Genomic DNA, 115,799 nt, shown 5'->3' with positions numbered 1-115,799 from the left:
TTATATCGGGTTGCGTCATATCGGGGTAGAGGTGTAAATCCTTTATTGGTATCCAAAATAGTGAAGCTCCCTAATTGCATTGTGAGCTCCCTCCAAGGAACACCGCCCATAGCCAGAAATGATCATCTCCCATTGTTTAGACTGAGCAAAACAGCTTTGGTATACTCCCTTGAGCCATCAGTTTACATATAAACAAATCTAGTGTTCTCCCTTGAACCATTGTTGTTTCTCTACAAAAACCCCTACCCATGCTCAAGTAAGTGTTGTGATGCCTGGATCCAAAATCTGCATCAGTTCCATTGGGACTTCATCTTCTCCTGACTGATCATGCTGGGGGCTCTGCGTTCCAGCACTCTGGACCCTCAGTTACCACCACCACCTGGGATCCCCGGTCAATTCAAGCTTCATGGAGTGGTGAGAACCCAGCTCTCTCTCTCTCTCTCTCTCTCTCTCTCTCTAAGTATAGCCTTCTGACCTTGACTTGTGTGATCAGTTATAGTTTTCTAAACCTGACTTTTATAATCAAATTTAAGTTAGATTTAATATTATAACAGTTTTGTTTGTTTGGCTCCCCTATGGTTATTACCTGGCAATAAATAACTTTCAGGATTAAACTGGTTGCCTCTCTCTCTCTCTCTCTCTCTCTCTCCCCTGCTCGTGGGTGTTTTTTGGTTTCCTCATTCACTCTGCAGCAACGCTCCTCGTACCTAAGCTAAAAGATCCCTGCAGCACCCAAAAATCCTGTGGGGTTTGCTCATCAAGTGGGTTACTACCAGAACAATTGTAATGTGAAAGTGGGGCTAGGGACGTGCTGAACTTGGGACATATGAGGGTGGCAGCTTGGAAGTGCTGCTCGACGCAGTCTGCTGAGTCCAGGGGCATATGAGGGTGGCAGATTGAAAGTGCTACTCAACCCAGCCTACTGCATCCAGGGACATATAAGGGGTCAGCTTGGGAATGCTGATTAACCTGGTCCTCTCAGTTTCGCTCTGTTAATGTGTGTGTGTGTGTATGTGTTCGTCTGATTCTGGGGCTGGAAGAACCCAGCCTTGGGGAACCTAGGACCTGCAGGATAGCTCCATTGGGAGGGAACTTGCAGCAGGGAGAAGTCGAGCTCTGTATGAGAACATAAGTGACAAGCAGCACATTGATAGAAGTACAGAATCCCGCCCCCCCTTAAGAGTAACCCTAATAAGTGAGCATACCCCAAAGTAAAGGGCAAAGCTGGTAACACTGGCTACCCCAGGAGAATGAAGGAGAAAAGAAAGAGACACTTGAAAAGGAGAAACAGGACACTAGAAAACACTGGTCACAGCATAAAAGCAGTCATCAGGGACCAACTTTTCCTGACCAAGAATTAAACCCTGGCTGTGGTAGTGAGAGTGCCAAATCCTGACCACTAGGGAGAAGAGGGTAAAGGGCTCTTTGTGTCCAGGCTAGAGACCAGCTTGGGACATGTGTGAGATGGCCAGCAGGGTGAGGAGTGGCCAGAGGACAGGTCAAAGGCCCTTCCAGACCAGGCCCTGGAGAATGGAATTTGAAAGGAAGCATGGGGAAGGAGAACAAAGGAGAAAAGAAAGAGACACTTGAAAAGGAAAAAAAAAACACTAGCCACAGCCTGAAAGCAGTTGCTAGAGACCAGCCTTCCCTGACTGGGAATTGAACCCAGGCTGCAGCAGGGAAAACACTAAAGCCTGACCACTAGACCATCACGGAAAAGCCCACAACAAGACCTTGGACAGCTTCTGCTCACACATGTGGGCTCTGCTGCCACTCAAGCATTGGGAACCTCAGCAGAGGAAGTGCTGCACTCCAGCTAACTGCAGGGGATGGTCAGCCAGAATGGACCAGGGCCCCAACAGGCTTTCTCTGAGGATCAAACTCAGGATCTCCAAATTATGCGACTGACATGCTACCTACTGTGCTAAGAAGGCCCCTTACCAAAAATCTTGCCACTGCCAGCTGCATGGTCACAGCCACCTAGGGTGACCAGATAGCAAGTGTGAAAAATCAGGACAGGGGGGTAATAGGAGCCCATATTAAAAAAAGCCCCAAATACCGGGACCGTCCCTATAAAATCGGGACATCTGGTCACCCTACAGCCACCTGACAGCACACCAGTTCAGCTACAAGACAGCGTGTCACATCACCCACCTGAAGGCAGAATCAGCCCACCTGGCTACTTCGTGGCTGGGCCTTCAAGAGAATGGCCAAACTGGGTCAAAACAGTGGTCCATCTGCCGAAGGAGCCTCTCTTCTGACAGTGGCCCTTGCCAGAGGGCCCCCCCGGGAATGAAGCGGAGAGTGCAATTTTGCCTGAGCCGTCCCTCATCATAAACTCTTGCCATCTGGCAGCTGGAGGTTTTGGGACCCACAGAGCATGGCCTCACAGCCCTGACCGTCTTTGCTAACAGCCATTGATGGGACCGACCCTCCACAAACTTATCTCCTGCTGTTTGGAACCCACTTATGCTTTTGGCCTTCACTACACACAGCCCAGGTCAAGCAGTTCCACAGGTTGACTGTGCCTTGTGTGAAGAAGTATCTCCTTTGGTTTAAACCTGCTGCCCATTTATTTCATTTGGTGACCCCTACTTCTTGGTTTATGAGAAGGGGTGTCGAACACCTCCGTAGTCCCTTCCTCTACACCTTTCAGACCATCGCCCTCCATTGAATCTTCTGTCTCTATGCTGAGGATGTTGTGAAGGCCAAGACTATAACAGGGTTTTAAAAAGAACTAGATAAGTTCATGGAGGGCAGATTCATCAATGGAGATTATCTGCGATGGATAGGGTTGATGTCCCTAGCCTCTGTTTTCCAGAAAGTGGGAATGGGTTACGGGATGGATCACGTGATGATTACCTGTTCTGTTCATTCCCTCTAGGGCACCTGGCATTGGCCACTGTCGGAAGACAGGATACTGGGCTAGATGGACCTTTGGTCTGACCCAGCATGGCTGTTCTTATGTCTTGTGGGAGATGGGGCCCCCACAACTACATTCAAGCTTTGGGCATACCAGGGATGGATATAGTGGCATTATGATTGCTTCTCTTATTATCTATCTTTCTCCTAATGCTTCCTAATATTCTTTTAGCTGTTTCCACTGCCTCTTCCTATCGAGAGGATGTTTTCAGAGAGTTAGCTACCATGACTCCAAAATCTCTTTGAGTGGGAACAGCTAATTTAGACCCCATCCTTAACTGGGAGGTGCACCAGGCCTTGCACTTCAGCCCCATCTGAGGCATGCGGGGACTCAGGGCTTCAGCCCCACACAGGGGGAAGAGGGTTCAGTCCTAGCGCACCTCCCATGGGGCTGAACCCTGAGTCCCATTGGGGCTGAAGCCCCAAGTCCTGGCTTGCCCTGGGGTCCACTGAAAAGCCTCTGGTGGTCCGGATTTGGACCGTAGGCTACCTATTGACTATCCCTGATCTAGACCATACTGTCATAATTTACTCTGTTTGAATGTATGTGATTACTTTTTTAAACCTTCAGTGTAACTGCATTTCTTGTAATCATAAAACCTATTTTAAAATCAGTAATAATGTCCTTACCTAATCCTTTCTCTGTTCATTCACATAAAGGTAAGGAAGAATGACACATTGCTTACCTACTCTTTCAGTTAGTAAATACAAGTAAACCTCAAGTAAACTAGAAGTACTGGCATCTTTAAAAATGTATAGAATAACTTAAACCTCTTGCCTTTTACTACAACTTGTTCAGGAATTTGAGCATTTTTTGAGGCTGTTATTGATACACTTTGTCAAAAGGTAAGGAACAGTAGGAGACGATGCCGTTGTATGTATCTCTTTTTGGAGAAACAACTGAGATTGTGGGGAAGTGAAGAAAACAAACAAACAAACAAGGTTGGAGGAGTACAAGAAATGACTCAAATCAGTGATGGGAGGAACTATACAGAATGAGGGGGCTGATTTTTCCAGTTTAGGGCCAGATTCTGCAGTCTTTGCTCAGTAGAAGTATTTACTCACACAAGTTAGTCCTACTCAGCTCAGTGGGACTCTTCATATATGTAAGTACTACTCAGCATGAAGACGGGTTATAGAATTGGTCCCTTAATGTTCAAAGATTTTTTTTCCTCTCTTAAATTTCAAATTTGCATTTACAAAAAAAAAAAAAAAAAAGCTAACTTTAAAATTTTGTGGATACTTCTGAACAAAAGCATCTGGATTCCTTTATAGTATTAGTAAGACCCAGAAAACAAAAATCAATGCTCTGAGTACATCAATAATAATACATTTTAATAAAGCTTTGCACTTCTACACTACTAAAGCAATTTATATGGATTCATCCAAGCATTCAGGGATACAAAAGACGTTTACAAACATTATCTAATTAAGCACTACAATATCCTTGTGAAGTACATTAGATAAAGGAGCCAAAGCGATATTTTTATCCGCAATTGAGATGCATTCACCACTGGAACAAAGTATGTCAGCTGTTCAGTAATGCTAAATTACAACAATTTAGGACTGGAAATGAAGAAAAATATTTTCTCCCACTGAAAATGCAGAGAAAGTCCAGGTAGACAGAATAATTACCTGACTAAGCTTGTCCAGGTCACCGAGGTTAACACTGGCACTCATACAAACAAGAACACTGGGGGGGGGAAACAAAAGTACCAAAGAAAAGGCTAGTCTCACACTATTTATGTCCTGAAGGAAACCTAAAAATATTGTAAGTCTTGTGAGAAAGCATGATAGAGTGAGATTTTCCAGTCCAATTTCTAAGCCAATGAGCTTTTTTGGGTTAACCTTTAAGGTGTGCTTATCACTAATTTATTTATTTCATAGGAGCAAAGTCTGCACCTCTGCCTGTACAGTAAGTATATTTTTCCTCATTAAACTAGATACATTGATGCTAGTTTATGCACAGCACACAGGAAAAACATTTATCCGTCTTACATTTTTTAAATGATTGTTTTTATCTATTTTTCTCTGGTGCTTTTTCACTGCTTTCAAATTGAGAAGTCCTAAGAAAATTTGGAAATCCACTTGCTTAACTTTATTGTTTTTATCAGAACTGCCTACAGACAACAAATTGTGACTGGAGAGTGTTTTGCAAGTCTTACCAGAAGAAGCAAAAAACAAATAAATGAAGCTAAGGAAGCAGTCTGGGACTTTGTAAAGGAAAACCGAGCCAAATAAGAATGTCTTTACTTTTGACTTCAAAATATATTTTCAGTTATTTGGTTGCAAACAGCACTTGAAGAACCAACATCAGGCTATGAGAGAGACAGCAAAATGCCCCTCTGTATATGTATCTAGCATCTGATTCTAGAAAAGGGGTATTGTCCATCACACATTAGTCTAAGAGTCACTTAGGGTATGTCTACACTATGAAATTAGGTCGATTTTTAGAAATCGATTTTATACAGTCGATTGCGTATGTCCACACTAAGCTCATTAAGTCGGCGGAGTGTGTCCTCACTACCGTGGCTAGCATTGACTTACGGAGTGGTGCACTGTGGGTAGCTACCCCACAGTTCCTGCAGTCTCCGCCACCCATTGGAATTCTGGGTTAAGCTCCCAATGCCTGATGGGGCAAAAACATTGTCACTGGTGGTTTTGGGTACATATCGTCAGTCGCCCCTCCCTCTGTGAAAGCAATGGCAGACAATCATTTCGCGCCAGACACAAGGGCGATTAGAAGAGCACAGCAAGGCGTGCTGCACATCAGAGAGGCTTTGAAAACCAGTTGCATGACTGGCCAGGCTTTGGTGTGAGAGTTGTGTGTGTTTCTCCTTGATGCAAACCCGCCCCCTTTGTTGATTTTAATTCCCTGTAAGCCAACCACCCGCCCCGCTTCAAAATAAAGTAACTGTTGTTTTGAAACCATGCATTCTTTCTTTATTAATTAAAAAAAATGAGAACGGACAAGGTAGCCCGGGTGGGGTGGGGGAGGAGGGAAGGACAAGGCCACATTGCTTATTGTAGCTACACTAAAAATCAAACTGTTTGAATGACTGCCTTCTGTTGCTTAGGCCATCCTCTGCAGTGGAGTGGCTGGGTGCCCGGAGCCTCCCTCCACCCGCGTTCTTGGGTGTCTGGGTGAGGAGGCTATGGAACATGGGGAGGAGGGGAAGAGGTTATACAGTGGATGCAGCGGGGATCTGTGCTCTTGTTGGCTTTCCTGCAGCTCCAACAGACGCTTCATGTCCGTTTGCTCCCCCATTAGCCTCAGCATCACGTCCTGCCTCCGCTCTTCGCGCTCACTTAATTCTTTCCTGGCCTCTACCACTGAATGCCTCCATGCATTAAGCTGTGTCCTATCAGTGCAGGAGGACTGCATGAGCTCAGAAAACATGTCATCGTGAGTGGGTTTTTTTCGCCTTCTAATCTGCGATAACCTCAGGGACGGAGATGATAGGGGGAACGTAGAAACATTGTATGTTCTATGATTCTGGGGGGGACTGCCTGGTCACCTGTGCTGCTGAGTTCGCCATACTGACCAAACAGGAAATGAAATTCAAAAGTTCCCAGGGCTTTTCCTGTATACCTGGCTAGTGCATCGGAGTTCAAAGTGCTGTCCAGAGCGGTCACAATGGAGCACTCTGGGATAGCTCCCAGAGGCCAATACCGTCTATTTGCGTCCACACTAACCCAAATTCGACCCAGCAAAGTCGATTTTAGTGCTACTCCCCCGCCCCCCCGGGAGGAGTACAGAAGTCCATTTTAAGAGCCCTAGGTAGATGGAATGGGGTTGGTTGTGTGGATGCATTAATTTTTAAATCGAACTAAAGCAGCTAAATTCAACCTAACCCCGTAGTGTAGACCAGGCCTCAGAGAAACTTCTTCCAGAGATACTTCATTGTTGTAATAATCCAGTAGATATTTATTGACTTAAACTTTTTATATGATAGTTCCTCTTCTCTCTAAGATGTGCATTTTAATAGTTTCAGGCCAGATTCCATCACACTTACTTACATTTTGCCAGATCCTCAGCTGAAGCCAATAAAGTTATAAACTCCAGCTGAGGAAGTGCCCCACTGAGCCTAATCCAAAATCCATGGAAGTAAATAGCCCTATTGATTCAGCAGGCCTGGTTGTGGCACAATGTACTATTCAGTGTGAATAAGGGTGGCAGGATCTGACATTGAAAGACATATGACCAAACTTTGGTCCAGCCATACAAGTGTATAATGTGGAATAAGACTTCCACCTGGCAGAAGGGTTACACTGCAGTCCATAGTATATGTTTCTTCTTGATTTTTTTATCATGGTTCATTTGTATGCATACTACAGATCAGCAAGGCTCAAATTCTGACTGCCAAATTTACTAAATTGCTTATATCACCTTTTCTCTATGATCTCAGAAACTTCAGATTTCCATCATCAAATTCCAATCACTGCCATCTCAGATTCCTTTGCCCTGGTACTATTTTGATGGGTGCTTTAGAAATGCTTAGTGCAGGGGTCGGCAACCTTTGGCACGCGGCTCACCAGGGTAAGCACGGTTTGTTTACCTGCCGTGTCCTCAGGTTCAGCCAATCGCGGCTCCCACTGGCCATGCTTTGCTGCTCCAGGCCAATGGGGGCTGTGATAAGCCGCGGCCAGCACATCCCTCGGCCCGCGCCGCTTCCCACAGCCCCCATTGGCCTGGGACGGCGAACCGCGGCCAGTGGGAGCCGCGATCGGCCGAACCTGTGGACGCGGCAGATAAACAAACTTGCCCGGCCCGCCAGGGTGCTTGCCCGGCCCGCCAGGGTGCTTGCCCTGGCGAGCCGCGTGCCAAAGGTTGCCGACCACTGGCTTAGTGGCAGATAGCAATTCGCAGTGGCTTCACTCCCCACCATCAGGTGACTCTCAATTTCCTAAGTCTAGATTCCCCAGCACCTCCCAAATCCTCCTGACATCTAAGCTCTCCTTCTTTCCCATCAGAGCCCTCTTTGAACACAGTTCACACCTCCATCTTGGAATACTGTGTACTGTGAACGAGCCCCTGATGGTGTGGCTGATGTGGTTAGGTCCTATGATGGTGTCCTTTGAATAGATATGCAGACAGAATTGGCAACGGGGTTTGTTGCAGGGATTGGTTCCTTAGTTAGTGTTTCTGTTGTATTGTGTGTCCACTAACATTAACCCAGGAACCAATCCCTGCAACAAACCCCAGTCACACCATCACCTGCACATCTACCAATGTGATATATGCCATCATGTGCCAGCAATGCCTCTCTGCCATGTACATTGGCCAAACCAGACAGTCTCTATGCAAAAGAATAAATGGACACAAATCAGACATCAAGAATTGTAACATTCAAAAAACAGTAGGAGAGCACTTCAATCTCCCTGGACACTCAGTAACAGACTTAAAAGTGGCCATTCTTCAACAAAAAAAACTTCAAAACCAGACTTCAACGAGAAACTGCAGAGCTGGAACTAATTTGCAAACTTGACACCTTGACATCAAATTAGGCCTGAATAAAGACTGGGAGTGGCTGGGTCACAACGAAAAGTAATTTTCCCTCTGTAGATACTCACACCTTCTTGTGAATTCTTGGGAATGGGCCACATCCACCCTGACTGAATTGGCCTCGTTAGCACTGAGCCCCCACTTGGTAAGGCAACTCCCATCTTTTCATGTGCTGTATATTTATACCTGCCTACTGTATTTTTCACTCCATGCATCTGATGAAGTGGGTTATAGACCACAAAAGCTTATGCCCAAATAAATTTGTTAGTCTCTAAGTTGCCACAAGGACTCCTTGTTGTTTTAGCATATAACAGAATGCATGTACAATACAAACCTCCTCCAGCATCAGAAGGGCTTGAAAAAAGACATTCCAAGTCTAGAGAAAAACAAATTCAATGTGAAAATTTTGGTTTCAAAACACAAAGTTTCTTAGTAACAAAGATAAATAAAATTTCTATTCAAAGGTATTATTTTAATATTGACAGCCTCCTTAGGGCCTTTTTCTTTCTGACCACTGCTCCAAGAGTAGTGGTGGAATAAGTTTATTGCTCTTGAAAGCATTTTTACAGTTTGCCAATTACCTTTGCAACAGTCTTTCCCAGCAAATCTCTCTCAAGTGTTTTCTAATGGCATAAAACATTCATTTCCAGTACTAATGGTTCCCAAAACATCAGACCTTTAAAACAGGCCTGTTCTATTATATTATTAATTATTATTATTTATATAGCACTATGGGTACGTATGGCACTTTATAGACATAAGAATACATTGCTCCCTGAGTATAGCAATGCTTTTTCAGCACTAGTTCAGGACTGAATGTAGCAAGTCCTGAACATCAGAACAATGTAATTTTCAATCTCTGGCTCCTTTAACTGAAGTGTAACAGCTAAGCAGAGAAGACCATGCTGTAATATTGAGGAATATTGCAGAGAAAGTAGAGTTCAATTTCTTTCAAAGAGTGTAGGGTGATAATTTTTGACAGATACTGTCAGTTTCAGCTTTTGTAACAAAATGGAAAGTGTGTGTACCATTTCTCATCTCCTAAATAGATTACCCACCATAAACACACACACTTGTCAAAGCTAATTACATTCTTCCTGCTGAGTCTGAGAAATTCCTGTCCTGAATCCAAACAAGAATAAATCTTGGCCCAATGTAACATTTCACCCTTCTTCTAGGGCCAGTTCTCCAGGGAGCAGTGACATTTCTCTCCTTCGCATCACAAGCTCTTAAAATTAGTGCTATCAACCCTTCAGAACATTCTGGTCATTCATAATGGAACATTTTATGTGAACTGCACAAAGTTGACAACAAGAAGAACCAAACAAATATTGTAGCATTGAGTCACAATATGTCATGTGTTATTGGTCTATTAGATTTCTGTGAGCTTAAATGTTGCACTAGTCATAATGTATGCTTTGGATTAAGTATTTTAAAAACATGGCTAAATATTTCTGTGTTTTTTAATTTCAGGCTTTTATTTCTTGGTTAATTGTACATCTTTCCAACTGGATTACATAAGAATCTGATTTTTCATTTAAAACAAGTTTCTAGTCTTCATGGTTATGGAAAAAAAACTTGAAAAATGTAAACTTTAAAGGCTTAGAAACCAGATTTTAAAATTGTGTTTTTTTAAAAAAATGCATCATTTGCAAGCAACGTCATCATTTTTTGGAGGGTCTAATTCATGACTTTTGAACATGGGTGGTGCAATAGTCCTCTCTTCTCTGCCCTCCTCTGCTCGGATGTGGAAGCTTCTTTCCCCATGTGGTATCCCCAGAAGTGGGGAAAATATGGGATGCTGGGGGTATATTTTGGATCTGGATAGCTAGGGAGAAGGAAGCCCAGTCCAGCCTTGCCCAGCTTCCCTCCTCCCCACTGTAGCCCACTGCTTCAACTGCTCTGGCAGCTCCTGGGCATTCCACTATAGGGCATGCTGCTGCTGCTACTGCTTTGGTGGCGAGGGCCAGCCTTAGAATGTTCTTGTCAGTCACTATTTTGTCAGCCTGCCAGAATTTTCCCGAGGAACACAAGTAAGAAAGGAAAATGGTGATTTTTAATACTTTACAACTCAGCTAAATCTGGATGGAATTTCATGAGACTGAGGAAAGCCATCAGTGTTGAGAAGTGCCTTTCCTTTGTCTCATGATATTCATTAAAGGAAAGGCACTTCTCTACATTGATGGCTTTCCTCCAGCAAAATATCAAAGGCTTGCTGCCAGTAATGCAGGAGTTTGTGCTTTGCACAAAATAGCTCTCCACTCTTTCTTTGTATTTTTAGATAGAATATGGAATGAAGAAAAGAACCCAAAGCAGTGGAAGAGAAGCCTTATAGTAAAATTGTCAAAGAAGGGTGACCTTAGCAACTGCAATAACTGGAAAAGAATCACATTACTATCAGTGCATGGGAAAATCATATGCAACATTATTCTGGAACATATCAAGAAATAAATAGGCCTTAAACACAGAGAAGAATAAGCAGGATTTAAACTATTGAGATCATGGACAGACTATATTGTTGTTCTCAGACATTATAGAACGAAGTGCGGAGTGGCAAGTACCTCTTGTGATAAATTTTATAGATTTCCAGTAGGCTTTTGACAGCGTACACAGATACAGTCTTTGGAAAATTATGGCATATTATGGAATACCAGCAAAGTAATTAGATTAATCAAGGATCTATATGATAATACCAAATGTGCAGTCAGAGATGGTGACAACATCAGCCAATGGTTTGCACTGACAACTGGAGTAAGGCAAAGGTATATTATGTCCCAACTATTGTTTGCACTGGCCATGATCATGTCATGAGGATAGTAACCACAGAAGGCAATTGAGGAACTTTATAGAAGAATGATAAAGCACAAATGGATGACCTTGTTTTTGTTGATTGTCCTGCTTAGTTCAACACATTGTTTAATGGAAGAAAAGACATCACTTTTGGCAGATACAGTAAAACAAGTTGGTTTCTTCACCAACAAGAGGAAGACAAAATATATGGCTATCAATGTTCCCAAACTAACCATTTGATTGGACGAAGAAACACTAGAAGAAGTAAGCCATTTTACCTATCTAGGGTGTGAGATGTGCAGTGATGGTGACACCATGCTAGATGTCAAGCAACAAATATCAAAATCAGCAAACAACTTTCATAAACTTGAAAAGATTTGGACAATTAACAATAATTGGCACTGACACAAAGAAAACAAATATTTAACACCAGCATCATGTCTATCCTGCTTTATGGAGCAGAGTCATGGAAATCTTCAACAGAAATTGATAAGAAAATCAACTCATTCCAAAACAAATGCCTACAGAAGATCTTCAGAATCCATTGGAAGGAGTTTCTTGCAACATCAGAAATTCTAAGTAGAGCAAACCAATCTAGAGCATCAAATATGGTAAGAAGACAATGATGGATATATTTAGGACACACTTTAAGGATGCCACCAATGTGACTTCCATGGCAAGTGATAATAGGTACATAACCTGGAAAGAGAAAAAAGTGTGACCTATTGTGCAGAACAATAGAGAAAGAAGCCAAATGTATCAACACGACACTCAGAGGCCTGAACAGACCAGCACAAGACCAATATAGATTGCAGAAAACGGTGAATATCTTATGCACCTGAGGGTGTGGGATGACAAAGAAAGTAAGAAGAAGAATTTACTACCTGTGAGATGCCTGCCATCTTGGCCGACATGTTTGAGTTTGAAGCAGAGACCTTCAGAGTTAAAAGCATGAGCTGCGATAGCTTGAGCTTAAGAGCCAAGTTTCTGCACCCGGTGTCTGTAACAGCTCATATCCTCTGTGGATTAGCACAGAAAGAAACTTGTAAAACAAACTCACCGGCGAGTGTACACGCTATCTTAACCCAGTCCAAATTAAAGGGCCCAGAACAGACATCTCCATTAAATTAAATGTAATCAGACCTCATTTACTTGCCTCTGTAGCTAATCACATGCTCCATTGCTTCTGGTCCAGATGACTAAGGAAGGATATTTTCAAAATAAAAGCTAGATACATTGATTCTAGTATATTTATCCCTCCATGTCCCCATTTCTATTTTCTCTGTCTCTCAGTTCTACGTTAATTTTTAACCCCATTCGCTCAGAACTCACTTCTTTTTTGTTCTTCCTCTCTCCAACTCCATTTCAAGCTCTGCCTTATTTGTCACACCTCTCCTTTGTCTGTATAATCTGTCCTCCTTATCTTTGTTCATTTACTTCCTCCATTTCTCTGCTTCTGACTGGATAGTGGTTAGTTTTGCCAGTCGCAGAAAGCTTTTCTCTTCTGGTCCAAAAGGATATTTCCCTTGATATATTAGTGGAATGGAAAAGTGTTATCACTATCATGTAATCTCAATGTTGTTGTCATCAAACCAGTCCTGATGGCGGCGGGTAGCAAGGCCAATGAATTCCTTGCAAACCTCATGGATGGTCTGTTTTAGGACTTCCCAGTCTTTTTCGACACTTGTGTTGTCATTTCCAGATGTGCATATGGACAGTTTTTCACTGAGGAGTGTTTGGAAGTTCTCTTGGTGCACTAAGGTTTGAAGTCTTTGGAGGTTGTATTGCCATCTGTGTGATTTGGATTGCTTTCTATGTTTCGGTGCAATCCTGATGGACATGACTGACCTCACCAGGCAGTGGTCAGTCCAGAAATCATCGGCTTCTCTCATGACATGGGTGATTTGGACATCTCTTAGATCCTGTGTTCTTACAGTAACATAGTCTAGGAGGTGCCACTGTTTTGAGCGGGGGTGTTGCCAAGTTGTTTTGTACTTGTTGCTTTGTCTGAAGACTGTGTTTTTGATCACAAGGTCATGTTCTGTACATTTGCTGAGTAGAAGGATGCCATTGGAATTGGTCTTACCCATTCCTTCTTTCCCAATGGTGCTACTCCATACGTTAGAATCTCGGCCAACTCTTGCGTTAAAGTCCCCTAGGAGGATTATCTTATTTGTTTTTTATCAAGGTCAGTGTAGAAGGATTCTTTCTGTTCTTCTTCAGCATCAAGAGTTGGTGCATGTGCACTGATGATAGTGGCAAATGACTTATTGACCAATTGGATGCGGAGGGTCATAAGGCGCTCATTGATGCCAACGGGGAGCTCAGTCAGGCGGTTGACTAGGAGGTTTTTGATTGCAAAGCCAACACCATGTATTCGCCTGTTGCTTGCTGGTTTGCTTTCCAGAAGAAAGTGTAACCACCGCTCTCTTCCCTCAAGTGGCCTTCATCTGCATGTCTTGTTTCACTGAGAGCAGCAATGTCGATGTTGTACCTTGAGAGTTCTCAGGCAACAATTGCTGTTCTGTGTTTGGGTCTTTCACTATTTGATTCGTCTAGTAGGGTACAGACATTCCAAGTTGCAAGAAACATTTTTGTTTTTCGTCCGCATTGGGAGTGATCCCTCTGGACACGGTTATCCAGTCAGGTATGGTGGGATAGCCGATATGTTTGGGGCACCTTTTATAGCCTCTTTCCCATATGGGGTGAGCAGAAGGATTCCAAAAAAGGCCTGCTCAGTCATGACCGCTGCTGCCAAAAATGCCCCCTATCCCAGTCCAGGTGCACATGACGACCATCTTGCAATCATCGCTTGAGTGTGGGTCTGTGACTAGTGACTCCTGGTGATCACTTCACCTATCCCCGTAGTCACTCGCCCATTGCCACAGGACTTTTATGGGTAGCGATGGGGGGAAAGTTCTTCCTGTGAAAGAAGCCTGCATGTGAGTAGTTTAATATGGGGGAGCTGATGCACACCAGCAGCCACACAAATCTTGGTGGAAGAGGCAACTGTGTCTGGTGGCAAGGTCCAAGACGACTGGGGGTATCTCCTTCGTTGCAGCCTTCGTCCACTTCCGCAGCCGTTGAGAGGTGATCCTGCTTCATCTGCCTGTTCTGCCATTGAGGTCTTATACTGGGTTGTGCTGTGGTGGGCTGCACTTTGTGTGTTACCTTGCCTTCGACCTTACCTGGTAGGATCACCTGGTAGGGTGATCCTACCAGGAGTACAAGACTCCAGACAGCATTGCTCGTAGGGTCTTAAGTATACGTAAGCTTCTCCAACATGTCAAGGTGGCAGCCCAAGGAGAAGACTCTGTATCAGTGGTCTATCATCTTCATTATTGACCATTGCCCCGATTTTTGTGTCATCTGCATATCTTCTCAATGATGATTTTATGTTTTCTTCCAGGCCATTGATAAAATCTTAAATAAACGCCAGCCAAAAAACCAATCCCTGTGAGGCCCGCTTGATGATGATTCCCCATTTACAATTACATTTTGAGACCTATCAGTTAATTTATCTGTGTCCCGTGTTAATTTGATATCATTCTAGTTTTTTAATCAAAATGTCATGTGGTACTAATTAAAACGCCTTTTAGAAGTCTAAATATATGATATAAATACTATTACCTTTATCAACTAAACTTGTAATCCAGTTAGTTTGACAGGATCTATATTCCGTAAACCCATGTTGGCTGGCATTAATTATATTATCCTCCTTTAATTCTTTATTAATCGACTCCTGTATCAACTGCTCCCTGATCTTGCCCAGAATTGATGTCAGACTGACAGGCCTATAATTGCCTGAGTCATCCTGTTTACCCTTTTTAGGTACTGGCACAACATTAGCTTTCTTCTAGTCTTCTAGAACTTTTTCCAGTGTTCCAAGACTAATTGACAATCAACATTAATGGCCCAGGGAGCTCCTCAGTCAACTCTTTGAAAACACTTGGGTGCAAGTTATCTGTACATGCCGATTTTAAAACATCTGACTTTAGTAGCTGCTGTTTAACATTCCCTTGATATATTAGTGGAATGGAAAAAGTGTTATCACCATCATATGATATGATTACATCATACGTTTTTTCCCCAAATACAGAACAGAAATATTTATTGAAAACTTCTGCCTTTTCTGCATTATTATTGATAATTCTACCATTTCCATCTAGTAATGGACCAATAGCATTGTTAGGATTCTTTTTGTTCCTAATATACTTTAAAAAAACCTCCTTCTTATTCTCCTTAACACTGCTGGCCATAGATTTGCTTCCCTTATCAACTTTCTACAATTCCTAGCTTCTAATTTAAATTCACTACTATCAACATCCCTTTTCTTCTATCTATCTATCTATCTATCTATATCTGCCTTCACTTCCCCCTCTAAATCAGGCCACTCTTTAAACCAGTAGGCATGTAGGGGGTGTGGCCCTCCCTCACTGTCAATCTCTGAGGGAGGCAACACTTTTTTGTTGTCATACCTCTGGAATAGCAGTCTAACAAAGGGGGGAAATTAATAGTCTTTAGGGCTCAAACCCTTAGGCAGGATAGAGCAGTGAATAGTCCAGAGGCTCAGGTTGGACAGGGCCCCAAGCAGTCTAGGGCTCCAACCTTCAGGCAGGGTCAAGCAGGGAAAAGTTCAGGGGTCCAGGCCCTTAGGCAGGGCGTGGCACCAAGCAGTCTAGAGCTCCAGCCCTCAAGCCAGGTAGAACAGGTAAGAGTCTAGGAGCCCAGCCTTTAGGCAGGGGTGAGCCCCAAACACAGTCTAGCATCCTAGCTCAGCAGACAGTAGATTATGACAGGCCTCCTGGACTAAGGAGAGGAGGCTGCCACCCCACAGGTTGGGTGACAGGGGGTTGGAGGACGCAGGCCCACCCAACTCCACCGCATCCCAGCCCAGGGCCCTAACAGTGGCAGAGTGATCTGCCACTGGGTTAGTGCAGATCCAACCACAACACACTGACTTGGGTTCAGCCAGCAACCCAGCCAGTAACCCAGCAAGTAACCCTGGGATACTTCCTCCCCTCCCCTCCCCTCAGGGTGTACTTGGATCCTGGGTTTGTCCTGCATCTTCCCAGGGTACACTGCCAGTGGCAATCCCAGCAGCTCCTCAGCATCAGGCGTGTCTGGCAGTTCTGGTAGCTCAGGGGCATTCTCGGGACAGCAGAAGTCTCCTGCAGGCTCTGGCTCCAGCAGCAGGCTGGATGCATCTTTCTTCTTCAGCATCTCCAGCCCAACTGAGTTGCAGGGCCTGCCTCTTATACTTCCGGTTCCTGTCGCGCCCCTCAGCTTCTGGCGTGGTGGGCTTGGACTTCCTGGTTCCGCCCACCAGGGGATGTCTGGCCCTCCCTCGCTGTCAATCTCTGAGGGAGGGCACACCTCTTTGCTACAGGGCATCTAATAAAATGTTCTTAAACAATTCATACATATCATTCATATTTTTCTGATTAAATTATTCTTCCCAGCTGATTTGGCTCATAATTGCTTTAAGCTTTGTGATATTATGATTGTAAAGCACCAAGTATAGATAAGCAAATATAGATAGATAGATCTAGATCTATACTATATCTGGATTTTATTCTGTTTTCACATAATAAATGGGATCAAGCAATGAACACTTTTACTTAATGACCCTTAATTTTTAGTTCTTTGATCAGTTCTTCTTTATCTGTCAAGATGAAGCCTAATATAGAATTCCCCCATGTTGGCTGCAACACTTTTTGGGTTAGGAAATTGGCATCTATCATACTTAGAAATTCCAAGGAAGTTTTAGTACTGACAGCATAAGACCCCCAGCATATGTCATTCAAACTGAAGTCCCCAGCGATTGCGCACATTTTTTTTCTATACATTATAGATAGGAGTGTAGTGAGCTGGTCATCCTGTTCCCTAGCGTGATTTGGTGATCTGTAGTAAACGCCAATTAATACCCCATCTTGTGCTTTATCTGTTAGAACATTGATGCATAAGCATTCAAGATTTTTTTTTCTGAGTTATCAGTGATTTGGTAACAGGTAATGCCATTTTTGACATAAATTGCCATTCTCCCTCCCCTTTTGCCATCTCCATTCTTCCTAAATAAGTTATAACCATTGGTTTTAATATTCAGATCATGTAATTAATCCCACCAGGTTTCAGTAATACCAACTAGATATGGGGTGGGCAAACTACGGCCCGCGGGCTGCATCCGGCCCGTTGGACCTTTTAATCCAGCCCTCGAGCTCCCACTGGGGAGCGGGGTTGGGAGCTTTCCCCGCTCCGGTGCTACAGCTGGGGAGCGGGGATTTCCCTTCCTCCACTCCATGCATGCAGCAGCTCCACATGGCTCCCGGAAGCAGGGGCAGCCAGGGGCTCCGGCTCCAAGCACAGTTCCCATTGGCCAGGAACCGCGGCCAATGGGAGCTGCGGGGGCAGTGCCTGCAGACGGGGAAGCGCACAGAGCGGCGTGGCCCCGCCTCCACATGGGAGCCAGAGGGGCGATGGGCCACTGTTTCCAGTAGCTGCTTCAGGTAAGCGCCGCCCAGATCCTACACCCCTGAGCTCCCCCCACGCCCCAACTCCCTTCCCCAGCCCCGATTGCCTTCCAAACCCTTTGATCCTAGCCCGGAGCACCCTCCTGCACCCCAAAACCCTCATCCCCAGCCCCACCCCAGAGTCTGCACCCCCAACCGGAGCCCTCATCCCCCCCGTGCGCCCCGATCCCCTGCCCCAGGTGGCCCACCATACAATTTCCATTCCGAGATGTGACCCTCCAGCCAAAAAGTTTGCCCATCCCTTAACTAGACCAAATTTCTGCTCATAAATGAGCAATTCCAGTTGATCTTCTTTGTTACCCAGGCTATTATCTGTGAGATATCCCATGATGCAGTGTCATTAGCGCTTACATGAACCATCACCATATGAACCATAGCGACACTAATATGGCAATCAGGGAGAAATGTCACAGGCCCCTGGGAAAGGAATCACCAGTTCTAGAAATATGTGGTAGTTGAAGGCAACTAGGAGCCATCAGACCAGAAGGAAGCTGTTGGCAGAAATTCAAATGACAATGTTGGGGTCCTCAGACTTACGACACAATTCGATCCTCAGAATTGCATTGTAAGTCAAAACGTTGTAAGTTGAAACCGCTTTTCCCATAGGAATCAATGATATAAAGGGGGATTGGTTCCTGAACCAAGGTTTGATACACTATTTTCACCACATTAACCCAGATTTTTGTACTAAATGAATTATAGATGACTAATGTAGCAACATCAATGTATTTATTTGGTAAACAGCATTCAAATAAACAAATAAAATCACATATGCTTTGACTTTCCAATTTCCAGAACTTTTTGAAGGGCTCTTGGCTGGAGGGTTCTCTGAAGGCTGGGTCCCTTGCAGTCACTTGTCTGATTGGCTTCCACGGCCAGGGTAGCTTGTTGCTGGGTAGCCTTGCTGCTTGTTTTTGATTGGCTCCCAGCCTGGGGCTCAGCCAATCAGAAAGCTTGACCAGTGAAATCAGTGATTGGCTGAGTCTCAGCATGTGATGTGTGCTGTTCTCCCTGCCAGCCTTCGTCTTATTCATAGATTCTAGGACTGGAAGGGACCTCGAGAGGTCATCGAGTCCAATCCCCTGCCCTCATGGCAGGACCAAATACTGTCTTAAGGGAAAACAAGCGTTGCAGGGGCGAAACGGGCAGTCAATTGAAAAGCATAGGAAGTCCGAGGACTCCCTGTAATTGCTTCCCTATAACTGGCTGTGGCTGCTGCTGCTCAGGAAGGATAAAAAGGGTCCTGATGCTGCAGCAGGCTGAAAGTGCCTTACTGCTGCTGGAATTCTGAAGGCCCAGTAACTTCCTGTGTTGTTTGTTTGTCCATAAGTGCCTACACTGCCACTGACTCCCGTTAGACAGGATGCATAGGGTGGTAGAAAGAAAGAATCAAGAAAGAATATTCCTTCCTTCCTGCTCTGTATTCCTTGTAGGATCCCTTTACACTGCAAAAACAAACAAACAAACCACCTCGCCCCCCAACATGTTATTACATGCCTGTGTGTCCCAGTTAGGGAGCTGGATTAGTCTGGTGCGCTAGGAGAAAGCTGAAAATGCATATAAGTGTAGATGGTAGAAATGATGGGCCTGCAGCAAAATAGTTGCTGGATCTATCAGAATAAAGGTCCCAAATTAGACTTGTGGCTGTTTTGTTTTGTTTTGTTTGTTTGTTTTTTGTACCAGATATGTTGGTGGTCAATTTTTATTTATTTTTTTTCCAGTATAGTAGAAGCAACACTGGCTATTTTTATTATACAATTTCTGTGTTTGTGGCCCAAAACTGGTAAGATCCAGCGGGATCCAGATGATGGATCTGAGTTTTCGTGGTTCTATTACACTGGGGTCTGGATTTTTTAGGTGTAGTAGCAGCTAAATGTGTTCTCTGTTTAGGCAATAAAATGTGGGCTCTTGGGACCAAAGCCTGGTGGAATAGAGAATCTACATGTTAGCACTGGATTTTTTTGATACTGTTTTATTTATGAATTAGCATCCAGATTTCTTTGGTGCAATCTGAGCAGCTATCTTGTTCTTTATTTAGCCAGTGGCATTTGGGAAACTGGTCCCAACTTGCAGGAATCTGGCAGGATTTGGGTGTTGGATCTAGGTTTCTCCAGCTCTGTTGCACTGGGATGTGTTGGAATCCAGATTTTTTTGTTAGAAATTAGAATAGGAGCAGCTAAACTTGTTCTCTATTTAAGCAGTGAAATTTGTGAAGCAGGTTCCCAAAATGTTCTGGATCCAGCAGATTTCTGATGCCAGACCTGAGTATTTGCAGTGCTGTTGTACTAGATGCATCAAGATCCAGAGTTTATTGGTTTTGTTTTCTTTTTTGTTAAGAAGAGTGTCTACATTTGTTCTCTCTTCAGGCAGTAATATTAGGAGGGTTGGAGCCAAACATCTGCTGGATCTATCAGGATCCAGGTATTGGATCTGGGGTACTGCAACACTGTTGGGCCAGGATTTGTCAGGGGCCAGGATTTTTTGATGCAGTAGGAAAAGTTAGGCTTGTTCTCCAGTTAGGTAGTGTAATTTGGGGCACTGGAGTCAACAATTGAAAGGGATCTAGCTTTTACCCAACCCCTACTTTAGATATTTCAGGTATGTTAATTCAAAGAGAGCTGAGGCTGCACAAACTATCACCCGTCTGGGCCATTAGAATGAAGAGCAGAAAAGCTTTCTATCTGTCCATGAACTCCAGTCCCGAGTAACCATTTGTGCCCTTGTTAGTCAAGTGATCAGTTTGAGCTGCAGGTGGAGTAGAGGTGATTGAGTGAATGAGGAAGGCAAAGTGCTCCTGCATGTGTCAGAGCAGGGAGGAGCTGGTTTGGGGCGGTCTTATAAGAAATTGAAACCAACTGACTGTAACTCAGCAGTTTTTTCTTTCTTTTCCTGGCTCCTTGTTTTGTTGTCAAAAGTCCCTGGCTGGGCTGGATTTACAGCCTTCTTTGACAAGACAGGCCACACTTCGAGACTATGTACGGGGCAACAGGATGGGAAAAAGACAGCAGGCGCAGGGTGGCTGCTGCCTCCACCACCTCCTATCCTAGGGGTTACCAGGAGCGGGAGAACTCTGGGCTGACAGAGGGAGCTGGAAATCCCAGGGGGGACCTGACTTCTGCAGAAGAGTTGGGGAGCCAAAAACCAACCTGGCAGCAGCAGGAGCAGCAGTAAGTAGCAACCAGTTTAGCCAAGTTTGTATGTATTTACACAATAATATCGTGAGTATTAAGTGCCAGTTTTTCACCTGACTCTGTGTATGTATTTATATAAAGGATGTGGGTATAGAGGAAGATTTTTTGAAAGAGCTTAGGGTCAGACTTTCAAAATGCTCTGCCCTTAACTTTTCTGAGAATCTGACCACTTGTATTGGTGCCTAAATGAGAGCTGAGCTCTTATGAGGACTCTGGAGATATGGTTCAGAGATAATATTGCTGTGCGACCATGCACTTAATATGTTCATGTAAAAAACATAAGCATTGTGTGTGTACATTATGTGCAGTGGCCTTACAGAATTTGGTGTGTATCTCTATTGCTATCTGTTTCTAAGCAGATGGTATTACATACGTTGTCAATATATGTATGGACTCTTTAACTGGAGAAGGTCTTGAACTGGAATTCAAAGCCAATTCTGATAATCTTTTTCACCTAAATTTAATCACAGGAGATGGATACAAACTGCCAGTTCCAAAAAATCAACTTTGGTTCTGAGCTAGAACTGATTTCCTTATGCAGTTTGGATTCAACCCATGATGGCAGGAATTTAAGACCAATTTGTAAATGCTTAACCCTGACAAATGTAAAGCCAAAGCCTTAGCCCTGAGCTTGTAGTTTAAACCTACCTGGGTTCCAGCCATCTCTAATTTTAACTTCCAGTGATTGTAATTAGATATTCTGCAGGCTGTATGCTCTGTGTATGCATATGCACCTACTATATGTATGCTTAGCTGGGCAAAACTATTAATCACTTACATTTTTTTCACCCAAATTTAATTATTTTTTGTTTTCAAGTTATTTCTACACGTAACACTGTTAATAATAATGTTAACTATTCTGTTGATCTTGCTGTTTTTCATTTCTTTCAAAGTGTAGCTGATTTAAATTAGTACTGACCACTAGAAGCTGTTTCAGTTTCCTTTCTTTCTTTTACTGAAACTCAAGGGAAAAAAAGGGTGGAGCTAATATGTGACAACTGTGGGACAAAAGATCATAAACAGTTGGATGTTTCACCTTTTTATTTTAATTCTCTAATGTTGAATGCTTGAACATCTAACAAGTTGTAAAATGATCTACTTTTGGTATGTATGGGCTATTAAGTTATGTGAAGTTATCCAGATCTAATCTTTTGTTTGGGAAGATAATCATGCAGTCATGAATCTGATTAACTTCCTGCCTCTTCCAAAATTAGAAACAGGCAGAACAAAGACCATTTATGCCACTTTTTTTTTTTCTTGCTCTATTCTGGGGCCAGCCAGAGATCAATTCAGCCTCTAGCATAAATTAGAATAGCCCCAAGGCTGCTCTAATTAACACCCAGATAACTATGAGCTCAGGGTTTTTTTCTGGCAGCTGGGAATAGCTGGAATGCAGAGGCATTCTGGCCACCTCCTTTTCTTTGCATGCCAGTAACACTCCTTTATACCTGGAAGCTTGGGAAATCCTATGATTGTCTTTCCAGCTATGTGCTATTACGGAATTTGAAGAATAATCAGACCAAAGTAAAATCTCAAACTCTTTCAATCTGTTTCTATTCCATCAGGATGCCTGGCAATGGGAGGGAATCACCTGTCAGGAACTTAGCCAGCAATAATGTCTATTCAAATTCAATTTGGAAATGAAACTGAAATGCCTGGGCAAAACCCTATAGAATATCTTTGAAAGCCGAAATAGGGGCAACAATGAATCAACAGGGTGACAACAGCTTGAAAACACCTACTACTTGCTACAGTCAGTTTGTGCTTATCAGGTTGCTTGACTTCAAGTCTGTAACATGCTGTGAGATTACATTTACTTGTAAAAGTTGATTTCCAAATTGCATCTGTTCAGAACAAACCTGAAACAAAAGCTTATCCTGAAAAAATAAATCAGCAAAAGGTAGAAAATGAAAGGGCTGCAGTGTAGTCAAGTGACTAAGAAAGAAAAAGGTTGTGATGGCCCCTTTTGTTCAGCAGCCAGCCTTGACTCTCTTTAAAAACATAAATAAATAAATCTGACAATGTGTAAAATAGTTTCCAATAAAATCCACCTTCAAAAAACAAACCTGCTATCATAAAATCCAAGGATATGACATTGTACAAATGGGAACAAACCTCCCTTGCCATGTAGGATGAAAAGAGAAAGGAAACAGTGGAACACTTGTTTACAGAATTCTAGTACTTAGCATTTACAGTTTTAAAAAAAATCTAGTTTTTTTCCAATCTTTATGCTCAATAAAAAAACCCCATGCACTCTTCAATCTGTTACCAATAGAAAGCTACTTGCACAAAGACTGACAATTGAATGCTAAGTCCATCTGTGAGTATCCTTGAAGGTGATGATACAACTCTCCTTGAGCGTTTGCTCCTTTAAGTCAACTAGCCTTCGTTTTCCTTAATGCAGTATTTCATGTAAACTTTCTCTGCTTCTTTCCATTGACTAATGAGAATAAATGATTCTTGTCCTCTTTATAGCATTCCTTTCCCATAGCTGTTGGCAGTTATAATGTCTCCCCGAGCCTCTCTTTTGTCTAGACCAGGGGTCGGCAACCTCTGGCACGCAGCTCACCAGGTAAGCACCCTGGCGGGCTGGGCCAGTTTGTTTACCTGCTGTGTTGGCAGGTTCAGTCAATCGCGGCTCCCACTGGCTGCAGTTCGCCGTCCCAGGCCAATGGGGCTGCGGGAAGCGAGGGTGCTTGCCCTGGCGAGCCGTGTGCCAGAGGTTGCCGACCCCTGGTCTAGACTGAACTTGCCCACATCTTATTTTTTCAGGCCTTTCATCATTTGTGATGCTCTCCCTTGGACTCTCATGTTTCTATCTCTTACTGCAAACTGAACATCAGATGAGATCATCTACGGCCATGGAAAATGGAATAATTAGCTTGCAGCCATTTGTCTTGGTGCATATGCTATAGAACTGGAAATAACTAATAACATTTGCAAAAGTAACCGTTCCAATTTCATTAGCATGGCTCTGCAGGGATAGTGACAGGAGAGTGCTCATGCTGCTACTCGCATTGCCTCTTGCCAGGTAATGTGAGAATTTCCCAGCCAAACGGCAAAAATAATATGTGAAATTATCAATGGGTGTCATCTGGCAAAATAGGACATGTGCAACCAAAACAGTCTTATGTTGTATAATTAAGTAATCAAAAACTATGCACAAGGAAGCAGAGTTAAGGTTATGAAGGTCCAGGTCCTGCAAGCATTTTAAGTACAACTTCATCAGGACTGTTGCATGAGTAAGATGCATACATAAGAGTATGTACACTTCGTTGTTTATTTCTTCTTTACTTCATATCTTCTCTATTTGAAATAGTGTCCCTACTCCCACCCACACAGTCAAATACTCTTCCCCCCCCCCATAGAATATGTGAAATTTGTCTTCACAAACTCATAACAGTTTTCTTTTTAAAAAGAAAGTGCACTGCGGTGTCAGGCACCGTACTCAGGCCAATATCAAAGAAGTCAATGTTTGCTCAAAAGTGGTAGTCAGCCAAAATGTATTTTCTCTGTTTCTGTGAGGAAAATCTCAGAAAATCCATTAAGGATTTTCAGAGCTCATTAATTGGATCTCTATTGGGGGGGAGGTGGGGCAGAAATACATCCTCTATAACTCTAAAGAGACATTACAAGGAAAAGTTTTTTAAAAAAATAAAACAATAGATTTTTCATTAAGCACAAAATAAACTATTTTTTTAAAATCATTATTTTGGAGCCTGAGTAGTAGAAAACATTTTATTTCCTTTTTGTTTCATGCTATTTTTTTCATACTCTTTGTACTTCACATTGTGTGCACTATTGATAATTTGAAATAATCTTCAAAATTAGGACATTTCATTAATTTTCCAGCAAGGCAATTAGGATAACTCATTTCTAAATACAGTTACTGCAGTAGCTCAGATTCTGCTTAAACAGAAAACTGACTGGAATGTTAAATTGCCCACTTGTAACTAGGATCCTGTAGGCTTTGCAGTATCAGAGTGTCTGTAAGAGGATATGTCTGACATGTGGTATTGCAAACTGGCTAAAACACAGAGTGAAAGAATTCCTTTCATAAAGAGGAAAAAGCAACAGTTAATGCAAAGGTCTCAAGGAAAAGGGCAAAATAAATTAGAGTATGGATTTAAGCCCTGATCCTGCAATTGACAGTCTGTGTGTTGACTGCAGTGGCTGTACAGAACCCCATTAAAGTACACCCATGGCAACTGCAGGACTGGGGACTTAGACTTTGGTCCTGAGTTTCCACACGGACTGATTTCCAGTTAGCCTTGGGTGTCCAAAGCCACACTGTGACTGTTCAGCTGGGTCTTCTCTAATGTTACCAACTCATTTACCAACTCCCAATGGTGCACACCTGGAATCTCCTCATCAATGACTTCCCAACCCTACACTTCTAATGTAACCTACATACATGGGGTAGGTACATGCGTAGGGACTTTAGTAAAGGGAGATCAACAAGATGTTTACCTCCCCCTATTTTGAACTGATAGTTAAAATAACCAAAGCACTATATCAGGGATTGGAAGCCTGTGGTCCACGGCCCATCAGGGAAATCTGCTGGCGGGCCGGGGACGGTTTGTTTACCTGCAGCATCCAATGGGTCCTGCGGGAAGTGGCGGCCAGCACATCCCTTGGCCCGCGCCGCTTCCCGCAGCCCCCATTGGCCTGGAATAGTGAACCGCAGTCAGTGGGAGCTGCGATCGGCCGAACCTGCGGACGTTGCAGGTAAACAAACCGTCCTGGCCCACCAGCGGATTTCCCTGATGGGCCGCATGCCAAAGGTTGCTGATCCCTGCACTATATGATAGACTTGAAGGAAGCCAAAGCTGGTTTTGTCCCTTTCCTGCTCTGCATCTGCCTCTCTCCTACTTACTTTGAAGCTTTCATCTGGTTTCCAAATCAACTTCAATAATATGAAAACCCATTCAGCTTTTAACAGTCTCCTTTTAACTGCACAGGCTTTTATGGTGCTGTTTATATCTTGTACCTTGCACTGATGCATTTGTTGCTGATACATACATTTGAGCTAATAGGAATGTCAGACTAAGGAAATGATCATCTTTATGGAGATTATGTATATTTTGGATTTGATTACAGTTCTTTCCATAGATATTTTTTAATATAGTGTTGTGGTTTTTTTGTTTGGTTTGTTTGTTTGTTGTTTTTAAACAAAAACTGGGGATCTAAAGGAGAGGAACCATAATACTGTGAAATTTCAGAGCCTTACCATATGAGAGTAAATTTAAAGGCTAATTCCTATCTCTATCTGTATCCACAACCTTTTATAGGGCTTATCACCATAGTCCCTGAAGTCATTCTGAAAAAGGAAACTATACATAATTTTCTTTGACAAGTTTGGAGAGACAATACAGGAAACAAGAATAGGACTGAAGAAGTTGACAAACTCGTGTATAACATCTCAAGAGAAGATGTAGTCTGAGATCTGGCTAGTAAAATACCATTAAAAACAAACCTAACAAAACCTTCAAAGAGTAGAGTAGATGACATTCAAGCTTAGTTGCGAGGGAAAGTCTAAACATTTTAAAATACAGCCAAGTAAGGGAATGCTTGGAGAAGCATACAGTAATATGATCAAGAATAACAAGTTGTGTTAAATAAACAAGGATAAGCTTTGCTAACTTGCCTTAAATTGGTCATTAACTTATGTGCAATACTTGAACATAAGAACGGCCATACTGGGTCAGACCAAAGGTCCATCTAGCCCAGTATCCTGTCTTCTGAAAATGGCCAATGCCAGGTGCCCCAGAGGGAATGAACAGAACAGGAGACCATCAAATGATCCATTCCCTGTCGCCCATTCCCAGCTTCTGGCATACAGAGGCTAGGAACACTGTCCCTGCCCATCCTGGCTAATAGCTATTGATGGACCTATCCTCCATGAACTTATCTAGTTCTTTTTTTGAACCCTTGTGGTGTGAATTTTCATCTGCACAACCTCATAACACATCATGTTCACCAAATTTGTGATGGTGCAGTACATACTGCTTCCACTGAGTTTTGCAGCACTCCAGTTGTTAAGGATATTTGGCTGCATGGAAAATGTTCAGTGGCTATCACAATAATAAGATAAGAAAGGATTGTATTAGCTGGTTCCATTAATGCTAGCAGCTCCATCTTTACTAGTTTAATTTTTTAAATTAATCCACCTCCTAGAATAAGTCTTCAAAGAGAAATCAGTAATTAAACAGATATAAATACTTTCCTTCCCATCCCTGGATCCCATTGATATGGCGGCAGACTGCTTTTTGCAATTGGAGCTTTGTATGATTTATTTATTTTTTTCCTGTCCCCTTTTCAGTTGCTTTCCCTAAGCACCTCCTGCCTCTCTCCTTCGTAGTTCTCCCACTGCCAGCCTTGTTCTTCTTGCCCCATTCTTTTAATGTCTCTCTTTAATACCCTAGGACAACTGGGACCCATTCTGGATTGCAGGATGGGGGCACGGGGAGGAGGCTTTCAGGCACTACTGCAAAATAATAAATATGCCCAGAAAATTTAAAGTCCTTCATAAGCATTAATCTTCATGACACCACAGTGATGTACTATCCCCATTTTATAGATGAAGAAACTGAGGTACGGGCCAAAGATGGACATCAATAGGTGCTTGAGAGCACTAGGCACCTCGTAGGATGGAGCCTGGGAAGAGGAATAGAACCCAGAACTGCTAATTCCCATTGCCTTTGCTGTTAGACCACATTCATCTGATGTTCATGGACAGGATGTACTGTATAATGTTTTGTAGCAAATCTATGGAAATACAGTCTCCTATGTTTTGAAATGAAGGAGATATGATATTAGCAGTGAGGGTGGGACTTTCATAAACAGAGTTAAGCCAGTGCTGAATATTTCTGAAAATCTTATTCTTGACACATATGACATACACATACAGCATGGCTTGTGATTGAAAACATCCCTATGTATATACCTACTGCAGAAAACGTACATCCAGATTGTTCTAAACCTTGTAGCTATTCTTACAGAAATTCTAAAGGTCCATATTGAAATAGAGGATAATAATGAATCCATAGGCTCATGTGACAGTAATTAACAACTTTCTTTCCATTCCAGTACAGGCGCATATGTCTTGATACCTCCAAATGAAACCAGAAGGAACCAGATACAGAAAAGTAAGTGCATTATCTAACACACTCAATATGAATTTGTTTATTTTGTTTTTACAAATTGCAGCTTTTGTCTCTGTGCTTTATGACCCTTGCAGTTTTATCTCAGCCTTTACATTGGTTTTATGTGTGCAGCTGTGATAATATTAAAGCCACCACAACATAGAATCCACGGCCAGAAGGGATCATTGTGATCAGTGCTTAATTTGTAATGAAAGAGATGCTGGGACTCGAGCAGTTTTTTTTACTTTCATAACTGACACGGCAAGCCTAGAGGTGCCGGGACTCAGCCCTGGCAAGCCCCAGCACAAATTAAGCACTGATTGTGATCACCTAGTAAAGGCAAACTCCATCACCATGCAGACTTTTCTTGTATCAGTTCTAAAATATTTTTCATGGGTAGAAAAGCAAAATTAGGAAAAGAATAGTTCTCACATAGAAAGATGTGATATCTGTAAAACGTTCCCATTAGAAAGGTGGTGTCATAGCTGTTCAAATTAAGTTCTACAAGACACATTCAGAATTAACTTGATGCCCCTCCTAAAGTTCATAACCCTTCTCCTCTTTCTCCCCCCCACCCCCACCACCCAGGTGTCGAGTTTAGGTTTGAAGATCAAATTTTGAGTCTTGTTTAGCTATCCATGGTCAAGTAAATCTTTCTCTAATGCCAGTGTTGGCATAGTGTACCTATTGCATGTTTATATAGTTAAATTGTTCACATGTGTACTGTTTTCAGAGAGAAAATGTCTATTTATAGAATGTGCTTAACAAAATTCTCTAAGTACAACTGCACAACGTAAGGCACGTTACCGCCAATGATTTGATTTTTTTTTTTTTTTTTTTTGAGCAGCACTGAATATCTACATCTCCTATTGTTGCATGTCTGAGTTAAAGAGTTGAGATTGTCGAATAACCGGCTCAATTGGAATTATTTAATCAAAGATTATCAATCAGATTAGTACAGCATTATGCAGAAAGAAATAGATACATTACCACGCCTATGTTGTCAGACCAAGAAGTGGCTCTGTGTCTCTCCTTCACTGTATCTGGAGGGAGGTGCAGTTCTTATTCCCCAATTATGTTCCCTTACCAGTGTTGTCATATAGGGTTTTAGGCAAAGAAACCCTCTTTGCCAAAATAAACAGATGTTCTGATGTCATTTCTATGCGTTCTCAGTTTTCCTGACTTATGTGTGAAGGTGTGATTATTTACAGTTGAAAGAACCAACAATTCTTCAAGATAATGTCTTTCAGTGAGTCCTTCTGACCCCACAATCATTCTTCCTTGTTGATTCCCCAACAGAAAACATCTGTAGTAACAATCATCCCTCACTAGTTCCCAAGTTTATATGTGCATATGTATATAAATATGTGTATGTTAAGGAGGTGGTTTCCAAGAATATCTGGAGTTTTATAGACATGAAGGCACTACGAATTATTAAATACAGCCTAACTCACACAGTTCCTGAATAGGGTTCCTTATTGGTGAAGGACCAGTGTTCTGGGCCTTAGAATTCAGACATACTCTTTGTTGAATATAGAGTCTAAGGAATAGTTAATATATAAATGACTCAAATATACAGAAAGAAAGAACTAAAAGGTTTAATATTTACTAACAGATACTAAATCCATTAAGCTTCAGTGAGATCTTGTAGATATCTGTTGCCTCCCCAAACCAGGTCTAATATCTAAACTTTCCCTCCATGTTGAGGGACTCAGTGAAATGCACCAAGCCCTTAAGAATTGCAGTAGCCCATTTTACTGAAAATTTGGAGTATAAAATAAAATCATACATCATGTACATTAAAAAAGAGAACAGCACAAAATCCAGGAATCACAAGAACTGTGTACATAAATTCCTTGGTAACAAGCTCAGACACAGGTGACTTACATAAAATTTTATGAATGCTGACAGGATATACAGTTTGCATACAGTAAACATTATTTTAGATGGCAATCTAAAGTATTCTTTCATTGTAAAAGTTCTTATTGTTTGGCTTAACGATTTTTGTTTAGCCACTGCTAGTAAATAATGCATACGCATTCTGGACAGAAAAGATTAGGAGTAAATTAAGGAGTTTTATTTGGCAGGAACTGGAAGATTTTTCATAATTTTTATTCTTATATTTGGGAGTAACTCTGCTATGTAATTCTTCACCAATATCTTTCATAGTGTCAGAGAACTACCATGACTGGATAGGAGCAGTGGGTCAGCACTGTGTGGTTTGAAACACTTTGGAGAGTATGGTTAATTTAAATTTCTTAAGTTTAAGGCTCTTTAGTTGATCCAGAGTTCACTTCACCTCACTCCTGGAGTAAGTTGGCGTGGGGTTGTGGCATTCTCCTCTAGAAAGAATGTGAACCCTGGTATCTGTTCCATTGCACCAAACCACCACCATCAGCCCAGGAGGGAAACAATTCAGGCAGACAGTGCTGCTGTGATGTGGTAGTTGTGTTTGTATTGTGACAACAAAACGCTAGGGCCCTAGTCCATCAGAAAACTTAAGCATGTGCATGGTCCCATTGCACTCAAAAAGTTCTGAAAGCACCTTGCTGGATTGGGGCCAAGATGCTTTACAGACAAGTAAAATGACAGGTGGGGGAATTCTTCCCAGCACTCGTGCAGAGTGGCATGGTGACAGAGGCCTTGTTTTCACTAGGAAAGAAGGTATGTCTGAACATATGTTAACCAGAACACATTTTACCCTACTGTATAGGTGGTCTGAGAGGGGAGGTTTTATTTTCCCTTTACTAAGGCTGTCAAGGATCAGACTGGCTCCTGGAGCAGGTTAGAACAGCCCAAGTGCCACCCTAGATTGTGTCCCCTGTTGCCATAGTCCCCATGCCGAGGGGAATTACCAAGATGCAGAACTGCCACAATCCCCACCCCATCTTCTCCAGCCTGCTCCTGCCCTGCCCTGCCCTGCCGGGATGCCATAACTCTGCACCTCACAGGAAGGTCTGCTGGGCTGGGGAACTTATGGGAGGGCGGTGCAGCTAGTTTCCATGGACAAAAATGGCTGCAGCGAAGAGATGAACTTTCTTGATAGTCCCACAGCCTATACGTAGAGAACAGATGAATGCAGAGAAGGAAAACAACAAAAAGCAACAAGAGTGAGCAGTGACGGATGGCATGTGGCTTGGGAATTCTATGCATTTATTTAGATTATTTTAAATAGGTAACTTGCTGGTATTATCGGGGAGACCTACTAGCTGGGAACGACCATGACTATAGTCTATATATCTATAGTAGCCAGCCCTGTTTAAGACAAAAATAATAGGATTTGAACTCAAGGCTTTCAGGGATCAAAGCAGTCCCCTGGCTGGTAGCCGACACCATAGGCTCATTAATCTTTTATATGGACCAGCCATTAGTGTGGATTGAACTATGTTTGTGGAGAATAGAGTAGACCTGCCCATGAGTGGGCATAGTTTTTAATGTGATGTAATTTAACAATATTATAAGTTCCTTACAGTAGTGGCTCTTATTTCTGTATGCTGATTGTTTTCTTTTTGATTTAGTTGCCAACAAAGAACTGGAGAACTTGGAGAGGTGGAAGGAACAGCACCGGCCAGGACCAATTAACCTGAAACCACAGAAACTGGGTAAGGAAATAGAAGTGAGCTGACTTGGTGGATTAAATAAATGAAATAAATGAAAAATGTTGTGGTTTTATTTTATTTTTTGCTCTGGTTTTTAGAGATTTACTGTAGGTTAAAATGTTAGCAATAATAGCTACTTTTAGTGGGATTTTAATGAACTTGACTATGAAGAAGTTCCTAAAACATAAATACACAGCTTTCTCCTTCATGAAATTTCTTCTGACTGGTGCAGAAAACCCTGTAAAACATTATCACTTAGATATTTTGAATAGTTATTTAGGCAATGGAAGAACAACTTGAAGGAAGCACAGTGAGTGACTTGGCTGAGAGCACTGAAAACTGTAAAAATGAAAATTATAACCATAAAAATAGACACAAATATAAAAGTAAGTGCAGCATTAGGCTGGAATTTAAAAACGGACTTTTTTTTTTTTTTTTTTAAGGTGAACTCTAACAATAAGGGGGTGGGGGAAATGATTGACCAGCACGTCCGACCTGCTGTTTTTCTAAACTCTTCTGGCTCCACGCAGCTGGTTGAACCCCTGACTGGACTTTCAGAAGAGGGCATGAAACTACTTACATTTTCTTCCTGAAATACATTATGTGGTGCCCTAATCACTGGTGTTTACAATGAAACTGAAGGGGGAGATCACTTTTTCAAGTTTCCGGGTGGATGGTCAATGAATCAAACTGTGGGTGTGTGGGTTGTAATTTTTAAACTGCAGATCATATCATCTTGTGCTCGAGGAAGGAACGTAACAAAGCATTTTGTAAATGACTCATTTTGGCTACCAAAAATCATTCCGAGCAGCCACATTTTTGTGAAAGATGATCAAAAGGTTTAGGAAATGTAACCTATGAGGAAATGTTAAAGAAATTGGGTGTGTTTAGTCCTGAAGAGAAGACTGGGCAGCAGGGGACCTGATAAGTCTTCAGATATGTTAGAGATCTAAAAAGGATGATGATCAATTGTTCTTGTTGTTGTCCTCAGAAGGCAGGGCAAGAAGTAATGGGCTTAATCTGCAGCAAGGAAGGTTTAGGTTAGATATTAGGGGAAACATTCTAACAATAAGGGTAGCTAAGCTCTGGAATAGGCTTCCAAGGGAATCCCCATCCTTTGTAGTTTTTAAGAACTAGTTGGACAAAAACCTGTCGGAGATGGTGTGGGTTTACTTGGTCCTGCCTCAGCACAGCTGGCTGGACTTTATCATTTCTCGAGGTCCCTTCCAGTCCTACATTTCTATGAAATTTGGGATCCAGGTTGCTGCAATTTTGCTGTCTATGTATAAAGGTAGGCAGAAAAGTTAAGGTGACTTTTTGCCTACCCTCATGCACAGAGACTTGTATTGATGAAGTTGAAACCTCATTCACAAACCAACCTTTGTAGTTGTGTTTTTGTTTTAAATAAGAACAGTATAACTGAAAAACAGTATGTAAAACTGGAGTGAAATCTTTCTTTCAAGCAATCTTGAAAGGGTAGAATACAGGACTAAGGAGGTGTATGGAAGGGGAAAGTGAACTGCAGGGTTTGAAAAACTTACAAGATATTTAGGAACTGAAGGTCTAAACTTATTTAGCTCAAGACTGAATGAATGCTTTAGATGGAAGAGTGGTAGTTGAATGTTGCAGAAGGGAAAAGCCCACCCCTCACCCCATCTTCTGGGAAGGAAGGAAGGCACCCTCTTCCATATCAACCACTAGCTACTGGGTGTTTAACTTTGAAAGTGCATCTCCCAGCTGCTGGAAAGGAAAAGGAACTGTCACTCTCTTGTCCTGGCTCGGTGTGTGTTGTGGGGGAAGGGTTCACTGTCTGCATCCTAGTTGCTGAGCAGAGAGAGTTCTCCTCCACTCTGCCTCTCTCCCAACATCTGTGTTGGAGAGTCCTCCTCCCCTCTGGATATACAATCAGCAACAGGCTTTCATTATCCTATCTGAAATGATGCTGAATGTGGCTTGTCCTTGTTGATAATTCCTATCAAACCATGTTCAACACTGTTTCAGCAGCTCCCATTGCCAGTGGTGCAACTTCGGTAGCACAGACAAGGCTCGCAAGGTGTTGAAGAAGGTGGAGGCTTCCCCAGTCAGAATTATTATCCAAAAGGACATGGACTCAGGGGTCCTCTTAAACAAGGCATGTTGTAGTCAGGGCTATGCGCCTCCTTGTGCATGGAGATCCCTAATGACCATGGATAAGAACTTGGTTCAAAGGGTATATGGTGACAGTTCTACAGAAATAGATGACTTAATCCTCCTGAGATGCATATCTCTGCCATGGAAAGCTTCCCAGTGGTTAGTAGGCAAGTTATTTTTCAAGTTCTGGTGGACTTGGCATTCTGCCCCCTTATTAGCTCAAATGTGCTAATACTAATGCTGTCTTCATGTGCGTTTTCTTGAAATGGCTCAAGTTACACCCTTGGAAAAGAGAGAGAACTTCAGAGCTTATGGCAGTAGAAAGAGGAATCTGAAGGAAATTAAAGAGCTGTTGGTGGGTGTTCTCAGCTCCATAAAGTGAGTGGCATGACTAACAGGGAGCCTTGGAGCTTCCGTCAGAGGAATCAGAATTGTGGGAAATGCGCAATAATTAACGCAGATTCACTTCCTTGGTGACTTCATTGTAGATACAGATCAGATGTGGGAAGAAATAACAGGCTTCTGACATGTAGAAACTTCAGCATTTAAGGAGGCTATATCGACCCTTAGAGTGCTGGTACTTTCCAAATTGAAGCAAATACACATGGATGATTGGTGAAAAATGTCCACTATATTCAATATCTAGTGTTAAGAACTTTAGCTCTATACTTGTTCGTGTGCGTGTGGGCTTACGAGGGCCAGCAGAGGCTTGAAGAAAGGAGAGATTCACAATGGCATCTTTAATGGCACAATTGAAGGGGCTCATTAGATCACAAATTCTTTTAATACCTCTTCTCTGAGAGTGACTCTTTTTAGAGAGACTGCTGCATTTTTAGTGTCCAAATCATCAGATTTCCTCAAATTGAAGTTCTATAATTGCTTGGCTACCTTGATTAAATATTGTAAGAATTCCAAATCTGCACTATTACTGTGACTGGCAGACATCCAACGTTTCCGGGACTAGGTAATTTCAGGTACCATAGAGTAGAAACAAATAAATTTGAGTTCCATACTTTCCCTTAGATAATAGAACTCTAAGCAATAAATTAGTGTAAGTTTATAAAGAACAAATCATGCCTGACAACCTTCATTGTTGTTTTTTAAATATAAAGTGAATGCAGGAGTTATAACACATTTTGATTTGATTAAAACATTTGATATACTGCTTCACAAAATCTTATTTGAAAAATTAATTCAAGCTGTCTTGGATATGAGCTCTGTTGAATGGATTGAAAACTGGCTGGCAGGCTGCAAGCAAAGGGTAATGATGAACACCAATATATTGAATAGTGGCTGATTGATGATGCACATTGCTTTAATTAACATCAGGAGCTGGAGCTGATGTAGATGACACTAAAAGGCAAAGTGTTGGCAATACCAGGAAGGGGAGAAAAAATAATACACAGGGACCCAGAGAGGCTAGAAAAGGTTCAGGGAGTACAGGTCTGTCTCAGCTTACACGGGGGTTCCGTTCCGCGGTTAGCGCGTAAAGCGAAAACCACGTATAGTCAAAATTACATTGAGTTCAATGGCGGGCGGAATCGCCCGCACTACAGGTACAGTATTAAAATTATTTTTCTCTTTTTTTTTTTTTTTTCCCCCGACCGCGTAAAGCTGAAATCGCGCATGTTAAATGCGCGTAAGATGCGACAGACCTGTAACTAAAAAATGCTCAACCTGGAAAAATTATTTATAGTACCAACTGTGTGCTGATTATAGTGCCAACAGTAGGTATGTTGTCTTGCATACTACACAGTCCCATTGATTCCTAGGGGGACTACACAGGTGTATAAAGTTAAGCCTCAGGGTGTCTGCACAGACTAGGAAGGTAATAGTTCTCTATGTAGCACTAATGCAAGCAGCTTTTGTACTCTTGGGTACCTCTGTAATGACAAAGATGTTGACCAATAGGAAGGAGTTCAGGGAAGAAAAATAGAAATAATTATGGAGCTACAATTAAAGGAATTAGCTTGCCCAAACAACAAAGGGAGACCCGATTGCCTTCTATAAATGGAGGGAACATCATGGAAAAGAGGAATTGTTCAGAGTAGCCTAGCATAAGAACTGAGAATAATAAGATTTAAATCAATTCACTTCTTTCCCCATGCCCTGCCATGGGAGTGAAGATCTATTGGGTCCCTCTTGCTGTCTGTTCTAGAGTTTACAGTTTCATGGTTAGAGGCTGGGTATTTTCAATAGAGGACCCATGCCTCTGAAAACTATACCTCCTACTATTTGAGCCTTAGTTTGGTAAGGCTAAGATGCAGGTGAGGCTTGTGTTTTTAATCAGGTTTTTGAATGCTTTAAAAAAATGAGTGTTTTTTCCCCCTTGCTAACAAAGAGCAAATTCTGTGTTTTCGCTGATGTTAGCTGCTTTGGTGATGGTTAGGGGCCATCCAATTAGAAATCTCAATAAAAATTTCTATCAATTTTAAAGAAGTATTTTTGTGAAACAAATTCCATTTTATTTATTTTATTTGACCAAATCTAGCACCAACATACTGAGCAAAAGAAAATTTAGGATGACCATCAGGAAATTAATCTAGAAGGCAAGACACTGTTAAACTGTGAAATAGTCTCTCAAGTAAAATGATGAACCCTCATAACTTCAGTTATTTACCAGTAAAAAGGACAATACAGTGAAGAATATTCTGCAAATAACAATCCTGTGCTGGTGAAAGACTTGCATTAGAAAAAGAGATGAACAAAAAGATAAAATAGGTCTCTTCGATCTCTCATTTTTATCCGCATGATTATGAAAATATTCTCATGTATGCCTAATGTATTTATTATATTACAGTGTCTCTTGTTGCTGACACTTGGGCTTAAAATTTTCTAACATGCAGAATGCAATTTGTATTTTCTAGGCGGAACAGAATCCGAGGCTGAAGCTAGGCAAAAACAACACATCCGACTCCTGCAATCTAAATACCAGCAAAAGGTCAGGAGGAATACATGTAATTTTTAGTTTAATTTAGGAAATACTGTTATTGGGTTTTTTCCCCCTCTGAGGGCCGCTGTTCCATGTGTCTGTAAAATGAACTCCCTGTTTTTTGACAAAAGAAATAGAAGTCATGAGACTTCAAAAGAGAGACAAAGAAAAGGTGGACTTGAAAGACTTCACAGTAATGTAGAAAATGAGAAGACTGTTACATAAGTGTGTGTAAACAATGTTGCAGATCACTTCTAAAGTAATGAGGTTAATGATAATGCCACCAACGTTGCCCTTCATATTTTCAACATGCTACATAAACAGTAACCAGTCAATCAACACAGCAACCCACCTTTGAGGGCTGTAAGTATTATCCTCATTATAAAGGGCATACATGCTTGTAAAGGTCAGTCATAAGAACGGCCATATGGGGTCAGACCAAAGGTCCATCTAGCCCTGTATCCTGTCTTCCAACAGTGGACAATGCCAGGTGTCCCAGAGGGAATGAACACAACAGGCAATAATCAAGTGATCCATTACCCTGTGGCACATTCCTACCTCCTGGCAAACAGAGGCTAGGGACCCATCCCTACCCATCCTGGCTAATAGCCATTGATGGACCTATCCTCCAGGAATTTATCTAGTTCTTTTTTGAATCCTATTATAGTCTTGGCCCTCACAACATCCTCTGGCAAGAAGTTCCACAGACTGTGCATTGTGTGAAAAAATACTGCCTTTTGTTTGTTTTATACCTGCTGCCTATTCATTTCATTTGGTGGCCCCTAGTTCTTGTGTTATGAGAGAGTAAATAACGCTTCCTTATTTACTTTCTCCGCACCAGCCATGATATTATAGACCTCTATCTCCCCTTTAGTCGTCTCTTCTCCAAGCTGAAAAGCCCCAGTCTTATTAATCTCTCCTCATACAGAAGCCATTCCATACCCCTAATCATTTTTGCTGCCCTTTCCTGAACCTTTTCCAATTCCAATATATCTGTTTTGAGATGGGGTGACCACATCTGCACACAGTATTCAAGATGTGGGCGTACCATGGATTTATATAGAGGCAATATGATATTTTCTGTCTTCTTATCTATCCCTTTCTTAATGATTCCCAACATTCTGTTCGCTTTTTTGACTGCTGCTGCACATTGAGTGGATGTTTTTCAGAGAACTATCCACAATGACTCCAAGATCTTTCTTGAGTGGTCACAGGTAATTTAGACCCCATCATTTTATATGTATAGTTGGGATTATGTTTTGCATTTATCAACATTGAATTTCATCCGCCATTTTGTTTCCCAGTCACCCAGTTCTGAGAGATCCTTTTATAGTTCTACGCAGTCTGCCTGGGACTTAACTATCTTGAGTAGTTTTGTATCATCTGCAAATTTTGCCACCTCACCTTTTTCCTGATCGTTTATGTATATGTTGAATAGGACTGGGCCCAGTACAGACCCCTGGGACCCAGTGTGGATGCTTGCATAACCACCTCCTGATAACCGATTGTTCAAAACTAACATCATGGATGAGCTATTGTACAGTTCATGTCTTTGTTCTCTAATTACAGTGAGGGGGCACACATGCTTGATTTTTTTTTTTCTTTGTAACTTCATCAGAATCAAAATTTAGGGTTGGAAGAGGTACAATACAAAAGCCAAACTGCATTGTCTCTGTATGTGTTCTTCCCCCGATACCATATAGCTGAAGAGAGAAGAATATGCAAGAATCAAGAAGGAGACTGAAGAAGCTGCAATCCTGACAATGAAAATGATTCAAAGAGAAAAGGTAAGACTTGTTTGAGTCTTCAATAGTCAAAATATCTCACTGGAACAGTGCTTTACCTGGATGAACCCTATGGGATGGATCCTTGGCTCATGTAAATTGGCTATACTGATTTACACCAGCTGAGGATCTGGTCCTTCATCTGAAGTTTTGCATATCCCCTTAGATGAAATCTGGGCTAATGTTGTGCTGTGCTCACAAACTCATTTTGATTTCTGTGGCTCTAGTAGGGAAGCAGGTTGTTCTGGGTGCCATGCAAGCTGTTCGGTTACTTGAGTTGTATACGTAATGATTAGAAATAACTGTTCCCCCAAGAAGATGTGCAGAGCTGGAACCACTGTGGCTCCTAAGAGAGGAACCTGTTAAATTTCCAGAAGTACCTGTGACTTAGTCACCAGACCAGAATGCTGTGCCTATAGGACCATGGATCACCTACTGGCCTGGAAGTATACTCCATCATGCTAGCTTCAAAACAAGGTATATTGGAGGCCCAAATTGTAAACAAACCAGTTCTGGAGGTGGAGGGTGCACTGGAATATCCTTTTGTTTTGGCTGGTACATGTTGGTTTTTGTTTTGGTTGAGAACAGTAAGGATAACTCTGCTCTGATTCAGGAAATGTATCTATAGAGGTACACCATCTCTTCAAAAGTTTGGAAGGCTGAAGGACAGGTATTTTATATATTAAATAGAATGCTCACCATTGGCAGCTGTACAAAAATACCCTATTTTACCTGCCCTCTGGCTGTGTAGCGTGATGTGTTTGAATTTATGAAATGAAGATGGCTACCCTAGACCCTCCTCAACTGATGTTGAAAAGGGTTGTCCCATTGATGTAGATCAGTGGTTCCCAAACTGGGGTTCGTGAACCCCTGGTGGTTCACGAAATGTCACAGAGGGTTCTTGGGGGGAAAAAATTCCCTAATGGCGGAAAGAGCTGTTCCCAGGGACCCCGGACAGCACCGGGTCAGCAGCCTGGAGCCCCTGAACTTCCAAGAGCTAAGCAGATCAAAGCAAGCATATCTATCATACTGAGGAGATTTAAACTTCAAGACTCCTTATAAGAAATGGAAAGGGAGGTGGATTTTTTTTGCTGTTTTTAAAATTAAATAGGCAGGTAGTATTGTTTTTAAAATTATTATGAAGAACAAGTTTAAGCTTTGTTGTAACGTGCGTTGTTTGCCTGGACTACTCAAGACCTGAATGCTTATGTAGGAGGAACTCTTTGAGTTGGCTTCTTAAATACCTTCATGCTGTTTCAAATCTGATACTCCTTGATGAAACATAGGAGCCTTGTCTCATAACAGGCTTATTCAAATTGATACAAGCTACGGAAGTGAGATCTTGGAAGAGTGTTGCCGTTTTCATAATGTAATAAAAATAATGTAATTATAAATTTAATAATAAATAGTGTGTAATAAGCATGTCGTCATAAAAACAAATTTTATATTTCCAAGATCACTGCTTTTATAATTTATACTCAGGTAAAGGAGAAAATCCCTGGAAATATTCATTTTTAGGAGGGGGTTCACGAGACTTGACATTTTAGTGAAAGGGGTTCACAGGTTGTTAAAGTTTGGGAACCACTGATGTAGATGATGACATCATCTACAATGTCCACTGTAAGAGCAGAACTAAGGGTAAGAAGGCACAGAACAATGTTCTAATGCAGGGGTTCTCAAACTTTCTTGCACCACGACCCCCTTCTGACAACAAAAATTATTACATGACCCCAAGACAGGACCAAAGCCTGAGCCCACCTGAGCCCCTCCACCCTGTGCGGAAGGCCAAAGCCCAAGGGCTTCAGACCCAGGCAGGGGGCCTGTAACCTGAGCCCTGCCACCCAGTTATGAAGCCCTGGGGCAATGGGGCTTGGGCTTTGGCCCTGGGCCCCAGCAAGTCTAAGTCAGCCCTGGTGACCCCATTAAAATGGGGTTGTGACCCACTTTGGGGTCCCGACCCCCAGTTTGAGAACCGCTAATGCCTATGGCAAACTTCTGTAATGCTGCACTTTCAGATGTAAACCTGCAAATTCAGATGGAAATGCCTCCATATGCTGAGGTCATGGTGAAACCGTTTTTCCTTACAGTGGTGTTCACTTTTTCCACTGAAACTCCAGTGGCAAGTGGTATCCCTTCCTTCTTCCAAATTGCAAACTTTCAAACCTGTCCATTCTTCTGAAATGCAAAGTGGTAAGTGCAGACATGGTTTTGTTGGGAGGTATTTACTCCAATCTCGGGAGAACTTCAAAAGAAGTTGTGGAAGCTCAGGATGAAATCCAGGACCTATTGAAGCCTCAGAGTCCAGTTCTTAAATAACGCTATGTGGTCACATGTGGCCTCTAAGAGCCCATGTATTGTGGCACCCCATCTGCACATAAATGACCTATCAGCCACACTATCACTGATAATGTGCCTGGCAATGCTCACTGATATGCTATCGGCCTACCTTCTATTGCTCTCTTTCTATCTGCAGTCCTGCATCAGTTGTAATGCCAGCACTGCAGTATCAGAGTTCCTACTTGTCCATCATCTTACCGAGTTGTACTAGCTGACCAGCTTGAATGTCCCATCTGTATATGAGCCTTGGACCAAAATGTTTTATCAAGATGGTGTAAACACATGTAAAATGGCCCAAGATATAATTAGATTTTCCAACATGGCTGGATTAAACCATTGTTTGTCATAAAAAATTGGAAACGTTTTCTGGGAAAATATTCTCCGGGCCACCCTTTACCCCCACCCCAAATCCCCATTGTGTGGGGATGTAAAGGTTGTCTGTCTACTCAATGCCACCAGCCTCCATTCTTCTGGATACATTAGGGATTCAAAAGGCTGCCTGTGAGATTGCCTTGTGCCCATAATGATCCCTGTAGGTCCTTCTGTGGCTCTGCTCTGGAAGGCAGACTTCCACATTCCCTTTTCCAATATGCAGGCTTCAACCTTTGCCTCTCTCTGCCAGGGACATCATTAGCTATGGGGTAAAAGGGCCAATTGTCCTCCCCCGCCCCACCCTCCAAGATGTTAGACCCAATCTTTAAGAAAGCAGTACTTGCTTAAATTTTCTCCCCATTCCTGATGCTATTTGGGACAGAGAATGTTCTATATGCTGACACAACTTCACACCCCTGATCCTCGGTCTCTGCTTCCCTCCAGAGGACGGGGATACGGTGTTGTCATAACTATAAAGGGAAGGGTAACAGCTCTCCTGTGTACAGTACTATAAAATCTCTCCTGGCCAGAGACTCCAAAATCCTTTTACCTGTAAAGGGTTAAGAAGCTCGGGTAACCTGGCTGACACCTGACCCCAAGGACCAATAAGGGGACAAGATACTTTCAAATCTTGGGGGGGGGAAAGGCTTTGGTGTGCTCTTTGTTTAAGGTTGTTGTTCGCTCTTGGGACTGAGAGGGACCAGACATCAATCCAGGTTCTCCCCATCTTTCTAAACAAGTCTCTCATATTTCAAACTTGTAAGTAAAAAGCCAAGCAAGGCGTCTTAGTTTTACTTTGTTTTCTCAACTTGTAAATGTACCTTTTGCTAGAGTGTTTATCTTTGTTTGCTGTACTTTGAACCTAAGACAGAGGGGGGTCCTCTGAGCTCTTTAAGTTTGATTAACCTGTAAAGTTATTTTCCATACTGATTTTACAGAGATGATTTTTACCTTTTTCTTTAATTAAAAGCCTTCTTTTTAAGAACCTGATCAAATTCTCCTTGTTTTAAGATCCAAGGGGGTTTGGATCTGTATTCACCAGGAGTTGGTGAAAGGAAGGAGGGGGGAAGGGTCAATTTCTCCTTGTTTAAGATCCAAGGAGTTTGGATCTGTATTCACCAGGGAATTGGTGAGAAGTTTCTAAAAGCTTCCCAGGGAAGGGAATGGTGGCAGCGGACCAGAACTAAGCTGGTAGTTAAGCTTAGAAGTCCTCATGCAGGCCCCCACACTTGTACCCTAAAGTTCAAAGTGGGGATACAGCCTTGACATGGTGGCACAGCGGTGGAGATCGTTTTAAACCCAAAAGCCAGTAAGATTTTTTTTTCCTTCTAGCTGCTTGGAAAGCAGAGCTGAAGGTAGATGCATATCTTATCTCTCCTTCCCTGAAGGCAGAGGTGTTAAGTTTTTTTTTAACAAGAGCCTTTGTTAAGAGAAGGGTTCAAAGGAGCAAACTTTGACTGGTAAAGGCAATTTACAAGCTGAATTGTGTTTTTGTTTGTTTGTTTGTTTGGTTTTTTTTTTTTTTTTTTTTTTTTTTTTTTTTTTTTACATCCTCGTGAGTAGCTAGTTAGAAAGTCTCTGTTAACTCAGCAGCAGCCAGAGCTGAGTACATCCCAGTTTCAGTCAACTGCAGAGGGGTGTGGCCCAGCACAGGAAAGCAGGAAAATGACTACCAGTGAAGCAGCTAACAAACTAGAACTGGCCAGACTAGAAGCAGAAGAAAATGAAAGAAAACATCAGAGACTGCTTCAAATTAAAAAACTCGAGAAAGAAGCCAAAGAGGAGGCCCATGAAAGAGAAGAAAAAGCCAAAGAGGAGGCGAGAGAAAAAGAAAGGAAGCATGAACTGGAAGTAGCAAGGGCTAAGCAGAATGCATCAGACCATCCTAGCAACTTCTCTCCAGGTACCACTTCCCATCCCAGGAAATTCCCCACCTACAAGGCAGGCGATGATACTGAGGCCTTCTTAGAAAATTTTGAAAGGGCCTGCCTTGGATACAGCATCACTCCAACCCAGTACATGGTAGAGCTGAGGCCGCAGCTCAGTGGACCCTTAGCAGAGGTGGCGGCTGAAATGTCTAAGGAACACATGAACAGTTATGAACTTTTTAAAAACAAGGCCAGACTCAGAATGGGGCTAACACCCGAGCATGCCCGTCGGCGGTTCAGAGCCCTAAGGTGGAAACCAGATGTGTCATTTACCCGGCATGCCTACCACATTGACAAAAATTGTGATGCCTGGATATCAGGAGCAAATGTTAAATCTCTGGAAGATCTGCTTTCCCTAGTAAAAATGGAGCAGTTTTTAGAGGGTGTTCCTGAGGAAATAGAAAGGTACATCCTAGATAGGAAGCCCAAAACTGTAACCGAGGCGGGGGAGATGGCAGGAAAAAAAAAAAACAGTAGCAGTTGGAGCGAATACCAGAAGGGGCAAGCCGAAACAAAACCTTATCACCGGGGCCAACCCAAGGCCCCACCCACATCCCAAGGGAAACCCCAGACGCCTTCTTACCCTGCCCCACCAGTCTCCACCAACCAACATCGCCCCGGTGATACCTTAGCAGGGCGATGTTTTAAATGTAATGAACTGGGACATATAAAGGCTCACTGCCTCAAGAACCCCAACCGATTACAGTTCATTACACCACAATCACACCAAAGATCCCCAGACCCAGATGCCTCTCTCATACCTTCGGAGCGAAGGGAAACCTTGAGAGTGGGCAGAAAGAAGGTTATCGCTTGGAGGGACACTGGGGCACAAGTGTCAACTATCCACCAATCCCTAGTGGACCCCAAACTCATCAACCCAGAGGCTCCAGTGACAATTCAACCCTTCGTGTCACAGTCTGTAACCTTGCCTACAGCCAAGTTGCATGTCCAGTACAAGGGCTGGTCAGGAATGTGGACTTTTGCAGTCTATGACAATTATCCCATCCCCATGCTGCTGGGGGAAGACTTGGCCAACCGTGTGAAGCTAGCCAAGAGGGTGGGAATAGTCACCCGCAGCCAGGCTAAGCAAGCTTTCACCCCCATCCCTGTTCCTGAGCCGTCCACCAGGGCCCCGTCTGTGTTACCGGAGACCCAAACACAGGTGGTGGAACCGGATCCTCTGCCAACGACTGCAACAGCCGTAGTGGATCCAATCCCAGAGACCCAGCCAAAGCCAGTCCCAGAACCGGAACTGGCAACGCAACCAGCACCAGAACCATTGCCAGCACGGAGTCCAGCGCTTGCAAACCCTTCTACAACTCCAATGCCAGAGGGCACCAGCGAGCCTGAACTGGTGGAAGCAGCAGATAACCCTACCCAAGAGGCTCAGCCAGAGCCTGAAATACCACATAGTGCACCAGCGGACAGCGGTTCACAGTCAATGGAAACAGCCCCAGCACCTGCATCGCTTCCAGAGGGACCAAGCCCCAGTCCACAGTCCAAGGAGAAACTGATGTCTCCAGCATCAAGGGAACAGTTCCAGGCCGAGCAGGAAGCAGATGACAGCCTTCAGAAAGCTTGGGCGGCGGCACGGAGCACCCCACCGCCTCTCAGCTCTTCTAACCGATCCCGGTTTGTTGTAGAACAAGGACTTTTATACAAGGAGACTCTTTCTGGTGGGCACCAGGAAGACTGGCATCCTCAAAGACAGTTGGTAGTTCCCACTAAGTATCGGGTAAAGCTCTTGAGCTTAGCCCATGATCATCCTAGTGGCCATTCTGGGGTGAACAGAACCAAAGACCGGTTGGGGAAGTCCTTCCACTGGGAGGGAATGGGCAAGGACGTTGCTAATTATGTCCGGTCTTGTGAGGTGTGCCAACGAGTGGGAAAGCCCCAAGACCAGGTTAAAGCCCCTCTCCAGCCACTACCCATAATTGAGGTCCCATTTCAGCGAGTAGCTGTGGATATTCTGGGTCCTTTCCCAAAGAAGACACCCAGAGGAAAGCAGTACGTACTGACTTTCATGGATTTTGCTACCCGATGGCCGGAAGCTGTACCCTTAAGCAACACCAGGGCTAAAAGTGTGTGCCAGGCATTAGCAGACATTTTTGCCAGGGTAGGGTGGCCCTCCGACATCCTTACAGATTCGGGAACTAATTTCCTGGCAGGGACCATGAAAAACCTGTGGGAAGCTCATGGGGTGAATCACTTGGTTGCCACCCCTCATCACCATCAAACCAATGGTCTGGTGGAGAGGTTTAATGGAACTTTGGGGGCCATGATACGTAAATTCGTAAATGAACACTCCAATGATTGGGACCTAGTGTTGCAGCAGTTGCTTTTTGCCTATAGGGCTGTACCACATCCCAGTTTAGGGTTTTCACCATTTGAACTTGTGTATGGCCGTGAGGTTAAGGGGCCATTACAGTTGGTGAAGCAGCAATGAGAGGGGTTTACGCCTTCTCCAGGAACTAACATTCTAGACTTTGTAAGCAACCTACAAAGCACCCTCCGACACTCTTTAGCCCTTGCTAAAGAAGACCTAAAGGATGCTCAGGAAGAGCAAAAGGCCTGGTATGATAAACATTCCAGAGAACGGTCCTTCAAAGTAGGAGACCAAGTCATGGTCTTAAAGGCGCTCCAGGCCCATAAAATGGAAGCGTCGTGGGAAGGACCATTCACTGTCCAGGAGCGCCTAGGAGCTGTTAACTATCTCATAGCCTCCCCCACCTCCCACATAAAGCCTAAGGTATACCATGTTAATTCTTTTAAGCCCTTTTATTCCAGAGAATTAAACATTTGCCAGTTTACACCCCAGGAAACAGATGACACGGAGTGGCCTGAAGGTGTCTACTATGAAGGAAAAAGGAATGGGGGCGTGGAAGAGGTGAACCTCTCCACGACGCTTGGACGTCTGCAGCGACAGCAGATCAAGGAACTGTGCACAAGCTTTGCACCGATTTTCTCAGCCACTCCAGGACGGACCGAACGGGCATACCACTCCATTGACACAGGTAATGCTCACCCAATTAGAACCCCACCCTACCGGGAGTCACCTCATGCCCAAACTGCTATACAAAGGGAGATCCAGGACATGCTACAGATGGGTATAATCCGCCCCTCTAACAGTGCATGGGCATCTCCAGTGGTTCTAGTTCCCAAACCAGATGGGGAAATACGCTTTTGTTTGGACTACCGTAAGCTAAATGCTGTAACTCGTCCTGACAACTATCCAATGCCATGCACCGATGAGCTATTGGAGAAATTGGGACATGCCCAATTCATCTCTACTTTAGACTTAACCAAGGGGTACTGGCAAGTACCACTAAATGAACCCGCTAAGGAAAGGTCAGCCTTCGTCACCCAGGCAGGGGTGTATGAATTCAATGTACTCCCTTTCGGGTTGCGAAATGCACCCGCCACCTTCCAAAGACTTGTAGATGGTCTCCTAGCGGGATTGGGAGAATCTGCAGTTGCCTACCTCGATGATGTGGCCATTTTTTCTGATTCATGGACAGAACACCTGGAGCACCTGGAAAAAGTCTTCGAGCGCGTCCGACAGGCAGAACTAACTGTTAAGGCTAAAAAGTGTCAAATAGGCCAAAACAGAGTGATGTACCTGGGGCACCAGGTGGGTCAAGGAACTATAAATCCCCTACAGGCCAAAGTGGATGCTATCCAAAAGTGGCCGGTTCCAAAGTCAAAGAAACAGGTCCAATCCTTCTTAGGCTTGGCCGGATATTATAGGCGATTTGTACCACACTACAGCCAAATCGCCGCCCCGCTGACAGACCTAACCAGAAAGAAACAGCCAAATGCAGTTCAGTGGACTGATAAGTGTCAAAAGGCCTTTAACCAGCTTAAGGCAACACTCATGTCTGACCCTGTGCTAAGGGCCCCAGACTTTGACAAACCGTTCCTAGTAACCACAGATGCGTCCGAGCGAGGCGTGGGAGCAGTTTTAATGCAGGAAGGACCGGATCAAGAATTCTATCCTGTCGTGTTTCTCAGCAAGAAACTGTCTGAGAGGGAAAGCCACTGGTCAATCAGCGAAAAGGAATGCTACGCCATTGTGTACGCGCTGGAAAAGCTACGCCCATATGTTTGGGGACGGCGTTTCCAACTACAAACAGACCATGCTGCGCTACAGTGGCTTCATACCGCCAAGGGAAATAACAAAAAACTTCTTCGGTGGAGTTTAGCTCTCCAAGATTTTGATTTTGAAATACAACACATTTCGGGAGCTTCTAACAAAGTGGCTGATGCACTCTCCCGGGAAAGTTTCCCAAAGTTAACTGGTTAACAATTGTTCTTGGAATAAAACATATTGTTAGTTTTTATATAATCAGTAGTATGTCTAAAGGTACATGTGTCTTATTAACTCTGTTTTCTCCTAGAGCTCCATGAAAAAATCACAGCCAGTGTGGAACCAGACGTCCAACACTATCTGTGATTTGGGGGGCGTGTCAGAACTATAAAGGGAAGGGTAACGGCTCTCCTGTGTACAGTACTATAAAATCCCTCCTGGCCAGAGACTCCAAAATCCTTTTACCTGTAAAGGGTTAAGAAGCTCGGGTAACCTGGCTGACACCTGACCCCAAGGACCAATAAGGGGACAAGATACTTTCATATCTTGGGGGGGAGGGGGAAAGGCTTTGGTGTGCTCTTTGTTTAAGGTTGTTGTTCGCTCTTGGGACTGAGAGGGACCAGACATCAATCCAGGTTCTCCCCATCTTTCTAAACAAGTCTCTCATATTTCAAACTTGTAAGTAAAAAGCCAGGCAAGGCGTCTTAGTTTTACTTTGTTTTCTCAACTTGTAAATGTACCTTTTGCTAGAGTGTTTATCTTTGTTTGCTGTACTTTGAACCTAAGACAGAGGGGGGTCCTCTGAGCTCTTTAAGTTTGATTACCCTGTAAAGTTATTTTCCATACTGATTTTACAGAGATGATTTTTACCTTTTTCTTTAATTAAAAGCCTTCTTTTTAAGAACCTGATCAAATTCTCCTTGTTTTAAGATCCAAGGGGGTTTGGATCTGTATTCACCAGGGAATTGGTAAGAAGTTTCTAAAAGCTTCCCAGGGAAGGGAATGGTGGCAGCGGACCAGAACTAAGCTGGTAGTTAAGCTTAGAAGTCCTCATGCAGGCCCCCACACTTGTACCCTAAAGTTCAAAGTGGGGATACAGCCTTGACAGGTGTCTTTAAGAAACCCTCGGGAGACTAATTAGAACCACTTTTATGCAGATTACAGGAGACTTCAATTTAAAATACAAAATTAGTATGTGTCGACAGTTTACAGAAGCAAAAACAGACATAAAAATGTTCTAAAAAGATTAGAGACCTGTTTGGGAAACACAAAACCATCCCTTTCAAGCTATCCCCCCATCTTTCAGTCAAAAATAATTGCATGGCTAACTTTGTCACATAGTAGTGATCTCTTGGCTGTTGGACCTTCAAAGTCCTAAGGCAGATTCTATGCTGCACTTTCAAGAGTCTAGGTTCCTCTGGGGGCTAATATGGCCGTTAGCATAAGTTATAGCAGCCTCTCCCCCACAACCCTCCCAGCAGAGCCACAGGCCAAAATTTCCAGATTGCAAAGTGCTCTCACTCCTGTACTAGGGATTGTGATGGGGTCAGTTTAGGGTTTTGTACGCTGCCCCTGTGCAGGAAGAATGCCCCCTTAGTCTTCTGGAGCTATGTAAAGTGGTCAGAGGAGGAGCCAGAATTTGGGCCCATGATTCTAGACTATACTCAGCCTATCAGCTGAGAAAAGAATGTGAGGTCAGCCTAAAAGCATCTCAGTTGCAAGCCCCTTGCTTTTCAATAAGAGCATGTCACAGTTCCAGATATACATTAATATTTGATTTAAGATGGCCTCCTTTCTAAGGTCAGTCACTATACAAAAGGTAACTCCCTCCTTTCTAGTACTGCTCAGTGGTTTATTTCACAGATGTCGCTTATCTACAGACTCTTCTACAAAGAAGCTCTTAGTCTTCCTGGTGACATCCTACAGCTGAATAAACCTTCATAAATAACCTTTCAGGTTTTTGTTGTTGTTTGAGATACGGTAGCACTTCGTTCAGAAGATAACATAACAATAAAGAATCTTCTAATGATAGGCCACTGATTGTGTCATGGAGGCACAGTTTAGGTTTTAAGGTCAAGTGGTAAAGACAGCTTAAGAATAATCTTCAGTCTAGAGATCAAAACTACTAGACTCCCAGGGTTACTTCAGGAATTCTTGCGGTATTAAGTTGTCTATAATGGGGAATATAAAACTTGCAGTATTGGGGCCTTCAAGGGCTACTCCTGGAACCTTTGAAAACTGCCATGAATATTTACAAACCCATGCACAAAAATCCCCCTGCTCCAGGCTTTTCTGTGAGCATTTATGATGGGGGAGGGGGAAAGGGAAACAAACTTTATTCACTCATTAAATATATTGAATTATTGTCCATGACAACTGGACAAGTTTCAAGTCTGCTGTAACTACAGTTATACCCGGAAAAAGTATTGATGTAGCAGTTTTGTTTTCCTACTTTTACAGTTTCCTGGCATTCACATCCACAGAATGTAAAATGTTTATAGGCCTTGTAGGTAGTAAAATTCTAAATAGTGATTTCGTTTAAAAGTGCAATATCATAGCAAATACCTCTACCATACAAACTGTTTATTTCCTAGAATTAAATTCATATTTTTAAAGCAAGTTGGGGAATTTTGCAAACCAAATAAGTAAATAGGTATCAAAGGGAACTTTAAAAATAATCAACTAGTCTGTAGATGTTTTTTGTAGCAACCTGGGGACTGGTGGGGATTTTGACTGAAATATATTAACATGCTGAATAATCCACCCTGTTTCGTAGAAAAGATCTGCAGTGCACTACAAAGCCACAGCAGGGTGTTGATTTGGCTTTTGCCCCCAACAATCTCAGCTCAGTTGCAGACACATCACTTATGATCTGAAGAAGAAATGGGGAGGGAAGGCAAGAGAGTAAAAATAAAGGGAATAAGCTTCCCAATTCTGCAGAACTTTGGCCCTGCTGAGTCAGACAGTGGAACAGTGTGGTGTTTTGTTTTGTTTTGTTTTTTGCAAATGATCTCTAATCTAGCTGAAAACTAGAAGAATTGCCAGCTGCACCTGCAGAGCATCAACTAGGTGCATGTCTTTGATCAAAAGGAGGATTTCTATAAGATATGGGGCAGGGGGAGGGTTTCTGATTTTTTTTTCAGGCAAAGTCACTATTCATTTAATAAAAATAAATTGCATGACTGTTTGAAAGGAGATCCTGGCTAGCTAGCTGTGTCAGCAGGGGCATTTGGAACTTTCACAGCTGGAGAACTACTTTGCCATTCATGTGTGTTGGGAAAGAGCTACAAAATAATGTGTGATGGTTAGACATTGTGCTGAGATGCTCAAATAATAAAGAGGAGTTTGTGTAAGGATGATGCATCATAAATCAATGCTCCTATGTATAGACACAACCTCTGTATGTGATACTGCTCAATGTCATCTCCTACCTTCTCTTGCTGCAGAGAATAATTCTTGTTCTGGGGAGGGAAAATAGAATCGTACACTCTCTTCTTATCCTTGCTACTGGGAGGCACAATAGGGTGCATAGGAGAAAGATGGATCTCAGTGTTTTCTACAGAATTGATTTGTTTGCCTGGTGTTCTCCTTGTTGTCTTCTGTCTATCAGCCTAGGCTAGGAATGATCATCAATCTTGGTCGTTGTACCTGTAATCCAGGCTAATGTGAGGAGCACAGATCAGCTCTGCAGACTCCCTGAGATTCTATATGGAATCTTCAAGACTGCTAATCAAGTACCGCTGAGCTATGTAAATCCCGCAAGCCCTTCCTCATTTCCCCTCACCACCACCCCCCCCCCCCCCAATCAGCCTCCTCTTGTCTAGGTGATGATGCTGGAGCACTCGCTGAGAAACTTTAGCAGAGACCATCTGATATTAGTGAAGATGTCCATTTTCCATGTATATGGATGTACCTAATCTGTAGGAATGGAGGGAATAGATGACCAGAGGCAGCATTCCTGGTGCCTTTTAAGGAGACTCTTACAATTCCAGATAGTGCTGAGCTTTATAGACTTCAAGTCTCAAAAGCCCACACAGGGGTTAGTTCCAGAAGCCCTTCAGAATGAGAACTTCCTCCTGATAGAAACTTAAGTTAACTTGAACTTTATTGTAGAGTCTTCAGAATAAAAATCCTGCAAAAGCTTCTGGGGGTGGGGAGAGGTAGATAAAGCTGAACTCATGCCATCAGTATACATGGTACAGGTGTAAAACCCTAAACAAGACATTCCCACTCATAGCTCAAACACTTCTGAAAGCATCTGTTTCTGGAACAGCAAGGTTTCCTGAGATCAAACGCAGTATGATTGGGTCAGATCTGTTTTCTCTGTCTGGCATGTTCTGGTCTATAAGCTTGTTATTCCATTAGCATTTCCTGCACATATTCTAAAGTTACATAGTTAAATGTGTAAAGATTCAAATTAACTGAAGTGAGAATACTATTGCATGTAACTAACTTTTTGCTGTGGGTATCTCTCTAAATAAGGTTCTTCATAAATGGCAGTTCTCTCCATTTAAAATAAAGAAAACAATATGGAATTAAATCTTGTCTTATCAATGTGCTCTGTATTTTGGTAACAAGTAACTGTACTAGCAGGCTTTTTTCATTTTTAGTATTTGCTGAAGCCAGGAATTTTGCAGCCTTTCTACACACATCTCTCCCAACATGTTTATCTACAGTACCACAGCTGTTCTAGTCCTGGCCCTCTTTGAAGAGAGAGTGCCAGTTGTGAAGTGCTTTTATGATGTTTGAGATCACTCTTTCATTTATGACCTAAGCAAGGATTTCAAGCTAAACTGATAGAGGTGAAAGGCTAGTGCAGTAGCCAATGGCCAATTAGTTCAAGCCCTATTCTGCATGGTAGTTATTGGAGAATCGTTGCTGCCTTTATCCATTGTAGTCCAATATTTCCTGCAGTTTCTATTTCAAACACAAAATCACTCTGATGTGACAAATCCCTGCTTTTCTGTATGAACAAAAATATGTCTGGAGGAGACGAACGTGGCTGGTGTTTCAGCCAATAGTGCCCTCTTGAGTCCTGCAATGCTATGGAGTTTTCCATCATGCTGGGGAGCCTTCCAACACCGCCAGTAAGATGGATTCACGACCATCTGGTGGTTAAATTCTTGAGACAATGGATCTGTTGTTGAAGTGAACAGTCCGTGTCCCTTTGGGAGGTCAGGGTGCCAACTTCCCTTTAAGAAGCATTATGTCCTTATTCATGGAAGCCCGCATAGGGTGACCAGATGTCCCGATTTTATAGGGACAGTCCCGATATTTGGGGCTTTTTTTTTTTTTTAATATGGGCTTCTATTACCACCCCCCCCCCCCCCCCGCCTGTCCTGATTTTTCACACTTGCTATCTGGTCAACCTAAGCCTGCCTGTAATACCAATAATCTCTCTAATTGTCACTTTTGTGGTAGGTGGTGTTTGAAGCCACTCTGGCAATAGCTGGTGTGCTCCAATTTCCTCTGACACTGATCAGTCTTATTTTAGAGCCAGGTATGGCACGGATACTTCATCGATGAGGGATAAAAGTCATGTGTCCCTGTTGATTTTTCTGCATCCGTCAGCTACTCTTGATACATTTGACACTGAGACACAACTGTGGATTCCTGCAAGGATTAAAAAAAAAGTTCTAGGTTGCACAAAATGTATCTGCCCATGTGAGGGGCTCTGCTTACATGGAGCACATTACTTCTGTGCCAAGCAATTTGCACAGGCTTCCTTTAAATGCACCCAGAAATGAATGGGTATTGGTTTTAACCTACCATAGAAACCTTAAATAGGTTGAATCTTGGCTATTTCATAGACCACCTTCATCTCACTGTCATATTGCTGTTATTAACTGAGGCACCAGAGCTCAGTCTCTGGATTTTAATCATGAGGGTGCTGGAAACAAGATGTTTTTAGGGCATCTTCAACTGTGCATTTAACTTCCCCCTCAGTAGAATTCCTCAGAGCCCACGTTTGCTGACCTTCAGGTCTTGGAACAAGATTTGTCTGGTGTCCTGGCTTTTGTAGGGGGAGAGCTATCTAGCTGACTGAGGCCTGTGGAGGGAAGCTGTTTTGAGTTGCAGACGTGGATACAAGTTTTATAAACACATTTCACACACGTAACCTAAAGTTGTACATACCCCTTTCCCCATCAGAACATTGGGTGGGTGCATTTTTGTAAATGTCAAAGTAGACTCTGGCCCAGGGGTTGGCAACCTCTGGCACGCGGCTCGCCAGTGTAAGCACCCTGGCAGGCCGGGCCAGTTTGTTTACCTGCCGCGTCCGCAGGTTCGGCTGATTGCGGCTCCCACTGGCCGCAGTTCGCCGCTCCAGGCCAATGGGACCTGCAGGAAGCAGCGCGGGCCGAGGGATGTGCTGGCCACGGCTTCCCGCCGCTCCCATTGGCCTGGAGCAGTGAACCACGGTCAGTGGGAGCCGCGATCGGCCAAACCTGCGGACGCGGCAGGTAAACAAACTGGCCCAGCCCACCAGGGGGCTTACCTTGGCGAGCCGCGTGCCAGAGGTTGCCGACCCCTGCTCTGGCCTCTTGTCTGCTTTTGATACCTGTATCAAGATACTTATTTTAATTGCTTTGCATTCTTTAATTCTGTATGCACCAGTATTTTTGTTCATTTCAGTACTTCTGCTTAGTGTTTCATTCTGATACGCTTACATGAGCTAAGGGGGTAGCTTACTGAATGAGGATTTGATTTTTTTTTTCCCCTTCAAAATCTGTCCCTAAGTTATTCCTACATCACTGTTGCACTTGCTCATTTAGTTACTGAGCCACTTACAAAATATGGTGCAATCGGCAGACATTAGACAGATATGGCTTTACTCAGTGCAAGCTGAAGACTGATTTACCTACTGTAGTGATTTGTTTCACAAGCCTCCTCCAAACAGTCTTTCATTAGCCATATATATTAAAAGGGGGGAAAAAACCTGAATTCAGCTAAGGCAAAGTAACTGTCTGATCAGATCTCAGTACCTGTTTGTCCAATACTTTTCCATCATTTTGAAAATTAGGGATAGTTGTCTGGTATGCTGTAACAGTGCCTGTGGGGTGAAAACTTAATGTTTCACCAAACAGGCATCTGACAATTTAAAAATATAGCAGGATTGAAATGAAAATTTGGAACGCTTGATTTGTGCTTAAAATACAGTGAAGTGTCTTAACTAGTCATCCAGAGACCACATGTTGCACAAAACTTGGCTACTTACCTTTTTCACTGGAATTAATTTAGAACTCTATATTTCCTCTGTGCTGCTGCAAAGTTCTTTTTTTTTTTTTTTTTTTTTTTTTTTTTGTTACTTCAAAATTTTATACTGCTTACTTTTAAAGCCCTCCACAGACCAGCTTTATGCTACTGGTTTCTAAATGTTATATGTAGTTTTAGATTGGAGCTCCTATATTGTATTATTTGTGCTACTGAATGTACTATGGATTTTCTTGGTGCCAGAATTTCAGTTGACACTCTCAGTGGGTGTAGTATTTAAGGATTTGTCTACATGAGGAAATTGACTGGAGTAGCTATCACAGAATAAACTGTTGCAGAACCACTACCTATGGGGCTGCTGTATTCTGGAATAAGTTCTTTTATTCTGGAACAATTAATGCAATTCCAAAGCAGAGTAATTATTCTGGAATAAAATAAAGGTTTTTAATTCAAGAATGCTGCTAACATGGGGAGCTATTATGGAATAGCTTATTCAGCAGTAGCTATTCCAGTCAATTTCCCCATGCAGAGGAGTCCTGAGTACAGTAAGAGCACACATGAGGGGTGTGTGTGTGTGCGCGCGCGCATGCCTTCCCCTCCGCCCCATTATCTGCATAGGTTCAGCTTCAGCCAGAATTTGGCCTTAAGAAGCCAAAAATCTGATTTCCATATGTATGTGCATACATTTGCATTTCAGATCTCTTACGAACTCACTTTTGCAGTGATCTGCATGCACAAATTGGTTTTGTACCAGCAAATGGGCTAGATTCTATTCTGTTGACTTTGACTCATTTGCACTGCCAGAATCTAGGTGCAGCTGTCAGCTGAGAATTCCTCTGGTTGGCATGCATTGTCGGCTGCTATAAGCCAGCAGTGCTAGTTCCTAGAGAGGAAGGATAGTCCAGGGGTTAGGGAACTAGACTCAGAGGGCCTTGGTTCAATTCCCTGCCCTGCTACGTGCTTCCTCTGGGATCTTGTGCAAGACACTCAGTCTCTCTGTCTCTGTTCCCCATCTGTATAACAGGGATACTAGCACTTCCATACCTCACAGCGGTGTTGAGGATAAACAGTATGGAAACACCACCCCCACATCTCGAAGGATGGAACACATTCTCAAAGCAACCTCAAGGAAACATACACCAATTAATTTATTGTAGTGGTAACCTGATTTAGTGGCTGCAGAATTAGGAAGCGTAACTGGGTCCCTGATGGTGGCTTCACTCCCACACCAAGCAGATCTTTGCCAGGAGAAAATCTGACCTATTATACTGATTTTTTTTGTACTTGTTTAATTAGTCTGTTGACCCTGCTGCCAGGAGATATTTGACTATTGGTCTGTTTTTAAGAGTACAATCTAGGCTGAACCCTCTTTTTAAAATATTTTCCCTGTGATTTGGGCTGTTGTATGCTTGGGTTTGAAATCTAATGGATTATTAAAACAAAAATAAGTAGTGAAAACATTCATTTCTCACTTAATTCTTAATCTCTTCAATTTTGCAGGCTGATAAACTGGAAGAAAAAAGAAGGCAACAAGAAAAGCAAAGAAGAGAAATGTTTAATGAAGATCACTATTTGTAAGTAAAATTTTAAATCTGACTACCTAAGTCTGAAAGAGGTCATAGTCACTTTGTAGGCATAGGTGGTAACTACAGATTCCGGATGACAAGCAGATGAAGTAATTCTTCCAGCAATGGCATCTGGGCTCTTGGCTCCAGGCTGTTGTTCTGAAGCTGACCCTCTGCCTGTCACATGGTTAGGCTTCAGTGGCTAGGATATGTCCTTTTCTTCCTCAGATATGTTCCTCTGGTTTATCTACTTTCTCCAGAATTTCCAATGTTTGAATCGTTGGAGAATGGCTTTTGTATTGACTATTCCTAAGCTAAATGTTTGTTTTTCTTATATCATTGTCAGTACAGAATATTTATTTCTTAAAAATTCAAGAAAAAAGGCTGTTGGGTAATTTTATAAAAGAGAGGCTTTGTAACCTAATTGTTTCTGTGAATAAAATCTACTGAAAGACTACCAAGATACCATGGTGATGGGTGCTTTTACAAATGCATTGCTAAATGGAAAAATCTACTGGTATAGCAGTGCAGCAGTAAAAACATAGTTACAGGTTAAATCTTATTCTGAACCATAATTTTCACTTGCTTACAACTTTCTCAATGCCTCTTGTTGTCAGACATTTCTCAAGTTTGGTTGCAACCCGAAACTGCTTAGTGTGTTTCTGAAAGTTTGAACAAATTCCACTATTCTTTATTATGCAGAAATGGGAGAGAAGCTTTAAAAATGGCCCAGTATCACCTTTGTGGGCAGCTAATGGGTTTGTTTTAAGATTTCCTACTAGGTGCAAAGGTATTCCTAAATAGTAATTTGTCTTGTATGAATATATTTTGGTTTTCAGATACAGGGCCAGATATTGCCCTCCCATAGAAATAGCCTTGGGTTGGGTATAAGAAGTACAGCAAAGTTGGAGTTTCCTTCAAATACTTCTTTCTAAGGGAAGTGTGAAGGAGCCACTGAGGGAAGAGGAATATGGCCACCCAGTCCTGCAGATCCTGGAAACTTCTAGGGAAAGCGAATCTGTCATCCCATGGAGGTTTAGCACCCTTTTGCTAGAGATGAAGCAAAGACTTCTAGTAAGCATCGTTCTCTCCAGCACTCCTGGATGCAGTAGGTCTGCTCCGGTCTTATACAGGTATAACAGCTATTTGTCCCAACTCAGGCACAGCAACTCACTATGTACTGCAAGGGCCTTCATTGAGCCCTTGCTGTACACTGAAAAGTAGATTCAATATGTATGTTGGTCCCTCTGATTCAGACATACTTGAATGCTTTCAGCTGTCTCCTTAACAAACTGAACCGACTTGGATGTAACTGAAGTTAAAGACTAACTTTCAGACACTGTCAAGCTCTGTCTGAGCAGAGACTGCATTTAACTGTCAAAAGAATAAACTGGTGGAAGGTAGTTTATTCTCTTCACTAAGCATATACTGCGAAGCTCTAGTGAATGTCAAATCTGGGGAAAGTTGGACAGAAAATTAAATTTAATAGGATTCTACATATTTAAGCAAAATCTATTGCATAGTGTAAGATAATGGTATCTTCCCAAACACATACTTGTTAAAAGAATCTGCTACCATGCAGAATATAAGGAACCTGGGAAAATAATAAATTCATCATTGAATAATGTAGTGATAATACTTTCAGGATACTTTTTGTGCTGTACTGTGTTGCACATTAACTCCACTGAGTAATGTGAAGATTCGTGTGACATCTCATCTTATGACATTAACTCAGGTTACTGTATCACCTTTTCTAAACCCATTTGAGATAGGCTTGGAGGAAAAGTGCTATGTATAAAGCACAGAATATTATTACTCTTGGGCCTGATCCTGCCTATATTTTTGTACAAAATGGGAGTTCAGAATGTTAACACCTTATTTGCCGCTAACCATGAGGTTGCAATCTCTCTCTCAGTAAGTGTTCATTGGAATAGTTAATCGTCCATCACTATGTACTCATAGACTTTTTAAGGTCAGAAGGGACCATCGTAATCATCTAGTCTGACCTCCTGCACAGTAAAGGACACAGAACCTCAAGCACCCACTCCTGAAATAGATCTCTAACCTCTGGCTGACTTACTGAAGTCCTCAAATCATGGTTTAAAGACTTCAAGTTACCATTTACACTAGTTTAAACCTGCAAGTGACCCGCGCCCCATGCCATAGAAGAAAGCGTAAGTCCCCCATGGTCTCTGCCAATCTGACCAGGGGGGAAATTCCTTCCCTGCCCCAAATATGACGATCAGTTAGACCATGAGCATATGGGCAAGATCCACCAGGCAGATACCTGGGAAATAATTCTCTGTAGTAACTCAGAGCTCATCACATTTAGTGTCCCATCTCCAGCTGTTGGGGATTTTTGCTACTGGCACTTGCCATTGGGCCACCTGCCATTGTAGGCAATCTCATGATACCATCCCCTCCAGAAACTTATCAAGCTCAGTTTTGAAGCCAGTTAGTTTTTTTTTTTTTTTGCCCCTACTGCTTCCTTTGGAAGGCTGTTCCAGAACTTCACTCCTCTAATGGTTAGAAACCTTCACCTAATTTAAAGCCTAAACTTGTTGATGGCCAGTTTATATCCATTTGTTCTTGTGTCCACATTGGCACTTAACTCTTTTCTCTCCCTGGTATTTATTTAAATTATCCCTCTGATGTATTTATAGAGCGCAATCGTATCTCCCACCTCAGCCTTCTTCTGGTTAGGCTAAACAAGCCAAGCTCTCTGAGTCTCCTCTCATAATTTAGGTTTTCAATTCATCAGATTATTTTAGAACCCCTTCTCTGCACCTGTTCCAGTTTGAATTCCTCTTTCTTAAACATGGGACACCAGAATTGCACACATTATTCCAGATGAGGTCTCACCAGTGCCTTGTATAATGGTAGTAACACTTCCCTGTCTCTACTGGAAATACCTCGCCTTATGCATCCTAAGATTGCATTAGCCTTTTTCACAGCCACATCACATTGGCGGCTCATAGTCATCCTGTAATCCACCAGTACACCCAGGTCTTTCTCCTCCTCTGTCACTTCCAACTGATAAATCCCCAGCTTATAATAAAAATTCTTGTTGTTAGTCCCTAAATGCATGACTTTGCACTGTTACATTTCATCCCATTCTATTATTCCAGTTTACAAAGTCATCCAGATCTTTTTGTATGATATTCCGGTCCTCCTCGGTATTGGCAAAACCTCCCAACTTTGTGTCATCTGCAAATTTTACTAGCGCACACTCACTTTTTGTGCCAAAGTCAGTAATAAAAATGTTAAATAAGGTCGGCACACACAAAAATAAAAAACAAACACCAGAATACATCCCACCCCCAAACTCCCCTTACAAATTCCCACTCAATCTCCCCTGTTTACAGCTCTGTTTGCTTCACTTGTGCCATTGGCTGACTATTTGGCTGCCTTTCTAGGCCCCCTAATCAGGACTCTGCTTCTCTCACTGCACACTGCCCCCTACCAGCCCCTACAAACTGAAGGAAAAAAACCACACAACATCCACAAAAAACTCACTCCCTGTACCTAAGTGTACTGGTGGGAATAGTGAGCATGTTGCAGAATCTTGCATTGTGGATCTGTTCCAAACAGTAGGCGGGGTTAGACCAACAGTCTCTCCACTGACATTAGCATCTCCCACTGCAATGAAGTCTTTTTCTAGCTTGCTGAAAAGATCAAATTAGTGTGTGGTTTATTTTTATTTTTTCTCCCAGTGGCATTGCCAACTCCAGGAAGCCATGTTAGAGCAGAATGAGGTGGTCTCTTCACATTCTTTCGATGTTTTGTACAGATGGAGGCACTGCTTGCATCAAACTCTGTAAAGAAGTCCTAGCTTCTTATTTGGTCTAGAAAGGTGCATGTGGCTCTAGCCTGACTCACTGTATCTGTTGTGCAGTGCAGGGCATCTGGAGTACTGTGTCCAATTTTGGTCACTGCTGTATAGAAAAAATGTAGAGAAACTGGAAAGGATCCAGAGGCACATGACCAAGATGTTCAAAGAGATGGAATGCCAGCCATATCTGAAGGAACTTGGTATGTTTCGTTTAGAAAAGAGGTAATGGGGGGGGGGACACATGACAGCGGTCTTCAAATATTTGAAAGGCTGCCATAAAAAAGATGGAGAAAAATTGTTCTCTTTTGCCACAGTGTAGGACAAGGCACAATGAATTCAAACTATAGCATAGCAGATTTAATCTGAATATCAGGAAAAACGTCCTAACTGTAAGAACAGTAGGACAATGAAACAGACTATCTAGGGAAGTCATGGAATTGCCTTCACTGGAAGTTTTCAAAAAGAGGCTGGGTAGCCATCTGTCTTGGATGGTTTAGACACAACAAATATGGCATCATGGCAGGGGGTTAGATTAGACCCTTGCGGTCCCTTCTAACCCTATAATTCTAAGAAGCAGAGAGTAAGGTCCAGATCCTCAAGGGTATTTATGCTCCTAACTTCCATTCATTTCAATGGAAGTTAGGAACCTAAATATCTTAGGTCAAGATCCTCAAAGTGACTTGCCCAGGGTCACGCAAGGAGTTTATGGCAGAGCCAGGAATTAAAGCCCAGTTTCCTGAGTTTCAGGCCTGTGTCTAACTACAAGAATATCCTTCAATTCATAATGGGTGACCGTTAGTTTAGAGGCTGCCTCTCATGGTGACTGGCAATGCCAGCTGCATGAGCCTGAATAATATGGTACAATGTAATACCACCTTTTCACAAAATTAAGCCCAATGTGTTGTTTTCATTCACTCTTTTATATGGTTTCCTGATACCTCAGTGTTGCGTGCTTTGGAAAGTGGATGGATAGGCTGATCTGTTAGTATAAATAGGCAGAAATATAACACAGCCTGAAAGATAGCAGCTCTTTTACATAGCCAGGTACACATCCAATAACTACTCAATAATGCAGAGTTAGAAAAAACTGGTGGAGGAAATGTAGATGATTTTGAAGGCTTCATTCTTATTTATGGATGCCAGACAGTATAACTGTGGCATACATGTATGCTCAATATATTGTGTTAAGAATTTAGAGCTTCAAATGCAGCATTTGCCCGAATACCATAAGGTGAATATTCCAAATATAGTGCCTGAATTTCACCACCACAAGCTCTATTCACTAACCTGCCAAAGCAGTCTATTCAAAAGTCATAAAACAAAGAAAATAAAATATGAACCAAAATAGGATTTATTTATTTTATTGTACAAGACAACTCCTAATGTCCTTGCCAGTTCTCAGGGCTCTGTGATATGTGGTTCAAACAGCAGGCCAGTAACAAATTTTCCTCACAGAAGTGCAAACCCAGACCTGACCAGACTGTAAATAAAGGCTGCTAAAGAGATAGTCACAGACACTGCAAAAACTGCTTTCAGCCTTGAGAATCTTTTGTTTGCTCTCTTTCACCACAGTCTTCTTCACTTTGTTCATTTGCTCCTGATTATTTTAAGCATTGTCAATTATTTAGCTAACAGGCAGAAAACTAGGCTTTTATAGACATCCAAAGGGACTCTCCTGAGTGTAATAATGAAGGCAGTTTATTGAACGCCTGTGAGGTTGCTTTCTAATTGTACACATTAATCTGCCCGTGCAAGCTGGCTGAAAATATAGAAGCAGATTGCATGTGCAGATGGAACGCACACAATGGTTTGTACGGAAAGACCTCGGCAATAAAGTTTTTCAAAATTGTCCTTTCCTTGAAAACTGGATTTATGCTGACTATTACAAATAATAAATGAAATAACTTTTTTCCTATATTCGTTTTGCTGTCTCCTCCCCCCCCCCCCCTGCTATTTCAGATCACTGGGGGAAATGGACCCTAAACCATTAAATTAATACAAGGGTTGACTATTTAAAAAAAAAAAAAAAGTTGGTGGAAAAGAGAATTGGTGGGGGGATGCTATTTTATTATATTTATCTTTTTAATTCTATACTTTGCTAGCCTGACACTAAAAGTGAGAGAGTGCCACATTGTTGATAGAAGTAGTATTTAGAATTTAAACTGTCAATATACAATGGCTACATTTAGGAATATTATTCCATCTGAAGATACTGTAATCTGAACAGCAGAATAGAGGTAACAGGCCCTATTTTGCCTTTAGATGTCTATATGATTGCCAAAGAAGTCAATGGGAGCTTTGTGAATTTGGGGTCAGATTTTGGCATGCAGTTACTGAAAAAGGGCTTAGTGGTAAGATTCTTCAGTGGGGTGGTGAGCACCCTCTCCTTCCATTAAAGGGCACGGAGAATGCTTTCAGCACCTTGCAGGACTGAGTGGGTGTTTTGGTCATGTCCACTTCACCTAATAGCTTTCCAACAAAAGATGATTGCAGGCACATGCATCTGGTCATAACAGCATGCTTGCAGGGTTTCCAATTTTTTGTTAAACCCAGCACAAAGCCTATGGGATAAATTCACTTCTGTAGCAGGAGTAGAGTGTAGGGGAGACAACTGCATGTTCTGAACCTATGGGAGCAGCTACACCTGAGGGCAGATCCACTGCCACGGAAGGCAGTGATGGCAGTCTCCTGCCTCCCGTGGTGGGAGAAATTGGATATCACAGTCCCACCTCCTGTAGTGGCACTGCTGAAGGACACTTTTTAAGGGGAAGGGCCAAATTAGTACCACACTACTGGGTCTCACTACTTCATCCAAGATTACTGGGAATTAAAAGAAATTGGGGGAGGGTAATATTCTCCTGTGTCAATTGTCTATCTCAGGGGTCGGCAACCTACGGCACGTGAGCCGATTTTGAGTGGCACGCGGCCTGCCCGGTGAGAGGAGGAGGAGGGGCGGAGGGGCCGGAAAGCGCCACGCTGGGGGAAGAAGCAGGGGAGGAGGGAAGCTTGGCTGCCGCAGGACCAAGCTTCTGCCTCCTGCCCTGGCAGGGGAGAGTGGGGGGTCCCGGCCCCCTGCCCCACTCAGCCCCCCCCCGCCCACCGCTCTCCCCTGCGGGGGCAGGAGGCAGAAGCTTGGTCCTGCGGCAGCCAAGCTTCCCCCGTCCCCCGCTTCTTCCCACAGCTTGGTGCATTCCGACCCCTCCTCCTCCCCCTCCCTCTCACTCTCCCTGCTGGCGATGGCCCTTGCGAGGGGGAGGGGGAACGGAGCAGAGCCGAGCGGCAGCGTGCTCGCTGCTCCGTAGAGCAGGCAGAGAGAGGTAGGGACAGAGCCTGGGGGAAGGGGGTGGAACAGGGCATATCCCTCCCAGCCCCCTGCCATGAGCCGCTCAGGGCAGGGGGCTGGGAGCACCCCCATGAGCCGAGCACCACAGCCCTCTGCCCTGCACCCCCCACACCCCTCCAGCCCTCTGCCCTGACCTCCCCCCAACACCCAGCCTTCTGCCCTGCACCTCCACACACACCCCAGCCCTCTGCCCTGACCTCGAGTCACCCCCAACACCCAGCCTTCTGCCCTGCACCTCCACACCCCCCTCTGCCCTGACCCCCCCACACACACCCAGCCTTCTGCCCTGCATCTCCATACACCCCCAGCCCTCTGCCCTGACCTCGAGTCCCCCCCCAACACCCAGCCTTCTGCCCTGCACCTCCACCCCCCCCCCCCAGACTTGTAGAGAGAGACCTTCTAAAAAACGTTAACATGTATTACCGGCACGCAAAACCTTAAATTAAAGTGAATAAATGAAGACTCGGCACACCACTTCTGAAAGGTTGCCTACCCCTGGTCTATATTGTAGTTGGTCAGTTTGCTGTGTGAGAGACCTACACAGAAAACCGGGGGAGGAAGAATTAGAAAACTGTTCAAAAGCCACAAATTGGCAGAAAGCTTGGTTAGCTGAAAAAACGTGTAACTGCTCAAGCACTCAGTGGCTTCAGCTGGAGTGGAGTTAGAGCAACTCCAATCATTCATGAAAACCCCAACCTTAAAATCGAGCTATGGCTCCATTGGAGGCCTCTTTCCCCATGTCTCTTAAAGTAGGCTCCCTGGGAGAGTCAGTGAATCAGTACAACTCCCATCTGGCCTGGTCCTATTCTGGGCTTGGCTCAGCCCCATTTCAGGTCTGCAGCAGTACTAATTCCAGCTGCCCCAGTGGGGCAAAGTGTGCAGGCAGCTTCCATGGCTGAGCTCTCATTGCTGGTGGATTTTCTGTTGCATGAGATCACAACTTCGGTTTCACCAGCCATGAATAAAGCCTCTAACTCCTGGTCTAAACTAGGAGTTTATGTCGAATTTAGCGCCGTTACATCGAATTAACTCTGCACCTGTCCACACCACGAAGCTATTTAGTTCGACATAGAGGTCTCTTAAATTCGACTTCTGTACTCCTCCCCAACGAGGGGAGTAGCGCTAAATTCGACATGGCCATGTCGAATTAGGCTAGGTGTGGATGGAAATCGACGCTAATAGCTCCGGGAGCTATCCCACAGTGCACCACTCTGTTGACACTCTGGACAGCAGTCCGAGCTCGGATGCTCTGACCAGCCACACAGGAAAAGCCCCGGGAAAATTTGAATTCCTTTTCCTGTCTGGCCAGTTTGAATCTCATTTCCTGTTTGGACATCGTGGCGAGCTCAGCAGCACTGGCAACGATGCAGAGCTCTCCAGTAGAGATGGCCGTGCAATCTCAGAATAGAAAGAGGGCCCCAGGATGGACTGATCGGGAAGTCTTGGATCTGATCGCTGTGTGGGGCGATGAGTCCGTGCTTTCCGAGCTGCGCTCCAAAAGACGGAATGCAAAGATCTATGAGAAGATCTCTAAAGCCATGGCAGAGAGAGGATACAGCCGGGATGCAACGCAGTGCCGCGTGAAAATCAAGGAGCTGAGACAAGGCTACCAGAAGACCAAAGAGGCAAACGGACGCTCCAGATCCCAGCCCCAGACATCCCGTTTCTACGAGGCACTGCATTCCATCCTAGGTGCGGCCGCCACCACTACCCCACCACTGACCGTGGACTCTGAGGATGGGATATTGTCAACGGCCGCTTCCTCGGACATGTTAGCGGACGGGGAAGATGAGGAAGAAGATGAGGAGGACGAGGCAGTCGACAGCGCTTACAACGCTGATTTCCCCGACAGCCAGGATCTCTTCATCACCCTTACAGAGATCCCCAGCCATTAACCCGGACACAGAATCAGGGGAAGGATCACTCAGTAAGTGTTTAAAACACCTAAACATTTATTTTTAACAGAACAGGAATATTAACAATATTAACAATGGGTTTTGCATGATTACTTTGCCCTAGGCGCTTAACGGTTCAGTCCCTGGCAGTGCAACTGCTGAAAAAAATCTAACAATGTCCGGTTTAGCATGATTGTTCTGCCCAAGCCGCTCTACTGTTTAGTCCCTGCCAGTGCAGCTACAGTAAAATCCGGTCTATATGTCCGGGGATAGAGCAGAAATCCTCCATGGACATCTCCACGAAGCTCTCCTGGAGGTAATTGGAAAGCCTTTGCATCAGGTTCCTGGGGAGAGCGGCCTTATTGGGTCCTCTGTAGTAGCAAACATTTCCGCGCCAGGAGACAAGCAAGTACTCCGGGATCATTGCCCTGCAGAGCATGGCGGCATACGGCCCTGGTCTTTGCAGGCTTTCCCGAAGCATCCTTTCTTTTTCCGTCTCTGAAATCCTCATCAGAGTGATGTCGCTCATGGTGACCTGCTTTGAATTAGGTAGGGGAATGTTAGTATTGAGACTGCTTGCCTGTTCCTTTACAGAACTGTAACCGGCGGCTTACAGCCACGCGGTGGAGGCGGGAGAGAGGCGGCATACAGGGATCTTTCCCTGGGACAGCCGCGAGGGGGTGGGACAGGGGCAGAGTTCATGCTTGCCGGATTGCTGGCAGCAGGGACTGACATTGCTTTCAATGTGAAAGGAGGCCAGTGCTACTATTAAAGTTTTAAGCAGCCACAAGTCTACGGCTTACCATGTCGGCCTGCTACACAAATTCCGGTGTCCTGCCCTGCTTGTTTGATCTGCACTGCAAGACCCCAGGCACTGAATGCGAAGGCCGAAAATTCGACCTTGTCCTGAGTGCGCATGTGATAGGTGCTGTGCATGGTCTTGTTCACAGAGAAAGACTATGTTCTTTGTTCACAACTAAATTTATCTTTCTGAGGAATTCACTCCCTTTTTCCCATTCCCACAGCTGTGACTGTCTCTCGACCTAGCCTGGCATCACACTCCCAGAGGCTAGCGCAGATTAGGCGTAGGAAGAAGAGGACACGGGAGGACATGTTCACGGAACTTATGGGCTGCTCCCGAGCCCAGGCAGCCCAGCAGACCCAGTGGAGGGATAACTTATCCCAAATGCACCGATCACACATGGAACGGGAGGAGAGGTGGCGGCAGGAAGACCAGCAGGCGACTCAAACGCTGCTTGGACTAATGAGGGAGCAAACGGACATGCTCCGGCGCCTTGTGGATGTTCTGCAGGACCGGAGGCAGGAGGACAGAGCCCCGCTGCAGTCTATCTGTAACCGCCCTCCCCCGCCACCAAGTCCCATACCCCCCTCACCCAAAGTCCAAAGAAGGAGGGGCGGCAGAGTCCGTGAAAACTCTCACTCCACCCCTGCAGACTGCTCTAGTACTAGAAGGCTCTCATTCCCCAAAATTTGACAAGTCCTTTCCTTCCCGCCTCACCCAAGCCCCCGTCCAAGTTTCACCCCCCAGTTTCATGTGTAGTTGCTAATAAAAAATACAGTTTCTGTTAATTACTGTTTCCATCATGTTCTTTTAGAGGAGAGTCTGTCTGAAGGGGGGGAAGGGGGTTGGTAATTGGACAGGACAGTCACCTTTACCAGGGTACAGAGGCGGGGGCAGGTTCAGCAGCAGGGCACACACACAGTGCAGTCACTAGTTACCCTGGTCAGTGTGGGAGGTGGTTTTCATGTTCTGTGGTGGGGGGGTGGGGGTTGCTCTGTGACTGTGTGGCGGGGGAGGGCAGTTAGAGATCTTATGCAGCGGTCCTTATCCTGGATCACAGAGCCACGCAGCAGGGGATCTGTAACCGTCCTCCCCCTGCCACAAAGTCACATAGCCCCCACACACAGAGTCCCGAACAGGAGGGGTGGCAGGCTCCGTTGAAACAACCAGTCCACCACTGCGGAGCCTGTCATTCCTGGAGTTTAGAAGCGTCATTTGCATCACTACACTACACCCGCTCCCCACCACAGTCTGCGTCCCAGGTTCAACACTTTCCCGCGAAAACAGTAATAAAGAAAACGGTGTTCATTGACAAAATTCAAGTGATTTTATTTTTAAACGTGTGTTGGAAGGGGGGGAACGGGGTATGTAACTGGAGAGGATACTGAACATTTAGTGGGTAAAGAAACGGGGGCAGGTTCAGCTTCTCTGTACACAAACTTAAAAGTCACAGGTTACCCTGCTCACTCAGGAACCTAGCTTTCAAAGCCTCCCGGATGCACAGCGCGTCCCGCTGGGCTCTTCTAATCGCCCGGCTGTCTGGCTGGGCGTAATCAGTAGCCAGGCTATTTGCCTCAACCTCCCACCCCGCCATAAAGGTCTCCCCCTTGCTCTCACAGAGATTGTGGAGCACACAGCAAGCTGCAATAACAATGGGGATATTGGTTTCGCTGAGATCACAGCGAGTCAGTAAGCTTCTCCATCTCCCCTTGAGACGGCCAAAAGCACACTCCACCACCATTCTGCACTTGCTCAGCCGGTAGTTGAAGAGTTCTTTTTCAGTGTCCAGGGCGCCAGTATAGGGCTTCATGAGCCAGGGCATTAGCGGGTAGGCTGGGTCCCCGAGGATGACTATAGGCATCTCCACATCCCCAAGAGTTACTTTGTGGTCCGGGAAGTAAATACCTTCCTGCAGCCATCTAAACAGACCTGAGTTCCTGAAAACACGAGCGTCATGAACCTTGCCCGGCCATCCGACGTTGATGTTTGTAAAACGTCCCCTATGGTCCACCAGTGCTTGCAGCACCATTGAAAAGTAGCCCTTTTGGTTGATGTACTGGCTGGCCTGGTGGTCCGGTCCCAGGATAGGGATCTGAGTTCCATCTATAGCCCCACCGCAGTTTGGGAATCCCATCACGGCGAAGCCATCTATGATGACCTGCGCGTTTCCCAGGGTCACTACCTTTGAGAGCAGTACCTCAACGATTGCGTTGGCTACTTGCATGACAACAACCCCCACGGTAGATTTGCCCACGCCAAAGTGGTTCGCGACTGACTGGTAGCTGTCCGGCGTTGCAAGCTTCCAGAGGGCTATGGCTACTCGCTTCTGGACAGTCAGGGCTGCTCGCATCCGGGTGTCATTGCGCTTCAGGGCAGGGGACAGCAACTCACAAAGTTCCATGAAAGTCCCCTTCCGCATGCGAAAGTTTCGCAGCCACTGTGATTCATCCCAGACCTGCAGCACTATGCGGTCCCACCAGTCCGTGCTTGTTTCCCGGGCCCAGAATCGCCGTTCCACAACATCAACATGACCCATTGCCACCGTGATGTCCTCGGCGCGGGGTCCCGTGCTTTCTGACAGGTCTGTGCCACTCTCAGACTTCAGGCCCTCACTGCGCTGCCGTAGCCTCCTCGCCTGATTTCTCTGCATCTGCCTCTGGGAAAGGTGGATGATAAGCTGCGAGGTGTTGACAACGGCCATAACTGCAGCGATGGTCGCAGCGGGCTCCATGCTCGCAGTGCTGTGGCGTCCGCGCTGTCACCTACCAGAAAAGTGCGCGAACTGATTTCCCGCCGGCGCTTTCAGGGAGGGAGGGCGGTAGTGACGGACGGATGACGACAGTTACCCAAAAGCACCCTCGACACACTTTTTTACGCAGAAGGCATTGGCGGCTCGACCCAGAATTCCAATGGGCAGCGGGGACTGCGGGAACTGTGGGATAGCTGCCCACAGTGCACCGCTTCCAATGTCGACGCTTTCCCCGTTAGTGTGGACTCACAAAGTCGAATTACTGTCTTTAGTGTGGACACACACGTTCAATTTTGTAATATCGATTCCACATATTCGATTTAAGTAAAATCGAACTACTCTCGTAGTGTAGACATACCCTAAGGGAACTAGACTAAGCATGTTGATTCTGATGGGCAATGCAGGAAACTGTGTATGTATATAAGAATTTAGCTGTATAGTGGTGGTATCTGGAATGAAACTTAAATATGTGATTACAAGAAGTTCCATTATTACATGGTAAAGGCCAGATAAGAAATGTGCATGCAAGCCAGGAAAAAATATCTAGAACACTATTCATGGGGGACTTTAACTCCAGTTGGACCCGAAGAGAAATTGTAGAATGAGTAGGACAAGCATTGTAAAATGACAGAGCAGGCATATAATCTGATAGCTGTTCCCCTTGTTCTTCCACAGACATTCCTACTGTCTTGGTACCCCACTGTTATTTTATGTCTCCAATTGGCATGCAGGCTTCTCTGGTCAGGGATCATGTATTTTATCTGTTCTGAGAGAGATCTAGCACGCCTTGGGATGCTGTTAGAATAATGGAATACAGCTGTATTGCTGGAGACCCCACAGTCTGAGCAGGCAATGAGTTCAGAAGCTGTTTTGTTTGTTAATAAAAAGGTATGATTTTGAAAAAACGAAGGTAGAGATTACTGAAAATCATAGGGAGAAATAAATCCTAGCATCAGATCTGTGTTGGATGCGAAGGTATTGTGCAGAACAAATATACCAGCTTTTAAAAAATAGATAATGGTATCTTACTCTCCACTGATTATAGCAACAATATTAATAGTGATTAGTTTCATTCAGAAGTAACAAAAATACAATAGAAGGGGTTTTGTTTGTTTGTTTGTTTTTGTTTTTTAGATACAGACAAATATTTTAACATAGCTCTGCAAAGTGTTGCCCATGGAGGCTTTTTCATAGGAGTTTAAAATATCCCACTTAAAAAAACAAACAAACGATCATTGTAAAGGGCAGGTAAGGAAACTTGTGCCCAGGCTGAAAAATGTAGTGACAGCTTTTCAGGGCATCTTACCACCAGACAAGGTGCCCAATTCAGCATCTTTATTTCATATACTGAATCATTAAATATGCACTTACTCACAGGCTTTTCAAGATTGGGTCCTTTGTTGTCACCTCTTTAACTATCGGATCTACAATGACATATAAATGATTAATCACAATAAAATAAAAGGAGTTGTCAATAACTGTACTCAGTGATTGTCATGTTCCTGTACCAGATATTGACTGGCTATAGAGGTTGTTTATATACACATACCAGCTGTGGTCATCATATGATCTTTGAATGCTCTGCCTGGTATGGCTGTGGTTCTTTTAAATAAGGTATTTTTACACACAGCACCACCTAGTGGCTGAAGAATATAATAGTTTAGCATTCCATTTCATCCCCTTTAAATTCTACATTCCTACCATTTACACTATCACGTGGTCTTTGAAGTTCAATATGGATCAGTCTGTTAACTGTGTCTGAATCTTACTGGTTTTCTAATTACATGACCCAAACGTATAATAACTTGGTCATCCATTAGTTGTAACGACTGGCTGAGGTCAGTTTGGAATCCTTGAGACTTCGTTATCTTGTTCTGCATCTGCTGTCTGTGGGGTTTGCTCTGTTGATTGATCTTTCTGAGGAACAAACTGTAGATGTTAGTGGTTTCTGTTGAATGCTCCACTTGGTCTCGTTCACATATGGTCTGGGTGCTGAATTATTTTTCTTTACGACAGCTGGATTTGGCCATTCTTTTTCGACAACCATCCAATCTGACATGATCTTGATCACCAGGTTCTAGACCTGGCAGCTGTTTGAGTGTTGTCTGTTTGCTTGTAAAAGTGTTCATAGGCTTTTTGCCTTTTGAGACAGATTCTAACTTTGGAAAAGAACAGTAGTTCTGAATTGTCTTCCCATTGAGAGTTGTGCTGGACTATATCCAAGAGCTGATATTGGTGTTGATGTGCAACTCAGAAAAGCAAGGAATGGATCTTCTTGCTGCAAGATTTTCTTGGCTGTCTATACAAGCTCTCTCAGCTTCTCCATTCACTTGTGGGCAATGTGGACTGCTAGTAATATGAATAAAATCACATTTCATTCAGAATGACTTAAATTTTGCCACAGTGAATTGTGGTCCATCATGAGTTGTTCTGGAAACTGAAGTGAACAAAAGTGCACTTCAGTTTCTCGATAAGACTGTGACATTTGGTCTTTCGAATATATTATTTCTTTATACCTGGAAAAATAGTCCACAATGACTAGGTCAACCAGTCTTTTGAATTTGCATAAATCTGCATCTAGTCTCTTCCAAGATCTCTCTGGTAGAGGTGTGTGTACACTGACTGATCCAGAATTGTCACTTAAGTTGATTTTTCACTTGATCTCCTTTCAAACGTCCAATATCATCAAATCCTCCACAGAGTTCTTTCTCCTTTGTTACTAGGCCCATCATGGCTGCTACACTCCAGCTGAGAAGGTTGTTGGTCTTTGATCCTTTGATCACATTCACTCTGAATGCATAGCTTTTTGTCTTTTTGTAAGTTGTTTCTGTGGTGAACTGGCCCATGCAGTTCGGAATAGCTCCAGGGCCAGCCAGAGCTTTTTCAGACTTAAGCTCTGGGAGGGCTTGAAAGTGACTGTACGTCCCTTCTGAGATGACTGTGACACCAGCTCCCAAGTCACTTTTAGAGTCAATAGTCTTGCTATGAATATTCAGTTTCACTCTCCAGGCAAGCTCTGTCATCCTAAGTGAGTGATCCCAGAAACAGTGGCTCTTGATTGTCTGTCTGTAATATGAGTCAACTTCCTGACCATTCTGGTGAGGCAAACAAAGGTACAAAATGTCCATATTTCGTGCATGTATTACATCATGCTCCTCTGGTTGGACATGCATCGTCTCTTGGGATATAACTTTTTCCACACCTTGTGCACATAGGCTGGAATTTGTCTCTCATAGCCTAGGAGTTCTCTCCTTGCCGCAGAGGTTTTATTATAGTAACTTTTCACATGCAAGTGTCTGTTTATAGCGTCTAAGCCGGTTTCAGGTTTTTCAAGTTGCTCCTGCCTTTTGTTCTGTTGCTTGATTGATTCTGAGTGCTTTGCTATCTATATAGCCTGCGCTAAGGTCACATCTCTCTTCAATTGTAGCTGTTGTGAAAGGTTTTTATCTGTAAGCCCAATAACCATCATGTTTTATATTTTCCCAAAATCAGTTTTCAGCCAATGTATGCAGAGCTCTTATAAAACATTCAACATTTCCCCCTGGTTCTTGAATTCTCAGGTGAAAACATGCTCCTTCATAAACCACATTTCTCTGGGGTATAAAATATGCATCAAACATAGCCAGAACTCTTTCCTAGTCATCTTTGTGGCTGTCCTCATTAAAGTCAAAGGATTTAAAGATATGGTCTGCCAGCTTCCCCATAACATAAATTAAAGAAGATACCGGTATATTTCCAGTTTCTTTGTGAAGCTTGGTAGCAATGCAAAATCTTGCAAAATAATGTTTCCAGTCTGTCCATTCTGGAGTTTGTCAAAGTTGAAGTTGTCTGGAGCACTGAAGACTGGCATGTTGATGAGATCCTGCAACCGTTGTTGCTATTTTTCTTTAGTTTCTGTTCTTCGTTTACTCCTGACACCATGTCATGTGCTTCTGTACCAGATATGGACTAGCTACAGAGCTTGCTTATACACACCAGATGTGTTTATCATAAGATCCTTTAATGTTCTGCCAGTTATGGCTGAGGTTAGCTTACATAAGGTATTTTTACACACTACCACCTGGTGGCTGAACAGTATAATAGTTTAACATTCCATTACAATGATGACTAGGAATTTTAGGCCTTGATGCTGCAGTCAGATCAGAGTTTAGAGGTCTGCCAATATTGATCCAGTTGTAGGACTGGGGCCTAAATCTCTTGTAGATCATGATTTTGTTGGGAGTACCAACAGTATGCTGAAAATTCAATGGACTTTATTACACTGCTTTCTATAATCCCGCCTCTGACTAGAAATATAGGGTTTTTTATTAGTTTTCAAAAAATTACATAGAATGATATTTAAAATTACTCTTTGTACAGTTTGAAGATGAGGAATCTGACAGGGCCTGCAGTAAGCATGCATGCTTGTGTGTGTCTTGCAGTAGAAACTTTCATTTTGAGCACACAGCACTGGGTAATATGATCGCATATATTGTGCAAATACAAAGGCATTGCACTTCTGTGACTTGTGTTACAGTTACACAGAATTCTGTGTTGCTGTATGTGATCCTGAATTTCTTTCTAACACTTGTTTTAAAAGCAGCTCAGTTTAGTTTCTTTCAAAAGGTATTTTCTTTTCTATACCGTTATGCTGAGGATTGTGACCTTGACTGTGGCTTAAAGCCACAGCCTTGGGTTAGGAGCTACTAGTATGGAAGCGTTACCATCTCAGCGGGAGCTCTGGGACTGCCACCACTGTAATGGCTGCACGTGTGGGAGGCTGGCTCTGGCTCTGTGCCATTTCTGCAGGGAGATGAATGCCTCCTGAGCTGCTAAACTATGCATCAGGGAGGTCCCATTCAGGTCTCAACTGAACTGTTGTACTAATGGCATTTTTTAATTTTGTTTTTTCCCCACATTAAGAACCTCTAAACTATGGTTTCCTTTTGTATCAATTTACTATGAACTCTGGACACACTCTCTCCTTCAGCTGACATCAGCTCCCTCATTTCACCCAAAGGGACTCTCTTAGGACCAGCACTTATTAGATTTTTGTAGAAATAAGCTTTTCAAAGACTGAAACCAATAAGCATTTCTAGGAATTTTTAAATTATTCCAGTGGAAACAGTTTTTAAAAACCAACTCACCCTACCTGTGGTATCAGCAACACCCCAAACTGCAGTGTTCTGTAAGTGCATGGGACCCTGAAAGTAAAATTGATTAGAAATATCAAGGGAGGTTGATCAGATAAGCTTTGGCATTTCTCCCGGCTTGAGAAGTAAAAATGAAGTAATCAAATTCGTAAGTCAAATTCATTCTTGCTGTCTATGAAATCTCTTACATTGAATAATCTAATGTGTTGCTTGTTACAGGAAGAATTTTGTAAGGATTTTTTATTTTTGTGGTTGGTTGGTTGTCACCATGCCTCCGTGGGTCACCACTGCGAATACCAAATTCAGGACAAACTGCTGAGAAATAGGGCAGATATCCCCCCTAAACTGGTGGTTATTCTCCCATAAGCTACACCAAACCAGCAACAAAAGTAAACTTCAGTTTCATCACACTGGCTAAGCAGTTTCCTCTAGGCATTCCAGTCCTTGTATCACCACCAAAAACACTAGACTTAAAGATGAGTGGTTATTTAAAACCAGTTTCATCAAATAAAATGTTCTTCTGATCCCAAAGGACCAGCCACGTACCCAGGCCAATATATAACTCAGATCTTACCGAATAATCATGCTGTTGCCAATCCTTTAGTATCTAAAATCTAAAGGTTTATTTATAAAAAGAAAGAAAGGTGAGAGTTAAAATTGGTTAAAGGAATCAAATACATACAATAATTGCAAAGTTCTTGGTTCAGGTTTGTAGCAGTGATGGAATAAACTGCTGGCTTAAATCAAGTCTCTGGTTGCTTCCAAATCATTGGAAGGTTCTCAGTCCTTTGGTTGGAATGCTCCCATTAGTATAAGTTCATAGTCCAGAGCTTTGAGCAGGAAAGAGGCAAAATGGAGATGTTTCCAGGGCCTTATAGCTTCTGCCATGTGGAAGGAAACCCATTGTTTCAAACAAAGCCCTCAGCACAGCTAGTGGAAAATTACAGGTAAAAAGAGGGTGTTTGGAGTCACATGGGCAAGTCACATGTCCATGCATGATTTCTCTTAGTCACAAGAGAGGCCATTACCACTTGTTCACATGAAAGTCCCTCAGGTGTAGATGGGCGTCTTGCATAGTCCATTGTGAGTTGAGCGTCCCTTGATGGGTCACTTAACTTGAATAGTCCTTTCAAGATGTGCAGGCTAAATACCTTGTGGGCGTTACCGCAGGAGCAAACATATTTGAAATACAGATACAGAGCCAATACTCATAACTTCAAATACAAAAATGATACATGCATACAAATAGCATAATCCTATTCAGCAAATCATAACCTTTCCATAGACACCTTACTTGACATAATTTGTACAAGATTTTTTGCAATTATGTAACAATGGTAGCAACAATGATCTACATGGTTGTATTTAATCAGATAACGTCACAGGTTGGGTTTGTTAAAATAGTGTATATTATTTTGACGTTACACTGTCCCTCTTAAAGTTGTATAACACTTTAGAGAAACAGGTCCAAATTCTCTGTTGGTGTAAAACAAATGAAGCCAAAGAGCTACACCAGTAGACAGCTCAGCTCACAGCTTTGACGACAAATAAAATTAGGAAACTACCAGTATGGAAAAAACAAAACTACTGTGACACTATTTGGATGCTGCTTGGCCTCTCCAGGTTCTCTTCCCTCTTAACTGTGTTAAGATCCTCTTGACTACGTTGAAGCTCATCTTGGGTTTGAAATGACTACACCAGTAATTCAACATAGTGTCAAAATAAGCTAGCGTGCTCTTCAGAGTAATATAAAGAATGCAGCAGCATTTAAAGATTAAAAACAAATCTATTGGGGATGGGGGGACGCAGAGGGAAGAATCAGACAAGCATACAGCAAGATCCTGACCTTACTGCTGAGACTGGTGCTGTTTATCATTAGCAGGACTGAGTAGTAAGCACTTTGCTTTAAAAAAAAAAAAATCATAAGTAGCCCAGTCTGCAAGGAACAAAGTGGCTGAGTGGTGCATCTAGCATGCAGCTGCCAGAATCTATATGCAACAGGCCACAAAATGCTGCAGTTGTCTCTTACATATTAGCTACACTATTTCTAGTCTGTTGCGTTTGGGCACAGATGGTGTACAACATTATAAAATGTTGTACCACTTTGTTTTTCAGCCCAGAAGGCTGAGAATGTACAGATACCAGTGGAGTTTTCATATGCATTTCTAAGTTTAGTTAAGCTGAGAAGTGCATATTATCTCTTTAAATTTGTGTGTGGGAGGAAGGGCTTCTTTTGCATACGGTCTCCTTGTAAACACTATAAAACCTATGAGAGGAGGCTGTGCTGTAAATTGCCATATATTTCTTTATGAAACTATAATCTGCCAGTGTATCCCAAATCCATATCTGTTTTTTCAGGTTTTTAAAAAAAATGTGCTTATGAATGCGTCTAGGCACAGCTATGAAAAAAATCACATAGTGCAGCACAAGGTTAAATTCAACAAATCTCCACAAACCATCAAACACGTTCTCACCACCCAATCACACCTGCATGCAGAGACTTGAATAACAGGTATGCCAGGCAACTTGCGGTGGAGGTCAGGAAAGTCTGGTTCGTGCCTATCAATGCCTGCATGAAGATCTTTCCTTGGCAAAATCTGGCTTCATTTTTATATTGCCTGTGCATGACTACCATGACTGAGCATGCAAATCAACTATTTGCCTAATGGAATGAATTTAGGCACACAATTACATGGATGCATTTTTGAAAATCGGGTCCGGGGTGCGTGTGTTGATAAATTCATCCGTTTGACCAATGGACCTATCCACAGAGACTATGATGCTTCACAGCTTTATTTCAAGTCAAGACAAGAATAACTCTTCTAATAAATTGGATTTTATTTAACCCAGGAGAGAGACGAAAGAATCTGATGTAAGGGTTCATTGTACTAAGCATGAAGAAAAATACTTTAAAATAATCTTGTCATTTAAGATGCTGGTGGGAGGGTTTAGAACAAAGGATTCAGGTAAGCAATTATATGCTGCTGATGGTGAAATCTGATAGAATGTGTATCAGAATAAGATTGAAAATGGTAGAGAAAGAGCTATTTCTGTGTTAAAGGGGCCTGCTTTTTCTCTTTCAAACAAATCACGCCCAACAAATGCTTTATCCATCATATCAGTTCTGTTTCTGATGTTTCACTTCATTCTATCTAGCTCTCAAACCTTTTGTTCCAGCTATGGTGCTTTTCTGTTATTGCACCATAAATCTAGGGTTAGAATCTAGGGGTGCAATTGTAGGCTGTATTTATATTTCAAGAAAGCACTAACAACTCTGTTTGGGTTTCTCTGTAGCAAAACCACTGAACTATTGGAGAGATTGGACTTGGGTTTGCCAAAGAGAAACTCCTGTCAGATGGCTAATCCGAGCCCAGAATCTACAGCATGGGTAAGTCCTACCATGGAATATGACACATCCTCTGTAATGTTCTGCCAGTGCTAACGGTGCTACCAACAATACAATGTTAGCATTTCATTTAGTTTAACAAACTGCACAGACTCAGTGTAATGCATATCATGGAATCGTTTGGCTTGGAAGGATGGCTACAGCCTCACAGACCCTTTCCCTGCATTGCACGGACTGACTTCATGGTTCATAAATCCATCCCTGAAAAGTTCGCCCTAACTGAAGTGCGCAGCACCCAGCAGTTCCCATTGAGAGCAACTAACCCTTCTGGTTGCTAAACCCTTTTGAAAACCTGTCTATTTCATTTAGATGCATAAATGGAAGCTGCTGGGTGCTGAGTTATTTTAAAAATCCAGCCACAGGAATAAAGTCTACTCTCCCGTATCTCCTAGAAAAATTATTCCAAAATTAACTTGAGTGGGTTGTCCCATTTCTGAACTGATCTGATATCTTATCTCATAATATCACTACTCTAATCAGCCACCAGTAACTAATCGGAATAATTGCTCTTTACATCTTTCCTGAGTTGTTGTTTTTTTTTCTACATTCTTAACAAGGGAAAGAACACCTCATTGTTTGTCTAATCAATAATTCCTGAAGTGCACTCAGCTGTTTGGGCTGCCCCGCTTTTGGAAGCATTTGCCGTGGGGAGTCATTATGCCAATGTTTGCAGAGTCAGGCCCAGATTACAGGTGCAGCGACGGGCAACAGATCAGCTACCGTGTGCAGAAAGAAATTACAGCTGGTCTCTACATACCCTGGAGTCAGCAAAGCTTGGAAACCTTTACTGAATAGCTCATATACCATAGCGGCTTTAGTGTCTGCTGAATCTTAAGTGTCAGCTACTAAGAAAAAAAAAATCCTCTCCCTTTTTGGCTTTAGTCTTGCTTCAGCCTTCCTGGAAATACGTTGGAGCCTCACAGGTTGAGAAACCTTGATGTAGAGAGAATATGTTCAGACCTTGGCATTTCCTCATAGGCCTTGCTTCACAGTCTCTTTCCCTGTCCCTCAACACCATGAACTGAGAAGGTGGTGTATAATTTTTTTTTTTTTTTTGAGTCTCTGGGACCAGTTCCCAGTGGCTTCCTTTACCTTCACCACAGGCATAAGAGTCTTAGAATGGGTGGAAACAGCCTTTAGGGAATACACCAGCTGTAGAGGAGGTTCCCTTCTTGGCACAGAGCCGGAGGAATGAGTTTCTAGTGCCCTTTGTGCAGCCCCCCACACACAGTGTGTGCCGGTAAAGGGAGGGTCGTGGCTGGACTACAGTATGCTCTGGCTGTTTTCAGCTGATGCAGCATCCCTTAGCGGGCCCCCTCGGGGCTGCTCTAATTTATGTTGGGGACCAAGCAGGCCACTGAAATGGCAAAGAATACAAGAGGCAGAAAGATGACGTAAAGTCCATGCTTGCCTCCCCACCTATCACCACACGAGAGCTGAACAATGAGACCTGGGCCTAGTGGATTTATCTGAGGCAGAACTAGTCCTACAAATTTCAGTAGGATGTACTCGAATTGAAAACCTCCCCAGGACTGGTCCTGATTTCAGAGACATTAGTGTGATGGCCCTAGGGTAGGGAGAGGTGGAGTAGGTGCAGATCCACGGCTGAAGCCCCTCACTCTAAAGCTATTTCAGTTTTATGCCTTATATTCCAATCTGTTTTATGTCTGTTACTCTCTGCAATTTGTGGGGTTTTTTAAAAACCTATAGTGCAAGAAATGTGTATATTTCCCCTCAACTCTGGCTTAATCAGTGCCCAAGTAAAGAGGATGAATTACCTTGCTGCTTGTGTATATGTGATGAGCCAGTATCGCATATGTCACTCCTTGCTAGCATGACTCTATGGCCTTGTATTTGTAAAAGATCTGTTCAGGCTAGTGGAACCACTCTACAGGTAAACTAGCACCTATTGTGCCCCATTAAGGGAGCTATAACACATAAGCAATGAAGTACCACTCGGTATAAAACCACTTGAGCACTAAGAGGTAATAGCAAAGGGGAAATGTTATACTTGAATTGTGCTAGTTTGATGTGGTGTTTTGAGCTAGTCTGTGTTTAACCTGCAAAAAATTGTGATCTATTTTTTTGATTTTTGTTTGTTTAACTTCTAAAATATAAGAGATCTAGTAAAGACACATTTAATAAAATGGACAAAATAACTGACTTTCAGTTCACGAGCCCTTCCAAAAACATAAAAAATATTCATTTCGGGTCAAATAAAATGTTTTGTTCAATGTAATTTTAATTTTTGAGTGGTTAACATTATTTTAAATAAAATTTGAAAAATTTCAAAACAAGAAGTCCTTTAGAATCAAAACATTTTGACCTTTTTGGAATTTTTGTTACATGAACAATTGAGCAAAACTGACACAAATTCCGCAAATGTTTCCATGTTGCCAAATTTGTATCTTTTTGTTGGGAAAAGGGTGAGGTTAAATTCAGTGGTTGCATGTACTAGAAAAGGACATACAGTTCTTGCTAAAAACAGTTTAAATTTCCCAGATTCTTTCTGTGGTATTACTGTCTAATGCACAAACATCACTGGGTGCACGTTTATCCCTTCCCACTGGATGTAGACAAATTCAGTTTCTTTTTAGGGACACTCCTCTTTTTATTGGTGGCTTCTCTTCTCTCCCCCCCCCCCCATTTAATTAAGATCATAATCAATTTTAATCCAGTCTTCCAAAGTGTTAACAATCCCGTCTAGATTTTTATTGTCCTCCAACTTGATTAATATATTCTCCACACAACCACTCAAGTCATTACTGAAAGTAATAAATAATATTGGACCCAGAATGAATCTCCCTGGACACATCTAACCACTCCTCCAGCTTGAGACTGAACCCATTAATAATTGCTGTCTCCATACAGCCTTTATAGCAAACTATGTACCCATCATTCAGTAGCTTCATTTGATTCACATTTATCAAATTCCTTTGAGAATCTTGTGTAGAAGTATATCAAAGCCTTTATTAAAGTCATACAAGTTATATGATGGCCACCACAACTTTTTGTATTAAACGAAGTTAGTTTTAATATTAATAATGTGCTAAGTATGATATACACACAAAGGAAGGCACAGTCCCTGCTGAAGGTAAGAGTAGTACATCCCCCAATAACTGCAAATGACAAGAGAACATGCATTGTGAGACTCATTATAAGTAAGGGTTGCAGAAACAGACCACTTGTTAATGATTTCAGATCTAGTTCATAGACTTCTCCCATTCAAACAAATCCCCCAGAGGTGTCTGAACCATAGAACACTGCAGACAGGGTCTCTCTGGAGAACAAACCACCTTGGCAATTGTATTACGAAAGGTGTATATAAACTAACTTCTAAATGGTGGATTTTTCGCAGAAGAGCCTCATTTCTGGTTTTTAAACTTAGATGAATCTATCCCTAAGTAATCAGAAATATCTTCAACTAGTTTTATGTTAATTGATTCTATAAAGATTGAGAGCGGGATCTTCTGTCAATATATTGCTTTTATGCTCTTCTGTGCAATAGACTAGAAGCCACACTTATAAGCAAAGACTCCAGGAGGATGAAAACAGAAAACTACAGGAAATGAAGGCAGAACAACGGAGGAAGGTAACTATATAATATGTTAACAGTTTATGTATAACGTTTCTGTACTGAGCTGTGCTCTGTAACCAGTTTTAAAAAACATACTCATTACTGTGGCATATGAGCACCAGGTCTCCTCAGGAAAAGTACTTCAGACCAATTTTAGGTAGTCAAATAGGCAAAGATGCAAAGTTCAGATATGGTTTGAAGCATCTACAAAGCTTACATCAGGGATAGGCAACCTTTGGCACGCACCTCACCAGGGTAAGCACCCTGCCGGGCCGGGCCGGTTTGTTTACCTGCTGCGTTTGCAGGTTCGGCCGATCGCGGCTACCACTGGCCGCGATTCGCTGTCCCAGGCCAATGAGGGCTGCAGAAAGAACCGCGGTCTGAGGGATGTGCTAGCCGCCGCTTCCCGCCGCCCCCATTGGCCTGGAGCAGCGAACAAACCGGCCCGGCCCGCCAGGGGGCTTACCCTGGTGGGCCGTGTGCCAAAGATTGCCGATCCCTGGCTTACAGCTAGTTGGCTCTGAACTATTAGTTTATGCTTCTTCTTTTTTTTTCTGCATTTAAACTGCATAACACCTTTTTAGATGATGGTGCCCAGTTTAGTATTCTAAGGAACCTAATTTCTTCTTTGAGTGTTTGCACATGTGCATTCCACTCTTGGTGTGCACACAGTCGCTGGAAATTTTTCCTTCAGTGGTACCCGTTGGGGTGGCTTGAGCACCTTCTGCTGCTGTATAAAGGGCTTAGCTAACCCTGAGCCCCCTCAGTTTCTTCTTATTGCCCGTAATGGTCGCTGGAACGGCTCATCTTGCTTTTGAAAGTGTTCTCACTGGACTGTGTACTCTTGTACTCTATTGTAAATAGTTCAGTGTTATTCTGGTTATTAGCGTTTTAGTACAGTTGGGTAGGTTTTACCCCACCTGACGGTTTTGGTCGGTTCCTGGTGCAGAGGGATGCCTTGGTCAAGCCACACATTGCCTGCTATGCCCCTGAGTGACCCGCTCTCAAGTTGCTTAAAGTGTTTGGCGAAAGCTCATACAGGGGAGCATCACCAAATTTTCAAAGACTTTAAGCCTCGCACGAAGAAAGATTGTCACCAGACTAAAGTTTCTACTCATGGAGGTGGCCTTGAGACCTCCATCTGAGCCAGGTCGGTCAGACTCAGCACCAAGTGCCTCAGTGGTGTTAGACTTGGATTTTGTGTTTCCTATTGTACTGCTCACCATCCCCAGTACCTAAGAAAAAAACATAAGAAGCAGACGGCCAAAAGGGGTAGATTCCTCAGCATCGAAGTCTGTTAGGCATGTGGATCGGAGTAGTGTGTGGTCTAAGCCCAAGTACTCCTTTTCTTCAGCACCACAAAAGCCAGAACTGTAGATTGCGGCACCTAGGCTGGTACTGTCAAGTCCGGAACCAGAAGGAGCACCTTCCACATCTGTGGCACCGCTCTGTACCAACACTCTCTTGGTACCGACCATGCCAGAGGCATTTGCAGCTGCCAAGGAGCTTCTAACCCTGACAGAGCCGGTATCACCAGCATTTCAAGGGTCAGTCCTATAGGTGCTGGCAAACATGGGGGAGCCAGCAGGGTCGCCACAGTGCTCAGCACCAGGCCAGCCCCATGTAGACTCATAGACTTTAAGGCCAGAAGGGACCATTGTGATCATCTAGTCTGTCCTTCTGCATGTTGCAGGCCACAGAACCTTCCCCCCACCTCCCCACTCCTGTAATAGACCCCTAACCTCTGGCTGAGTTACTAAAGTCCTCAAATCATGGTTAAAAGACTTGAAGTTATAGAGAATCCACCATTTACTCTAGTTTAAACTTGTAAGTGACCTGTACCCCATGCTGCAGAGAAAGGTGAACACCCCCACCCCGCCCCAGAGTCTCTGCCAGTGTGACCCAGGGGAAATCTCCTGCCTGACTCCAAATATGGTGATCAGTTGGGCCCTGAGCATGTGGACAAGACCCACCAGCCAGACACCTGGGAAAGAATTCTCTGAAGTAACTCAGAGCCCTCCACATCATCCAGTGTCCCATCTTCAGCCGTTGGAGATATTTGCTACTAGCAGCCTCACATGGGCCACATGCCATTGTAGGCAGTCTCATAATACCATCCCCTCCATAAACTTAAGCTCAGTCTTGAAGGCAGTTAGGATTTTTGCCCCCATTGCTCCCCTTGGAAGGCTATTCCAAAGAAACCTTTGTCTAATTTAAAGCCTAAACTTTTTGATGGCCAGTTTATATCCATTTGTTCTTGTGTCCACATTAGCGCTTAACTTAAATAACTCCTCTCCCTGCCTGGTATTTATCCGTCTGATGTATTTATAGAGAGCAACCATGTCTTCCCTCAGCCTTCGTTTGGTTGGGCTAAACAAGCCAAGCACTTTGGAAAACCTACCTTATGAGAGGAGACTCATTCCTTGGATCGTTTTAGTAGCCCTTCTCTACACCTGTCCCAGTTTGAATTCATCTTTCTTAAACACGGGAGACCAGAATTGCACACAGTATTGCAGGTAAGGTCTTACTAGTGCCTTGTATAATGGTGCTAATACTTCCCTATCTCTATTGGAAATACTTCACCTGATGCATCCTAGGACTGCATTAGCCTTTTCATGGTCACATCACATTGGTGGCTGATAGTCATCTTGTGATCAATCAATACATCCAGGTCTTTCTCCTCTCATTTCCAACTGATAAGTCCTCACTGTATAGCAAAAATTCTTCTTCTTCATGACTTTGCACTATTAAATTTCATCCCATTTCCTTATTACTCCAGTTTTTGAGATCGTCCAAATCTTCTTATATGATATTCTGGTCCTCCTCCGTATTGGCAATACCTCCCAACTTTGTGTCATCCACAAATTTTATTGGCACATTCCCACTTTGTGCCAAGGTCATTGAAAATCTTAAATAAGATTGGTCCCACGACCGATCCCTGAGAAACTCCGCTAGTAAGCTCCCTGCAGTCTGACAGTTCACCTTTCAGTATGACCCGTTGTAGTCTCCTCTTGAACCAGTTCCTTATCCACCTTTCAATTCTCATATTAATCCCCATCTCTTCCACTTTAATAATTTCCCATGTGGCACTTTATCCAGTGCCTTACTGAAATCCAGGTAGATTAGATATACTGTGTTTTCTTTGTCTGATAAATCAGTTACCTTCTCAAGAAAAATGATCAGGTTGAACTGGCATGATCTACCTTTTGTAAAACTGTTCTATTTTATCCCAATTGCCATTTACCTCTGTCCTTAACTACTTTTCTCTTTCAAAATTTGTTCCGAGACCTTGCATACAATTGAGGTCAAACTAACAGACCTGTAGTTTCCTGGGTCACTTTTTTCTTTTTCTTAAAAATAGGTACTGTATTTGCAATTCTGCAGACATAGGGTATGATCTCTGAGTTTAGAAGTTCATTAAAAATTCTTGCTATTGGTCTTGCAATTCCATGTGCCAGTTCCTTTAATATTCTGGGATGGAGATCATCTGGCCCCATAAAATTTGGTACCATTAAGCTATTATAGTTCATCTTCCGCCTTGGCTCTGGTAATTCCTACATCCATATCCTCATTTCCATTAACCACCCTGCCACTCCCCTAATCTCCTCATTACCCTTATTAAAAACAAAGTATTTGTTTAGGTGTTGGGCCATGCCTAGATTATCCTTGATCTCCACCCCATCTTCAGTGTTTAGCGGTCCCACTTCTTCTTTCCTGCTTTTCATTTTATTTCTATGGCTACAGTAACTTTATTGCTACTGGTTTTAATTTCCTTTGCAAGGTCCAACGCTGCTTGGCTTTTGGCAGTTCTCACTTTATCCCTACACTTTCTGACCACCAAGAGGTAGCTTTCCTTGCTGAGCCATCCTATCTTCAATTCCTTGTAGGCACTCTGCTTTCTCTTAATAATCTGTTTAAGGTGCTTGTTCATCCAGTTTGGTCTACAACGCTTCCCTATGAATTTTTTCCCCTTGTTTGGGGATGCAGGCTTCAGATAGCTTCTGCAACTTTGACTTGAAGTAATTCCAGGCCGCCTCCACATTCAGGTTCTTCAGTCCAGTCCACTTCCCTAACTAATTCCCTTTTAATTTTTTTTTAGTTTTCCCTTTTGAAATCAAGGACCCTAGTTGCAGATCTATTTTTGTTTTTAAACTGAATTAGCTCATGATCGTTCAAACCAAGGTTATCCCCTACAACCAGTTCTTCTGTGAGGTCCTCATTGCTCACCAATGCTAAATCTACAATGGCATCACTTCTTGTTGGTTTTTGGTGACTATTTGGTGAAGAAATTTGTTATCCAGGAAAATCTGGGCCCTACAAATTTTAGTAGCACTTGTCCTCCAATCTATATCTGGGAAGCTAGTCTCCCATGATCACACAATTTCAAGTAGTATTTATTTCATTAAAAATGCACCTGTGATGGCTCTCCCTTTGGTACAGTCAAAGGGAAAACCTGCAATGCTCATCACTCTGCACACCTCTTCACTTCTGCACTGGTCACCAGCAGTGTCTGGAACTGCATCTCCATATTCAGTGGAAGGAGGGTATTCTTCCTCCAAATCGGAGATTGGGGCCTACTACAGCTGCTCTTGGAGCCATCCCTCCTTGAGATACCATTACCCTACCACCGGAGTACCATCCAGTGGTTGGCCAGGGAGGTCACTGGGGGCCTACACCTGTCCAGTGGCCTTTTTGGAATCTGTGGGGTTTCCCCCCATATTCCAGGCACTCTTATTCAGTGGCCTCAGAGAGATGTGCAGCACCTACCGACCAGGCAGCACAGGTTTCTGACTCTCGTACTGGATATCAAGACCCGGCTCAGCAGGACCCTGTGCTGGCCTCCCCTTCCCATGATGAGGCAGGATCAGCAATGTATATTTTGCCTCCCCCAGATGACTCCAAAAAATGTTAGAGGGTTACCTTAATCCTGGGCATACAGGTAGAGGAAGTAAAAGAATCCTTACCCCCCAGCAGGTCCTTCCAGAGTTGCCCTACCTCTCAATGAGGCCATTATATGAACTCCGATCTGTCCACCTATATTACTGGCTGGGAGTCACCACGAGTGTAATGCACATGTGCAATCACTTGAAGAAAAAATGGTTACTAACCTTCCATAACAGTTGTTCTTTGAGATGTGTTGCACATAGGGTGACTAGTGAGAGGAAGAAAATATCGGGACACATGGGGGTGGGGGGGTCACCGGCGGAGCAAAAACAAACAAACAAAAAACCCGGAGTGCGAAATATCGGAACAAATTGTGTCCCGACCAAACATCGGTCGGGACGTAGGACAAATGCCTAAATATCGGGACATCTGGTCACCCTAGTTGCACATGTCCATTCCATGACCCGCCCTCCTACCCCTGTACATTGGAGCTTTCTGGAAAGAAGGAACTGAGGGGACTTGGCATCAGTTGGGCCCTTTATATTGGCACCGCCAGCATTAGCTCAAGCTACCCCAACGGGAACCATTGAGAGAAAAATTTATGGTGACTGTGTAAGCGGGGTGCATGCACATCAAGACTGGGATGGATGTGTGCAACACATCTCGAAGAGCAACTGTTATGGAAGGTTAGTAATAGTTTTTTCCTCTCCTTTCCTTTCCTCTCCTCTCCTTTACACAGAAGTTCTCACTAAGTGTATCATAGGGACATTCTGAAGGTGATTCTGAACAGAGAACTAATGCTTCACACACCATCTCCCCTTAGTTGTGTTTAGAATCAAGTCTTAAAAAAATCATAAAATCATGGAAATGTAGGCTTGGAAGGAACGTCAGGAGGTCATCTTCTCTATAACCCCTGTGCTGAGGCAGGATTAAATACACTAGACCATTCCTGACAGTTGTTTGTCCAACCTGTTCTTAAAAATCTCTATTCCACAACCTCCCAAAGTAAACTGTTCCAGTGCTTAAACATCCTTATAGTTAGAAAGTTTGTCCTAATATCTAACTTAAATCACCCTTGCTGCAAACTCAGCCAATTATTGCTTGTCCTCCCATTGGTGGATGTAGAGAACAATTGATCACCATTCTCTCTAGAGCAACCTTTTACATATTTGAAGTCTTCTTTTCCCCCTTGCCATGGCATTCTCTTCTCTAGGCTAAACGTGCCCAGTTCTTTCAATCTTTCCTCGTAGGTCATGTTTTTCCAAACCTTTTAATTTTGTTGTTCTCCTCTAGACTCTCTCCAGGTTGTTCATATGTATCTTAAAGTGCAGTGCCCCAAACTGGACACCATTGATAACCACTTTAGGAATGCAAAACTGGTTGAAAGACCACACATCTTATAATAATTTCATCTAGATCATATTTCCTTAGTTTGCTTATGAGAATGTCAAGTAGGACTGTGTCAACAACCTTACTAAGTCCAGTGCGTCTCCCTTCTCCTTTCAATCCACTAGGCCAGTTACCCTGTCAAAAAAGGAAATTTGGTTGGTTTGACATCATTTGTTCTTGAAAAAAATCTTTATTAGCAATTATTTATCTCCTGTAGATTTGAACAGAATGATTGATTGTTTTATAACTTGTTTTTGGTATCTTTCCGGGTATCGAAGTTAGGATGACTAGCTTAAAATTCCCTGAGCTCTCCTCCCCTCCACCCCCTTTCAAGATGGGTACTATATTTGCTCCTTTCCAGCCCTCTGGGACATCACCTGTCCTCCTTGATTTCTTGAACATAATTATTAATGATTCAGAGAAAATGTCTTTAAAGTATTCCAACTTGCTATTTTAGCAAAAGAATAGAGAATGGGTCGATCAAACATATACAGATTCATGTAAATTGACTTTAATGGGTATGGAATGGACCAGATCTTCGACCTCCTGCATATGCAATTGCACCTGTTTGCACTAATTACTTAGATGAGTAGGTAAGTTGTCCAAACTCACATAATGAGTCTGGGTTATATGCCCAGCTCTACCACAATCTACTGACTTCCAGTTTCTTCTCTAAACATTTATATCATATCACTGCCTCTTATACACACTTCTTCTGCTGTTCCAGTAATTGGACATATGGGTCCTGTGACGTTGTGCAGTCTACATGGTTTTATAAAAACATGACAATAAGTGAATATAATGTAACTGGGATAGTTTTATAAAAAATTTGATAATAAGTGACTATCATGCAAATGGGATATGCTTTGTGCAAAAGGTCTCTTGTAAGGTATCATTACAAAGCTCATAATCTACTGAGTGTGATCAACCTATTTGTAGAAATGTACCACTCTTGTATCTAAAACTAGAAATATAAAATGTAACTCTGAGGGCCTATTGTAATTATGTAAAGTGTGGGCCATTAATGATGGTTTGGAATCTTGATGACTCCCATTGTCTGCAGATGGCTGTTTACCTGTGAGTCTCCCTGTATATGTGTGTGCTGGCAAGTGAGTAATGAAGCCCAGAGGGACAAAGGGTTCCCGCCTTATGCAAAAGATATATAAAGGGGTGGAAGAGAACAGAGAGGGAGAGAAGCCATCATGAAGGATCCCCTAGCTATCACGTGAGCTGCAACAAGAGCTGTACCAGGGGAAAGAATTGTGCCCAGGCCTGGAAGGTGTCCAGTCTGAGAAAAACTTACTGAAGCATCTCTGAGGGTGAGATTATCTGTATTTAGTTTGATTAGACATAGATTTGCGCATTTTATTTTATTTTGCTTGGTGACTTACTTTGTTCTGTCTGTTACTACTTGGAACCACTTAAACCCTACTGTCTGTATTTAATAAAATCACTTTTTATTTAGTAATTTACTCAGAGTATGTATTAATACCTGGGGGAGCAAACAACTGTGCATATCTCTCTATCAGTGTTATAGAGGGCGAACAATTTATGAGTTTACTCTGCATAAGCTTTATGCAGGGTAAAATGGATTTATCTGGGTTTAGACCCCATTGGGAGTTGGGCATCTGAGTGCTAAAGACAAGCACACTCTTGTGAGCTGGTTTCAGGTAAACTTGCAGCTTTGGGACAAGTGATTCAGACCCTGAGTCTTTGTTAGAGCAGACTGGAGTGTCTGGCTCAGCAAGACAGGGTGCTGGAGTCCTGAGCTGGCAGGGAAAACAGAAGCAGGGGTAGTCTTTGCACATTAGGTGGCAGCTCCCAAGGGGGTTTCTGTGATCCAGCCCGTCACAGTGATTGGAAATCCATTGGGGTTTCCCCACGCAGGTTCGGATCCTGCCGACTACGCCACTGTGACGGGTTTCCACCCCCCCCTCACTGGAAAAGCACCAGGTTAAAGATGGATTCCAGTTCAGGTGACATGATCACATGTCACTGCAAGACTTCATTACTCACTTGCCAGCACACACACACAGGGAGACTCACAGGTAAACAGCCATCTGCAGACAATGGGAGTCATCAAGATTCCAAACCATCATTAATGGCCCACACTTTACATAATTACAATAGGCCCTCAGAGTTACATTTTATATTTCTAGTTTTAGATACAAGAGTGGTACATTTCTACAAATAGGTTGATCACACTCAGTAGATTATGAGCTTTGTAATGATACCTTACAAGAGACCTTTTGCACAAAGCATATCCCATTTGCATGATAGTCACTTATTAAATTTTTTATAAAACTATCCCAGTTACATTATATTCACTTATTGTCATGTTTTTATAAAACCATGTAGACTGCACAACGTCACACCCTCCTCCTGAACTTACTGCCAGAGACTTGGACACTGACCATGGCGGAGGCAGTATACCTAAAATTCGTTTTTGGGCTCCCCTATGGGGCAGACACTCCTGTGTCCCCCAAAAGGGAAAGAGACCCTGATCCAGCTGTAGGCTCACAGCTACCAGCTATGAGGGACCTTTCGCTGGCCAGCAAAATCCCCCCCCCCCCTTTCACTCAGGTTGGGTTTGCTTCCAGCTAGAGTCCTTGGGGTTTGTTCCCACCGCAGCAGTCACCAGGACCCCAACTTCCAGCTCCAGGATACATGTCTCTGTGCACCTCTTCCACTCCATTACAGCCAGGTCATGCTTCTGGGTCTTACTTGCTTTGTCTCTGAAGTCCAGGCTGGTGGGCAGCCTTTTCTTTTTCCAGGTCAGCCTTTCCCCAGGCAAATTGTACATCAGTTTCCATCTGTCTTCCCTTGAGACCATCACTCGATGAGCTGGGATACCACAGAGAACACCCTCCTGCCAGAACAGGCACCCCTCCACTCCTGTCTTGCTAAGTTAGACACTTCAGTCAGCTTCAGCACAGACAGAGGTTGGGCCACACCCATCTGCAGTTCACTGAAACTGAGATGCACTCAGCTCAGGGGCTTCTTAGTTAACAGAGACATTCCCAGCACCCAGTGTTCAGTCTTTCTGGGCAATTTCCACCTTGTGTAGTTTTAGCTTCTTTTGATCTTCATTCTTACTTATTTTGCTTCCTTTTCTGTCCCTACTTCCCTTTCCCGAAATAAGCAAACAGAAAATAACAAACCAGTAACCACTTTGTCTGTTCTCCAGCCACCACACTTAAAACTCACTTAAAATCACTACCAGTATCTCAAAGCAATCAGCTGTGCACAGATCCTGCCGACTACGCCACTGTGACGGGTTGGATCACAGAAACCCCCTTGGGAGCTGCCACCCAATGTGCAAAGACTACCCCTGCTTCTGTTTTCCCTGCCAGCTCAGGACTCCAGCACCCTGTCTTGCTGAGCCAGACACTCCAGTCTGCTCTAACAAAGACTCAGGGTCTGAATCACTTGTCCCAAAGCTGCAAGTTTACCTGAAACCAGCTCACAGGAGTGTGCTTGTCTTTAGCACTCAGATGCCCAACTCCCAATGGGGTCTAAACCCAGATAAATCCGTTTTACCCTGCATAAAGCTTATGCAGAGTAAACTCATAAATTGTTCGCCCTCTATAACACTGATAGAGAGATATGCACAGTTGTTTGCTCCCCCAGGTATTAATACATACTCTGAGTAAATTACTAAATAAAAAGTGATTTTATTAAATACAGACAGTAGGGTTTAAGTGGTTCCAAGTAGTAACAGACAGAACAAAGTAAGTCACCAAGCAAAATAAAATAAAATGCGCAAATCTATGTCTAATCAAACTAAATACAGATAATCTCACCCTCAGAGATGCTTCAGTAAGTTTTTCTCAGACTGGACACCTTCCAGGCCTGGGCACAATTCTTTCCCCTGGTACAGCTCTTGTTGCAGCTCACGTGATAGCTAGGGGATTCTTCATGATGGCTTCTCTCCCTCTCTGTTCTCTTCCACCCCTTTATATATCTTTTGCATAAGGCGGGAACCCTTTGTCCCTCTGGGTTTCCACCCCCCCCTCACTGGAAAAGCACCAGGTTAAAGATGGATTCCAGTTCAGGTGACATGATCACATGTCACTGCAAGACTTCATTACTCACTTGCCAGCACACACATATACAGGGAGACTCACAGGTAAACAGCCATCTGCAGACAATGGGAGTCATCAAGATTCCAAACCATCATTAATGGCCCACACTTTACATAATTACAATAGGCCCTCAGAGTTACATTTTATATTTCTAGTTTTAGATACAAGAGTGGTACATTTCTACAAATAGGTTGATCACACTCAGTAGATTATGAGCTTTGTAATGATACCTTACAAGAGACCTTTTGCACAAAGCATATCCCATTTGCATTATAGTCACTTATTATCAAATTTTTTATAAAACTATCCCAGTTACATTATATTCACTTATTGTCATGTTTTTATAAAACCATGTAGACTGCACAACGTCACAGGTCCTTCAAGAAATATGCCTCCATTTAATAAAATAAAAGTATGTAGCTTATTTGTTTCCCATCATAGCATACACCCTTTCTCTTCTGTCCAGTTACCAACATATATTTTCTCCTAAATAAAACCCTTATGAAATTTCAAATGCTATGGGTATGTATGTTATAAATAACTATGGCATTGTATGTTGTACCATAAAGAGAGTTTGTCATTTAAAACAAGCATAGGCCCCAACCCTTCATAGAGCTTGGCCCAGGGCATCCTGGTGTAGAGGTCATTGTAGAGTTGGGGCCACAGTCACGTCTAAGGTAAATCTCTCTCTAACTAAATTGCTGATTTTTATGCTTTTTACTGATTTCTATCTCTCTCTAAAGGAGTATGGGCTGAGTGCAAAATTTTTGTTTTAATATATAGTACCAAAGTACTCCTTGCCTCAGTAGCTGCTATTAGTACGTTAATCTGTCCAGTAGGTATTTGTAAACCTACTCTAAAGTGTACATATTTTAAAAGCTCTAATAATTGTCCCTCAGATTTATGTTAACTCACTTCCACTTCAAGCTACTATTTTATTAATGTAATTGTAAATTCTGTTTTTGTGTGCACCTTCTAGTGCAATATAGCTATTAAATTTATATGTTTTGTCAGTTAATTTTTTGGGGGAAATAGGTTTTAATATGTATTGCTAGATTTAAAATGTTTTTAGGGCACTTTAAACACAGTATTATGTACTTGCAGTATATTTCTGAAGGTATAGCTATTGCAGAAATCTAATAAATGCCATTAAAAGTCAAACATTACAAAATCAGATACTGGATTTTAATTTTCAGGTTGAACAGTTATTTAAAAAGTGAAAATGTAGCTTGGCTTTTTTATTTCTTAATCTTGCTTTTCTTTTAGGGATAGACAAACAGTGATACACAAAACATTATCCAGTTATTGATTGATTATATTATTTACTGCAAAGCTTTTATTAATGTTCTTCTTAAATTGGTTTTTATTTCATTCTGTAGTTCATTTTTAGTTACTGAACCTTTCTATAAAATTCATCACTTTAGTTCACATTCCAGCTTTATTGGTGCTCCATTACTATGGCAAATGTGCAGGATAGGTCCATTTTCCCTTCAAGAACCCTTTCAGTGGCAAAAGTTGGTAGCTTCAGTTCCTGTTGACTGTACCTCTAATGGTGTGAGATCCCTAGCATATCAGTAACAGCTGGCAGAGATGGCATGTTGCATAACATGGAAAGGTACTGACCCAGCCACTTCAGTACAAGTTACATGGAACTGATGTTCCTTTGATTAGCATTAGCAGTCATCAGGCTGACCAGGACACCTGGCTGATACTTGGTGTTGCATGAATCAGAGCTAAACGATTAAACATGCATGGCCCAGCTCGCTACCCTGATTTATAAACAAAACCATAGGGCCACATCATCATAACCTTAAAAAGTGTAAAGTGCAAGGAAGTTAGCACAACGATGGCCACGCATTGTGTGCTTCCTTCCAACAACTGCAGCTGATATTTACCAGTTGTAGTGGCTTCTCCCCACTCCTCATATGGGTTGGGTCCTGGGTTCTCTGTTGCGATGCCTGGTGCCTCCTCCCAAGGTGCTTCTTTTATGTGCTCAAGACACTAGGGTGCTGTCCCTTGGGAAAATAACTAATTCAACTACTCTTAAGGAGTATGACCCAGTGCACAAGAAACAAACGACAATAATACAAACTCCAACAAATGAAATGCTACACCCCAAAAGAATAGTATAACAAAGGGGGATTTTATTGGGGACAGGAAACAGACACTCTAAAGAAGGAAAGCGATACGGTTAACCAATAAATGCTAAAATGTTCATACAACCATTCACAACTGTACCACACCGCCAGCTCCTTCCCTGGCACCTTTTCAGCTAGGTGGAAAGAGTGTGAGTCCAGAGATGGGTGTAGCAGTGCTACAAATGTTGGCTAACTTAAAGAAAACAAAAGGGGTTCTCTTACAGTATTTTCACCCCCGATTGGGGAAGGATCCTCTGCTGGCCCCCTGTCTAGAGTCCTGTGGAGGTCTCGGATGGCTCTTAGTAGGTGGAGCTGGGTTGGTTCTCTGCCTTCCTGGACACTGGCCTCAGCAATGTTGGAACTGCCTAGTGCATGTTAGATCCTGCAGCAGTTCAATGTCCCCCTTTGTGGGGACTGGGAGCTGAGCCCGGACTCCCTAGGCTATTTTATCTCTCAGCTCCAACTCAAAAGCTCCAAAATTGAAAATTCTTAACACTAGTCTCTGTCTCTGACTCAGTCTGTCCCTTCCAATTGAAGCAACTGAGCTGTCCTGGCTTCTCATTGGCCCAGCAAACGGTCTATAAATCACCCTGTCAGAAGCTCCCAGTTGGCATTTGCAGGAGTTTCCAGACTATTCCATCCCCACTCCAAACTCTAAGCAGGCTGGGAAGTGGTGTCCGGAGGCTCTGCAACGGTTGTTATTTTAATCCATACGGTAGGTCTCCAGAGGCTCAGTCCAGCATTCCAGGAGCTGATAAACACCAAAGGGGATACTTAGGTGACAAGGAAACGTAAGGATAACTGTGAGGAAGCCTTGGGGCCCAGTACAGCACCACAGTGTGATGCTGGAAGGGAAGATAGTGAGGCTACACATCATCTTACTATGGCTCTGCTGCATCCCTTTTCTGTTCTAGCTACGTGGGCACCAAAATATACGACAGCCTAGGTCCTGAAAGGATCTGGAGCTCCCAGAACATCTTCAGACAGCTCAAACCATCCTGCATCACCAGTTCTGCATAAATTTAATGCTGTCATGGTCAGAATTTCCTTATATGTGTTTGAGTAACACTTGAACTGCTACATTTTTTTATTATTATTATTATTATTATTATTATTTTTATAAAACCAATTCTGCAACCCTTTTCTGAGTAAGCCATGCTCATGGGAACAGCCTCTCTGATATCACTGGCAGTACCTCGCATAATTTAGGATTACTTTTAAGGGCAGCAGGATCTAGCTCTAGAACACTGTTCAGTTTGGTATAAACAAGGCTCCACAGACAATACAGCAAGATAAGAATAAATTGAATGAGCATATTTACATAGTGTAAAGCGGTCGCTATGGACTCTCTAAAGCCAGGAATTCTTCATAACAAGAGCCTGACTTCAGAAAGGCTCAGCAAGGCCACTTCTATGGAAAACAGCATAAGTGTGGCTCCAAAGATAATAGTATGCAATTAAGGAATAAAGAAACATACATAAATAAAATTCCCTCAAACTCTGTCCCAGTAACAATGGACAGAGGTAGTTTCAAAACCTAGAGCTATGTTGTAAAGGGTCCTGTTCTCCCCTCCACTTCTGAAAGCAGAAAAGAAGCAAAACCTGTGGATCAGGGCAAAGGGAGGGACAGAAGGGAGGAGAGCATGTTCTATGACATCCTCTGTCATAACTATAAAGGGAAGGGTAACGGCTCTCCTGTGTACAGTACTATAAAATCCCTCCTGGCCAGAGACTCCAAAATCCTTTTACCTGTAAAGGGTTAAGAAGCTCGGGTAACCTGGCTGACACCTGACCCAAAGGACCAATAAGGGGACAAGATACTTTCAAATCTTGGGGGGGGGGGGGAAGGTTTTTGTTTGTGCTCTTTGTTTTGGGGGTTGTTCGCTCTTGGGACTGAGAGGGACCAGACATCAATCCAGGTTCTCCACATCTTTCTAAACAAGTCTCTCATATTTCAAACTTGTAAGTAAACAGCCAGGCAAGGCGTGTTAGTTTTTATCTTTGTTTTCTCAACTTGTAAATGTACCTTTTACTAGAGTGTTTATCTTTGTTTGCTGTACTTTGAACCTAAGACTAGAGGGGGGTCCTCTGAGCTCTTTAAGTTTGATTACCCTGTAAAGTTATTTTCCATCCTGATTTTACAGAGATGATTTTTACCTTTTTCTTTAATTAAAAGCCTTCTTTTTAAGAACCTGATTGATTTTTCCTTGTTTTTAGATCCAAGGGGGTTGGAACTGTATTCACCAGGAGTTGGTGGAAGGAAGGAGGGGGGATGGTTAATTTCTCCTTGTTTTAAGATCCAAGGGGGTTGGATCTGTATTCACCAGGGAATTGGTGAATGTCTCTCAAGGCTACCCAGGGAAGGGAATTAGCTTTGGGATGGTGGCAGCGGACCAGATCTACGCTGGTAGTTAAGCTTAGAAGTTTTCATGCAGGCCCCCACAGTTGTACCCTAAAGTTCAAAGTGGGGAAGCAGCCTTGACATCCTCCCATGGCTGATAAACCATTTGGAAGCTCCTCCACAGTAGGTTAGCAGGAAGGCAGAGCCACACAGTGGGAGAGGGTGGGGCTGAGGTAGGGCTGCAAGGCCCTCCAAAGCTTGCTTCTTCCTTCATGGCATAGTGTCACATATCACTGCAGACTTGCATCAGGAGGCAGCAGTGGTCTTTGGAACCACCACAAAGGGTGGAGGTAAAGACGTTCCATCTGGATGACGCCTGCCTCTGGTAGATCCCCCTAGATCTGAGTTTGGCTGTCAGAACCCCCTGGCTTCTTTTGCAAGAGGACACATGCCCTTCTGTCCAGTGGAAAACTGAAGAGGAAATGGAGTACATTTCTTGGGATGCGATTGGGTATTGTAAATAAAACTTACTTCCCAGAGGAACTAAAATTAAGTAAAAGTTTGGCAAATTAAATAGTGCACTAGTTAAGGTTAATATATTGTGTAATTAATTGGGTTTGTCTTCTGAATAAGTACGTAAATTAAAAAAAATTCGTTTGGGTTTCACTTTTATTGTTCCCAGGGTGAATTATTGGAACTGAGACGAGAGCAAGAAGAGCAAGAAAGAACAAAAGTGCATCAGAATGAACAGAGGAGGTATAATTTATGGAAAAAAACAGAAGAAATGGCTTACATTGAATTCCTGTCTAGATGGCTTCACGAAACTGCAATTTTGTGCTTTAGGGAATCATTGCAATGAGGATGCTCCAAGTAACATCTTTAGTATCAACCTTGCACTTGGACAAGCCAATGAGACCCATTGTCACAACTCATGTATAGTGCAGTAACTTTTTTGCAAAAGTGGGTTTTGTTACTTACTTATTTGTTTGAAGACAGAATGGATCTCCCGGGATGCATTTGGAGGGGAATCTGATTATTATACTCTAAGGCCCAGAATTTCAGAGAACTGTGCATGTCACTATGCCTAACTTATCTTCTAAGTCATGGCAAATACCTTAGCAAATGACTGGTGAAGTGTGTAAATGACCATGTGCACGTGTAATTATCAGGATGTCTGTGCAAGCAAATTGTGTCCAAACCTGGCACAAGCTTTTACATAAGTATTCCCATACCATAGTAGATCCATGGTCCATCTAATCCAGTGTCCTGTCTATAATAGTGGCCAGTACCAGTTACTTCAGAGGAAAGTTCAAGAAACTTCATAGTGGATAATTATGAACACTTTTCCTCTATAAACAAGTAACTGTTCCTAACTCCTATCAGATAGTGCTTGCATTATGCCCTGAAGCAAAAGGGTAAAAATAGGTATTCAATCTACTGTGACTATAAATGTTCTTATTAGCCATATAAATATTTAATCCTACTAGTCTCTTGGCTTCAAAAAAGTGGTAGCGAGTAATGAGTTCCACGGGCTAAGCGAGCACTTTGTTAATATATATTCCTTTTCTTAGTGTTGACTTTCAAATCTATTAAATGTTCCCTTGTTCTTTTATTATGAGAGGGTAAGTAGAGTCATCTTATTTCACCCTGCAGCCTGTCTTCTCTGTATGCTAAACAGTCCCAGTTTAAAATTCCGGATCTCTCTCTTAATTGATTTCAATTACAACACAGAATACAAAGTGTGCAGTGCTCACTTTATATTTATTTTTTATTACAAATATTTGCACTGTAAAAACAAAATAAATAGTATTTTTCAATTCACCTAATACAGGTACTGTAGTACAATAGTACAATCTCTTTATCATGAAAGTTGAACTTACAAATCTAGAATTATGTATTTAAAAAAAAAAACCTGCATAAAAAAATAAAACAATGTAAAACTTTAGAACCTACAAGTCCAATCAGTCCTACTTCTTTTTCAGGCAATCGCTCAGACAAACAAGTTTGTTTACATTTGCAGGAGCTAATGCTGCCCACTTCTTGTTCACAATGTCACCTGAAAGTGAGAAGAGGTGTTCTCATGGCACTGTTGTAGCCGGCGTCGCAAGATATTTACGTGACAGATTCGCTAAAGATTCATATGTCCCTTCGTACTTCAACCACCATTCCAGAGGGCATGTGTCCATGCTGATGATGGGTTCAGCTCAATAACAATCCAGAGCAGTGCGGACTGACACATGCTCATTTTCATCATCTGAGTCAGATGTCACCAGCAGAAGGTTGATTTACTTTTTTGGTGATTCGGATCTGTAGTTTCCGCATCAGAGTGTTGCTTTTTAAAGACTTCTGAAAGCATGCTCCACACCTCGTCCCTCTCAGATTTTGGAAGGCATTTCAGATTCTTAAATCTTGGTTTGAGGGATGTATCTAGCTTTAGAAATCTCACATTGGTACCTTTTTGCATTTTGTCAAATCTGCTCTGAAAGTGTTCTTAAAACGAACAACATGTGCTGGGTCATCATCAGATACTGCTATAACATGAAATATATGGCAGAATGCAGGTGAAACAGAGCAGGAGATGCACAATTCTCCCCCAAGGAATTCAGTCACAAATTTAGTTAACACATTCTTTTTTTAACAAGCGTCATCAGCATGGACGCATGTCCTCTGGAATGGTGGTTGAAGCACGAAGGGACATATGAATCTTTAGCACATCTGGCACGTAAATATCTTGCAATGCCAGCTACAACAGTGCCATGTGAACTCACTTTCAGGTGACATTGTAATTAAGAAGTGGGCAGCATTATCTCGCGTAAATGTTTCTCTTAGCGATTGGCTGAACAAGAAATAGGACTGAGTGGACTTGTAGGTTCTAAAGTTTGACACTGTTTTGTTTTTTAGTGCAGTTATGTAACAAAAAAGTAAATTTGTAAGTTTCACTTTCATGATAAAGAGATTGCACTACAGTACTTGTATGAAGTGAATTGAAAAGTACAATTTCTTTTTATCATTTTTACAGAGCAAGTATTTGTAATAAAAAATAATATAAAGTGAGCACTGTACACTTTGTATTCTGTGTTGTAACTGAAATCAATATATTTGAAAATGTAGAAAAACATCCCAAAATATTTAATAAATTTCAATTAGTATTCTATTGTTTAACTGCAATTAATTATGATAGTTTTTTTAATTGCGATTAATTTTTTTGTTAATCACGTGAGTTAACCGCGATTATCGACAGCCCTAGTTTTAACTAAGCAAAAGGGTTCACGGATGACTTTTAAGCACCAAAAGTCATTCACAGAATTCATATAATATTGAATTTCAAAGTCTATCAACCTCTTTAACAAGCTGCTATTATTAATGTTCATTTTTCCCCTTGTTTTTAAGGGTAAATAATGCTTTTCTGGACCGACTACAAAACAAAAGTCAACCAAGCGGCATTCACCAATCTGGACATTTTGAAAATATGGATCGTTTTGGTGGTGACAGCTGGGTGAGTAACAAAAGCATCTTTCAAAACTCCACAATTGAAATCAATAAAGTTTTTTGTTTTTAATGTAGCTACCTACTCCCCAGATATTATTATTCTTTTAGTGTTCTGCTTAGTCTGATGGGCAGTCTGCCAGGATGATTACTATAAGTAAGACAACTCCCACCTTTTCATGCTCTCTGTATGTGTATATATATCTCCTCAATATATGTTCCATTCTATGCATCTGAAGAAGTGGGCTGTAGTCCACGAAAGCTTATGCTCAAATAAATTTGTTAGTCTCTAAGGTGCCACAAGTACTCCTGTTCTTTTTATAAATTCTACAATAGCTTTTGAGAAAAAAAAATCCTGATATAAGCAGTCTTATCAAAATAAAAAATGACAGCTGCCTTTACTGCAGAACTAGATTGCCTTGAATACAAGACTTTATCACTGCTTCCCTAAGTTTAGAACAAAAATAAATGAAGTTTTAAAGAGATTTTCGAAAGACTCTAAATGAAAGATGTTTGGAAATGTTGTAAACATTTTTAATACATTCTGGAAGGGGAAAAAATAGCACATCAAAGATACAGCTGTTCATTTTTCTCCATAAAATTGTGACAAGAAAGACACAGTGTATCCAATTTAAAATATGAAACCTTCTGCATGGCTTCTTTGAAGAAAAAAATCATGGAATTTTGCTGTAATCCATTAAATATACAATACTAGATACCAAACTGTATTCACGCATTAATAAAAAATGAATGTGACTACAGTTCTGCATAATGGCATCATTGAGTGATCCAAAAAATTGTGTACTAGTCCCTTATATTTAAATGAACCACAGCAGAAATTGCCCATTAAGGGCAAATGCAATTGCTAAAAGGATAATCTGCTGAAAAGGAAATCCTGCAAAGGGATTAAACATTGCAGAAAAAGACACAGGGTTAAGTGAACTGGCAAATGTAGCGAAAACCAATGCTAGCTTAAATGATAAACAGCAACTTTGAGTAACCATGGTGATTGTCTTCTGATGTGTCTGTTTCCAGCACATAACCCAATCCCACAAAGACTTGTATACACGTTTAACATTTATACATGTGAGCAATCCCATTGATATCAAGGGGACTATGAATGTGTGTAAGGTTAACCATGGATAGAAGTCTTTGCAATATAAGGGCCATCTCCATTAAAACTATCCATGTCACAGTTGTGCTAAGAAACCCCAGGCCAGTTGAGCCCACCAGCCACACAGAAAGAGACAGATGTTTAGCTCTTTGGGTAGGGTCTCAGTAGATAAGATTGACAAAGGGCAGAGAGAGGAAGTATTACAATCCCCACTTCGCAGATGAGGGAACAGAGACACAGACTAAATGTGTTTTTCAAGGTGCTACAGAAACCTCTTGCCAAGCCAGGACCTGAACCCAGATCTTCGGAGTTCTAGTCCAGGGTCCTAACTGCAAGAACATCTGTCTTCCCCAACTGCTGAGAATTTTAACGATGACTTCAATGGGAGTAGAACTTTGCCATCAGAGCCATCACCAAACATGCTTCTGTTACAAAACTTAAGTAGTTTCAATCTATGTATAGCTCACTTAATATTCTATTATGGCTGTATGCAGCATTCTGTGCTATTGTTTATCCTTGCTTCTTTTTATAAGAACAAGTTAAACAGAGCCACAATACAGAGAGGTAGCAATAACCCTACTACTTTAGAGGCCACCATGTAAATAAAACCCAAAGCTACAATAGCGTGTCTTCTATTGGGTAAAAATGACAAAGAATGGCTTTCTGGTCCCAACTATAAATTACAGAAAAAAGAAGGGAAGAGCAAATAAAACAAGGAAGAGTAAAAAATGCAATGATGCGTCATGGGAAGGAATTTAAAGTGGCAACTTAAAAAAAAAAATCGGTAGGGAGGGGAGCCCGGAAGACTACAAGCACAAACCAGGATTGGGAGAGGACTCCACTTGCAGGATTGAAACTTTAGACTCTGATCCTACAAAGACTTAAATATGTGCTTAAATTTAAGCATATATGAGTTGTCCCATTAAAGCCAATTTGCATTACTACATAGAGTGATTGTCTTCTGATGTGCATAAAGTCAAGCACATGCAAAAATCTTTTCAAGATCAGGGTCTGAGATCGGAAATTCCTCATTGGAGGGTTTGGATCCTGCTATCCATTTTTTAAGAGAATGGAGTACATAGTCTGCACTCCAGTATTCAAGGGTGACAGCTTTATTTTAAAGGTGTATTTGTTTCAGAGTTTGATGTGATGTGGGGAGGCAAAAAAGCAATGAAACAAATTGGGTCAAATCGTGGTTTATGCAAATCTCTAGAACTCAAAATTGGTTTAAATTAAGTATAGAGAAAAAAATCATCAGTGACTCCTTCAGAAGGAGGGAGCTCTCCAATGTTCCATGATATTCTACCATCAAATTGAAGGGACAGATGGGATGATTTCCTGAATCTGGGAGTTATTCCTTTCTCTGGATACAGCTACCTGCCAGCAATGTAGTTCTCAACATAGTTCTGGAGAGCAAATATTTTGCTTTTGGAACAGATCAGGTTCCATGAAGTAACAGGGATTTTAGTGTTGTGTTTAAAAAAAAAAATCTTTCGGAGGATACCCCATCTAAGGATTTCATCCACCATAATCCACTTATCTTCAAATGATCTAAATTGAACACTATGTTATGCTAACCATATACTCAATGCACTTTTAAAGAACAAAGTACAAATCTTTCCAGCAAAATGCAGCTTTGTATCAGCTCGTTTACCGAGTGCTTTTACCTCCTTTTTTGGTTGTGGGAGACAAATGTGGATTTTTAAAAATGGAAAACAAATTAATCATGGAATATCAGGGTTGGAAGGGACCTCAGGAGGTCATCTAGTCCAACCCGCTGCTCAAAGTAGGACCAATCCCCAGACAGATTTTTGCCCCAAATCCCTAAATGGCCCTCTCAAGGATTGAACTCACAACCCTGGGTTTAGCAGGCCAATGCTCAAACCACTGAGCAAACTTGATATTCTATGATTCTAAATTAATACCCCACTGCTCTCTGCAAGCTGATGCTCCCTTGGGATGTAGTGTTCATCACAGGCTAAAAGGGAAGATCTTGAAGAAGGCTCCAGTTAATACATTGGCAACCATTGTAAACCATTCTTTTTGGAAAACAGTAACAGCTGTCAGCTCAGTATGGTTTATAATTTCACAAAGCATTAAAGCCCAACGTTTAAATTGTGGACAAATTGTCTCAACTATTTTGGCACTAATAATGGATCTAAATGGTGTACCTGGCTTAATTCAAATACAGTTTACGTCTGTTTTTATGAAAAGAACAGCTTCAAATATTTTGCACGTCTTTATATCCAGTTCAGCTGAATTTTTACCCATACTTAAAGAACTGAGGGATTTATAGAGGCCAAGTACTAATACGTTGCAAGTCCCTTAATGGAGCTCTTATTTTTGTGTGACAATCAAGGGCCCTCCGTGGGCCTTTCCTTTATCCCATTCATAGAGATATCACATGGTAAACTGCTGAAATTTATGTAGTCTTTAACAAAATATAAGCTGCCATGTTGAAACCTTACAGAGCTACGGTAAACTTGGGACCTAGAAAGCAACCTGAGATATTACTCTCTCATTTCATGTCTCCATTACACTGTGTGTCATGCATAAGAATGAGGAATGCTTTTTGGATGCTGACTCTGCTCCTTTTGGTGATGCACAATTCAAGTATGAATAATTATAGGGAAGAGAAAGCTCATACACTGAACGCATAGGTGCACTGAGATAGTAAACCACATTCTGTACTCCTCCAATATGTAGAACAAGAATCTACTGGAAAAGCAGCTGTGTCTAAATGAATGAGACTGACAATGTCAGTGTAATTTTGTAGCATGTATTGGAATGATTCTTTCGGAGTCTTATTCAATAGCTACCATGTGCTGTTTGCTCCTGCTAATTTTTCAAGAGATGCAACATGCCATAAAGCTTATTGTTGCATACTAAAGAAATAGTCCTGGTTAAGGAATGCAGTCTCACATGACAAATCAATGTGGTCCAATAGTGAACAGCCTAATCGTATGTGGAAGGCTGGTATTTTTATTGCACATGTAACACTCGTGAACACTATTGTTTCACCCTTATTGAGGAGCCAAACCAATTTTGCTTTCCGACCACGGGGAGATTGGGTACTGGACTGGCAGGACTATGATCCGATCCAGTATAGAAATTCCTGTGTTGAAAAAAATTGTTTACTGCTAATGGTTTTGCCTGGCTGGTATTCATTGGGTGGGGCACAACTTAGTTAATTAAGATGTGTGTTTAATGTTGAACCCTTCAGGTAGAACTATGAAAGAAATGGATGTTTAAAACCACTTTTACAGCAGTACAGATAGGGGGCTCATTGAGTGCATCCTGAGTGGTTGCAGCTGAGTTTAATGATTATTTATCTGAAGAGTGATCAATTAGCATATGCAAATATGTGCTATCTGATCTGAGGTAAAGACATTTCTCTTGAAGAATGTTATTTTCAAAGGGAAAAGTTAGGGCTCCTGTGTCACGCTGTTTGGAGTGGCTCAAGGGCATGACTACCAACTTCAGGGTAGACGGTTAAGCAGGGCACACACCCAAAATTGGTTGAGAGTTCTGTACTTGGATTTCAACAACCAAGCATCAAGTGTGAACTCCTCAGGCACTACAACTGCCTTAACATGGTGTCATAGATAGTTCCCTTGGGTACTCCAATCTATCTTGCCACTCAAGCAAGCTTGTCTTTTTGATAGATGGTCACTTACACCAAAAATCACAACAATATTCTGGCTACTCCCAATTCCAAAGGACTGGTCACTTATCCCAGGTCAGTTGCACTTTAGATCTTATACTAAAGACCGTGCTTGTAGCCAATCCTATAATAAAATAATGAAAGATTTATTAACTAAGAAAAAGCAAGTAACCATATGCGCACACACACACACACACAAATGAGTTATAGTTTTTTGGTTCCAAAAGGTAATAGAAGCTGCTGTAATATGCAAGCTTTGTGTCCACTAGGGCCAGCCGAGACTAAGATGCTGGGGATCCCTTGCTTATGCTTAGAAATCTTGCACTCTCCAATCTCCAAGCAGCATAGAGACCCAATATCTTCTCGTCAAGAATTTTTATTTACTTCCTCCCAGAGTTCAAGATGATGGGATGAGTTCATGCACAGGTCTCCTCTTCATGTGGGGGTGGGGACAGGAATACAATTAACAAAGTCTTTGTCTTTTGTTTCACAATGGCTCATCTGATTGCAATGGACCTTCTTGTGGGCAGGATCTAATGCCTTCTGTAGGAAGCCAGCATTTTATATTAGGTCGTGCTTCTTTCCTCTTTGAGTTACAGTTATAGATGCTTACAATGCAAACACTCAATATAACTTTATAACATGGAGTACAGATGTTATAAGTGAGATTATTACATGAAGCATCCTACAAGCATTTAATAAAGTCTAAGCACTGAACACATTTTTATAACTCCAATACCTATTTTAACAATACCAACAACACAGGTGAGCCAGACTGGTTTCCAGCTATGCATTTGTCAGTGTTCAGTTAAGGCCTTGGGGACTTTGCATGAGCTGGCCCCAGGACTGTCAGCATCACATCCAGAAAAAACACTTTTGAAGTGCAGCACTATAATGGTGAGTGTTCCAGATATCTCAAAAAACATTCAGAACAATACCTATGTTGACTTGTTTCAGTGAACCCATGCAGAAAATATTTTGCCTCAAGGGTAAATACATCCTGCTATTCATATTAAAAAGAGTAAATATTTGCTTAATTTTTTTACCATAATTTTATTATCCAATCCCATATGTGCCTTTGAAATTTTCTCCCTAATTATATATTTAATAATACTTCCTTTAGTACATATTTCTGTGCATATGTATTTATACTGTATTAACACAGGTACCTTTCTTTCTTGTCTAGCACTCAAGGTATTTTGAGTAAAAGAATAATACAACCAAAAAAAAGGTAAGAATAATAAACTATATTAGTTGTCTTTAAATGTTATGCAGATGTCAAAGTTAATCATTTTTTAAACTGAAAACTAAATTATTAGAACTTGTAATTAAATGTCACAACAAGAGGTGATTTGGGCTAAGCATGTAAATGATTAACTTTAGTCTACACCGTTACATAATATAGCTATGATTTCATTTATATATATAAAATACAAAGACACATACAATTCTGAATTCAGCTATAGCCATGTGGTCTCATTCACATAGTAGAGTTGTACATGTGTAACTGAGGGCCAAATCTGATCTATACAACTCCACTGAAGTGTATGAGACCAGCTGGCTGTAACCAACTGCAGAATTTGCATCATTGTGTTATGTATAATATTTCAACCCAAGGTAAGCTGCACCACTAAGAGTTTAAACTGGAGCGTCACATCTACACTAGCATCAGTATAGCTACATCAGTGCAACTACACCATTGACCAATACAGACCAGTTCTCACTTCAGAAAACCTGTCTCCTGTTATAGTCATGGACATTGGCCAGGGTAGGTTTTTGAAAACATGGGGTGGTGGAGTATCATAAATGAAATGCAAGTTGTGCATCTATATGTATGCTACCTAGTCTTCCATTTATGGATAAAGTTTCTAAAATGTTATGGCCCTAATCCTCCTCCCACATACACCAGTGTAAATTAAAAGGGACACCACAGAAGTCAATGGAGTTCATTGTCCTAAAACTGGTGGAGGTGATGTGGGAATCAGGCCCTTTGTTTTAAAGTGGCATTTTCTTCTTTATTGCGTCTAAGTTTATCTTCTTTTCATCTCAGTCTATTGCTTTTTCCTCCTGCCTGTACAAATTGCCACACTCAGTTCTGCAAATCCTTAAATCTGTAAAGTGTTAGTCTCTATTATACCTCTCTCTGTGATACTGTTTGAAGGATGCAACATAGAAATAAACTATTGTATTTTAGAAAGGAAAGGATTTTCTTTAGATTTTCTTCCCTGCTAATTCACAATCCCCAAGGAAGAGAATTGAGTTTTGCAGAACTAGGACTCCTGGAATCTTAAAATATGAGGTCTGAGGTATCTGATGCCCCAGTATTGATGTCTTTCATAGCTCTGGCTTTGAAGAGATGATATTCTGAGCCCTATTCCAAGTGCTAGAATGTGTATGGAGAGACTTAAAAAAAACACCCTGTTTTTGTTTTAAATTCTGTGGGATTACTTTGTTTTTAAATGTTCCCTTTCATTGCTCTGTGTCCCCTATGGGCCAAAAACCCCTAATGGTTCTTCTCTATTTTTTTTTCATTAATTTAAATAGTTAATTTTGGAATGGTGTTTTTTTAACATGGATATATTCTGAAGAGTGATTTTATAAAAATATTTCAGTGCTCTATATTGATGATCGCTGATGCATGAGCCACTATAAAATGGGCTCCCTCTGCTGTATGGGCTCTGCATTGGGTAAGAGGAGTAAATTGCAGTAAAACCTTACTCTAGTTGGTGAAGTAGGCATCTATGGCGGGAAATGAACACAGGCAGTATGTCTATGGAAGAAAGTTCCATTTTACCGTCACTTTTCAGAGCACAATACTTTAGTTGTTGTTTTTTTGGTTTTTTTAAAAAAACCTTATGTAGCTAGATGAGCTGAGTTAATTGTAACACTAATTTTTTCACAATCCCTACAATATCTGATATATAATGTACATAACCACGATCCCGGTATACTCTCTTGTGAGCCTTATTTTACTATTGATATGAGAGCACATCCCAGACTGCGACATTAATATATTGTTCAAAGAGCTATTAATTTGTCTGCAGGTAATTAGAACATTTTGTGAGTCAAATTTATAATAAGATAGAAAAATGAAATCCTTATAAATTACAAAATAAAACATGTCAGAGGAAAAGGGAAACACTGTTTTCCAATGGACTCAATCCTGTAACTGTATGACGTTTTTATTTTTGTTTTGCTGCATAAGGTAACTTGAATTCTGTTTTCTCTTATTACAGGATGTTGGTGGAATATGTACTTTCATCTGGCCTTGACCATCTGACCTTGAAAAAACTCCAGGGACGCTTCCTTTTATAATGTTATCTTGTTGAGCCTCACTGTGATTTTACCCTGACTTCAACTTCACACCCACTTCAGTGACTGGTTTCTCTCTGTCATTATTCACGCATATTTGAGGCAGTTAATTATCAAAGTCATATTTAATCTTTAATGACAGTGAAAGGTTTCATTATATTTTTTCCGTATTTTATTTTTCAGGATGCAATTATAGCAGGATCTCTTGAAAGAGACATGCTTGTAGCTTCCATGACTATGGAATCCACAGGAATAACCTGCTCTCTCCTATATAATTAGCCAAAAAATCTGACCGCTTGCAGAGGCTTGTGGTGGGGGAAGGGAGAAGGGGCAGTCTGTTCATTTTTACTTGGTGGTGATCTGCTGAGGTTTAACGGAAAAAAATGAAATATTATTGTGTGCACTAAACTGAATATTTTACTTTTTTAAATGTTTTTAAACGAGTACAAAATATATGATAATAAAACTTTGAAAAATACTTTCAATGTGGTTTTAATTTATGGAGAGTTTTCTGTGCTTTCTTTCTTTTTCCCTCCCATCCATTCTAATGGAACTGACCTGTTGTAATATCACTATTTCAGTAAGGTGCCATGCGCTAATGCTTTCCACAAAGTCCGATGCACAAGCTAAATCTCTGCCTAATGTAAAATAGATGCTTACAGTGCCTGGCAGGGAAACCATGCAGATACGAAATCTTCCACATTTAAAGGTGTATGTCTTATGTAATGGTGGAGGTTTCCCAAACCGTTTTTTCAATGCATAGATGTGCCATGATATTTTGCATCTCCATTATAATATGGAATTTATATAACAGATCATAAGCTTCAGCCACAGCTTTATTCCAAAGCTTGGATTAGGGCCAGCTCTAGCTTTTTTGCCGCCCCAAGCAAAAAAAAAAAAAAAAAAAAAAAAAGGGCGGGCCGGACTGCCAAAGCAAAAAAAACGGCGGCCGCAGGGGGGTGAAGGGCGGCGCCTCACAGCCAGGCGAGAGGGGCTCCCCCCTCTGGCCTTGGGGTGCCTCTCCTGGCCAGGCAGGCGGAGCCCCCGGGGGCTGCAGGAGGTTCTGGCTCAGCCGCTCCTTTAAAGGCAGCTCGGCTGGGCCGGGCTCAGAGCGGCGCGGGAGGCGGAGGCCGGTGCAGGAGGCGGGGAGTGGCACGTCCCGGGGAGCCCGGCGGCACGGTGAGCGGCGGGGATCACTAGTTCCTGCCCCCCCGGGCCAGGGTCCGTGCCCCTGCAGGGCTGGGCTGGGACTGGCGGAGTGCGGGGAGCCGGCTGGGGGCTCCGGAGCTGCGGACTGGGCTGCCAAAGCAAAAAAAAAAAAAAAAACCACAGCAGGGCGGCCGGAATGTGCCGCTCCAAGATTGGCCGGAATGCCGTCCCTTACAATGTGCCGCCCCAGGCATGTGCTTTCTCGTCTGGTGCTCGGAGCCGGCCCTGGCTTGGATGCACCTACAGTTTTTGCCCTGCAGGATTCTCTTTGCAATGCCCGTAATTACGTCTGTTTCAGAGAATCACTCACCATCTCATATACTACTAGACTGGAGTTAATTGTACACCCCAACCTAACCTTAGAGCAGTGGTTCCCAAACTTTAACAACCTGTGAACCCCTTTCACTAAAATGTCAAGTCTTGCGAACCCCCTCCTAAAAATTAATATTTCCAGGGATATTCTCCTTGACCTGAGTATAAATGATAAAAGCAGTGATCTTGGAAACATAAAATTTGTTTTCATGACATGCTTATTACACACTATTTATTATTAATTATCATTTATTGTGACAGTATTTTTATTACATTATGAAAGTGGCAACACACTTCCAAGCTCTCACTTTTGTAGCTTGTGTCACTTTGAATAAGCCTGTTATAAGACAAGGCTCCTAGGTTTCATCAAGGAGTATCAGATGTGAAACAGCAGGAAGGTATTTAAGAAGCCAACTCAGAGTTCCTCCTACACAAGCATTCAGGTCTTGAGCAGTCCAGGCAAACAATGCACATTACAACAAAGCTTAAACTTGATCTTCATAATAATTTTAAAAACAATACTAGCTGCCTATTTAATTTTAAAAACAACAAAAAATATCGACCTCCCTTTCCATTTCTTATAAGGAGTCTTGAAGTTTAAATCTCCTCAGTGTGATAGAGATGTTTGCTTTGATCTGCTTAGCTCTTGGAAGTCCAGGAGCTCTGGGCTGCTGACCCATGCTGCCCAGGGTCCCTAGGGACAGCTCTGTCTGCCATTAGGGAATTTTTTCCCGAGAACCCCCTGTAACATTTCACGAACCCCAGTTTGGGAACCACTGCCTTAGAGTGACTCAACATAAATACCTCTGCATCTCTATGCAGGGAGTAAGCATCTGACATCAGAGATTCAGCAGAAGAGCTCTGCATCTCCGTAAAATGAGTCTGTAATGCAAGCATTCATCATTGTACTCCTGAGTGCTTCTATAAGGAAGAGCTCCCCTCTCCACCTTCTTTTTATAGTGGTCAGATCCTGGCACTTGATTGTCAGGGTGACTATGATAAAGCAGTGATGATTTAGGAAATGCCCGTGTTAGCTCTTGCATTATACTCTCTACATGGTGAGTCTCACACTCAGCCCGGATTAGTAGTAGTGTAGTGAGACCCTTCACTAGGAATGCCCTGTCTCTCAACACCACGAATTCATACCTCATGTGTCAGCTGAAATGTTCCTGCTGAGCATGACTGATGTGGCAGAAAGAGGCATTCTGAAGGTAATTATACAGTGATCCTTGTCTAAGTCCAAATCCAACTTGGTTAGGCGACTGCGTCCCTTCATCCTAAAAGGAAAGGATGTGTCTATAGTTACTGTTGCTATTTTTACATCCAGGAACAGTGCTGTTCAATAGGACTGCGCATCCTTTGGTAGGATAACGAGTCTTGTGGATAAGGGAGAAGCAGTGAATGTGCTATACCTAGACTTTAGTAAGGCATTTGATACAGTCTTGCATGATATTCTTATCAATAAACTAGGCAAATACAACTTAGATGGGGCTACTATAAGGTGGGTGCATAACTGGCTGGATAACTGTACTCAGATTAGTTATTAATGGTTCCCAGTCCTGCTGGAAAGGTACAACAAATGGGGTTCCGCAGGGGTCTGTTTTGGGACAGGGTCTGTTAAATATCTTCATCAACGACTTAGATATTGGCGTAGAATGTATGCTTATTAAGTTTGCAGATGATGCCAAACTGGGAGGGATTACAGCTGCTTTGGAGGACAGGGTCATAATTCAAAATGATCTGGACAAATTGGAGAAATGGTCTGAGGTAAACCGGATGAAGTTTAATAAAGACAAATGCAAAGTGCTCCACTTAGGAAGGAACAATCAGTTTCACACATACAGAATGGGAAGTGACTGTCTAGGAAGGAATATGGCAGAAAGGGATCTAGGGGTTATAGTGGACCACAAGCTAAATATGAGTCAACAATGTGATGCTGTTGCAAAAAAAGCAAACATGATTCTGGGATGCATTAACAGGTGTGTTGTGAGCAAGACACCAGAAGTCATTCTTCCGCTGTACTCTGCACTGGTTAGGCCTCAACTGGAGTATTGTGTCCAGTTCTGGGCACCGCATTTCAAGAAAGATGTGGAGAAATTGGAGAGGGTCCAGAGAAGAGCAACAAGAATGATTAAAGGTCTAGAGAACATGACCTATGAAGGAAGGCTGAAAGAATTGGGTTTGTTTAGTTTGGAAAAGAGAAGACTGAAAGGGGACATGATAGCAGTTTTCAGGTATCTAAAAGGGTTTCATAAGGAGGAGGGAGAAAACTTGCTCATCTTAGCCTCTAAGGATAGAACAAGAAGCAATGGGCTTAAACTGCAGCAAGGGAGGCTTAGGTTGGACATTAGGAAAAAGTTCCTAACTGTCAGGGTGGTTAAACACTGGAATAAACTGCCTAGGGAGGTTGTGGAATCTCCATCTCTGGAGATATTTAAGAGTAAGTTAGATAAATGTCTATCAGGGATGGTCTAGACAGTATTTGGTCCTGCCATGAGGGCAGGGGACTGGACTTGATGACCTCTCGAGGTCCCTTCCAGCCCTTGAATCTATGAATCATCTTGACCACCAGAAGGTGGATTTGCTCAGTGGTAAAAGAGGCACCTGTTCTTCAAAGTACTTCCCTTTCTCAAACTCTTTCAGTTTGAAAGTATTCTGAAACTCGTAACTGATTTCTGCACTACCTTTCCAGAATCATTACTGTGCACGTCTAAATCGTCCCATTTATTTCTTTCCTTTCTGTTTATGTGTAATATAAAAATACAGAATAAATGGTGTATACAAACAGAGGGCCAGTCTCACTTAAAAGTCATGGCCTGCAATGGATATGATGAGAAGGGGCCATAATGCAGCAGAATCACCTGGAGGAATTCTTGGTATTTCAGCTACAGCATCTTCCTGAGCTCATCCTGCAGACTAGATCTTATTTTCAAAGGGCTGTATTGTGCACTCTGTCTTTACTCAGGTGTATAACTAGCAGTGGTGGTGGCATTACCAAGGAGCAATGTCTGCACACTCCTACAAGGTTGTGCCTGGCTGTGCATGAATACAAGATGTGAGGAAAATGCCTTGTGCCTATCTTTTCACAGTTGAGCTCAAACTCTTAACCCTTCATTTCAAGCTCATGGGTCCCTTGTATATGACCCCCAGGTTTTGCTGTAATGTAACATCTTATCTTATACCAATGCCATGCTGTCTCTGTTGTTCTGGCTGCCGCTTCTTGCAGCTCCCATTGGCCGGGAACAGCGAACCGCGTCCACTGGGAGTTGCAGAGGGCCGTGCCTGCAGACAGTCAACGTCAGAAAAATGTCTCACGGCCTGCAATAAGATTACCCTGATGGGCTGTATGCGGGCCGCAGGTTGCCCACCACTGGCGTAAAGGCACTCAGAAGCTCTTGGCTGATTTCTCTCTGATTTTGACCAATGAAAAACTTTCTGACAATACAGATCTACCAGCTTCTGGAGCTCCCAGAAAAACTGGTTCATAGATATATAGGTTTTAACTCTAGAATGAACCATTATGAGCAACTAGTCTGACTTCCTATATAACATGGGTCATAGAATTTCACCAAGTGATTCCTGCATCAAGTCCAAATTCTCTATCTCAACCATAAATCTTCTAGAAAGACATTCAATTTATGTCCTAGGATACGAGACTGGTGATAATTTACCCTAATTCTAAAAAAAGACACGGACAAAGACACTATCATTATGACAATAACCACTCCATCACTGTTGAACCCAGATTATAAAATTCGGACAAAGGTTCTCACTTCGCACTTAAACAACATTGCTATATCTATCATTCATGGAGACCAAGTGAGTTTTATTCATAGCTGATTAACAGCAGACAGTACTAAGAAATTATTCCATTTAATCTGCCAGGCACAAATAACTGGTGCTCTCAGCTGCTATCCTATCATTAGATGCTGAAAAGGCCTACAATTGAGTGGAATGGCCATACCTACAAGCAGTCCTGAGAAAATTAAGATTTGGATTTAAATTTCTGTCCTGGAGTGATATTATTCACAAATCATCCCTTGCCCCTATTCTGGCAAATGGTGTTGTCTCCTCCACTTTTCAGTTAAATTGAGGAACGCGTCAGGGATGCCCTCTGTCACCTCTACTATTTGATATTGCCGTGGAACCTCTAGCAGCACATATCAGACATCCTCCGTTGAAGGAATTGCCAGACGAGATAAAGAATACAAGATTAGTCTGTACATGGATAATATTCTGCTCACTCTCAAGAATCCCTCCTCTTCAATTCTACCACTACTTTCTGATATATTGGGATTTTGGATGAACTGTAATAAGTCTCCAAGTGATGGATTTAGTCTACCCGAAATATCAATCTCAAATACAATCATTCTCCTTTCATTGATGCAAAGAGAGAACCTATTTAGGAATCAGGATATGCTCTGATTTATCAAAGATTGTGTCTGCAAACACAGATGTCAGACTCAAAGTGATAAAAGACATGAAGAAATGGCATTCACTACCAATATCTTTACTGGGAAAGGTAGAAGCTATTAAAAATTAATTTAGGACCAAGATTAATGTATTATGTTTAGCTTAATTCCTTCAATTTCCTGCTTCAACTTTCACAAGAACAAGAGTTACACAACAATTCTTATGGAATATGAAGACATTATGGATATCCCATGAAATACTTAACCCCCACCCCTCACTTTGGCCATGATTTCTTATCTGATTTGTATTTATATCATCTGGCTTTTTTATTAAGATTTCTAATAAAATGGTTCTGTCCCACCAATTCTTCCCAAAACCCAGTGTGCCTAGAGCTTGAAGAAAAAGTAGTTAACACCTTTGGCTCTCTGCATTTCCATTTTTAAAACCGTTGCCTGCATCTTTAAGGCAAAATATACTATTTATCTCCTCTTAGAGTGTTCTTCAGAAAATCAAGTCCATTACCTCTTCTAATCTCACCAACTCGTCTCCCATGCCAATCTGGAATAATCTCCAATTTAAATTTGCTAATAGATTGAAACTCAAATTAATCTGGCTAAGGAAAAGTATGTTAACCATAAAAGAGATTATTGAATGGACGACTGTAGCCTCCTTCACATCTTTGTGATAAATACCAGCTACCAACAGAGCAAGGTCCTTTCTACAATAAGCTTTCATTTAAGATTATAGAAGAGCTGGGGAATGGCTGGCAGGCCATAAATAATATTCCACTGGAAGTGCACCTTAAAAAGTGTGTTTACTGACAAAATGTTTTTAGCTATGCATACAAATGGCTGAACTCCTTGATGTATCCTACTGACTATACCCTTAAAAAAAAAAATAATGGGAGAAGGACCTAAACATCTCCATTTCCTCTGACAGGTGGGATAACACCTGGCATAATATATGCAGAACATCCAGTTCTCTGTTTTTGCATTTTTCAGAACAAAATTCTGAATAGATATTATTGGACCCCTGAGTGATTGCATGAAGCTGGACTTACCCCACATACTAAATGTTGATGTGACAGCTCGAATGCAAAACTGTCTCATGTCATCTTTGAATATCAAAATATATCCACACCAGGAAACAAGTGTGTGGCACTCTGTTTAAGGTGACTGATGTAGGGAAAACTCCTACCCTGAGCCTCTGTATTTTGGGCATTCTAGAAAATCTACCCTGTTTGAGTAATGGCAGGAAATGGATTGCTGCAGCACTTATAATGGTCAAGAGAGTCATTTTTAAAAAATGGAAATCTTCTCTCTTTCCCTTCCCCTGCCCCCCCTTTCTTTGATTGGCTAACTCAACTAACAAACCCTGACCTCCTGGACAAACTGGCAACAACCTATAGAGGCCCAAGATCTAACTATGAAGACACCTGGTCTTTCATGAGAGCATTACAAATAGGGTGACTATACATCCCCTTTTGGCAGGGACAGTCCCCCTCTTTAAGACCTGTCCCTGCCGTGCAGACTGGTTTGGCAAAAGTGAGCATTTGTCCCGTTTGCTCTTGCCAACTGATCAAGTTGGCAAGAGCAAACGGACAAATGCCCACTTTTGTCAAAAAAAGAGGTGTGCCAGAACATGCGGGGGGGGGGGGGGGGAGGGAGTGGTAATGCCAGCCGTGTGCTGGGGGGGGAATGGCAGAGCTCCAGTGGGGAGCAGACAGGGATCGGGCAAATAGAGATGCCAGCCCCAGCCTTTGGGAAATAGGGTGACCCTATCTAGTATGTGCATCACTGCTCACTTGAGCCCTGCCTGTCCTTCACATGGGTAAGGGGGCTTGGGTGAGTGGCTCGGGCCCATGGGTGGCTCCCGAATTGCTGGCTGGGGGAAGCTAGCCCCCAGCCCTGCCCCTTCCACTCTAGGTTCCGGGGCCCATGGAAGGGGCGGGGCCTTGAGTCCCGCCACTGCGGCCACCGGCCCAGGCTAGCTAGTGCCTGCAGCCCCCTGAAGCACCGGGAGGGAGCGCATGGTGGTGCTACTGCAGCACCCCTCCCCAGCCCTGGAGTACTGGGAGGGAGAGCACGTGGCACTGCCACAGCCCCCCTAGCTCTGGGAAGGCAGGCGGTGTGGCTGCAGCCCATGGATCCCAGCAGCAAGGCTGAAGCAGGACCCTGGAGGTGGAGTGTGGGCGGGGCCATGCCTGACTGTTTGGGGAGGCACAGCCTCCCCCAGTCTCCCCAACCTGGCTCCCATGCTGGGCCAGCCCTGCATGTGCAGGGATGGTGCGGGGTTTGGACCAACCTCATGGGAGGTCTTGGGCCAGCCCCATGCAGTGGCCTGTTTTCCCTTTTGGAAATATGGTTACCCTAATTACAAACTAACTCCAGTATATTGGGCTTCTGATGTTTCTATTTTTGCAGTGGGGAGAGTGAGGAGTTAGGGAATTATTTGTTTTATAAAGCTCAGGAATATTTATCTATGGCTGTTTCATACTGTGTTGTTTATTAAGTCTATACTGTTGCTGTGTTTTCTTTGTCATTGTATTTGAGTATGTCTGTATGGATATGTTAAAAGATCTTTTTTCCAGAAAGTGGATTAAAGCATGCCTTTGTCTGCAAGTTTGAAAAGCCCCCCCCCCCCCCCCACTACTTGTTTTCATAAGTACTTGTGATGGATACTACAAC

The 115,799-nt window shown here is 42.6% G+C and overlaps 1 protein-coding gene across 1 annotated transcript; it reads left to right on the top strand.

The window, feature by feature from the left end:
• The first annotated feature begins 20,633 nt into the window (after positions 1-20,633).
• EPSTI1 (epithelial stromal interaction 1) lies at positions 20,634-107,648 on the top strand. Its single transcript, XM_065416618.1, has 12 exons — positions 20,634-20,915; positions 28,029-28,087; positions 31,603-31,686; positions 36,681-36,754; positions 38,449-38,532; positions 55,966-56,039; positions 77,078-77,171; positions 80,698-80,781; positions 96,285-96,358; positions 98,993-99,098; positions 105,053-105,097; positions 107,103-107,648. The coding sequence occupies exons 1-11, from the start codon at positions 20,722-20,724 to the stop codon at positions 105,071-105,073; spliced, it is 948 nt and encodes a 315-aa protein (XP_065272690.1). The 5' UTR covers positions 20,634-20,721; the 3' UTR covers positions 105,074-105,097; positions 107,103-107,648.
• Positions 107,649-115,799: the final 8,151 nt, after the last annotated feature.

Source organism: Emys orbicularis, chromosome 1 (assembly GCF_028017835.1).
Source record: "Emys orbicularis isolate rEmyOrb1 chromosome 1, rEmyOrb1.hap1, whole genome shotgun sequence".
In the NCBI taxonomy this organism is placed as follows: domain Eukaryota; kingdom Metazoa; phylum Chordata; order Testudines; family Emydidae; genus Emys; species Emys orbicularis.
This window is presented reverse-complemented; position numbering and strand designations above follow the sequence as displayed.

What these genes read in the sequence shown, in the direction of transcription:
- EPSTI1 (XM_065416618.1), top strand. Translation starts at nt 20,722, where the DNA reads ATGTACGGGGCAACAGGATGGGAAAAAGACAGCAGGCGCAGGGTGGCT. An exon ending in AAATGATTCAAAGAGAAAAG is followed by an intron (nt 38,533 to 55,965) that starts GTAAGACTTGTT and finishes TCAATTTTGCAG; the next exon opens with GCTGATAAACTGGAAGAAAA. An exon ending in CATCAGAATGAACAGAGGAG is followed by an intron (nt 96,359 to 98,992) that starts GTATAATTTATG and finishes CTTGTTTTTAAG; the next exon opens with GGTAAATAATGCTTTTCTGG.